At 30.6% G+C, this 121,896-nt stretch overlaps 15 protein-coding genes and 1 non-coding gene across 21 annotated transcripts; 7 read left to right on the top strand and 9 right to left on the bottom strand.

The window, feature by feature from the left end:
- Positions 1–219: 219 nt before the first annotated feature.
- Positions 220–1,244, top strand: LOC103486555 (dormancy-associated protein 1-like). Of its 2 annotated transcripts, none has more exons than XM_008444560.3 (3): positions 220–435; positions 563–761; positions 960–1,244. In XM_008444560.3, the coding sequence occupies exons 1-3, from the start codon at positions 345–347 to the stop codon at positions 994–996; spliced, it is 327 nt and encodes a 108-aa protein (XP_008442782.1). In that variant the 5' UTR covers positions 220–344; the 3' UTR covers positions 997–1,244. The 2 variants fall into 2 exon arrangements, with proteins under 2 accessions (XP_008442782.1, XP_050935832.1); XM_051079875.1 differs by having other exon boundaries at positions 285–482; positions 532–761.
- A 4,856-nt stretch (positions 1,245–6,100) lies between these two features.
- On the top strand, positions 6,101–8,896 carry LOC103486533 (mitochondrial arginine transporter BAC1). The gene is made up of 8 exons (XM_008444529.3): positions 6,101–6,464; positions 7,022–7,111; positions 7,420–7,521; positions 7,710–7,814; positions 7,902–8,000; positions 8,081–8,275; positions 8,394–8,492; positions 8,595–8,896. Exons 1-8 carry the CDS (start codon positions 6,372–6,374, stop codon positions 8,727–8,729), a joined length of 918 nt encoding a protein of 305 aa, XP_008442751.1. The 5' UTR covers positions 6,101–6,371; the 3' UTR covers positions 8,730–8,896.
- A 62-nt stretch (positions 8,897–8,958) lies between these two features.
- Positions 8,959–12,833, bottom strand: LOC103486540 (squamosa promoter-binding-like protein 3). The gene is made up of 2 exons (XM_008444542.3): positions 12,191–12,833; positions 8,959–9,390 (listed from the first exon to the last, which is right to left on the bottom strand). Exons 1-2 carry the CDS (start codon positions 12,574–12,576, stop codon positions 9,273–9,275), a joined length of 504 nt encoding a protein of 167 aa, XP_008442764.1. The 5' UTR covers positions 12,577–12,833; the 3' UTR covers positions 8,959–9,272.
- Positions 12,834–28,147: 15,314 nt separating this feature from the next.
- On the top strand, positions 28,148–30,545 carry LOC103486524 (dof zinc finger protein DOF1.4-like). The gene is made up of 2 exons (XM_008444517.2): positions 28,148–28,604; positions 28,747–30,545. The coding sequence occupies exons 1-2, from the start codon at positions 28,545–28,547 to the stop codon at positions 29,749–29,751; spliced, it is 1,065 nt and encodes a 354-aa protein (XP_008442739.1). The 5' UTR covers positions 28,148–28,544; the 3' UTR covers positions 29,752–30,545.
- Positions 30,546–36,431: 5,886 nt separating this feature from the next.
- On the bottom strand, positions 36,432–37,732 carry LOC103486513 (dof zinc finger protein DOF3.4-like). 2 transcript variants are annotated; one of them, XM_051079876.1, is made up of 2 exons: positions 37,219–37,732; positions 36,432–36,733 (listed from the first exon to the last, which is right to left on the bottom strand). In XM_051079876.1, the coding sequence occupies exons 1-2, from the start codon at positions 37,676–37,678 to the stop codon at positions 36,660–36,662; spliced, it is 534 nt and encodes a 177-aa protein (XP_050935833.1). In that variant the 5' UTR covers positions 37,679–37,732; the 3' UTR covers positions 36,432–36,659. The 2 variants fall into 2 exon arrangements, with proteins under 2 accessions (XP_050935833.1, XP_008442727.2); XM_008444505.3 differs by having other exon boundaries at positions 36,432–36,739.
- A 3,350-nt stretch (positions 37,733–41,082) lies between these two features.
- LOC103486504 (ABA-inducible protein PHV A1-like) lies at positions 41,083–42,108 on the bottom strand. Its single transcript, XM_008444493.3, has 2 exons — positions 41,864–42,108; positions 41,083–41,779 (listed from the first exon to the last, which is right to left on the bottom strand). The coding sequence occupies exons 1-2, from the start codon at positions 42,017–42,019 to the stop codon at positions 41,228–41,230; spliced, it is 708 nt and encodes a 235-aa protein (XP_008442715.1). The 5' UTR covers positions 42,020–42,108; the 3' UTR covers positions 41,083–41,227.
- Positions 42,109–43,944: 1,836 nt separating this feature from the next.
- Positions 43,945–47,731, bottom strand: LOC103486495 (uncharacterized). Its single transcript, XM_008444482.3, has 3 exons — positions 47,265–47,731; positions 47,004–47,161; positions 43,945–44,518 (listed from the first exon to the last, which is right to left on the bottom strand). The coding sequence occupies exons 1-3, from the start codon at positions 47,343–47,345 to the stop codon at positions 44,422–44,424; spliced, it is 336 nt and encodes a 111-aa protein (XP_008442704.1). The 5' UTR covers positions 47,346–47,731; the 3' UTR covers positions 43,945–44,421.
- Positions 47,732–48,494: 763 nt separating this feature from the next.
- On the bottom strand, positions 48,495–52,903 carry LOC103486485 (nonsense-mediated mRNA decay factor SMG7-like). The gene is made up of 5 exons (XM_051079877.1): positions 52,355–52,903; positions 51,656–52,261; positions 51,403–51,525; positions 51,116–51,291; positions 48,495–50,822 (listed from the first exon to the last, which is right to left on the bottom strand). Exons 1-5 carry the CDS (start codon positions 52,397–52,399, stop codon positions 48,797–48,799), a joined length of 2,976 nt encoding a protein of 991 aa, XP_050935834.1. The 5' UTR covers positions 52,400–52,903; the 3' UTR covers positions 48,495–48,796.
- Positions 52,904–57,453: 4,550 nt separating this feature from the next.
- On the bottom strand, positions 57,454–60,643 carry LOC103486469 (VQ motif-containing protein 4). Of its 4 annotated transcripts, none has more exons than XM_051079878.1 (2): positions 59,626–60,630; positions 57,454–57,942 (listed from the first exon to the last, which is right to left on the bottom strand). In XM_051079878.1, exons 1-2 carry the CDS (start codon positions 60,356–60,358, stop codon positions 57,848–57,850), a joined length of 828 nt encoding a protein of 275 aa, XP_050935835.1. In that variant the 5' UTR covers positions 60,359–60,630; the 3' UTR covers positions 57,454–57,847. The 4 variants fall into 4 exon arrangements, with proteins under 4 accessions (XP_050935835.1, XP_008442671.1, XP_008442679.1 ...); XM_008444449.3 differs by having other exon boundaries at positions 57,824–58,278; positions 59,626–60,629; XM_008444457.3 differs by lacking the exon at positions 57,454–57,942 and adding an exon at positions 58,840–59,264 and having other exon boundaries at positions 59,626–60,628.
- An 8,364-nt stretch (positions 60,644–69,007) lies between these two features.
- Positions 69,008–70,156, bottom strand: LOC103486459 (non-classical arabinogalactan protein 31). Its single transcript, XM_008444438.3, has 2 exons — positions 69,623–70,156; positions 69,008–69,470 (listed from the first exon to the last, which is right to left on the bottom strand). The coding sequence occupies exons 1-2, from the start codon at positions 70,053–70,055 to the stop codon at positions 69,166–69,168; spliced, it is 738 nt and encodes a 245-aa protein (XP_008442660.1). The 5' UTR covers positions 70,056–70,156; the 3' UTR covers positions 69,008–69,165.
- Positions 70,157–73,253: 3,097 nt separating this feature from the next.
- LOC103486451 (serine/threonine/tyrosine-protein kinase HT1-like) lies at positions 73,254–76,150 on the top strand. The gene is made up of 4 exons (XM_008444425.3): positions 73,254–73,504; positions 73,800–74,979; positions 75,198–75,653; positions 75,746–76,150. Exons 2-4 carry the CDS (start codon positions 74,293–74,295, stop codon positions 76,031–76,033), a joined length of 1,431 nt encoding a protein of 476 aa, XP_008442647.1. The 5' UTR covers positions 73,254–73,504; positions 73,800–74,292; the 3' UTR covers positions 76,034–76,150.
- A 5,478-nt stretch (positions 76,151–81,628) lies between these two features.
- Positions 81,629–85,184, top strand: LOC103486444 (transcription factor bHLH162-like). The gene is made up of 3 exons (XM_008444412.3): positions 81,629–82,275; positions 82,404–82,769; positions 84,897–85,184. The coding sequence occupies exons 1-3, from the start codon at positions 82,021–82,023 to the stop codon at positions 85,041–85,043; spliced, it is 768 nt and encodes a 255-aa protein (XP_008442634.3). The 5' UTR covers positions 81,629–82,020; the 3' UTR covers positions 85,044–85,184.
- Positions 85,185–94,350: 9,166 nt separating this feature from the next.
- On the top strand, positions 94,351–99,648 carry LOC127144223 (uncharacterized). Its single transcript, XM_051079881.1, has 6 exons — positions 94,351–94,534; positions 97,958–98,071; positions 98,162–98,418; positions 98,509–98,724; positions 98,800–98,991; positions 99,073–99,648. Exons 2-4 carry the CDS (start codon positions 97,963–97,965, stop codon positions 98,683–98,685), a joined length of 543 nt encoding a protein of 180 aa, XP_050935838.1. The 5' UTR covers positions 94,351–94,534; positions 97,958–97,962; the 3' UTR covers positions 98,686–98,724; positions 98,800–98,991; positions 99,073–99,648.
- Positions 99,649–103,160: 3,512 nt separating this feature from the next.
- Positions 103,161–104,396, bottom strand: LOC103486438 (uncharacterized). Its single transcript, XM_008444399.3, has 3 exons — positions 104,128–104,396; positions 103,807–104,038; positions 103,161–103,684 (listed from the first exon to the last, which is right to left on the bottom strand). Exons 1-3 carry the CDS (start codon positions 104,341–104,343, stop codon positions 103,278–103,280), a joined length of 855 nt encoding a protein of 284 aa, XP_008442621.1. The 5' UTR covers positions 104,344–104,396; the 3' UTR covers positions 103,161–103,277.
- Positions 104,397–111,434: 7,038 nt separating this feature from the next.
- TRNAL-CAA (transfer RNA leucine (anticodon CAA)) lies at positions 111,435–111,518 on the top strand. Its single transcript has one exon. It is a non-coding gene; the product is annotated as a tRNA-Leu (tRNA).
- Positions 111,519–113,313: 1,795 nt separating this feature from the next.
- On the bottom strand, positions 113,314–115,625 carry LOC103486429 (L-type lectin-domain containing receptor kinase VII.1). The gene has a single exon (XM_008444386.3). It carries the CDS (start codon positions 115,508–115,510, stop codon positions 113,453–113,455), a length of 2,058 nt encoding a protein of 685 aa, XP_008442608.2. The 5' UTR covers positions 115,511–115,625; the 3' UTR covers positions 113,314–113,452.
- Positions 115,626–121,896: the final 6,271 nt, after the last annotated feature.

A 121,896-nucleotide genomic window follows, 5' to 3' on the forward strand; every position in this document is an offset into this window, starting at 1 on the left:
ATTGGTATTATTGTATACAATTTATATGATGTTTGGCCTGTTAAATTAGGAACTAAATAAAGTAGTATTTGCAATGCAGGAGGGGTTGTATATTATCCCAAATAAAGTTTAGATTGCCACCGGTAGTTTTACCTGAGGAATAGGACAAACCCCATCTTTTCTCTGACTTTTGCATCTTTTCTCTCTTTGTGAGAGCCATGTTTTTACCAAGAACCTCCTTCATCCTCGCCAATTTTAATAAAAGTGGTACCAATTTTCATAGATATATATAGAGAGATGTAAGCAAGAACATATGTCAAGCTTCACAAACCAAATCTAGAAATAATAAAAGAAAGAGAAATAATATGCTCGAAAAGTTTTGGGATGATGTTGTGGCTGGACCTCATCCAGATCGTGGCCTTGGACGATTAAGGCGAATCGCCACTGGCATCACAGGTAACAATGTGCTCCAAAACATGCACGTGTACACACACATACAAAAGGTGAATAGTCATTGAAGTTTAAGAAAATGCATTGAAATGTTCTAAATAGTATCCATGCCATTTGATCATTTGGGGTCTAGATGCGGAAGGAGGAAGAAAGTATCAAAGATCGTTGTCGATGCCAACAAGCCCTGAAACGCCATCGTCTCCAGCATCACCCCGTGCAGCTGACAATGTGTGGAGGAGTGTGTTTAATCCTGGTAGCAATCTGGCTACCAAGACCATCGGCTCCAATGTCTTTGATAAACCTCAACCTAATTCCCCCAGCGTTTATGACTGGTAATTGTTATATATTATATTTGGGTCAATAAATGATTTAAGATGGTATCAAAGTAGATGTTCCAAGTAAGTCTTGTGTTCGAATGCTTGCAATGTTATATAACCAACAAATACTCAACCAACAAATACTCAGTGAGTGTTAGATATTATACTAAACTTGTTTTCACCCATCAACTCAAACTTTTATTTTTTTGACAGGCTTTATAGTGAAGGCACCAAGAGCGAACACCGTTGATGCTCCACCGACAGAGGGCAGGATGTAAATATGTGTCATGGCTTATGTGTTTTGCCATGTGTCAAGCCAAAATTTTGTATCTTTTTATAATAAATAATAATAATCTTAGTATTACACCCTTAAATAATAGCAACCTTTGCTAATGAGTTGCTCCTTCTTTTGTAAGTTTTTGACTTTGCCCTGTGTTAAACCATGCACGGTGTGGCATTCCTTAATAATAACAAAATTTAAGCATTTTAATTCATCAATGAAACATTTGAAATGGTCTTAATTTTGTCACATCCCCTACCAAATTACCTCTTTTTAGCTCAAGAGACGATGTGAAGCCAACAAAGATATCGTTCTTCTTCTGACAATACCTTCTACCTTACTAGAACTAAAACTAAAACTGAATTAACATGATATATGCAACACAACGAAAATATAAACAATCTCTATATAAACACGAAGTGTAGTCCAAAGCTATACAACAACCATAAACAAGTCTAATATAGACATATATATACACCAATTACAAACTTAAGGTTCATACAATTCATTGTCCTATACAATCCACATCGTGCACGGTTAACTCAAAGAAACATTCTCAGGAAACTTATCAGTTGAACTCATGCTTTTCAAACTTTTCTAAACTTGAAACTCATGCTTTGGAAATTAAATCAATTAAATAAATCAAATATAGTTCTCAAATACGTTAACTCAAAGCATGCTTTAAACATAAACTTAGTATAAATCATGTTTAGGAAATAATTTTAAATTCATTATAGTCACTCACAAATAGTAGCTATTTCTTCGGCCTATTAAATTTTCCAAATCTCCTCATACTCTGAAATTAGAGAATTTAAACTCATTTTAAACATCTCAAATCATAAAACATCAAAACTTATCCTAAAATCTCAAAAACACCAAAATTGCCAAAAGTAGTGTCATGACACGATTGGCCGTAGGAAAAGGGCGACAAATAACACTTGTGCTTGCACAAGCCCTAAGGGCATCTGGCTGTGTGCTTGCTTCTTGCTCAGCATATGTTGTGCGCCTTTGGTCACATGACACAACTCTGCGCTTCACTCCTCTTTTGCATACAAACACTCCTCACACACATGGCTTGCCACATGGCCTGGGTGTGTACCCCACGCCACCTGACTATGTGTTGGTCATATTGCGTGCATGCTTCTAAGCCAGATATTCTCTTACCTTCAACCTTGCCTAGAAAACTGCACATTTCTAGAAAATTTCTTTCAACTTCAAGCATTCATAACTTTTAATCTAGTTATCAAAATGAGAAAGTTCCTTCTTCAAACTTTCTTAGAATTGTCTTCTCTAAAATTTAGCTTCAAATTAGAAGTGATGTGTTATGTAGCCTTCAAAGAATGCACACTACTCAAAATCCTTCAAATACTAACCTTTCCTTCTTCCTTGGGTTTGATCAGCAACTTCCTTTCACGTTCCTTTTGTCTGGTAGCCTCATCTCACCTAATAGATTCCTTTAGTGAATTTTTGAAATCGGTTTGAGATAAAACACACAAGGAAATTGAGATGATTCTTCCTTTGAAACTAACCCAATTAATTATAGAGCTCTTTGCATATGGCTAGCTTTTCCATCTCCTGCATGCCGAAATCTTAGTCTTTACATGTTGTGGACACTTTGTTCTTCACTCAATCGTCTGCCTTGAATGCCTAAGGGTCTTCCAAATCGCCTAGCAACTTAACTCCTCTTCCAAAGCCTCCTCACAAAACCATGCCGCCTAACTAACTTTGCAAAGTCTTGGCCACATAGCTCACCTCGTATGCTTATGATTTGTCATAACGCCTAGCTTGGCACTTTGGAGGTTCTTCTTGCTTAGCATCCTTGACCCTTGACGCCTAGCCTTCTCGTCTAGGAGTGTCTTGGCCGCTAGGACATGCTTCGAGAGGTTCTTACATGCAACTTAATTAAGCAAAGCCTTGTCTTGACGCCTAGACATGCTCTTAGAAGTTTTCAATGCTTCTTGGCCACCTAGCAAAGTCCAAAATGCTTAGTCCTTCAACACTTTGGCAAAAATCCATTTAGAATTCCTTTCTTTCCTTCACTTAGCCAACCTCTCAAATCCTCAATGCTTAGGCAAATTTTAACTTCAACTCTTCCTTCAACAAGTCAACCTAAGCAACAAAACAATATAACTCAATACTAAACTTTGGCTTTCCTTTTAACTTAGAAATTTCTTAAAAAATGCTAGTTTTAGGGTTTATAGATTTCATACAAATGATATTAACTCTATTTAATGAAAAATTGGCTATCAGTTTGAGTTTCCATATATTACAATGAAAAATTAAGAGCAAAGCAATATATAGAATATGAATGAGATTTAATTGTAGTCACCTAAGAGTGAAGAAAACGTCCAATTTTAGTAGAATGGTGGGACATTTAGCATTATAATATAAGCAATTTACATGGTTTTTTGGTTTGATAGACCTATGGTTTGCTTCTTCTTTAAGTCGTCCTCAACGGTGATTGATACAACTTTTTTCTATAAGGCAAGAGTCGGTGAACTTGGGATCAAATGGTATTGAATCTATTGATGATCAATAGGGTTGGTATAGAAAACAAGAACACAACTTTGATTATTTGTGGACTATAATGTGAAAATCTTAGGAAATTTTACCATTTGGTCACGAGTGGAGCAATGGGATTTGAGCTCTGCTAAGGTTTGTTGAGTCTTTTCGTTCAAAATTTTGTCAAATTTTCAAATATATGCCTAATATTTTCTTTATATATGTAATATTATATGTTGTATAGACTCGAAACTTTTGATTTTGCTTATAATAAATCCACGTATATTAAAGATAAGATTGTACAAATATCCCAAGACTTCCGGATATAGATTTGAATAACGAATTCCTTTAACTGTTGTATTTTTCATTTTTACTAGTGAACTTAAAATTAATTTAAAAAGCCTCTTTCATCATATCAAATTCCATAAACATGCAAAGTTTAGAAATTTATTAGAAACTGTTTCGAAACTTATTAAACATGTGATTAAAAAATATTGAGAGTAAACTAAACTTATAAAAGATAGTTAAAGTTTTTACCCTCAATTTTCACTATGAAAGGAAAAAAAAACACAAATTAATTTATATTAAATTACTTAGTTTGATCTTCAAACTCACAGCATTGTGTCTATCTTATAATCAAACTTTAAAAAAGCTAAATAATAAGTATTAACTTTGTATCTAATAGGTCGTTTTTTAAATGCTAAAAAATGTCTAATAAAATTTTAAAATTTTGTATCGAATATAAGTTATTGATTTTTCAATTTTGTGTAGTGTAATGTTCAATATTTTTCCTTAAAAAAGTTATGAGATAGGACAATAATAGACCTAAAATAAAGTTTCGTTAGAATCTAAAAGTTAAATTAAACATAATTCAAAGGTGATTGACCATTTTTAAATGAGTTTCAAATTTCAAATCCCAAACAAAAAATAGTTAGAATGGAAAGTGAAAGTGCAATATAGATTAGATAAAATAACATTTTAGTTCATGTACTTTGAAACTTGTTTATTTTGGTATATAAATTTTAAAATATAGCAAAATAAACTAAAATATTTATAAAAAAAAGATAGAACTAAAACCAAACAACTAAAAGTACAAAAACTAAAAACGGAATGAATTTCAAAAGTATAGGAACTAAAATAATATTTTAATCTTATAATTATTTAACTAATTTCAATTAAAAAAAACCAATTCCAAGGATTGATAATAAGTATTGTTTGGTATGAACTAATTTAATTTTGAAATATAATAACTAAAATTTAAGCAAATTCCAGGGAATCAAAATTTAGTATTTTAATCAAGAAATTATTATTATTAACTATTTGGAAAAATAAAACAGAGAGCAATCTTCACTTGTAAAAAAATTTCAAAACTATTTGAAAAAATTGCAAAATAGATAAATAAATAAAACGCTAATAGACTTCTATAAATCTTTATCAATGATAAAATTATAAAATTGTATTAGTTTTTATTGATGATAAACTTCTATAAGTTTTTATCACTAATCGACACTAATAGACTTCTATCAACTTCTATAAAATGATAGACTCCTATCGACTTCTATTATCGGTACATAGTTATAGACTTCTATTCATGTTTATCAATGATAGATTTGTATAGGTTTCTATCACTGTTCTATCAACGTCTATGTGAACTCTAGAAAATGTAGAAATTTTTGCTATAATCGTAAGAAATAATTTGATCAATTTTCTACATTTTAAAAAGTCCGTAGAAATTAATGGAAAACAAAAATCATTTTGGTTCTTATGTTTTGGGTTTAGTTTCTATTTATTTTTTAGGTTTCAAAATGTTACACTTTTAATCTTTAAGTTTTGGTTTTTGTTTCAATTTAGTCTCTAAGTATCATACGATTACAATTTTATCATTAAGATTTGAGTTTTATTTCAATTTAGTCTCGAGATTTCAATATTTTACATTTTTAATCTAATTTTTTCATTAAATATTCACTTTCAAACATTAATGTTAATATTTATTAATTAATTTAAAGTAATCATTAAGTAAAATTTTAAGTTTTATTTTAAAAAATAATTCATATAATTATTTTAAATTTATTAACCTACCTTGTTAAGAAATACGAAAAATAAGTATTCAGTGAAAAAAATTAAAGTTAAAAATGTAAATATTGAAATCTAGAGACCAAATTAAAACAAAACTTAGATACCAATAATAGAATAAATTGAAATCAAACTAAAAAATTTAAAGACCAAATGTGCAACGTTATGAAGTCTTTATTTGAAGATGAGAAAGATATTAGATTTAAAATTTATGAACTAAAAGATAGTTTCCTCATTCATCAAATTGGTAACTTTATTTAGTGTGGTAGAAAGATAGAAAGAATTCAACCCGAGTTTTTTTTTCTTTTACCAAACAACACACATCGACATAGCCACATAGGTAAATTCGAGTGTTTGGTTGTAGTTATTTTTTGAAAGTTGAATCGACAGTGGTTGAAGAAAATAATTAGGAGAGTTATACAGAGATAATAAATATAAATGAACACAAATAATAATAAAATGATAAATATGAAATATCCACACATCTCAATTACATATTGGTTGCGAGAAGTCGAAAGCAATTTAACCCTTCATTTATAAAACGAAAAATAAAGAGGAAAGAGGGAAGAAGAAGGTAATGGATCCAGGCGAATACGCAGCGGCTGCGGCTGCGGCTATAAAATGATCCTCAATCACCATTCCCCAAATGACACACCATTCGATGCTCTCACAACTTGGAGCCACATATTATCGAGTTTCTCCTGTGGGTTCCAATGGAGACTCGATGATACTCCTTGTTTTCCATTGATACCCTTTACCCAGATACACCAATGGGGGACACTTCCAGTTACAAAGATTACGTCGCCGGTCTGATTGCCGGCGTTGCCACTGTCGTTACCGGCCACCCTTTTGACACCGTTAAGGTAAGCTGCATCCTCTGCTTGAACTGCAGTTCCTTCGATCTTCCTTCTGCTTAATCTTGTGGACTGAAATGAAAATTGTCTTTATTGATGTACTATTTGTATTTGGGGTGTTTTAAAGTTAGGTGAAAATGAAATAGATTGCAAAGGTAATAGAGTTTACATTTCGGGGTTTGACCTGGATGCTGTGTTATATTCACCTGTGGAGTTATGAGTGACGTGAGGTGGAGATTTATCTGATATGTAAAGTAGATGTAGATGAATGATTCTTCTTGTTTACTACTTAAATTAAGTTGTTGCAGGGTAATAATAAACAATTTGATTGTTTGTGTTTTAAGATGCCTTTTCCATTACTGTTTTCTTTTTTAAGGCAACTACTACCTTTTATCATGCTGCCTTGTCTGTACTAGCACATTCAGACTAGTTGATCATTTGTGCAAATAGGTTGCTATGCTATCCAAAGACTTCCATTTGAACTTAACTGCAGGTTAAGCTAGTTCTGCTTGTAAATAGTTAGTGGCTGGTGGAATGATTTCTCATATTGTCTGTTTACTTAACAGGTAAAGCTTCAAAAGCATAATACCGAGTCACGGGGGATTACATATCGTGGTGGTCTGCATTGCACTGCTAGGATACTGAAGACTGATGGGGTAAGGGATTTTAACTCTATAGATACAATTATAGGAAGTATTTCAATATGCTAAGATCAGATAGGTTAATTGGATGCTGATGTGAATTGACTGTCTATCATATTCATCATCCAACTACTTATACCTGCTTATCTTGGAAAAGTGGTTTTCTAATTCTCACTTATTGCAATGTTGTTGATTCCTCATTTGTTGCTAGCATTGCTTAAAGTGTGCAAGTTGCTCAATATTGCTCTTACCACCCTTTCTCTGCATAAATAGTTCGTTGAATTACCATATTTTGAAGAATTAAGAAATGATAATTTTGACAGGTGAGAGGACTTTACCGAGGGGCAACATCATCTTTCATTGGAGTGTCTTTTGAGAGTTCCCTTCTTTTCGGAATATATTCCCGGACTAAACATTCATTGCAGGTCTGTACTGATGAAATCGAAGCTTTCCTTTTGCTTAGGGGTTTATAGCCCATTTGCAGGCTTCCTCAATATTGCAAAAACCTCCTCACTTTACTTAATGCTCAATAGTCTTGGAAATTTTGGCCCACGGGCATTCTGTGCATAATCTTGATACGACTGTACTGGTCTCTCTTTCTCTAATTGTGAAGGGAAGCGACCAAAATGGTAGGCCAAGGCCACAAGTAGTAATTCCTTCGGCAGCTTATGGTGGAGCTATTATCAGCTTTATATTATGTCCTTCTGAGTTGGTGAAGGTAGATCAATCATTTATCATGTTGTGCTTGTTTCTTGTTTGCTTTCTTTTGTTCCCATGTTAGGCTCATGACTGTAAGATTTTCCAGTGTAGGATGCAAGTTCAAGGTACTGATTCTCTTGTTCCAGTTTCAAGTAGATACAGTGGTCCAGTCGATTGTGCCCTTAAAACTATAAAAACAGAAGGGGTAAGAAAATCCTCTCAACTTAGGTATCTGCCATTTGTGATCTTGTTTTCTAATGACCGGTATGACACTCTATTCTGCAGGCTACTGGTCTTTTCCGCGGAGGTTTTACAACATTTTTAAGGGAATCAATTGGAAATGCTGTATTCTTTAGCGTTTACGAGAATGTTCGCTATTACATGCATTCACACTTACATTCTACTTCAAATTCAAATGTCCATGGCAACTTAATGGACATGGGCATTGGGATTTTGACTGGTGGCCTTGGTGGTGTGGGTGTAAGTTTCTAAGTAAATTACTTATTTTCAAGTTGATTCTAATGTTTCTAGTTATTTATAGAAAAAACTTTATTAATCTTATTTTTGTAAAGCTGACTAATGTTAAAAATTTAACCAGTTCTGGTTAGCTGTTTTGCCCCTGGATGTTGCAAAAACTGTAATCCAGACGTCTGCAGACAAAAACGCCACCAGAAATCCGTTTCTAGTTTTGAGATCGGTAAGACGTTTGGCTTTCCATTTCATTCAAGTTCTCATTTCTAGCCATTTCCTCTACCATTAAAATTATACAACATGCTGACACGAAATTTCATTCTTCTAGATATATCGAAACGCTGGGATTAAAGGATGTTATACAGGATTAGGTCCAACAATACTTCGTGCATTTCCTGCCAATGCAGCAGCAATTGTCTGCTGGGAGCTAGCAATGAAAGTTCTCGGTATCCCCCGAGATTAGCAACACTTAATTTGGTTCATCCCTCGACTTTCAAATTTCACATCGTCTCTTAAGTTATATTCTGTGATCCTGCTATTGTTTCAAAAGAGGATTATTGATTGTAGACTCAATTCTTTTCATTTTGTTCAATTAGAGTGAAAGTAAATGGAAAGATTATATGTTCCAAATATTTGAGTTGCATCTATTTTATTCATTGATCTTATGAGCCATGAAGAATTAATAACCACAGTTTAAGTGCAACCCATAATCTTGTTTGACATTGCAAATGGATTAATCATCCATAATTTTCACAAATGGTTATGGATGGAAATGTTTGAGATACACGAGACCCTCCCTAACAACAGTGCAACTAATTGTCTCTAGTACAAACTACAAAGCAAAAGCAAAAGACGGGATTGACAGAAGAGAGAGAGCAAGCAAATCTGGTAATAATGGTCAATGGAAGAGCATTGGCCAACAATAGAAAAATATTATTGGGAAGGGCCTAAGTTACATGGAGAGAGCTAATGTAAAATTCCCCTTCTTTCATCATTTTGCTAATTGCTAGGTTGAGCTTTCGCCATGGAGATCCGACGAGCTCTTCCGCCGCCGCTGGTTGTGTCCGGCCAACCGCTTCCGACAACTCCTTTTTGTATCATCAAACTCTTGTAGCCCATGAAATCTGCATATTTCACGGAAAGAATACAAATAGTGAATATTTAGTTATATCAATTATATGATCATTACCATATATACATATTGATACATAATCTGCTTTGGCCAATACCAGTTAGAAGATGAAAAAAAAGATGAAGGCAATAAATCATTATGCTCATAAACTTAAGCAAAAGCTCCACCCTAGCAAATTAATCCCTTAATCGTCAAAGTGAGCATAACATTTACCTCGAATGGCTCATATAAAGATCCTAGTATTCCACTAGAGAAATTTTGTATCCACAATATTCTCAGGCATGGTTGCAAATATGGAAGATTTTTACTCAATTACATTATCTATACCCATTGATTTTTGTCGACTATGCAATAAAAGAATTCTACGAAAATAAAAATGCACCGGAACACAAAACTTTGTTATGTAAAATTATTTTTAATGTAGTTTTAGATTTGTGAGAGTGGTTTACCAAATAAATCTAATCAATAACAATCAAGAAAAAAGGAAATCAAACCGAGGCCGACATAGGATATAGATGGGCTAGGGGCTGAGGTCGACCCCGACCTCCTAGGCTAAAAAGCCTAAGTTGGCCAACAGTTGTGAGTTGTCTCACGCTTCCAAGTCTAAGAACCCGGTGTTAGATCCAATCAAGTTAGCATGGTAATCAGATTCTCGAAGGGAACAAGGGTAGAACTAGGTTAACTTAAATACTACTTTCAAATTTTCCAGCTTTCACACTTTATCATTTTCTAACTTACAAGTTTTCTAGTTGTTTTTTCCCTTTCCAACAAATAGATTATTGGTATTCCGTGAAGTTAACTGATGCATTTTCTCTATCTAGATTTAAGGAGATCACCACACTATCAACAATTCTCGATCTTCCCCTTCTTTAATTTTCTAAAAAACCTACGAGTTAGAATGGGTTTAAGACCCCGAAATTAAAAACTAATAAATTAAACAAATTTTCCATTATTTTTAATAGATGAGAACATGATTTAACCCTAAATTAATTATCTTAAGCTTAAGTATGAGTAATGGGGGTTTCAATATTTAGGTAAAGGACATCAATCAATATTGTATGGCTTCCTTGAATTCTTCACTAAATGCCATTGCTGATTTAGTGTATATGGGCAAATTGCCAACTTGTTGACCCCTCTGTCTTTTTAGATTTCCTCAATTACCTAAACAATGGACATAAAGTATAAAAACAAATTTAATGTAAATAGAGATAAATATTGACAAAGATTTGATCTTACATGAAACCAGGACAACAACTTTATTGTTTGAGACTAAGGTACCAACTAAATTTATTATAATATATAAAAGAGATCATTTATAGCTAATTCATAAATAACAAATTATTTTGTCCAACTCATCTTTTTTGTGTAATTTTAACCTAATTGCAACTTATCTTTTTCGGTTCTCAATAATATATACCTTTGATTTCGAGTTTTAGAATGGTACACCTTTAGAGCCGGAGTTTTTAAGAATATATAAACTTGATCCTCCGATTTTAAATTTTGAAAAACGTATTAAAAAGGTCGAACAACAATTTCCTTATTTTAAAAAAATTATCCTCTCTAAAATTATTTTTAAATTTTTTTTTTCTGAACCAAACGAACAAGTAATTATTCAAAATAAGAAAATAAAAATTTCAAAAAAGACCTTTTAAACCTATATGTAAATACTCAATGACCGAAAAGTTACGGTCGAAAACTTAACTCCAGATAAACATAAATATTATATAAAATTATTTGTAGGCTATGTATAAAAAATTCAGAAACCAAACACATATATTTATTCAAAATTTTTAGAAAAAAAAAATAATAATCAAATTGTTTTCTTCTAATTTGAATCAGGAGATTAAGATATTCATGATTTCATTCCAATATAAATCTTCAACTTAACCTTCATTATTGCCTTATTGGTTTTGAATTCATCATATCTTTTTAGGTTTCAGTGCAACCCAAACGACGATTTTCTTTCAATTTTTTTTACAAAATTAATATAGGTTAAATTATTTGTGTTGAATAGTTTACAACTCCAGTAATCAATATTGGTATTGTTCTATCCATTTATCTATTGTCCTTCTATTTTTAAAGGACAAATAAATCCCTTAAAAACCTCGTAAAATCTAGTACAAAAGTATATGGATAGATATTGCAAGGTTTAATTGAAATATAAACATAGTAATAAAATATTTTGAAAAGAAAAATATTTTCATTAGATATAATATAGACTCTTAAATACCTTCATTTTTTTAAAAAGTTTAAGAAAAAATATTGGATATAAATGGAACAAATTGAATAAATAGATTCATCTCCACATTATTATTAATTTTTTTGAAATATGATCTTTACCTTAAAGTTAAATAAGAATGTCAACATGTATTTGAAATCATATTCAGCAGTGAATGAATAATAAAAATGGATGATATTTTAGTAAAAATATTAACAAACCTTAAATTGGGAAAATCATGAGGAAAAAAAGTCAATTAAAACCATTTTTTACATTATTATAAACTCTAATTTATTTATTTCATAGTTGAAATATACTCTTTCTAAGCACCAATGAAAATCTTAGGATGAATAGACAGTAATTTATTTTTTAATGAACCAACCAAAAACTCCATTATCATCTATCCCATCAAAGACATGAAGAAAAATTTGCACTATTTAATTAAGACCATCTAAATTCCAGAGTTAATCTTAATTACAAAACCTATATGCTAAGATTAAACTAATCATTTTTACGTTAGCTTCGAAATTCAAAAAACGGATCTAAAATTAGGGTTTTTTTAGCCGAAGATTACCTGCTACATTGTTGACAGAACCGTTGGTCGATTCCGGCCACAGCAACCGCCGGAGCTTTAGCATGAAACTCACAGACCTTATGACGGCGATGGTACCGCTTAGAACCAGACAGATCGGCATTGCAATTATCGGCCTGACACGGCGGTGGGGCGGCCGCAGGAGGTCCAGTACCGAACCCAGATCCCGATTTTTTATTAGAAGAACCCCCAGAAGTCAAAACTTTCTTTTTCTTATTAAAATCCCCTGAAAACCCTAATCCTCCTCCATCGATTTCTTGTTCCTCATCTTCATCTTCTTCTTCTTCTTCTTCTTCATCTTCTTCATCTTCTTCCTCCATTTCGTAATAATTTAGCCTCCTTTTTCCATCAGCTTTTCCAGTCGCCATTACAAAAAAAGCTGAAGCAGAGATACAGAGGGATTATAGTGAGAGAGTAATTAAGAAGAAGAAAGAAGAAACAAGAAATTGGTTTCTTGCAGAGGACATTTGTAGTAGTAGTAGTAGTACTAAAGGTGAGGATTGAGGACCACAATTTCCAATTTCTTTTGGGTTTTCTTTTTCTATTTTTAAGTAGAAAAGGGTAAAAGAAAAGAAAAAGGGGGAAATGGGGTTGGGGAAAAATGGATTTTTTCTTTTGGTATAGGATTATAACAGTAAGGTTTTTGCTCCAATAATGTTGCTTCTATATAGAAAAAGCCAAGTTGGTGTAAATAATTACTTTAAATGTATGTGTTAGGAGACCCTACTTAGTCATCAATCTTCTCTCTTTGGAAAAATTGTCTCCTCCTATTTGGAGTTGTTTGATTTAAACATATATATACATATATATTTTATTTAGGGTTTAATTTTGTTCATCAAATTATTAGTGGAAAACTTTTACGTTTGTGTCTAATAAATACATAGGTAGTTAGGTAATAGGTAAGTTCACGAGCTTAATTAATCGATCTCTTCGAACTTTACAAGTATCAAATAGGAACTTTGAATGTATAGTTAAGGATTGATTAGATATAACAAATTAATGGTAACATCTCGTTGTAAGGATATTCTCAAACTTTTAATTATATGATCTCAAAAAATGTATCTTCTAATCTATATAATTAAATACAATTTCTAAAATTTCCTGAGATCTAAGAATTCGTAACTTTAACAATTTAATTTTTACTCTTAAATTTTACAAATATTTTTTTGGTTTGGTTTACTGTGTATAACAAAATTAGGTAATTAGTTTAGGTATTAATAATAATAATAATATAAAAGAGAGATACATGAATTAAACCCAATTTATAGAGTAAGTTTTAATTGAAGCTGCTGATGTATAGGGAATGGTTGTTTCTGTTCATTTTCTGCTGTGTGTAATATATATATATATGAAGTGTACCCCTAAGCTATATTATTAATTTTATCTTCTCCCTAATTCCCATCTTTTTCACTCTATTGCACAAAGGACCAAAAAAAAAAAAAAAAAAACCATATTATACTTTTTAGTTTCACTGTTTATAATCATCAATAATGCTTGTTGTTATTCAAAAAAAAACTCTTGGACTGAACTTTCTTCAAAGAAAACCCAAAATATTAATATAATATGGCTGAATTATTTTCATAAATTTTAATTTAACCATCTATAGTTTGGTCAAATTAATATTATAAGGTGTATTTGTTATCACATTGAGGTTGAGGCATTTGGAGTAGTTAAATGTATAGTCATATCATTTTAATTAACTTGGTAAAAAGAAAGGAGAGTATATGTTTAGAAAATAGTAAACAAAACATGGTTACATATCGAAAATAGTGTTACTATAGTTAACTCTAGGGTTACAATGGTTGGAAACAAATAAATTATAATTAGATTTCTTGTTACAAGAAGTGACATATGTTTGTACATACATGAACGAACTAGTTGGAATATGTGTCAAAATCGTCGACTTAGCTTGATATAATTGGTATGATCTTATTTCTTCCAGATTCAACGTTGAATATGTTAATGTTGGTATAATGTGTTATTAGTTATGAGGTTTAACCAGCACTTCACCATGGTTAGGAATGACACTAAAGTTGAGACTATATATATAATATCAATATGATGCAATTTGTCGTCGTCTTAGTCGTTGTTGTGTGTGTTTAAACAGGAAAAGAGAGGGAAAAAATGTCATTGAAACCCTAAAAACAACAATAATGAAGAAAAGATAGGTAAAGTTGGTCCCAATTGTACTAGCTAGCTAGGAGGAGTAGCTTACTGTGCATTATATTATTAGAGAGCCTTATGTTGAATGGGTCCAATTGATTTTAAGTTCATCTCAGAATGTACTCATTCACATTTTGGAAGCAACATTATTAATTCCACTCTAAAATCTTACAACAAGTACTGTACTACAAATGCCTTCCATCTCAATTATTTTCACACCATTTCTTATTTTGCCGACATGAGCATTGTTCAATTCATATAAAATATTTGACTGTTAATCGAGAGGTTATTGTTATTACTTGTGTTTATGAGTTGCATATAGTGGTGAGATATGCTCGATAAATATAAAATAATTAGGATGATATAATCATGAAAATTGCCTAAAAAGTTGATATGTATACGTTCTTAACTTGAATTTTTCCTTCTCTTTAATTCTAAATCTTCAGATGCTTCAAAATTTCAAATGCTCGATAAGTACAAGATAAATTAGTATACTATAATCTCAAACTATGTACAAGAATTTGAACTATTGACATTGTTGAATTAAAAAAATAAAATTTGTCAATTATATTTAAATATTTTAGCTAGGTTTAATTACGAGTTTAGTTTACAAACATTACGTGAACGTTCTTACAATATCTTAACTTCTTCTATATTTACTTATATATATCAAACCATTTGTCTTAAAGAAGAGTTTTTATCAAATCACAAGGACTATTTTTATTTGTAGACCATATGGTCTAAACTTTTGACTTTCTACAAACGAGAGTTTGTATTTAAACGAATAATCTATTATTGTTTTCCTTTAGAAAAAAAATCTAGAACCAAGTTTTGGTAGATGATAATATCTATACTTTTCGAGGCTATTTAAATTGGAGAAAAGATTGTTTCATTCTTTTTAAATGAAAATTTTATTGTAATAATGAAAATAAATCCAAATTAAGTTAAACACATGCAATTTGTATTTTGTAAACTTTTTATAAAAGTAGATGGACGAGAATCAAACTTCAAACCTCGAAATTGATAATAAATAACTGACTATGGATGCAGCTATACACACATTTTGTCTACATCTTTCTTTCTTTTGCATGACTATAGAATTAAATTCATAGCTTTTAGTTACCTAAAGCTATGATTCCCTAATTTTAATTCACATCGGGTCTAATCAGTCACTTTTTTTTTTTATTATTATTATTCTTTTAATTTTTTTTTCTTCTATTGTCGTCACTTTAAATCAGATGTTAAATCATGCAGATTTGAAGTATTCAAGAAAAGGAAAAAAAAAAACTATACCACTCAGCTAAATGCATTTATTTTTGTAGGAATTTGTCCTAATTAAAGCAGGAAATGATCACCAAATCATGTGGTTAATAAGATTTAAATATGGCTTTTGGTCTTTTAATCTTAACCTTTTCAATTTGCCTTTTAGATTTGTTGCTCCAAAAAAACCCAAAACTTTTAGGATAGATTCATTTATAAGTTTAGTCTTTTTGTTTTCTGAACTTTTAAAAAATATATATTTAATAATCTTTAAAATTTTTAATTTTGTATTTCATACGTTTTTAAAAAATTAGGAAAAAAAAAGAGGAAAAAATAGCTCCATTGTATGTAAATATTTTAGTTTTTCTATATCTATAGTCCTTGTTTTTTCTTTTCAAAAAATGAAAAATATAAAGTTAGACATGTAATTTTGAAAGTCTAAAAATTGGACTAAATTTGTTTGTTTGCTCTTTTTCTTTTGGAATACTCTTGGACTAAATTTGTAAGATATATATAAGGCCAAAATATGATATGGGGATATGTATGTACTATGTTTTGGTGTTTTGATCTTTTGTTATTATTACCACTACTTTTTCTTTTCAATAATATACACACATATAACATCATCAATAAATTATAATTAGTTTGTGTTATTCTTGTAAAAAAAAATTAAATGATATTTGTTGAATTTGCTTGACAAAAATAAGGTAATTAAGGTTTGTATGTTTCTAAGTATTGTAATTTGATCTAAATTTGTAAACTCTTATGTATCGTGTCATATTTGCTAATACATTTAAACTAGTGCTGTTATTATTATTTAACTAGAGTTGTTCGAACAAAAAAAATCAATAGTCTAAGACTCTAAATAATTGGATTAAGTTTAAAATGTGTTTCTCAATTCAACCTGATCCCACTCAATTCAATATATGCATGTCGTCCAATAATGATTTTATTCCTAATTGAATCGCATTCACTTACAAGTATAAACATGTGAACTGTCACACTAGGGTGGATATACTTATGTATCAGATAACGAGACATGCGACAACTTACTTGAAAGTATGGAAATTCATCGGCTTCGACCTCTCAACTCTTAGTTTAAACTTTATTTAAAAAAAAAAAAAACACCACCGAGTAGTTTAATTAGGAGAATATATTCTACTATCATGACATGCTTTCTAAACTTCTCTTGAATGCCTTAGATTAGAAACCCTATGCTTACCCATTGATAGGTTAAAAACATAAAGAGATATCGGACCAAAGGTCAAGAGTAATTAGAACGTTTCTCGCTTGGAGCATCAGGTTTAAATTTGTGAACCCCTGACTTGTTGTACTAAGGGCAAATCATATATTTTCACCTAAAGAAAAAGTTAAAAAAAATGGAAAAGACACCCAACAAGAATATGTTTTGTTGAACTATACTTTCACCTAAAATATGGAGGCATGTTTCCATTTATGCCTCGGAGAATGTCCATAACTTCCACAACACATTTTATCGTTTGAAATTTATAGTAGACGTGAGACACATTTTTATAATATTCAACAATTTATTTCTTTAAACGATAAACTTTTTTAATAATTACAAATGATGATGGTGGTGATGAAGATGAAGAAGAAACTGATAAATAAATATTTGATGTAGTATATATTGGTTTTAGCAATATGTAGCAAAGTCCCAATATGGGGTTTGGGTCAGCAATAGGAGCCCAGGTAGTGAGCCCAAGACCGACTGAGCTAAAACCAAAATGAAAAATGTCGCAATATAAACCAAAATTTGAGAATTTTGAAACGAATATTTTTTTTTGTTTATTTTGATATATTTGAAAATAATTCTACATAAATATTCCATTTTCTTTAATTTTGTAATTAATTTTCAATATTTGATATTTATTCGTAGTTATCTTTTAGTTTTGTTTTTAAATTTATGCTCGGTATTAATATTTACAATATACATCTAACGTGCAAAGACCACGTATTATTAATTATAGTCTAATTCAGCTACAACCAAAGTTTCATTAACTTAACTATAACAATTTCATCAATTTTCATAAAAAAATTTAAAATTTTCATCAAAGTTTCCGTAAAATCGAAACCTCGATATTTCTATCATCATTGATATTTCGAATTTGCGGTGTCTATGTCCCGAAAAGTATCCATGAATGGTATTAACAAAACTAGGCTTAATTTCATGAGTTTTTTCTTTGATTGTGAGGTTATTTAATTTACAAGGATATTTTTGACCTGGAATAAAAAAGATTGGGCAGTTTGCTTTCTGCTTAGATTTTTATTTGAATTAAAGTAATGTATTTGTTTTCTAGTTGCATATCTGTTGTTGTCTATTATCCATACAATCTCAACATTATTTGTTCTATTTTTATGGAACTTTTACCTGAAAAAAACATCTTTAGCATATCATCAATTTTGACATTTGGAGGTCACTTTGATTTTGTTATTTATTGATTTCGGTTGCTAAACGTTTAATTTCTTTCGTAATGTTTAGTTTCTTTCATTCTAAAAGATTTTCTTTGTTTTCTTTTCTATTCTTAGATCAAATCTCTACTGAGATCTCTAGTATACATCAAATATACTAAAAAAAATGTATAAAATCTACTTTGTATAAACCATGATTTACGTTTTTCATATTTTTTGTATAATCTTCCAAGACTATTTTGGAAAGTTGATGACCACAAGAAGAAATCTTTTCTTATATATGAACTTTTTGGTATTAACTTTATTATATATTTTTTTTTTCTAAAGGAGTTAAATGATAAGAAAGACTAAGAAAGTAAATTAAGTTATATAACAAAAAAATTATAGCCAATAGTTAAATGATATTAACTTTATCATGCACATAAAAGAAGGGTAAAATACACTTTTTGTTCGTCTATTTGGTTCTTGAAGTTCAAAAGGAAGACTTTAGTTTCTTAAGTTTGTAAAATACTTCTAAATGGTTCACCCATTCAAAAAATTGACATGACATTACGCAACATCCTTTTTTTTCTTTTCTATTCCCTCCATAGTCTTCCTTTCTCCTTCCTCGCAACTCGCTTTGAAATTAGAATTTATCAATCTAATTTCTAGATTTCAACACCTTTAAAGGCCGATCTATTATCCATGTCCTTCAGTTCTTAGTTTCTCCATTTTATTCATTCCACTTCAACTTCATTTCATCAGACTCTCTCCTCGTTAGTTATTATAACGATGGTTTTGCAAATGATGCTAGGCACTTCCAAACAAAGGTTAGGTTAACTTGGTTATTGCAATGATGGTCTGCAATTGTGATTATATAGTACAAGAATATGAGATGATTTCAAGTTCATATCATCTCATATTGTGTTTACACTTAAACTATGACATTCTTTTTTTTAAAAAAAAAAAACTCGTCTTTCTTTTTACGAAGATAAATTAATTAAAATTTATGGGCTAAGGGTTAAGGTTGTTGAAAGTGTCAAAAACAAAAAGAGAAAAAAAGACATTTGAGTTGGAGAAATAGTTGGAACTTGGAGGGTTATTCAAGAGTAAGATATAGCCTTTTATTAAGAAACAAAGGGAGGAGGAAATCGAAGAGAAGGGGTGAAGGAAGGGAGAAAAGAGAAAAAGAGAAAAGAGAAAAGGTGTTGCAGAGAAAAAGGGAGAGTGAAAGGAAACATAAAAAATAAATAAAAATAACAAATAAAATAAAATAAAAAATATATACCTAACAAAATTAATAATATACGATTGCAATTTGAATTAAAATTTATTTCACAACAACATGTATGTCAATCTCTCGTTAGTCAACTAGGAACCATTGAAGTGTTTCTTTTGAAAATTGCCTAAAAAAAAAAAAGTAAATAAGGAAGTTTAGACAAATTGCGTGTTTGGATCGGTGTTATTTAGATTTAGGCCTTGGTTCTTATTGTGGGCCTGGTTCGAATTCAATAGAAGCCCATGAAAAGGAATGGACAAGGCCCGTGGAAGCGGAATTAAGGATGGGCCGAAGAAAAGGCTGATAATGAGGCCCATAGGGTTCCGACAGAATAAAGTGATGGGAAAAGTGTCGGTGCAAATGAAAATGTACCAAAACGCAATTATGCAAAGGCAGAAATAATGATGGTAACATTGGCGGTGCGCGTCCGCCGTACACCAATCCCACCCGACCACATAATGGGCTAAATTTACAAAGCCACGGTCCCATAAAATTAGGCCCTTTTTTTTTTTATTTTTATTTATTTCTAAGTTCCATAAAATTAGGGTTAAAGTGGGCATGATTAGTGGCTTTTTGTGAGAGTAATTAAAGCTTACTTATAATAATTATTCGTAGTTGACCCCTACTATATTATTATTATTATTATTATTATTATTATTATTATTATTAATTTACATTCATAATTTAAACCCATAATCTCACTTCTTCACACTTATCCCTTCCCCCACAACAAATAATAATTCAATTTACTGTGATAACAATAATAACTGAATAACGCCAATTCAATTTAATTAAGTTAAATCTACCTATCTATATCTTAATTTCAATTTAAAATACTTCAACCCATTTGACAACATTCAATTTTTCTTTTCTTTTTTTTTTACCCACAATGGATTTTTATTTTTTCCAAATGGTATATTTGTCCTCATTCTTATTTTTGTGTTTCTTTCATTATTTCCCCAACTCTTTACTCTTTATGAGTCATTTATTTTAGAGAAATAATTTAGAATGATGTCGATGCATGGATGCCATTCTATTTATTTCAACACGTACACTTTTCAAAACAGATCTCAAGCCAACGTTAAAATCAACATTTTTTTTTTTTTAAATTTATCCATTAGATTCTTATACACTTCGATGGAGATTCAATTAACTTGTTTTATATAACAATAAATCTCTTTGTTTAATTTAATTTTAACTTTTTATTGTAATCAATTAGGTACTTATGGGGCGTAATTCTACTAACAAACAATATGTGCTAATTAATAACGATCAAGAGGTGTGTCATTCAAATTTTTCGATTTGCTTATAAGTTTACTCTCTATGTTATCAAGGCGGGACTGAAGGCAAAAAATGTTTTGATTATATCACCCATTATAGATAATTTCTCTTTTTACGTTATTAATCTAACCGTTCTTAGTTTGTTTGTTTTGTTATCGTTGTTTTCTTTAGAAAATAAAAAATTGAAAGCACGGATAGTATACAATATGCTAGCAAGATTTGATGAAATTAAATTGAAACTTTAGATATACTAATTAAACTAAGCTGATGTTAGCAATTTTTCTAAATTAAACGTCTCATTCTAGAAAAAATTAAGTTAAATTATTCTATCTTGGGAAAACTTCTTATAACCAAAGTTACACAGTGTTATAGCATATATAGTATTAAATGTGTCAATTAACTGGATGATTAAGATAAACTGAATAAAATCCAAACTTATAATGACAATTTAAAGATTAAATATAAATAACAAGATTCGATCAAGTAAATCCAAATTAATTTGACAAGTCTTACTCATGATTCATAAAAATTCAAAGTCCTATCATCCCCTCCTACGCTAAGTCATTAACAAAATGAAAATGATGGTTACCTTTCATTTTAATTTTTTTTTTCTTTTCTAAGTATTATTATTACTATTATTAATTATCTTTCCTTCAACAAATTATTATTCCAACTTTTTGCTTTACAAAATTTTAGATAGAAAGACCAAGATATATAAATATATACATATATATATATATATATATATATATATATATAAATAGTGAGAAGGGAATCCTTTGTTTTGGCCTTAGATGGATGGGTAGAGGATGACCTAAATTAGGTGGGAGAGATATTTAATAAATTGATTATATATATATATATAGATATAATAAAAAATAAAATAAAGGTAAAGGGAGAAATAAATAAATGAATTAGGAGAGATTGGATAATGGACGACAACAAGGTTACAAATACAAAGAATTTTTGTAATTTAACGTAAGCAGATCATTGTAAGATCAAAATAATGATGACATATTGATATTTTACCATTTTTTTAATTCTTCTCTTGTTTAATTATTATTATCTTTCTTTGCAACTTGGGAGGGAATAACACCTATCTTCCTCACACTTACACTTGTATATATAATAATTAATCCATACACACACACACACACACACACACACAAAATACTAATTAAACTTTTCCAATTTCATATTTTAATTTTTTTAATTAGGTACAATAATGGCAATTCATGTGTGTCCTTCTAAGATTTAGATCCACATATTTGTATAAATAATTTTTAATCTTCAACAACATGCATCAATTTAGCTTATTAAAGTTTATAGAGAAAATTTTAACTTTAAATCGTTACATAATTATGGTATAATTTAAGTTTTATGGAGACTAAATAGTTTTAAATTTGAAATTTAAAACCTAATTAAGTTATTGATACTAATTGTTTAAGATTAAAAGTGATGTTTAGCCTCTAATAATTTTATATTTATAAATCTAGGTGGTGATAACCTCGTGAATCAAATTAATATTATTTAATTTACAAATTGATTTAAAATTGTTATCCTAAAGAAAATTGACCAACAAAGATATGTTGGTTTCCCACTTTTAAGAATGATGTAAACAAATATTTATCCAATTTTCATCGTTGGATTATATATATAATTAAATTTGCATTCACTAATGAATTTTAGTTTTTGAAACATCAAAATGTGTTAGTTCATAAAGTTACACGTTTAATATTGTTTCCTACCCCAATTAATTCGCTTTCGTGAGTCTTTTACATAGTATTATTATTTCTTCCTTATATATAATTAAAGTTACAATCTTCACTAGTAAGTTTAAGATTTTGAATCAATCAATTGGTGATTTAAGGTTTGTTATTTCCACTGCAAATAATGTCAATCAAATTTCATCTTTTTAATAAGATTCAGAAAAGTTGGTATTATATGGACGGTTAATAATATATCGTTAAATATCTCTTTATCGATCATAAATTCAATCGTACAAACTTAAAGAAATTTAAAAAAAAAAAAACATGATAACATGACAACTATATTGAATAATTTTCCGTCGTCCATGTGTAACGAAATGAATGGAGAAATGGGTATGTTAGGACTAATTTGATGTCCCATATAGAAACTAAAGAAGGAATATATAGAGAAACTTCCATAAGGAAGAGTCCAAAGCATGTGTAAAGGTTTTAAAAGAGATATGTATGTGTGTTTGTTTAATTTAAATTAAAGAGCCATCTATGACCACTACACTTCGTTGGAAATTTTCCAATTTCCCAAGTTTGACCATCTCATGGGAACTCCCCTCCACAACTCACTTGGTACCAATCAACTTCTATTTAATTCTATACAAAACTATATACCTTTACTTTAATTTTTCGATCACAACCGAAATAATATACGTTAATATTTTCGAGTTTTTCGGTGCTTTTAAAAATAACAATATTGATTTTAACTATATTAGAATCGTTTTCAAATTTATGATAGTGTAAAAGACTTGAGTTCTTCCCGTAGCACTCACATTGTTTATGACTATGATTACCTCGTTTTAATTAATTATAAAAAATCTACCATTTCTATTTTGTCATTAATTATAAATTAAACCATTTTTGGCAAATTATGGGTGAAAATGAGAAAATATATTTTTTTCTTCTTGATCACTTTATTTCTAATCACTTTTATGGGAAATACATATTGAGTTCTTATATTATAGATTTAACCCGTTTTTCTTTCCATTTTCACCATTTAATCAAGATTATAATAGTAACTATCCAACATGAAACATTTAATTTCTTTATATATATAGCAAAATATAAAAACTTTTTTCACCTCAAAATAAAAGAAAACACATGACAATTATTATTCAATTAAGTTTACGTCGATGACATATGAAATATTATTTATGTGATAATGCATCAAAACCTAAATTCATGATATATGTTATTTGTGATTTTGTACCTAAAATTTTCATGGTGCATCATATATATATATATATATATATATATATAAACTCTCCAACTCTATCCCGAGTATATCTACAATATAATTTATATTAAATATACATTTTTGTTGTTAATAAAATTGTTACCTCTCCTATTTGTAAAAAGTAGTGCTAACATATTATTAGTGGATCAACTACTTAAATTTTTGTGATGATATTTTCTTGCTTTCTTTGCTTGTCACTGTTTCATAACAATTGATTGAAACAACACTCAATGAACAAACCCTACAAACTAGAAGATGCGATCTTTATCTCTACTCATAGCATATGATCATTATCAAAGATATAGAAGAGATGGACAGACAAAAAGATTGAATAAATAATAATAATAAGAAGAAAAACATTTTAATTTGGGTGTGTGTGTGTCATTGAGAAAATAAAAGAAAGTTGGGTGTGATGCATCATTGAATAGGGACTCAAGTTAGAGGGTTATGATTGACACACCCAAATACCAAAATATATAATTAATTAATCAAATTAAGAGAGAGAGAGAGAGAGAGAGAGAGAGAGAGAGAGAGAGAGAGAGAGAGAGAGAGAGAGAGAGAGAGAGAGAGAGAGAGAGAGAGAGAGATGTTTTCTTTTATTTTAGAATATTATCAAGATTTAAAGGGGTTATTATCATTATTATTTATTTGGCATTAATAATTAAATTGTATAATGTTAAAGGGAAATAATGTAATATGAAAGTGGATATCCAAATAAGCAAAGGGCAACCAAAATGTGAATGTGAGATCTTTGTCTGATGAACACAAATATGAAGGGATATATTTGAATGAATTTTTTCTTTCTTTCTTTGAGGTCCCCTCTTCACTTATTATTTCTTTTGGTCTTTGATTGAATTTTCAAAATTGTACAAATAACATATATATATATATACATATTATATGTGTGTGTGTGATGCTTTATAAAGCGTGCATGTTGGGTTTCTTTCATATTTGCCAGTTTGGATTCTCTTGTCTGCTGCCTGCTTCTTTCCTTCACTAACCCCATCTCATTGGGTCACCTTTAGTAGGACCCCATCAAACATAACTCTCTCTCCCTCTCTCTTCGAGATACAACAATCTTTACCTCGTAACTAGACTACTACGTACACATCCCGTTTTCCATCCCAAGGGTATTAAATTTTTGTTAACATGTCAATACTTTTATCTCCAGTTTTATAAATTTGATGTCCATTTGTAATCCTATATGTATAGGATGTCAGCTTGGAGCGTACCATCTTAATCTATAATTTTTGTGGCATCTTTTCTTATCTCAAAATGGTATTAACTCTAACGCGGTAAATAAATATGTATTTTTTTTTCTCAACTAATTTAGTTAAAATTCATTCAACATGTTTGGATATTTTTATTATGTCGTTAGAAAAGCTACGAAACCTAGCTGCAAAATATTATTAATATAAATATAATTTCGATAATTAACATGTTGATTTGTTTAAAAGTACACAATATTTGTCATTAATTTAAATCTATTTCTTTAAAAAAAATTATTCTTTAGAAATAACATCGATATCAAATAAATCATCATAAGATTGAGATTTCGACATTTTTCTTGACATTAAAATTTTAAACCATGGTTGAGACACCTATATTGTGTTACTGTAAATGGGTGCAACCTAACCTGCATGCAAGTATTTTTGTTCTATAATAGTTTTCATTTATTTTTCACATTATCACTTTAATTTTCTTAATTAATTTAAATATCTCTAAACTTTCAATAATGTGATATATGGTAGATAACTTTATATTTTAAATAGTTATATAGTAGACATTCTATCTTTTCAACGAGTCAAAGGTTTAAATTTTCACTTTGTCTTTGTTGAATTAACAAAAACATTACTGATTAAACATAAAATTAAGCATACATAGATTTAATTACAAGATATGAATTCATGAGTTCTCGTAGAGTACATGATATTACACCTAATTCTTTTCTAAATGTATTTAATGAGTGCAATATATACAATAGAGTAAATATTATTATCTTCAATGTACCTTGCATTTTGTTAGATATAATTTATATGCTTAAAAGAACCAAATGAATAAATGCACTCCAAGTTATTAGATGAAGACGAGCTATATAATCTTAAAACTAATCTGCTGCTAAATAGAACTTCAAAGTTTCTCTATAATATATAGTATCAAAATTTTCAAAAAGCCTAAACAAAAATCGATCCAGAAGAAGAAGAAGGATTGGATTTGGATTTGGATCAATTGATGAAAGCCTCCAAAGAGGCTTCATTTCAAGGAATGAGCATATAAGCTTCACAGATAATCCAAAAGAAGATGAAGAGATAACACAGTCATATAGATTTAAAAAAAATTGTCTAATACAAGTTTTGGTCTAAAGCTTGGACAATCTTCCCTCTCTTATCTGTAAAAAGCTGAATGATGAGAGGTTGGCCAGCGACGGAGTGTTATATTTTAATTCTTGAAATCCATAAAAACAAACTGATCTTTAACCCTTAATTCATGAATAATAATCAAACAAGAGTGTAGAAATGAAAGAGAAGAGAGAGAGAGAATATTAAAAGTGAAATATTATATATTCCCTAAAACCAAAGCAAATTTAATATATAAGAAAACAAGAGAAGTGGTGAGGGAATAATGATGGAATGTTAGGGGAAATGAGAAAATCCCTTGGTTTACTACAAAATCCATTTGTTCCTTACCCTAATACTAATACTTTCCCTTTAATTCTTCTCTCTTCCCCTTGTAACAGGCTGACCTGCCCACCACATGGTCTTCTCACAAACTCAAAATTAAAGAAAGAAAAAAAAGCTTCTCCTCTCTTAATCCTCTCCTTGAGAATAAAGTGATGTTTTTTTTTAAGACACCCCCACATGTTACTCTCTTTTGTCCCCTTGCTCTTGGAATTATCACCAATTCATGCCTTAAAGGAATACTTCCCATTTAGAAAGAAAGATATATTTTTTGTACCAAACCTTTCATTTCCCCTTCCCCTATTCAAAATAGGGTTTTTCTATTAAAATAAATAAATAAAAATAAATAAATAGATGTCCTCAAAAGTCATCTAAATAATAACCATCAATAATGCAATTACTATTTAATACTCACTAACCCTTTTCTTTGCATATTATGGCCCCATCTCCCATATCTCTCATTTTTTTTCCTTTACTTTTCTACCAAACCCACACCCCTTATTATTATCAAAACCTTTGGCCTTTGGGGCTTTATATTATTTTTCTACCTAAGTAATGCTTAATTACTTTCACAACCCCTAGCTAAACTCAAATCTAAACATTATAGCAATTTTTTTTCCAATTTAATTATTACCGACTCTATCTACCTTAGCTCGATTTTTATCGCTTTTACTTTAATGTATGTGTGTCTGGTCGTGTCAATACATTGATGAATATGATTTATTAAAAAAATAATAATAATAGTCTTGTAGTTTTCCTTAATTATTATTTTAGTTCTATCTTATCCAAATTAAAGCAAATTTACTCTAAATGTGAACCTGGTTTAGTGACTAAGATATATATTTACCCTTTGAAGTACTTTATGATGTGGTGATATATTAAAAAGAAAAGAAAAAGTAACAAGTTTGCTAATATTAAAAGAATTAAATGTAGTCCCCTAAGTTGTGAACTCAAGAGTGATTTAATATAAAAGATTTTTCTTAGTTCAACTAGATACTTTGATGAAAATATTCTAGATTTTGTGGAAAGCAAGCTTTTTCTGAAAACAACCAGACAGTGAAAGAAAAGTTTGAAGGGGTTTAAAGTGGAAGTGGTGGAAGTGGTGAAGTGGTGGGATTATGGTTTTTAATTAGATATGCTTTACATATTGGGCATAGAGCACTCTAGGGATTCCCTTCTTATATATTTTGTTTTACTTTTGCTTTCGACATTCATCATAATATTACTTCACTTAAAATTGTAAGACCCACACAATAAGAGCAGGATCACAAATTATAACTAAACGTTTTATTTTGTGTGTCATTTTTACCGGATACGTGAGGTTGATCAATGTAAACTTTTGTAGTAACCTCTAGATCTAATCTTGGGTTCGAACTCTATGTTGTGCAAAAGTCTTAAAAGATGCTACACTATTCTTACATAAACAGTGTTCCTACTATAGAGATGGTTTATAAGTTATCATATGGGTGTTATCAATTTTTTTTAAGGAAATCGACGGATTATTAGGCGTGCGTCCAAATATTTCAACTAAGTTGTCATATTCTTAACACTTTCATTTCGTCCTGATTCAAAAAGATATGATTAATAAAACATGATACACAAAGGATGTTAATCAAATTATAGAAACTAAATTCTAAGTTTATCTGGATAATCGAATATAGTAGATAAATTTTTATTGTGAAAAAAAGAAGTTAGAAAGAGTATCAAATATGTGCATGCCAATTCATTTTTTTAATCTATCTTACAAACATTCTCCTTTTTCTTTTCTTGAACCTCTCAAGATTCATCTGTAATATTCTTCAAACTTTATTTCCCCCTTTAATTTTTTTTTATTGGATTTCTAATGTTTCTCTACATTCTTTCACTGTTCTCATCAGACACAAAGAAAGAAAAAGAAAAAGAGAGAAGAGAGAGAGAATAGAGAGAGAAAGAGAGTATAGGTTTGGTTTCAAAAATTTAGATCCACACACCATGTGAAATTCTCATTAAATTATACACACATATATTATATATATAAATAATCAAATTAATCCCCTTGAATTCCTCTGCCCAATCTCACTCCTCCTTTAGTCATAATATTTTCAATTTCAACCCCACAAAGAGAGAGAGAGAGAGAGAGAGAGAGAGAGAGAGTACTCTCAAATATAATCTAGTTTCAGCACCTACTCTTTGTCTGTTTACACTTTGTTTTCCCCCTAACAAAATTCCACTTCTCTGAGCCAAAAAAAAAAAAAAAAAAAACAGAGAGAGAGAGAGATCCAAAAAGAAAATAATGCTGGGAAACTGTGAGAAAATGGTTCTCATTTCTTCATCTCCTAATCAATGGCCTCAAGTAAGTCAAAATAAATTGACCATACCCCTTTTCTTTTTTCTTTTTTTGTTGGTTTCCTTTTGGATTTGGAACAATATTTATGTTTATGTATTAATTCCTTATTGTTTCTTTTGTTCTTCTTTTTCTTTTCTTTTGATTTTAGATGATGAAGAATAATAATCATCCAACAAGTTTAGATCATGATCATCAAAAGGGTTTGAATCTTATAGGCTCATCTTCTGGAATAATAATGGACAACAACAACAAACAACAAGATCAAAAGACTCAACAAAAACAACAACAACAACATCAACAAGAACCACTTAGATGTCCTCGTTGTGATTCATCGAACACCAAATTTTGTTACTACAACAACTACAGCTTGTCTCAGCCTCGCCACTTTTGCAAGGCTTGTAAACGTTATTGGACTCGTGGTGGCACCTTAAGGAACGTCCCCGTTGGTGGCGGTTGCCGGAAAAACAAGCGTCTCAAAAGACCTACTATTGCCTCTACCACCACCACTGTTACTCATTCGTCATCCTCCCCGGCCCCGACTGCCCCGGATTCGACTTCCTCGTCTTCGACTTCTTGTAACACTAACCCACTTCATAATATCTTTTATGGCTCCACTTCTGATCTCAACCTTCCATTTTCCGGGTACGATCATCATCATCACAATCATCTTCAGACTCATTTAAATGCTCTTGGGTTAGGGTTTTCTTCTCCTAATATTGATCATAGGGACTTTAATCTTAATGGGTTCAATTCAAGTTCACTCCTTTCAGGTTATTCTAGTTTATTTGGTAGTAATAACAATAACCCATCTTCTAATTCAACCTCTATTTCTTCGTTACTTGCTTCTAAGTTTGATCCAAATCTTTTCGGAAATTTAGCTTCTTCTCAACCGTTTGATGATCATGTGATGGGATCCAACGGTGGAGATCAACTAGGGTTGAATGTCAAAGATGTGAAATTGGAAGATGGGATGAAGAGGTTAAATTGGGAGGATGATGATCATCAACAACAAAATCATCAGACAGATAATGAAATTGTTGCTCAATCTAATGATGATCATCACAATTCTCTTTTTGCTAATAATTGGACCTCTCAAAATTGGCATCATGATCCTCCAAATCTTGCTTCTTCTATCACTTCTTCCCTCATCTAGGGAAAAAGAAATCTAATTTAAAGAGAAAAAAAACCCCACTTTCATCTCTTCATTAGATTCTAGAATTTCTTCCTTTTTTCTCTCTACTTTGTTGTGAAGTTGAATGGGTCTCATTTGGTTTTTCAAAAAAAAAAAAAGAAAAAAGAAAAAAAGGAGCAAACTTTGGGGATCGGAGTGTTCATGTCAGCAGCAAGAAGAAGGAACTCAAATTGAAAAGTCTGTTAATTTTAAAATTTTCATTTCCATTTCCCATCTGGGTTTTGCGCTGAGAGGAACCTCGGATCCCTTTTAGCTCAACTGACATATACAATATGTACTACGAATCTACAGTGCGAAATCTTCTCATTCCAATCATCTTCCATGCAAGAGATTCAGTTGAAGCTTAGCTCTTTTCCAACTTTCAGATTTGGAGGGTAGAAGTTGTCATTTTCTTTTCCTTTAACTTCCTCTTTTATTTAATTTCAGTAAGTTGGGTTTTTTTAGTGGCATTGTAAATATATGGGGACAAAAAAAAAAAAAAAAGAAAAAAAAACCTACTTGATTTACACTATTTCAGCTAGGTTTGTGGGGGTTTTAGTGGGGGCTGGTATATGTTGCATTTCCTCAATGAAAGATTAGATGAGGAAAGAACTTGACTTTTAATTTTTTTTTTTTTTTTTGGGTAATTTTTCAACTTTGGTTTATTTGGTGGGGCTGGGTATAATGGTGTCATGGTATAGAGATTTGGGTATTTGGAAAAACCTTTGTATTATTAATCAGTTAAATTCAGCTCATCATATGCTTTTGATCTGAAATTCTTTTGTCCTTTATTATAATTTTCATGCTTTCCATTATTATTTTTGTTGAATGATTTAATTATTATGGTTCATGTTGTTATTGTATAGAAATAGAGACTTTAGTTTTGTATTTGTGTATCTTCATTTTAGGAAATATTTACAAAAAAAAAATGTACAGAATTTAAGTTAATTACAAAACCCCATATTGGTAATTATACTTAGTGATGTAATGTCAATTATTAAACCATAGTTGCGGCTAAAGTTAAACTACATCTATAAATAATTATTCTCAATAATTTTGTAGTTGTTAAAGTTTAAAACCTCTTCCGTACATAATCACATTAACATATTCTTCTTTTTTCTTTTTTCTTTTTAAGTCAAGAAATTAACACATTGTTTTTAAGTAGTAGAATAGATTATATTATTTAAAATGTTCTAATTAACTACTTAAAATTATGCTTAACCTAACACAAAATTATGGTTTAAAGAGAAAAAAAGGTTCTTTTTTTTATTATTGAATAATGTAAATAAAAATGTTTGAAGATTTTATGTTTGTTCTTTAAGTGTACTTCCAAAGATATATATATATTTTTGGATAACTTTTTGTTGTTTTCCCCCTCCCTTTTACCTTGTTTCTTTTAGGTATTTAGAAAGTATATACTTTATATATATATATATATATATATATTTATATAAAAGAAAGAAATTAATCAACAAACAAACAAGTTTTCTTTTTAAATAAACAAATAAATAATAATACTGCCACAATTTTAAGAAAAAAGTAATCAAAATGGTCATTGAATGAAGTTCATCTTTATTTAATTATCTCCCTTTTTCTTTCTCTGGAAAAAGAATCCCACATTATTCCTCTAGAGACTACCACAGCTGTTTAGGACAGCAAGTCCTGCCAAAGGGCTAAATTAATCTCATTTTCATCACTCTGGACTTAGCCCAAAAAGAGGCCTGCCAAATTATTCATCAATACACATATTATTTTCAACTTCCTTTTAGACTATATCTCACTTATCCATCTCATTCAGCTAACCAACTGAAGGATTATTGCCCTTAGTACTAAATTGATCATCCATATATAGTTTTTTTTTTCTTGTATGTATAAGGGTATATCGATCATCATCTCATTATTGTTAACATCAATGATTGTATATTTTAGAGCTCTTTCATTTTGGCCCTAATGGTTGCATATAAGTTCCCTTAAGTACCACTTTGATATACCTTTGTGATGACTGCATGCAAATCATTCTCACATATGTTAGCAATAATGAGACCTACATTTTGTTTGGTATATTGATTTTAAAACTCATCACTATTTACTGTTCCAACCACTATTTATCTAATGATAAACTCTTTTTTTAAGATATATTTTTTAGTTGATCGTACATTTACACTTCATAACAAAATCGTTCCTAGTTGATTTTTGTCCTTCAACGAACTTTTGTTACTAGGTGTAAATATTTCTAATAAATAAGTAATTTGTTGTAATAAAAGTCTTTGGAGATCCATTACAATGGGCCTTGATTGGTTCAATTCAAAAATCAAATGGAAGATAGACAATGGGGATCCAATTTCTTTCTGGAAAGCTTCTTGGAGTGTTGCTTTGGAACAATGAAATCATATACTGGACCTCTTTGTGATAGATAATTTGTATATAGTGGAGTAGGAGTGATGGAAAGCAGCCTCGTAAAGCCATAAAATGATGGTGGTTCGAACATAAACCAATCTGGAAGCTGACAACAGTGGTTCTTTTAAGACTTCAACGATCAAGACTCCGCTGCATAACAACTCAAGTAGAGAGCAAAACCCATTTTTTGATACCTGACTATGCGAAAACTTATGGAGATTTAAATTTTCTAAGAAATGCAAGTCCTTGCTGAACCCAAACACTAAAGCATTAATACGATGGACGTCCTTCAGAAGCTCTCAATTCATATGCTCAATCATAAGTGTTGTACTTTATACAGGAATCATGGAGAAAATATTGAGCTTCTTTTTATCCACTGCAGATTGGCTAAGGCTCTAAAACGATGACCAATCTTTTGAGTTGGAACAATAGAGGCAACTCTGTAGAATATTGTTTTATGAATCTAATCTGCCCGATTAATCCTCCAAATAAAATTATTATCTTCAACGCGAGGGTTGCGATTTCATAGACCATCTGGAATGAGAGAAACAACTGCACCTTCAAGGACATCAACAAAAGCTCCATTCATCTTTGAAGGAGACGTCTATTCTCACAGAAATGGACTCTTCAAAAGTTACGATCCTTCCACAATTGCTATCGATTTTAGTGTTTTTTGTAACAATAATTTTAGTGTTTCATCTGGGGGAAATGATTGAGCCAAATTGACCCTAATAACGATCTTAGTGTTTCACCCTGCAGCTTTGAGGATCACACTTCATCTCTTGGTACATCGCCAATATTGCACATATATATCCCAAGGAAATGTTAGAGCATGGAGCTTAAGAATAGCCCCAAACCACTAGCCTCCAATATGTGAGATTGCAAATTTATAAACATCAAAACACACACTCGACTCAACACTACATCAGTGCAAGTATTCTTGTAAATTTGCTCAAATTATGTGTCCAAAACAGAAGAGAGAACCAAAGGTGTATATAATAGGGAAACTTAGGATAAGAAACTTGCATCAACAACTTTAATTTGTTTTTTAAAATTCTCTCGAAATCACTTTTGGTCTTGGGATGTGTAATAGCATCGAAAATGTTGTTATCTAGCTTCGCTTAATTCAAGATTGTTCCTATAGTTTATGTGTTTGTTTGATTACTTTATAAATTTCGGACACCAAAGAGGTAGGATCAAAGATTATTAGTTATGTTTTGGTGTACTTTCTAATGATTTGACGTGATGAAATGTTTTCAAAAACATATATATATATATATTCGTCAAATAGATCATATAAATTCAAGAGTAGAAAAAGAGAGTTACTTAGTAATGAACTTTAACCCAAAATTAGTTATAATTATAATTAAAACTGGTGGAGTTAAGTAGGAAATGGACACGTGGAAATCCACTCTCTCTTTATATCTCTATCTTTAATGAACAAATTAAAAGAGGCCAACGAAGGCAGGCAGGCAGGCAAGCATGCATGAAGGGTCCTTGTCTTTTCAAACATTGATAATGCCATTTGACACAAATATTTCAAAATTGAACCTTCTTGTACAAGCGATCCCAAACTTTTACACGTTCCTCCCTTCACATCATCTCTCTTAATAGGAATTTTACATCTTAACCCTTATCAAAACAAACCCTCTCAAACACCAGCTTTATTTTTCGTACAAAGAAACTTACACACACTCTTTTTTATGTACGACTCATCATTATTATTATTAAATCCAAAAATGGATCAATTCCAATTCTCCAATCCCTTTCAAATTTATTGTTGCATACATGCACCACTTTAAAAAACAACATGTGTCATGTCACCACGAATAATTTGAACGGTGAAAAAGAGTTCTTTGTATATATATTTAACTCTTTTAATGTAGGTCGATAAAAGTATGATATTTATATACATCTTAGAAAAATCTTCATTCCATAGTTCTTCACTATATGATTAACGTGGAATAAAAAATTCATTGCATGAAAATTTATTATATAATCACACAAAGTTATTATTTCACCAATCAAACTAGAGAATACATGTGATAACAAGAATTAATTAACAACATCTAGCATACTCAAATTCAAATTTAAGATGTCTAGGACCCGTTATTTACTCGAATACACTTCTGATATAATGTTTTTTTTTTTAAGAAATGTAAATAACTGCATTCAAATATTCTAGAGCCGCCAGTTGGTTTATGGTGTATAAGAAAAGAAATGGAAAAGTGAGAAATAGATCAATCAAATCAAAGTAAAAATGAATGGGCCATAAACATAATGAATGTGTGTTGTTAAAGGTGGACAGTGGATTGTTCTCTCCATGCATCTGTCACTTACTATACATTATATTACAAGTGGGATATGTCTAACAATCCACAAAATCAAAGATTCCTCCCATTTTCTATCTCTTTTTCACTCCAAGATTCTCCTTTTTTGGGCCAAACCAACCTTTCTCCATTTTCTATCTCTTTGAGAATGTTTATATTGAAATTGAACGAGTCACCAAATAATTATTTTATCAAAAATGTTCGGACCAATTTACTTATACTTTGACTATCTGATCATGGAATAACCTATAACATTTTGGTGTCAAAAAAATTCATAAAACATCGGTTCTTAGGTAGCTCACCACTATGGATCGAACTCATAACTCATCGATTACTTATTTTGAGATTATGCCTTCTTGTTTTACCCTTAAAAAGTTTACTAACTTAGTTAATTAATAATTAAAAAATTTTACTACCAAATTAAAAACTTTATAGATCCCTTTTTTTTCTAAAAAAAATACGAGATGAGTCAACACATGTATCGAAACATTTCCACTAGATGGACACCTCTGCAACACTCTTATTAGTCCCGTTTCATTAATATAAATCAATAAACATAGAAACCAAAACCAAAATGAAATAGAAATCTTATTATTAGTAATCATATTTACTAATACAATATTTAGTGGGCATTTACTTGAGATATATTAAAGTTATACGTAGTTAAACTTTGATATCAGCAATGTTAAAAATTCTTCCACATGCAAATTTATTGTCAATAGATGGTTTAATCATGGAACCTATTTAGTTAGATTTTCGCTTAAATTATTTTCTATTCACTGTTTAGACAGGAACCAATATAATCATGGAAGGAGATACGTCAAACCCTAAATAAAGAAATTATAATCTATGCAAAACTTAAAGGATTAAAAATATTTGATATTTGCATGTTGATATAATTTGACAGTTTTTGCATGTTGATATAATTCGACAGTGATTTGATTTCTTGTGATTTATTGAATGGACAAAACTTGGAATTATTAAGGTATGAAGCACCGATACAAATGGGAATATATGTGAAACGGATACGATTAGATATGACGATTCACTAATTTTTGAAAATCTACGATACAAATACGTCTAAAGATGCGTCGTTATATATACATATATATATATATGATTTGGTGTATCTCCTTCACACATATCTAAAATTTAAGGAAAAAAAGTCGGATACTTTATTTTACATATCTGAACGTATTAGTATTAGATACGTATCTACATCAATTATTCCGAAGGCACTTTAAAGTTTCTATGCTTCATGGATTCATGGATTATATATGTTGAAAGGGATGTGAATGGAGGTGGCAGACCCGGATAGTGTTTTCATGGCTTACTCATACACCACAATACCCAACCTTTCACTTCATAATTTGAATTGAACTAGTTCCTTTTTTTTTTTTTTTTTTTATATGATAAGATTAGATTCCTTTCACTCAAAAAGTGGGAGTTGGTGATTAATTATTATATCTATACGAATTGATTCAAATTCAACCTTTCAAAACCATCAAAGGAGATTATTGAACATGATATATCAATTAAGATTCAATGCTGTAACCTACTTTTGTTAATTTGATTGGTAAAACTAAATGACATTTAATTTATTTAATCAAGTAGTTTGTTATATTAATGCTCAATTTCCTTGGTGGGTTTGGTTTGTTTTGGTTTGGTGCATTATCATTTCTACCACAATTCAATATCAATTTTTAAAAAAACATGATGTATTAATCAAACAAATAGGCATGCATGCATGTGATGTTTATTCCCCTATTATGAGATCTATGACCATTCATATTGGCTTAAAGAAATCAATGTACACACATGCATGCAACAAGTTGCTTTTCATCATGACCTAAAGAGACAAAATATTAATAACAATTACCAAATGAAGCCTTACGTTAGAAAATTTATCCGTTATTTTTATAAAAGCGTGAGGCCTTTTGGATGGTTCTAAAACTTAAGTTAGATAAAATTTATGTTTAAAGTAAACAATATCTTAGAAATTTACTATACAAGTCTTGTTGATAATAGACGAATCGGTAAATGATATATTTATTTATCTTTTGGATACCAAAATTATTTATTGAGTGCAACTTTTGTGGTACGAAAACAATAAATGAAAAAAATAGTATGTTAAATTGAAAAGTATTTTGGTTCTATGATTAATTAGGTTGCACCTCCTTGCAAGGTAACAAATAGTTCTTTCAAGGTACATGGAATATTGGTATTGCACTTGATCACTGCTACTACAAAAGCATAACATGACTTTAGATAAGCATTTTATTTAAACTGTCCTTAAATACAAATAAAGAGAAAATCGTATTAAACAAAAACACTTTCTAATGCAGTCCAAAGATAAATAGAAATTGGACTTTTAACTCATGTGATCATAATTTTCATCACCTAACTATTTGTATTGCATTTAATACATCACAAGAAAATCTTACAAACTTTTTTAAACTGATAAAAAGCCCAACTTACTTACGTAGTACTTAACTTCTAGCCGAGCTGCAACTGTCTTTTCTTGTGATTTGATACGACCAACCATTCTTTCTTTTTTTTTTTTCTTCTTCTTCTTTTTAATTTTTCTAAAAGTTTAAAGGAAAAAAATATGCAGTCGAACTAGGAGTTAAGTATTACTCGGGATGGTGAAAGGGAGAGAGATGATTTGGGAGCAAAGCAGAAGAATTATTATCAATTTGAAAGCTAGAATTTTGGTTATTACCTGAAGAGGAAGAATGATTATTAGTAATAATTGTGTTGTTGATGGGAGTAGTAGTCCAAGCCAATCCTCCAAATGAACTATAAGCAGCCCCCACATCCAAGGATGGCAAAAAGGCAGCACTAGAATTATAAGAAGAAGCTGTTGCAAGATCAAGAGGTCCTGATCCTACGGGCGGTGGCGGAGTTAGGGTCGTGGTTGTGTCGGAGGAAGAAGAAGAGGAAGGCAATAATGTGGACTTGGGGCGCTTGGATTTTCTGGAGCCACCACCGATGGGTACGTTACGGAGAGTGCCGCCATGAGTCCAGTAGCGTCGACAAGACTTGCAAAAGTAACGAGGCTGTGAAAGGCTGTAGTTATTGTAATAGCAAAATTTGGTGTTGGAAGAGTCGCAACGAGGGCACTTTTGTTTTTGGATTATTGTTGATGCTTTTGTTTGATCTTCATTTGGAGCCCCTTGCATTAGTGTGTCTTGTGTTTTTTCAGCCTAACAAGGTTGATCTCACTTTTCAGAGGTTTTCAGGGTGTTTTTATAAATATATATATATATATATATACACATATACATATATATAGAAAAATTGTAAAAAAAAATGACAAATCTAACAAAATATTTATAAAATATAGTAAATTTTCAGTTTCTATCGGTGATAAACATTGATATGTTTCTATCAATATCAATTTTCATCGGTGGGAATTCAAAATTTTACTATATTTTGTAGATATCTTAATTTATTTTATTATATTTGAAAATGTCCTATATATGCATATGACTTTTTTTAAAATGAATATTTGAGTTTATCGCGTGGGTTATTTATAATTGATTACAAAAAAAAAGTATCATCTTGATTTCTAGATTTGATGTTTAATTTCTATTTCGTGCTTAAGTTTAAAAACGATACACATTTAATTTTTAAGTTTTGAATTTGTTTTCAATTTAGTTCTTAAATTTAAAAATGATCAAATTTTATCTTTAACATTTGAGTTTTATTAAAATTTGATCACTAGATTTTAAGTTTTTATATTTTCAAATCAACTTTTTATTAAATATTCACCTTAAAAATTGGCATCAATGTAAAATTTTTTAATTATAAAAAATTAGTCTAAAATAATTATAAAGTAAAATTTTAAATTTAATTTTGAAAGAGATGAAAAAAAGGAATACACACTTAAGTATAGCCTAGCCTACACCTTAAGTTCCATATTCCCCTTTTTTTACATATAGAAGGGTGCATAATCACCCAAACTTTATTTTGGATGAAAATTTATGAAACTCAATTAATTATAATTTATTTAATTATTTTAAATTTAAAGTCTAAAAAATAATTAAAACCAAACTCAAATTTGAAAGGTAAGGTTAAATGATGACATTTTGAAACTATATACTAAAATTGAAAACTCAAGGATTACATTAAAGGTAGATGTGTAGGATTGTAGAATGCAAGGGACAAATAAAGATTAGGGACAAAAAAGTAATTCAAAGTTAATGATAATAATATATAGAAAGGTATATATGGGATATGGTTGTTGCGTAGATGTGTGAAGGGGAAGGTATTGACTTTGGGGCGCATGCAAAGGGGGAAGAAGCGTTTTTTTGGTGGACAAGGGGGCCTGTATTTTTTCACTCCACCCACACTACTAAACTCTAACTCACACCATTTTTGCAACTCTTTTCTTCCATCTCATTCTGGTCCAACATATTAGATTAATATATATATATATATATATATATATATATTGTTAAAAGGAGGGATGGATTATTATATTGATGAAACTCAACTAAACAAAAAAAGAATACAATTTATAGCATACACATGCCCTGTTCCATGGAAGAGAGATCGTAATTTAGATCTTCATGAGAGAAGCCCCATATCGCTTAAAATAACAAATTATAGGGATGATTGTTTGATGTAGCACAACAAGGGATTTGAAAATATATGTACATGTTGTATTACACTCGTATCAAACATGATAAATAACAACAAAATCAAGAAGCAAAAGTTTCAAATCAAACTACCTTCCTCAGTACAAATGCATGTTCCAAATAAGTTTACTAAAAGGACATTTAAAAACTAAATGATCTATATATGAACTTAAACTCCATTTGTATTACAAACTTCGGTATATCATAGCAACATATTTGAATAAGATCTTGCCTCTATAATCAATTTCAAACAAGTCAAAAAGAATGAGTGTCGAGAGAATGTTACGGCCTCCAAACCAAAGGACACTTTCACAAGGCATCACATAATGCTTAGGGCACGAGGACTTTCAAACATTAGTGATCGAAAAGCACACCTTAACGACAAAGAATTTTTATTATATTATTTTCCCAAGTAACACTATCAAATGTATCTAAAAAGAAAGATCAACACTACGTCTTTAAAATAATCTAACCCAAGAACACAAACTGTTTAACCCCACAAAAATATAATCTATATATCCATACAAATTATAACAATTACGAACTATGAACTATTATAACTATTTTGTACCCCAAAACAACCCCTTAATATTAAAAAGATGGAATCTCTTTTATCGATCTACTTTTTGTTTTTATCTTTCGTATACTTGGTCAAGAGCTTATCTTTCGTATACTTGGTCAAGAGCTTAATGACACAAGACGAGAAAAATTACGATCTACTTGTGTCCTGCAAGTTAGGAGAAGTAAATGATGGGATTAAATTTTGAGAAATTCTTTTTAGTAACACAGTTACAGGCAACGTTCTTGTATTGGATCATGACCCATTGACCTCTTAAGACTAATTGAATTGAATTGAAGTCAAATTATGAATTTTTTTTATGAACTTGAAGGGTTACAAAATTCACAACTGGGTTAACTTTTAGAAAGAAAAAAAGAAAAGTTAGTTTTCGTCAACAGCTTTTTCAGCTTTTACATTGATTTATAAATGGTTTGTTAATACCCAGTGGATTCCACACTTTTTCTAAAATGATAAAGCAGCTTAAATAGAAGAAGAGTGTCCATACTCATTGTACATGAGTTATGGAAAAAATATTTTTATTATCAGTGTTAAAAAATTCGAATACTGTTTGAAAAAGGAAACCATAACAGGAAAATTTAATTGGTATGATTCTAGCTATGATCTTGTGCGTGGTCAAAACGCGGATGTAAGGAGCTAGGAACTATATCTTATATTGTTTTTCTTTTCATTTCTGATTCTTCTGGTCTATCATTATATTATTGTTTACGGTGTAAAGGATTCCAACTTGGCAGGGTTCTGTTTGCGAACATCTATATGAGAATATGTTCTTAATCACCAATTCGATATAATATATAGCTATTAACTAAAGGTGAAGTTGCGTCGTGCCATGTACTTTCTTACTTCAGGACTCCAAGTTGTAAACACATGTATGCATGCATATATATATATATGTGTGTGTGTGCGCGCGCGCGCATAACTTAAATCTACCTATAAATATAAAGGATTTACCCATTAAAAATGTCCCCAAATAATATCCATGGAAAACACAAAAGATGATTGATTATTAGAAAATCCCAGAAAGCACTACTCACCAGACGCAACGGTTAAGCACTTGCATACGTTCTTTTCCCTAAATTTGACTTCAATTGTTGATGGAAAATTTTCTTGGCCATGCCCCATCCACATTATTGAAAATTTAAACACCACATGACTCCTGATCTTTATTCAAAAAACAAAGCTGTATTACAAATTTCTCACCAAATATTGAGAACTAATATATCAACATTCTAAACTTAAATAACAAACTCTAATACAATTTAGTGGTGAGATCAAATAGTATAGTATAAACATATCTCTAGTTGAAAATATATTTACAAAATATAGCAAAAAGAAAAAAATCCATTAAAGAAAAAAAAACAATAAATTTTTGTTTCAAAATCTACTTTATTTATATTCCTTAAAAGAAAAGAACATTCATTCCAACTGATGTTAGCAGAAATTAAAGAACCAAAATAGGGAAACAGAACTGATCAAACCACATTATTTGAAATTTGAAAATATATTTCCATTCATTCATCATACTTGTTCCCAGCCTTTCTCCTAAGCTCCACAACATCTTCATCCATCACCTTCCCCCTCCTTCCTTCTTCAACCTCTTCTTCATTATTTGTCCCCATTACCTTCTCCTTCATCTTATTCGTCGTATCCTTTGCAGCTTCCCACGCTCCTTGCACCGTCTGCTTCGCTTTCTCCCCAATATTCTGCACCGTCTCCGTCGCCTTATTTGTCCCTTCCTTCGCCATCTCCTCCGTCTTCTCCTTCATCCCCTTTGCACCCTCCTTCGCTCTCTCCGTCGCCTCCTCCACTGTCTCCGTCGCCCGGTACGTTCCTTCCTTTGCCTTCTCCTTGGCATCACGTGCGTAGTCTTTTACCTTCTCCTTCGCTGCCGAGGCCGTCTCTGAGGCTCTTTTTGCTTTCTCCGCCGCCTTCTCTTTGGCCTCCTGCGTGTTTTCCTTCGCCTTCTCCTTCATTTCTTTGGCCCCTTCCTTCGCTCGTTCCTTCGCATCTTCATACGCATAGTCCGCCCTCGAGTCTCTGTTTGGATCCACGCCATTTCCATCCTACACAACGTTTGAAAAACCTTTGTTAACACAAAAGAAAAATTAAGTTTATATACTCTGTTACCATATTAAAATAAATTATACCCAAGATGGATGTTTAGAAGCAGAAGTAGAGAAAGAGAGGGATGAAATTTTGGTGGATTTATTGAGAAACAACGAAGGAGAAGAGTTGGCGAAGGCCGCCTTGGGCTTGCAGAGGTTGAAGATGACATTCTTGGCTAAGGAAATGCTCACTGCCATTTTCGTTTTGATCCCAAATTCTTCTTCCCAACATGCACCGATCTTTTCTTACTTCAATCTTGCGAACTTTACAAAAACAGAGAATGTACGTGTTGATTTTCATGGTGCAGTTATAGGAAGAAAGTGGCTGAGTTTAGAATGCGACACGTGAGTTTTCTTATGCCACGCGGATCATCTCTTGCTTGCCTCGTTCTTCAACTGCCTCCCCTACTCTCCACGTTCTAAACTAAAAAGATATAATAACATTAAAAATAAATAAAGGAGAATTTTAAGTTTTGAATTCAATTTTCCTAAAATTTGCTTCTCTAACTAAATTTAAAAGTTTTCAAAAATATTTTATTTTCTTCTTTTCCACAAATACTCTTTAATATCAACAAAATTTGTGTTAATCCACTATGATCAACTATTTTATATTAAACCAATTTGTTTTCAATTTAAAGCATGTACATTTATAAAATATTTATTCTATAATAAGGCCGATAATAAATATTCATTTAAAAAGTAAAACATTAATATAAAAGTTATTCAAATAAAATGTCTACTTTAGCCATTGTAGTTAAATAGCAAGAATTTAGTATTAATTTATTAAATAACATAATATAATTTTTAAAGTTTAGAATTGAAATTTAAGACTATGTTTCTAAGCCCTAAAAGTAGATAATCTACGTCAGAAGGGAGCCTACCTCAAATGTGTGTGTGGAAATATATAGAAACCAAAGGATTTTGGATCTCTCTCAAATATCATCGTTCAACCCTTCGTCCCAAAAAATGTCCATTGTAGCCCCAAATTAAATTACACAATGTTTTATGGTTTTGAAATTTAAAACTACCACCTTAAAGTTTCTCTACGTTCTAACATAAAAAATTAGGTGTGAAGTACCCATATGTGGCTACGGTCCACATTCCAAGCACCATGCCCCTATATCGGTAGGGAAAGAGAGCGAAATGTGTAGTCGAGATGGAAGGAGGAGCTTCTTTTTATAATGATTGCACCTTGTTGCATGCGTGTTCCTGACTTGCCTCTGTCGAGATGGGACGTATTATGATTGATCCCCATTTGATGAAAGGGTTCGACCCAAAACAACGAAGATCTTTTGGTTGCTATGTTCACATGGGCTACATGATGCTCAAATCAAGCGTGCACCACATTTTGGCAGATACACTATTTCACATGTTAAAGGATTTTGGATCTCTCAAATTTCACCATGTAGGTAAGTCGGATCCCTCACCTTTTAAAACATACTTCCTTTATTATACAAAACATTAGTTTTCAAATTTAAGGATTTTTTCTAACCAGAAAAAAATAAATTGGACTATTAATAAAGTATATAGTAACATTTCAAAAGAACGGTAATATAGCAAAATATATATATAATAGACTTTATTGCTAATAGACTCTTAACAATATAGTCTATCGTTGATGGCTTTCAAAAAATGAATCTAAATCTTGTTATGTCTAAATTATTTGAGTTTTTGCTATGTTTCCTAATATCATATATAATTTTGATATTTACAACCACCTTTATTCTTAAAAGAATTCATGAAGAAATATGATTGATAAAATTTCGTTAAATTTAAATCACCCAAGTACAAACCACCAAAATGTTAATACATTATACATTGATATTTGAAACCATAAAAGACAAAAATCACTATGCTATTTTGAAAAAAGCAACTCTTTTCAGCAAACTCGCAAGGATTTGAAATGAAATTCATAAAAATCAAAACATTGAACAAATTATAAGCAGAGGCATTATGTTCCCATTATTAGTTTACACTGTAATCTAATGACACCCCCTTTATGCCTTTCCATGGTTCTTAAACAAACAAACTCTTCACAAAGGCAAGATGAGAAAGTAGAAGGAAAAGAAAGATAAATCAAAAAGAAGGCTTTTAAACAAAAAAAAAAATCTGCAAACGACCCATCAACAAAATAATCTCAGATTCCTCATGTTTCAGGAAGTGGCAAAGCAAGGCTAAGCATCTTCTTGTCTGTAAGAAACAAGAATAGCATCCCAAGAGAAATAAGGAATAAAGACAACAAAAGAATAAGGCTCCATCATCCGCATATATAACTCTTTGCTCTTCTAACTCTCGCATCAAACAAAGAAGACATGAAGTTCTTTTTACAGTTACCATGCTGTTCCTGCTTCTGTTACATTAAGCAGAAAAAGGGAAAGCACAAGGAGGAGCAATCAAAGAATGAATGAAGTTACCATTCCAAGTGTTCTTCTGAAATTAAGTTTCTTTTTCTCCCCTCTTCGAATAAGGGAAGATGCTGTTGTACCTGATTGATTTATAAAGCTTATCACCTCGTGTTTCTACTCGAGGATGTAATGTAGTTTCTGTTACTATCATCCAATTTTACGTCTTGGTTTATAATGCTATAGCAGTAGTAACCATTATTCGTTCTTTTCGCTTTTATCTCGACTCTTTGGCGCCAACTGCAGTTCTTCCATTTGATTCTTCACTGAAACCAGGCCAGTCTGAGAAAGAAACCTGTAAAGAACTCAAAACAATTTATTTATATGCACAAACATGGGATGGTTCACATTGGATCCAGCACATGTAAATTAGTAAATTGCAAATGCATATGATCAAACTATCAATGTCATACCCAAAACTTATGTAAGCCAAGAAGGACCAGTACCAGGAGGTAAAGAAGACTCAAACGCAATGCAACATAAACATGCTTGCATTGTTCAAGAAAACAGGACAATAACACATACAAAAGAAACATGATAAAAAAATTGTAATTTCTTTGAGAATTGCAACAAAAAGAGATTAATTATAAACGAATATCAACAATTTGTTGTTAAATAATACAATGCCTTGAAGCAGAGATTATTTGGTTGATCTTTGGCTTCTCTAGACTCTCCCTATGATTTTTTTTATTACATCTTTGATGGTCATCCCTCTGATGGTGAAAAGAAGACTCTGCGGCTTGCTTTTAATCAGAGCATTTTTTTGGTTTTCTGGCAAGAGAGGAATGGTTGATACTTCCAGGATTTTTTTTCCTCCTTCAATAGTTTCCTGAATTTGATTTGTCTCATGAGTTGTATCGATGTCAACGTTATCAGCCTTTTTTTTTCTTCTGATTATGGCCTTCCTTATTTAGTTTCTCACTGAAAAATCTTATCTAATCTCACCTTTAGGTGGAGATTTTATTCCTTTATTTCATTCAACAATGAAAATTTTTTCCCTTCTAAAGAAATCAGAATCAAACACATGGAGGCAATTATATGCCTCAAAACAAACTCAATGATGTAAAAATTGTTTACTGAGAGTATATTGTCATGTTTTAATATAGATAATGAGTGTGAAAGCCCCATCCAAATGATTTGTGATCTAGTTTACTTAAATATCACGAATGAAATTGGCCAATTTTACTTAATTTAACAATCAATTATTATGGGATAAAAGGATAAAACCATGCAACTGAACAGTAAATGCTAATTAGACAAACAAGGAAATGAATCAAAACAATTTCGACGCATGCAATTATTCCACAAGTCGAAAAGACAAATAATTACAGTCTCTCCAATAACATAAACTTGATGAGTCAATCCAGTCATGCTCAATGGACAAAGAGACATCGATTACCCTCCAATAACATAAACTTGATAAGTCAATCCAAACATGCTCAATGGACAAAGAGACATCGATTACCATTTCAAAAGTCAATGGTTCAATCACTCACCCAAAATTAAAAAACTAAAAATATATGCATATAAACTTGATGAACACTTTCCAACAGCCTAAGACTGCAAATTTGATACACCCTACCATGTAGAAAACAAATTTCAACAAGTTCTCCCAGTCTTTGGCTTCTTTCAAATTTTCTCAGGCATCACCATCATAATCTTAAATAATTTGGTTGCTCGCTGAATGTTATTTAATATGCTATGAGGTATGATACTTCCTAGTGGGTGTGACCTCGAAGGCCTTTTGTAATTATCAGTTAAGTATTATTCTTTTGGACTGGAAGTCCTTTTTGCAGGTCGGGGCTCCTCTTACCCTTGTATGACACTACCATTTCATGTTTCTTAATGAAAGTTCAGTTTCTTATTAAAAAAAAAAGTGGAGAATAATGTTATTTAGTCTTAAAACTCTTTTTTGGAACTACAGTGAATTATTTTCAAGACTTCCCTAGCTACTTTTAGTCCTTAGACCCTATACAATTAACATAAACATAACCTTTTTTTCTGTTGACAGATGCCACTGAAACCTAGATTCTCAGCCTCTCATCGTGGAGGTATTCTATATAATTGATAGTATTCCACACAATACACAATGCATCATGATAGAACGCAATGAATAAGTTAATCATGTTACCTAGTTAGTCAGCCCGCATTTAAATTGAACGGCAGACACTTATTGACTAGTATTTGATATTCGGTTAGTATTGGTTAGGTGATTCATGAAAGAACAAAAGGCTCACAGTCTGTGTTCCATTTCAGATCAGTAAGCAATTGAGAGCTAGCTAAAGCTATGTTTTAACTCAGCTAGTCGGTAGTTTCACACCACTTTAGATCAAATACTTCTAGGTACTCAATCATCCTATATTTTCATTGCATTTTAGGTCCAGTATATGCAATTTCAAACCTAGACAAGCAGAGGAATCCAAAATAAGGTCAATTCACTATAGCGTATGGTTATCTATATCCTTCTGTGAGAATCGAAAACAGCACATTGATTGACATCTAGTTCAATTTAAGCCATTGAAGATCATAGAAGTAACTTCAATAAATTTCATAAAATCTTAAAACTGTCTTTCTCATTGGGATAAATTCGGACTAAGTTGTTATCTACTCAAGTTTAAGGACAAAATTGTTACAACCTAAAGTTCAAACCACATAATTACTTCCACAAAATTGACCAAACGTGTTAAATTAACCTTTAAAAGAAACCCCACCTACAGATTTATAAAACACAGAAGAGACACAAATGAAGACAAAATTCAATAACGAAAATTTCAACTTACCAGTTAAGTAGCAAGAAAAGGGTAGAAGTAATAACCACAAGAAAGGTAACGTGAAGAATCAACCAAGAATCACTGGAAGAGAATGCAAGGGCAAGCATCAGGACAAGACACAGTCCCAGCATCAAAAACGCCGACTTGAGTGTAGTCCATGTAGGACCCTGATTTTAGAAGATTAAAGAAAGGGGAATTCAATTGAAAGAATTGATTAGCAGGGGAAAAAGGGGAGACGGAAAATGAAAAGGGAAACTGATTTGAACTAACGTTGACCCCAGGAGCTAAAGCTCCGAGAAGAACTGCTTGGGCTGAAGATACTTCACCGTCACCTGAATCGTTGTCTGCCATTGCTAAATTACGGAGGAGCCAGAAGGAGATCAAATTGCGTGCAGTTGATGGCTTGGAACATTCATCAGAAGCCGTGTGTTTGATCTTCTTTTTGGGTTGAAATTCGAAATCGAACCCTCTCCTTCTGTATTAATGGGCTCTGCCGTGAATGAACTCCTCCTACTTTCCCTCCTAACAATGGCCCATCATATGAACAAGTAAACAACCATTAGTAATTCTCAATTTCACGACACTAGAAATTCAAAAGGGGTTTGTATCAATTTAAAATGTGCATAATTTACACTATCTGAAATTTTGTTCGAAAAATATCTTATGAAACTTATAATTATTTCATAAGTGGATCAAAATCACATTTTGTCAATGCAACAATTGTACATAGCTGTGTTGATCTCTTTAATTATTGAATAATGAGATAAAATATTAAAATTGATACATAGTTCATTCTAACTTTTAAGTCCCAATAACAAAATTATGAGTTTAAGTGTAAGTTTAGAGTTTTGACTCGTTATTAGTTAAAATGTCTTTTCTTTTTCTTTTGCTATATATGATTAGAAAATTGTATTAATATATGATTTACCGTGGCTCTTCAGAATCATTTTCTCCAAACTATTTTGTTAACTTCAACAATCCTTTTCTTTTTTTCCTTCATATTTTGTATTCTCACTACGAGACATGGTTGGAAATCGTTGATGAAAAGGAGTGGGAGGGAAAAGTGAAAGCAACAATATGTATGTCAAATTTCATCTGGGACCGTCACCATATTAGAATACTCTTGTTTCTGAGTTACTAATTACAACATTGTTAGTAAAATGAACATGTCAACAAATCTGTGCAGTAATTGGTCTCATATCACTTGCTTCAATGTTGGGGATAGTTTCTAGATAAAAGTTTGTTTAGAGTGAAAATTCCAAATCCATAATAAAAGTATACAGATGGGAGAGGAAAAGTTTATCAGAATAAACTTCAAAACAAAATCACTTTAGTCCATCTTTTAATGAATGAGCTGTGGGATTGCGAGACTGAGATAGAGATCTCTCAATATTTTTGTGCTTTCTTAATAAATGCTTTTTTGGCATGCTTGTCTTTTTGCTTCTGATATTTCTTCATCTGTATATTCTACGAAATGCAAAAGAACAAGGACAGAATATCTCATCAGACAAAGGATAGCCTTTCACATAAGAGAACAATCTTCTACAATAATGTTGAAGTGAGATAATTATATAATACACATTTACTTGAAACTGTGGCAGACCAGAACCTACCTCTCTATAAATTGCGAATTTTTTTTCTGACTTTCTATACGCGTATATACAAATGCAAACTCTTTCATTTGACAGCTTTTGGTTTTTGGAACCAGGAAATGTAGAATGTTGATCAAGGTTCAATGTGATGTATTGAACAAAGGTGGTAGCTTTCTCTTTTGCCTCAGTTAACGAAATCTAACAAAATCCTCAATTTCCCATATAGGCAGCACTTCTGTTAGCAGCATCTTTCTGGAGTCGCCATTCCTTATCTTTTAGGTACAGCAGAAGCGGTGGCTGCTCACTTCTCAAATCAGTAGCACCACAGCCATAGAGGTTCGGTCTTTCGTAACCATGGAAGAACGTATCTTTTTGGTTCTCGTTAGCACCGCAAGGGAAACCTAGATGGCGCAATGGACTCTCAATATTCATTGTTGGATTGGAAATCACCTGACTTCTTGTTTGATACGAATGGTCATACCTTGAAGTATCATTTCTCTGGAAGTTCGCAAGGTTTCCAGAAGCATTGTAGGGAGTTGGCAATAATTGATTACTGTTCCCATCCAGGTTTTGATTCTCCCTATATTGACGAAGCCATTCCGAAGAAGTCATTCGATGTGCGGATGGATACATGTTCGTAAAACCAGAAATCAAGGGACTATATTCATGTGTAGCATGAGGGGGAGTCCAATTTGAATATGTACTTCCTAGAAACACATTGGAGAGAGTATCATTTTGGTCCCTTTCCTTATAGATTTTTCCATCAGAGATGATAGCATTTGTACTATTAAACCAAACAGCATCATCAGGTAAATAAGGAGCCGAGGGTGCTGGGGCAGAATAGGGAGGAGGAGGAAAATGGTATGATTTTCTAGATTCGCAGCTCGGACTCGAAACAGAATTCTCGGTATCACCAAGTCTAAGACCATTTATAAACGTTGGAGTTAACTCGTCAATGGGCTGCAAACCAGGTTTAACAAAACCATTGGTCCCTTTCTCTCTATCAGGGTCAAAAGTAAAACCTTTATTGAGCACCCAGGCACTAAGTGAAGGGGGGCCAGTAGATATGGAGGCTTCTGGAATTTGATGGCCTGTTGCATCTTTTCCAAAAATATCATGCTGCTCAAATGGTTTGTTTCTGCTGAAATTTGTAGCATTTGAATGAAAAGAGAATGGATCGCTCTGGCCTTGAGTCTGTTCTATAAGTAGCGATGTAGCACGCCTCAAGCATTCGTCGGAAGATATGGCACGAGCCTCTACACTTTTCGGTGAAACATTGTCGCTCTCTGCAATAGAGATTGGAGCAGAGTTATACCTCATAAGGGGATTGAAAAGAATGACCTCTTCATCTTCAACAGGAACAGATTTCTTATTCAAATCACTCTGGTGCCAAGCTTCATCTGGTGTATCTTCCTCGCAACCCTCTTCATCTATAAAAACATCTTGAGTTGGCTTTTCCAAATCTGGACTAACAATGTAGCACTTTGCACTTTCCAATTCTTTCTTGTCTGGAAGTTCATTTTGTTCTAATGTGTAGACGACCTCGCATGTCTTATCATGAATAATCCACTTTGGAGAATCATTAGCTATATTGGAAATTTTGGTAGCGGCAACAATTATGCGGTAAGCACGGTGTTTAGCTCCAAGTTCGAAGGCATCCATGTGTTCCCAGTGAGATGAGAAATCCAATTGTTTGTGTGCAAAAGCTAAAGGTGTGAAACCTCTTAATTCATAATCTTCCCATAGAGGGATAGCAAGAGAACACTGTGCCTCAACTTTATCAACATTCAATCTCTCTAGAAGGCCAACATAAACACCAAAAAAGTAAGTCATGGAATTTCTACTTTTTTCATCATCGCCATATCTTACCACTTCATTAAGAACGTTTGGCAACCATTCCATGAAGATGAGCACAGCTGGTACAAGAGGAAAAGAATCTAATTTGCTCGCCTCCAGACATCTCTCGACCAGGCGTCCCATGACAATAAATGTAGCAACCAATGCCAACTGGGTCAGCTCAAGTTGCTGCTTATCATTGAGATCAACTTTACTAAAACGATTCTGTACCATGAAGATGAATACCGATGCAATTTGGATGGCTCGGAAAGGCCCTTTTCTCACTGAATCCAAAAGCTTATAGGACTCTAATGAAGCATTTAACTCAGAATCATCCAGAGACAAGAGCTCATCCAGCCATCTCATCATAGATGAAAATGTACTTGTGAATTCCTCCAAACTGCATTGAAATCCAGCAAGAAATGTTAAAACTCAAGCAAAAAAATTGAATTTAGTTCAATGGACACGGACTTTCCAAAACAAAGAAAACATAGGTGACAATGATCTCACAAGCTATCAGATATGAAAAGTTGAAATGCATCTGTATAAGTCACATTCAAAAGCACGTCTTGGGAAGCAAACCGTTACCAGATGATGAACAAAGTTATGCATGCACAAAATAAGAGTTTATAAGACAAATCCCCTGCAAATGTAACAACGAAATCTGTACCGAAAGTTGAGGGGCTAAAATACCTGGAATTTATAAAAAAGAAACCCAACGTTCTGATGAGCAGAGAAAACAAGTCTGCCTCTAGAGACTTGTTATCATCTTTGGTTTGTGATTTGATTTCGAAACAACACTTCTCCGAAGGTCTTAAGAAATTGAACTGACCCTCCCTAGAGAGGGAAGGCAGAAGAGATGACCTATTCTGTAATTTCACATAGTTAACATATGTTGATGCCAGAATAAGATAACAACAACAGGAAAATGTCTAAAGGATAAGATACAAAAGTGAAATGGAATATGAAATGAGTCTTACTCTTTCAAATAGTAATATAAGGTTATCCCAAGCATCAGGAAAAGGTTCTTTGACTGCAGAACTTCTCACACAGTGGTACATAGCAAGAAACTGATCATCAACATATGTTGCCAATACAGCCAACTGGAAAGAAACATAAGCAATTGAGTAAATGCAAAACAAATAATACTATCTCATATAATGGTTGGAAAAATCAAGAGATTATAAGATTACCATACTTAATTTACTTTTCTACAGTATAAAAAAAGATTACCTGATTATGGGGGTTTCCACTATCAGGCCAAACCATTGTAGCTTCAAAGTAGTGAGTAGCCGCAGCTGCCCACTTATGGGAATAAACATCTAGTTTTTCATGTTGTTCCATGTATCTAGCAAGATCTCCAAGGCAAATTAAAAGACGGTGACACAAGAATTGGCATTTCTTTGTTTTCTTTGGATCAATACCTTTAGATACACCAAATGCCTTATATAGTAAGCCTTCATTAGGAACCCCATAATATTCTCTAACTTTCGATATCAATTTTTGGTAAAATTTTGTTGCTTCCAATAGAAACAACCTAAACTCTGCAATGTGATTGCTACTACTTCTCTGCACATTGTTAGGACTTTGTGTCGTCCCCAACTTTGGGCTGCCCCCATTTGCAGAGGTTCTCTTTATCCTCTTCCGAAACTCGTCAATAAGCTTGTAATGAAGCTTCCACAGAGAATATTCAACATCTTGAAGCTCTACTTGTTCATGCTCACTCATGAAAATTTTCTCATAAATTGAACAAACTTTGTAGTATAGATCTTTGACATCTGAATGCAATATCCCTTTGGAAAGGATTGATGTTGTCAACTGTTTTTCTAAGCTTACAACCTGAAATGCAGAGTCGCATTCCTAAAAGAGTAATGACTTTGCAAAAGAAATGTAAGGAGCATTTGAAACCATAACAAGTTAGAAGATAATTACCTCATGAAGTAAGTTCTCCTTTGTGTTCTGACTTGTAGCAGTCATGGTTAAGATTAAGCAGCTTATTTCAAGGTATACTACCTTTGAAAATTCAAGTGCATGATACTCACTAGTAAGTTAACCTGTGAGAAGGGAAACAATGAGAAGAAAGAAAGAAAGAAAGGAAGCAAACCTAGTAAATCTCATGTGTTATAGACATCATTTCAACAAGAATGGAGCCAAAACACAGAAGGAAGATCAATGGTGCCCCATCGCTTAAACTTTAAAATTTAAAGCCTATTTTAAATAGACCAAGAAGTTCTCTGAAGTGCAGCAACTTCCAAACTATCGTCTCGTTCTGGTATTCTTTTGAGTAACTTAGGATATCAAAGAGAGATTGGAGAACATATAATGAAGAAACATCCCAAAATTAGCACAAGAAAATAAATTGAGAGGAGTTGAGGAGTTCCATCACAAGAAAACCATGAAACTCAACTTCAACTACAGAACCCTCAACTCAGAAAATTCATTCTCAAAAGCCAAAATTGAAACCCAGATGAAAATCACCATTGTTAATTCAAAGTATAAGATAAGGAAGAGAAAGAATTCAGCTGATTCCAGAGAAAAATTAGTAAACAATTGATTGATATTCTTCAATCTTCCATCTATTTCACCGCCTAGCTATGTTTTGAGGATGATTCTGTCAAAAGAATGCGAGTAACCATCATAATCTCGTAAAGATTTTGTGATATTTCAATCAATCACACTGATATTTGGTGGAAGAAAGAAGCAGAAGAAGATATTTCCAATTGATTACGGCTGATACCATGCTCAACGAAGAATTTTATATAGCAAGTGGGATTATTTATTTAATTGTTGATTGAAAAGTTCCAAAAGAAAACTAAAAAAATGAAGAATGAGTAGCAGCGGCTAAACATCCCCCGTGTTTATTGACTAATCAGAGAAGAAGATCCCTTGTAATCCAAGCCAAATGCTTCAATTTGTTTGCCATTATACAACTTGGATTTCTTTTTTGGATTAATTGGCTGCTTTGCAAGGACCATAGTAAAAGAATCGCCCTGGATTATGATCAAACTGGCGATCTTTCACTTCAACAGATAATTTAGAACTAACAAGCATTCAAAGTTTTCCTTTTAACTATGGTGGACTAGGAAGATCTAAACTAATAAGTTGATATTTATTTGGAAAATGAACTATTCCTTACTTTTATTCGTACCCTCGTAAAATTATCAAAATTTATAGTTTTGTATAACTTATAACTTTGTAAATTGTCATGATTGTAAGCAAGAGGTCAAAATTCTTAAAGAGAGGAGCAAAGAGCATTTTAAACCTTTTTTTACTTAAGAATATGTAGAAAAGCTTTTCGTTTTGGCGAGTGTTATATAAAAATTGTTTTTTTTTTTTAATCTAAAATAGTCATGTCCTTGAAAATACAAATAGAGTTTGTAATCTATATGAATAGGACTTCATACTCATCGGCTAATTTGTCATACTCATCTATTAAATCGTCAAGGCATAATGTCAAACTTTGAATAATGACTAGAATTCTTTTTCTGTTTGGATGAAGAGTATTGGGAATTGGGAAACAACCTAACATGGAGGTATGTGGTGGGTGGAGTCTGAAGGTATGCTTAATCCCTAACTTCTTTAATGCAGTAAAACCTACATACATATTAATAATATAAGCGTCGGATAAAATCATAAGAATATGTCTATTAATATATATTATTGATAGAATCTAAAGTTTTGTTATATTTTATAAATATTTTATCAAATTTGTCATTTCTTTATAATTCTCCTTTATTCAAAAGTTTTTCTCGGATTTTTAACTTAGTGAATCTCTTAATTTTTAATATTATATGTGTTCAATAAGTTTACCAAAGAAAAATAATAATAAATTATTAAATATAATACTTAAGACTTGTTTATACCTTTTTTTTTTTCGAAATCATGCTTATAGATACTACGAGTCTTTTTATCTATTTTTTAGAAAGTACTTTCCAAAACTTATTTTAGAAAAAAAATGTTAAAAAATTTACATGTTTATTTAATATTATGCATATTGGAAGTAAAAACTACAAAAGTTTTCAAAATCAGATAAAAATCAAATAGTTATTAGTTATCAATAGGCTTTGCATAAATTTTAGAATACAAAAATCTAGACATAAGCACATAAACTATACATGAAAAGAAGAATAGAGAATCGAAGACAAGCAAGAATTTAAAGCAACAACCCTTCGATCCTTCTTCTTTGTAGTGAAGAAGAAGACTTCAAAAGTCAATAGCACCATGAGCACACCTCAATTGGTCTACAAAAGCTCCCACACTCTAATCAACCTAAATTGAATTTCGGATTCGAAACAACATTTGTGTTCAACTTCCCGAAAAGAAGCTGAAAGGGGTTCCCATCGTTCCAACACAGCAGGGAAATATGTTAGGACAAATCACTGATTTGTATCTAGCACCATCATGATGTGCCTCGAAAATGTGTTTGGATACGAAATAGCAAATTGATTGCACTCAATTTTAGTATGTTGTCTACGAAACACCATCTAATTCCTAACTCTCCAAATTATCAGTCGCCTAATAATCACAACATCACTTAAATCCACAGCAGACACATGTTCAAGAAACCAATGCTAATAGTCCTGATAGCTCCCATCGAGCCTGCTACTATCCAAAGTACAACAACATTATTGCTATCAATATTGTTATTGTATGAAGACTAAGTCGTTTTTAATAAATGGTGGAATAGTAATTAGCAGAGCTAGCAATCACAGTGATAAGACGTCAATAAAGCTTTCAGCTCTAAACTATTAGTGAAATAATATAATATTACGTTATTTGTTTATTTATTCCCAAGTCTTTTTCACTTCTACTTCAAAGTTCAAACATGTGGGAGAGACGTAGATAAGAATTCAAGTTTTTTGACCTATATAATTTATGTCAATCAAATTACTCATTTTCATATTGTTATAATTTCTTAGACATATTAGTATATTCTATTTGATTGTTGATTATTTGATTCATATTTGTCTGCTCCCCATATTATGAATTTGGGTTAAATTACAAATTTGTTTTTTATAATTCAGACTTTTATAAATTATAATCGTAATTTAGTTGATATGATTTGATGAGACCTATAAATAATTTCAATAAAACAAAATTGAAAGATCATTTATAAGGTTTTTTAGAAACTAACTTTTAGAATTACTAAGTTTCATCCTAACTTTTATACCCTAAAAACTGGTTTTTTTTATTTTAGTTTATATACACTTTTAATAAACTTTAATTTAGTTTGAATTAATTTTAGTCAAAATGGGTTAAATATTTAGAATTTTAATACGATAAATCCTCGAGTTTTGAGTCTATCAATTAAGTTCGTGGAGTCAGAACGAATGACTTTAAAATTCAAATCATTCGAAACTCTATAGAGAAAAAAGGAAAAAGAAAGAAAGAAAGAAACGAAGGGTGTGGTGCATGGGCCTACCAATGTATAGGCTAGAATAGAATAAAAACGTCAAATTGATAATTGATGGCAAGCTGGTCTACGTAGTGGTTATTAGGTACAATGATATCATTGGGGGGCATGGATTGTCTATACTGTGGTGCAAATTATTTATTTATGGTCAACTCCACATCTACACCCAAAGGCAGAACGGAGATGGAAGGTTCAAGAATCTTAACCCTAACAAAAGGATAATGATATTGAACCATAATTTGTAGTCTAAATCGGATTAGAGTCGGAAGGGTCCACATTATCATCAGAATAACCCACCTCAATGGTTCATTCTAGCATTCTCTCAACGGTTGTGTTTGTTTGTTTTATGTGTTTTGGGGCCTCAAACAGGCCCAATTTTCTTGTCATCAGGCCCCAGCTCCCCCACCCACCCACTAATCCTTCCTCCCAACTTAGACTGGTCTTGGATCAATTTTTGAGATTTGGACTCGATGATGACACTGAATTGTTCTTATCATGTCCATGAATACATTGATGAGGATAGTGAAGTCAAGTCTAAAAAGTACATAAACACAGTGGTTTCTCCTAAATCCTTTTAAAATTTTAACTTAATCATAAAATTTAAACGATCTGCGACCTCCATTTGTACAGTTCGGCCTCTATTAATGTTATTTTCAACATTAACTTGGGAATCGTGAACCTTGCAATATTACATGCTTAACGTTACTCTCAAAGTATATTCAAAGTTGATGAAGGGAGAGTGATTTTTGTACAAGAATTGGGTTCAAGTGTACACATCATTTTCAACTTTTTTTCTCCAGTTTTTTCAACATGTCAGCCTTTAATTTCAATACATATCAATTCTCAAAAGAAAAAGAAAAAGAGAGAGAAAATATCAAGAAGTTGAGAATTAAAGAATTTCAATCTGGATATAATTTATCTATTTTCTTAAATTCGACAATGACGTAAAAAGTAAACCAACAATATTCTTACTATAATAAGTAAAATGAGTAGCTCAACGATAATGACATGATATTTCATTTTAAAAGTGGAAGGTTTCCTTCTTCGTCCAAATTGTTGTACTTAAAAACACTAAAACAGAAAGGGAATTAAAAAACCTGCTCATTTACATTATTAAAATTGGTTTATTTTTTCTATACATTAGAACTTTTTATGGTTGTTGTAATAGAAGTACCCTATCTATCTCATGTTAAATTAGTAATAAATATTAGGTTTAAATACTGCATTGGTCGTCTTTGTATTTTGACTTTGTTTCATTTTGGTTTATGTACTTTCGAAATGTTCATTTCGGTATAACATGAGTTAAGAAAAAAAACATATGGGTATATAACTGAAACAATATGTATGAAGACCCAACAAGTGATCGATATTGATTAGAAAAAAATAACATTGTAGAGATTTAGACCCTATTAGACCACCTACTTATCACCAATTGACCTAAAAACTTAACCCTCAAGCTAAAACAATAGGAAAATACAATTAAGTTGACCTTTAAAACATACACCCAAGAAGAAATAACCAGCCATTTTTCACTAAATAATTCCCTAAAAATGGGGAATAAATATTTAAAAAAAAAAAAAAGAAAGAAAGAAAGAAAAAGAGAAAGAGAGAGGGAACGGTGTAAGCAGATATTTAGGCATAAATTCGTAAGAGGAAAGGATTATGATGTCGGTGACAGTAAATAAAAGAGTAGAAGTTGAAAAAGAAGTGGGCAACATTGTTAGTGGGAATCTATGCGAAGGCCAAACCCTTTGAAAGCAAGAATGCCTTTATATCATCAATTCCCCATACATTCCCTATTGGCCCTATTCCATTCTTTACAAAAACACATCAAATCCAACCCACTTCCTGCAGGTTTCATCAGACTGAAACGTACATCTCTGTTGATATAAGACCTTTTTTCTAGAATCTAAAAGCAAAACGTCATTTGGTAGATATTCAAGTAGACAACTTTATCCTTCTCTTCAATATCCACTTGAACTTTGAAATTGTAAATGATTGAAGATTAGAGATTAAGAGAAATGGGAATGATGAAAGTTTGAAAAAATAAAGAGTTTCAAGCTTGTAGTTAATGACACCCACCAACCACATAGGAGTGTTGAAAAGTCTACAAAAAGCAAACCCACATAAAACCAAACCAACAAGAATCACCACTATACATATAAAAACAAACAGTCAAACAAACAAACAAACATCACTGAAAAAGACCACCATGTTTTCAGGCTTTCCCTTCCCCCCACCATTCTCTCTTTCTTCATCACAACTCACACTTTCCCGTGTCCCCATTTACTTCGAGGTTGTTTCGGCGGATTGTTCAGAGTCAAGCAAGTAGGCCAGCTTAAGTGTTAAGACTCCAGAGAGAAAGATTAAAAGCACCAATACCTTTTTCCATGATCAATTTCACTTTAACACAGCCTCAAGGCTTCACCTTCAAGGGCCCCAACTAAGAGGAAAAGAGAAAAACTTAGCCTACCCAACAAAACACTCTCCATTTAATGAAAAATGGTCCCAAATTCATATTCAAAATTAAAAGAAAATTTCTCCTATCGCTGGAAAATTGTATTCAGATGACCACTAAAACAAACTCTATTTATTGTTCCATCTTCTATGTCCCCATTTGACTACCTTCTCTGACAGGGAAACTCTTTGTTTATAATAGTTGTAATGACCTGTTCTAGAGAGCAACTTATCAAAGTTGGCTTGACCCCATGGGGATGGTTCCTTCCTACTTTGTCAGTTGCCTCAAACAAAGATGATAAGATTGGTATCGTTCAACTAAAGATGTTGACCAGATTCACTTCCATCTAACCTAAGTTTGTTGACTGGAACAAATCTGTTTCCAGAATCAATTTCAGATGGGGTCACATCTCGTCTCACATGTCCAATGGTGAATTTTTCTAATCCTATCATGCTAAATGATCATTCACAAGTTACTTCAGAGACCTGAAAGGTGGAATATTGTACATAAAATATCTGCTAAAACAAGTAAGAGGGCAAAGGAAAAGAGAGAAGAAAAAGAAAGTTACAATTGACAAAAGCTTACAAGATACAACGCAAAAGGTAACAAAAGGTCAAGATTCCACACCCATTTTTCTCCTATCTTTGAAAGTTAGGCCAGGGTTGAGGGCACTTTTCATAACCATCCCTCACAACATAAGGCCGCTTTTCCTTTTTCCTCATTATCTTGCACCACACTAATTGAGTAATTGCCTTGCCAATGCTAAAACGGACCCTTAATTCAATTAGTCTTCGCATTTATTACATTTATTGAGTGGTGAGTGTTGACTGCACAACGAGCAGTAATAATGACCAAAAAGGAAAAGAAAAGCAATCGGTTATACAAAATTTATCAGATATGAAAGAAGTTTCCTTGTGTTTGAATTGGCTTGGGATTTGCACTGAATCATTATCCCTATTGTTGTTTGCAAGCTGTAATGAATTTGAAGGGAAAAGAACATCGACAGAACAAAGATTAATCTTCAGGAAGGGGAAAACAGAATTGAATTTGAAGTTTATCACTTCTAAGAACAAACAAGGGAGAAAAATGAGGGCTAATTTTTATTCCTTCTTCATAAGAAAGGATAAGAACATCAGATTTTACAATTGAAGCAACAATCTATCATTCTCAGGAAATATATCATTACAAGCCTTATCACTCTCGCCTCCTTTTTCATTATCGTCAAATGCCATCAACCAGCAGCAACATATAAAATCGAAAAAAGAAAAAAGAAAAGAGAAAACCCACAAAATTCATATAAGAAAAGAGAAATTCATGAAGTGGAAGATGAACCTGGTACTCTAGGAGATGTCAATGGGAACAGAGGCAACAACCGAGGCTCAGAGTCCCGAGGAGTGGTGGTCGGCGATGGATGCAAGTAAAACCCTTTTTCTTTAATCGCTTTCTCTTCCGCCTCGGCATCTAACTTACCATTCCCATTCTTCAAATAGCTACAGTTCGCCAACCCAGATCGATCGAACGGGTCAGGAATCAACGGCGTGACGGGACTGAGAGCAAGCGCCGGAAAATCCAAAATACTAGGAGAAAGAATTTCATGTTTCCTCGGAGAAAACCCAGAATGAGCACCAGAACCAAAAACAGGAAACACGGGGTTAATTTTAAGTTTATTCAAAGAGTTCCTACGCTCATAGAGCTTGAATCCAGATTGCTGCCTTCTGGGCAAAGATTTAATGGGAGGAATATGCGTCTTGGAGTGAGAATCAGAGTTAGGAACACCGGGAGCAGACTTGACAGAGGCTTGCTTAGCAGTTTCGGGGGATCCAGTGAGCATTTGAACAACTTGTTTAAAAGAAGAAGTATCAGCTTGAACGAAGGTAGTGGGGTAAGGATTGACAGATTCGGATCGTGTGATGGGTTTGGGAGAATGTAAATGGTTGAATTGTGGGTGAAGACCATTGCTGGTGCTGGTACTGGTGGTAGTGCTGTTGGAGACACGAGTGGTTGGAGAAGGAAGAAGAGAAGAAGGAGGAGATGGGTTATCTTGGTGAATTGAAGAGGTTTCCATAGATGGAGGTTGTGATCAGTGAAGAGTTTTTTTTTTTTTTTTCCTCTTTTTTCTTTTGAGAGAGAGAGAGAGAGAGAGAGAGAGAGAAGAAAAGGGAAGGGAAAGTGTTGAGAAACAGAGGCGTGAGAGTGGGGTAGATGAGATTAAGAAGAAATGGATTCAGATTTGATATTTGTTTACTGTCTCCTTCTTCTTCTTCCTCTGCCTCTCCTCTGTTTCTTTTTTGGTTTGGTAAGAAATGTTTTGTTGGGAGCTTTTTCCCTTTCTTTTTTACTCTCTCTTCCTTTCAAATTTTCAATCATAATATTCATTCATTCATCGACAACACCGCGTCTAGCTACCACGCTCTCTCTTTTTCTTTTTTGTTTTATTCATAGGTTTTAATAAAATATTTTCATACACAATTCACAAATTATGGGGTATTATTATTAAAAATCCTTACAATTTTTTCAACTACATTAATTTTAACATTTTTGCATTTACACCAACAAAAAAAAAATGTTTGTGTTAATAAAAATTAATTATTGACTAATCTCCCATCTTTCTAATAATAACATGTTTTATTTTATGGGATGAATTACATAAGTGATTATCTTTTATGAATCATTTGACATAATTAGCTTTTTGTTTAATATTAAAAAACGCCTACTTAGATATGATTTGATGCAAAATTTAATACTCAACAAAGTTTTGTGCATGGTAAATTCTTAAACTTTACTATGAGTTTGGTCTCCATTTTTTTCTCGCTTTTTTGTCTTATATGTTTTACAATTTTGTATTTTCTTTATATTCTATAGTTCTTTGAATATTTTAAAAACATTATATAGATTCGTCAACTTTTTTATTTTTTCTTTAATACATCTTTTAAAATTAATAAATCTACTTGATATAATCATATATTTCTAATAGTATCACTAGATCAAAATTAGTTTCTTATATATTGGTATAAAAACGCCTAGATACCATTTTATAATTAACTAGTGGTTTTCAGTATTTTCTTGTGACATTCAACACACGAATATCACACATACTTCAATGCTTAAATTAGATGGTAAAAGAGTATTTGAAGCTAAGAATTTGAGAATATGATTCAAGTTATCTCATACAAAATTATAACGATATATTTATGAAGAAGACAGACCTACGTTTTCTCTTGTTCTTTCTCATAATTTAGTTATTTGATTATCTTATAACATAATCACATCCTACGTAGGATTCTTGAGCTCGTATAGAGTATTGAAAAATTAGGTGCCCTAATCTTGGTCTTTGTGCTTTACCAATGAAAAGGTCGGGCAAGATTTGCACTTAAAGGTCACACTCCCATTAATTAAGTTTGTTTTTATTTAAGAGTTCGATCTAAAACTATTCATAACAATAAGAATTGTAATAGAGTGGGAAAAAAGAAGAGAGAGAGAGAGGGAAATTTACTATTTTGAAATTTGATTTTTACATTGTGGAAGAATCAATACAGGGAAGTAGTAAAAGTTGAAGATAGAGAATGAGATGGTTTGTTTTTTTGTTTTGCAACTAGTAATTAAATTAAACATGGGTGGAGGAACATTAATTTGTTTTAATTAGTTTTTATTGTGAGAGTTACTCAATTATAAATATTATAATAATGATTAATTAATAGGGATTTATAATTATAATTACTTGAAATGACTTTTTTTTTTTTAGTACACAATTATTTGGTACCTGAAAGACAAAGACCCACTATTTTGTTAAATTCGTGAAAGTGAAAAATTACTAATTTAGAAATCAAGTGTCAATCTTCCTCCTAATTAATCTTTAATTTTTCATGAAATTATGTTTCATTTTCTTTTTCTCTCTTTTTTTTTAAATTGATTAATTAATTCTCATTGTGGATCTCACCTTTCCTTTATGTCATTTGTTTAAAGCTTTTTTTTTTTTTTTATATATATAGAAATGGACAAATTTCAAATTATCTTTTAGAATAAATAAAGAATAATGATAATAAATCATTTTGTACTTTCTACCCTGGTAAGATCAAAGCATTTGGGTCCCAATTCGTAACACAACTTTATGTTTTTTCTTTTTCTTTGGAATTATTATTTTTAAAAAATCACTTTTATTGGGAACTTTTGTAAAACAAATTCCATTGTTCACTTGTATACTTTGGAAAATTGTATGAAACACGACATTTTAGGTTTTACGTTTTAAACTCTTTTGAAAAGTTTTTAGAGTGTTTCTTTTCGATGAGCATTCTCGAGATTATAGATTGACCTCGAGATTTTATTATAAATGTTTAGAAGTACAAAATAATATTGTTTTAAAGAACTATTCATCTTCACATGTATGAATCTAAATCATCATTTGAAGTTCACTCATATTTGCATGCATAAACTTGTTTAGTGAAATTCTCAAGCTTCAATTTGTAAGGGTATTTTATTTTTAACGAAGTTTATCCTTTGGTTTGCATTTTCAATCTTGTTTAGTTAGGATTTGTTGTGAGATCTAATAAACCTAGCTAGACAATTGTAGTTTAGATTTAAAAACACTCTAATAATATTCTCGAAATTGAGGGCATTTTCATCAAATTGTATTTCTCATACATACCTTACACATGCACAAATTGTGTGCTATTTGAATTATAGACAATTTTGGAGATTATTTCAACCAAGACGCCCGAGAATAAGCACTCTGACAACTTTAAAAAGCAATGTACTATTTTCACATCCTTAAACCTAAGGTGTGCTATTTTGGAACGACAATTTCCCTATATACTTTTAATTTTACAAAAAATTTAAATCTTTTTCTTACTTAAAAGTTTTGATTTCAAAATTTTTTTACAAGAATGTCTATGAGATAATTAAAATCATTTTAAATTTTCTTTCGAAATTTGTTTTTCTTAAAAGAATTATTATTTATAACAAAAATCAAAGAAGAAACCCCAAATAAAAGTTGAAAAAGGTAAGTAGTAAAGATGACTCGAAGGACTAATTTCTATAGCAGAAGTAAAATATACTTTATAGTTTCAAAAGTTTAAAAACATGTGTATTTGATTCTTAAAGTTTTAAAATAAGCATTTTGTAGAAAGAAAATCCAAGATTAAACCGAAAGAAGTAATATGGAAAGTTGCACGAATTGGAACCGCGATGGAGTGTGAAGAGTGGGCGCTTACGATGAGAGTGGGGTTACCAAAACATTGAATGGTGGGCGCTATTTAATTGGTTCAAAACTTGATAAAGTTTTTAAATAAATAAATAAAAAAGAAAAAGAAAAAGAAAAAGAGAGTGAGATTGGGAATACGTCAAAAGAAAAATAAAATAAAATAAAAAAAAAAAGATTCAAAATTTTCCCAACATTGACTTGCCTCCATTCTCGTGGCAGATTCCGTAATATCTCCCAATCACAACCTCATTCATATTCATACCCTTAATTTTACCAAACTCTAACCCCCCCCCCCCCCCCCCACCCATGGTAACTCATTTCAAAATTTATGAAATTTAAACATTTTCAAACTTAAAAGATGGACCTTCATCTTATTTGAAGATATTATTGATATGTAAGTGTTTTAAGATATGTTTGTATAGTTTAATGGAAAAAGAAAAAAGAAGGTTATAATGTAGGTGGGCATGAGTGTTGTGATAATTTAGTTTACCAAATTCAATTAAAAATAGAATAAGCTTAGTCACATTTATTGGATGGAAATATGGGGAATAAAGCTTCTTCTTTCTCATATTTTTAAATTCAGTGGACAATAAGTGACCAAAAACAGTACATTTATGGCCCTTCTCTCTCTCTCTTTAATTAAATAAAATAAAAAAATAGGAAAAAAAAAATACTCACTTTAGTTTGCTTATTTTCTAAGAACTTTTTTTTTTTTTTTTTTTTTTTTTTATCTCATCGTGGTTTTTAGGTATACCGGAATAATTATTTTGTTAATATATATTAAAATAACCAACGAAAGTTATTCGTTTACCAAATATTTGAGATTCTTTTAAACCATCCATAATATCTACCTCTTAATATATATTTTTTATCTTCAATTAACTACTTTTAATATTATTTCAAAACATTTATTTATTATTTTATTTATAAACTAAAATATGTTTAGACGTAGGAAGGAATTAGACGTATGTATGAAGTTAGAATCATGAAATTATGATGGAAGGTTATAGAGAAGGGGAAGTAATTGAAATGGGAATATGAAAAGTATATATTTTGAATTAAGTTTAAGTTAGGGAATGGGATGGGACATGGGAAAATGGAATTTGTTTGTTTAGTATAATTTGTTGAAGTGAATGAACAAAAAGTGAGAGTGAGAGGTAGAGGGCTTTGTAATTGCCTCATTGAAGTTGACATATGGGATGTGCCGTCCCACGAATCTTATTATCTTACATCACCCTTCTTCTTCTTCTTCTTCTTCTTCTTCTTATTCTTATTATTATTATTATTACCATCCACTTTTTCTTTGAATCAAATTTAAACAATGATAATCGGAAGAGGTGAATCCAATTCTCTTCCAATTTGAAAAGAGAGAGAATTTTGAAGTTGGAAGTAAATATTAGAAAAGAGGAAAAAGGAGAGGGACCAGGTTTGTAAATTAATGGTGTCGACACGTGTAGAGGATTATTATTGGGAGTGCCAACATACGTCCGCTCCTCTCCTCTCCTCTCGCCACCATCCGACATTAAATATTTTGAATTTTAAAAGCGTTATTATTATTATTATTATTATTATTATTATTGTAATTATAGTATCTATTTTTTGCAAATATTTTGTATATTAAACACAAGATTAGTGTCCTTAGTCAATTAAAAAAAAAACAAACAAACTATTTGTAAGTTTTTATATTTTGATTTCATTTGACATTTGTGCTATGCATGTTTTTTTTTTATTTTGAAAATTGGGTAAAAAACAAAAATAAAAATTTAAAATTTAAAATCCAATTTATAAAAATAAAATATACCAATTTTTAGTTTAAAGTCGGTAAAAATGAATAATAAAAAACACAGTGGGAAGTAATTAGAATAAAAATTTGGAAGAATAAAAAAAATTGTAAAAAATCAAGAATCAAACCAACAATAAACTTATCTAAATACAATGAATCCATTCGGTTTGTTATTTTATAGGACATTGGTTTGGATCACTCGTGTGTAAAATCAATTGGTCTGATTTGGTTTTTAGACGGCTCCAAAATCGATAAAACCGAACTGACTATCATCTCTAACTATAGTCAGAAAAAACTTTACGAAATTGTCTGAAATAACATGTTTGAGCTTTCATCATAAAAGATTATCTAGCTTACTTAAGAGCTATTCGAATTTTTTTTTCCAGTAAAACTTGGATGAAACGCTAATTTTTTATGTAATATTTTTTAATCTTATGCTAGATCTTTCCTCTTCAAAATTTCATTATCTTTACTAAAAATTATAACAAGGTTGATATAATTAAGATTTGATAGATATAGTCAAACTTTGAAGAAAATATGGATTATTAGTTAAGATTTGGTATATGATATAAAATGATTATATAACTTTTTTAACAGCGAAAAGAAATTACTGTAATAAATTTTTGAAAAAAAGGTGACAGTTTTATAAGATAAAACTCAATTGTGTTATTTTTTTTTATTATTAAAAAAACATTTTATATTATCTAGGAATTAGGTACGACCTATCCAATAAGTAAGTATATGATTTGATCATATGTGTGAAATTTGAAATGAAGATATACTCTTACATTACTATAAACTGTCTTTTTAAATTCAAGGGTTTTTTTTTTTTTTTTTTTATATCTTTTTAATTTAATAACAATTACAATTTGTTTAAGAAATAGCTCAAGTTTTTTGGTTTATAGACTCCTAAAGAAATGGGGGCCTCTCTCTCATTTCTTTTTAATTTGGAGATAGGACCAAAGTTAAATTCAAGTCCCAACCCAATTTCAGTTTCAGTCCATAGCCCATTCCAATTTCTTCTTTATTTCCTTTATTTGTTGATGTGTGATTCGTGGTTACATGTTTAGGACGTCTTTCCTTCGACACACTTGTAAAAGAAAGCTTCACACCGATGCAATACTTTATCATAATAGGCTTTGACGTTTAAGTTAATATATAACTAACCTTCAAACATGGGAAGACATATCACAAAATGTGTCATATCACAAATTTGGAACTATTCATTTAAAATATCGTAAAATTTACAACTATAAACTTGATTGTGTGTGTATGTATGTATATATAGTACTAATGATTTCCATAAATTCTTGTCAAATTCACCACAATAATCATTATATAGTGTGTTATCTAATCCACTCCAAGTGTGATTGTTGCATACGTATGTTTAATATAGTTTTTATGCCTCAACTGTGAGTAACTTTGCTTTATTGGCTTCTCTTTGAACATTACAATAGCATAAATTTTCAATATTAGAACCAAATAATAACATTTCTTATGGCCATCAATTGCAATTATTGACATAAAATTTCTCATATAAACTTCCATGATTTCCATCAATAATACGTGGTAAATCAATTTTAAATTGTTGATAACATTTATGTGAAATTAATTACCGAACATTTGTGAAACAAAGTAAATAACTTTACCAAACAGGTTCTCACAAACCAAAATGAATAAAGCACAAGAAATAAAACTGAAGACATTATTCCATTAGGCTTGAAATGTAAAATGTCATGAGAACATTAGGCTTAACACCCAATATGCATACACAATATACAAAAATAAGCCAAAAATAATACAATACTTATGACTTATTATCAAATACACACATGTATTAATACAAAACTAGTGCAAAACATAAAAAATAATCCACTGCACATATACCAAATGACCAACTCATGCCAAAATTATATAAGTGGCAAAAGGAAATTATTAAAATCTTGTCAAAGGGAAAATCTCAAAAGTCATTTGCACGAGAGTAAAGTACATAACAATCCTCTAAAATTTAGAATCATTTGAAACTCTTCGTGAAAATATCAATTGAATGAAAACTAACAATAATTTTCATGTTCTGTATAGAGAACACCGTTGTGGAATAATATACAATGTATGGAATTCTAATAATAATTTTCATGATTTGCACACATAACATCTTTGTGGAATAATATACATATATATGGAATTCTAAAACAAAATCTCAACATGATCCAACAACAAATCGATATATGAATATTTCCACAGTTTCTCAATTTCAGTAATTCGAAGTCTCGTAAAAAAAATTGGATTTTCAATATCATCATAAAAGATAAATTTGGCTTAAGATTGTTACAAAAATTAACACAGCAAAACATGAAAACATATATGTATATAAATCTGAGCCTAACAAATTCACGTTGTCTTAGACAAATTTACTCATCTTAGTGCTTGAGTTTTGAGAGTAATTGTCTCCCAAAATAGAACAGATCACTTTTCTACTAAAAGTAGCACCCCGTCTAGAAAATCAGTAAACAAAACTTTGTGAATATATCGAACGTAAAGATGGTAGATGATGAAGTGAAAATCTTTATGGAAGAAGACAAATGATTATTAAACTAAATAGAAAAAGACCGCATTTATAAACTTATTTGCGACCATTCGTAAAGTCGTGTCCTTTTTCTATAATGCTTTTCATGAAGTGATGTATCAACTCATGATGTATCCATTCATGAAAAAATACAAATAGTTATTAGTTTTCATAAAATAATGCATTTATTCACGAAGAAACACGAAAAATAACCCTTTATTCCAACACTTTGATGAAATTATGTTTTCTTTATTAGATAGATGATATGGTTGGTGACGTTAACATTTGTTTATGACATAAAATTATCGGACTTCTACATACGCTTTATAAATCATAATGAACAAAACTCAACGACCTTCCATATAGACCATAAAGGTTAAAATGATCGAACTCTATAAAATTTGAAATTAAAATTGCACCGATTGGTTTTAAAATTTGAAAAGAATGTATAAAATAAAAGAATTTGAGAAAGAAAGGAAAAAAAAAAAAAAAAGGAGAGTAAAGAGTATATTAATTATTATTATAGGTTGAGACGACAGGGGAGAAAAAGAAGGCGATTTCCGAGGCAGAGGGTGTAGTCGTAGGATTAGGAATCACGTCGACCAACGCCACTACAAACACGCCTCCTCCGCCATATTTTCTGCCTTTCTCACCCCGCCCTTAATTCAATTTCTGACCCTTACTAACATTAAACAAATTACAAACTATAAACATCAAAAGATTATTAAAGATTCGTTAGGAATGTTTACATTTGGTCCAAAAACTTTACTGTATTCATGCTAGTGACAGACTTTGTTGTTGAAAGATTATATTATCAATCATCACAATTTAGTTTACGTCCTTGATTGAGTTGTTATTGTTTCTTGCATTATATCAACAAATACATTTAGCTTCATTGGTAACTATCACTACAATTTAATGCATGAAATTTAGTTATTGAAATTTCTTGTGTACTTTAAACTAGCCAAGAGTTGGTCTATCTTTAGATACTGTTGCTGATGTTAATTACAAATCAACTTGGTTATATAAACCATTTTTCCTATAAAAAAATACCTAACAAATTCTAAATAGTTTTTGTAATAAAAGTTGAGATTATTATTATTATTATTATTATTTTTTTTTTTGTTAAAGATTTATTTTTTCTTTTAGAAAGAAGGGGTACGAAATAGAATAAAAACTCGACTCCATATAAAGGATTTCACAAAAACAACAATGTCACAATACCCTAGAAAAAGTGCAGGAATCCAAAGGCATATATCATAAGTCATTACCAATACAAAACCCCCACATATTACTAAACTACCCCTCTCTCCTTCCCCCCTACTTTCAACCACTACAGGTTGGTTCAAATGCCAATGGACCAACGTTGTAAAGCACAACCGGCTTCTTCTCCTCGTCCGTGAATGCTCTCGCCGGCTTTAACTCCGCTCCATCCTCTCCCCCGTTCAGTTTCGACGCTTTCTTGCAATTGCTATCCGGCGACTCCACTAAATACACCTTGCATCGGTGGAATGCGTAGCTCGTCACATTCTTCGGCGCCGCTAACCGGAAGTACCCATTCTTGTCGCTGGTGGCGGTTTCCACCGTCGGAGCGTACTTGGTGTTCTTGCATGACAACTTCACTGTAGCGCCTGAAAGAAAAAAGAAAAACAGAGCAACTAAGGCCATTTCGCAATACCCATTTCAAATATTTTTGAAAAATTAGTAAAAGTACCGCTAAATCTTATGTGGGTTTACTGTAAATATAATGGTTTTTGAGTAAAAAAGCGATCTTGGAACTTACCGGAAAGTGGTTTAGCTCCGAGAAGAGTATCAACGCCGGGGTACTTGCAAGACTTGCAATAAACAACGCCTTGGACTTCAACGAAGCTTCTTGGGACGTAGGTGGACGGTTTAGGTGAATGAACTGGTGAGGGAACCGGAGAGGGAACCGGGGCGTAGTGAGCCGTAGGGGGAAATGGGTAAACAGGGGAAGGAGCAGGGGAAGGGGAATGAGGATGGTGATGGGAAGTCGGAGACTGGCTCGGGGAGTGGTGGTGGTGGTGGTGGCCGTGGTGGTGGAAGCTTGGAGCTGGGGCAGCTACAGGGTGGTGGGCGTTGTGGTGAGTGGGTGCCGGAGCTGGGGTGGAGGAATATGCGGCGGCTTGGAAAGCATTGAGGCTGCAGCAGAGGAGGAGGAGGACAAGGAAAGAAGCATTGGCAGTAAGAGAGGCCATTTGGTAGTGATACGAAAGAATATTGAAGCATTGGACGCAAGGGGTTTATTATATATACTATGGGTGATGGTTAATTGTATGATATGATTTTAAAAATAATAAATAATAAGTGTATATATATATATACATTCAAAATGAAGTTTATATGACATAAATCAGTAAAAATTGAATAGTCAGTGTTTTTCTAGATGACTGTGCCACTCCTTTTAACTTTTGTTTTGAACATTTTTATTACCATAATATACCACTCATGTTATGTTAACATTTTTCTAACAAAAAGAATTTGAATCCACCGGGATTATGTATACATATACGTTGGTGACGAAAAGGTTCGTGTTCAACTCTCTATCTTGAGATGATATGGACTTTATCAATTTCTACTTACTTGAAAATTTAAAAATAGAATTTTTTTTTTTTATCAATTATATACAAACTTAAATTTGGTACAAAATGAAGAAATTGAATGTTGCAACTTTAGAATTTGTTTTAAAGAAATAAAAAAGCAAAAAAGATAGAAATTGACAAGTGGAAAGAGAAGGTAACATGCAGATGCAGTGGATACAGAGTGAGTAATTTCATGCAAACATAGAAGACAACAACGTTATATTGCCTTCTATGTTCCCCAAACCCTTATTGTAGGGTGGCTCAATATTATTATACACACATTTCTCACCTTTATGTTCTGTAAAGCCATACTTTTTTTTTTTTTTTTCCATTTTGAACAAATTAAACCTTACGAAGGATTTTAGAAGTCTTTTTTTTTTTTTTTTTGTAATATATAACTGATTACTATATATATATTTGTATTCATTGAAAAAAACACGGCGAACATAAAAACAACACTACACCAAGAAAAAAGGTTGGACGTACTCAAAGAGAAGGGCTAACTTTGTTTTAGTCCAAATTAATCCGGTTGGCCTCGCTTCGAGCAAGAATGAGACTAAGACAACCCTCTATGTTTCTTGAATAAAGCCTGCTATGATCTATTTAGGCTTGGAGAAGAAGATGCTTTGGGTCAAAAACCCAAACCCAAACTCACTTCATCAACGTCCGCCTTCACCAAGGTTGAGCAAGGTAGAGACCAACCTCAAAATTTGACGAGAATGGGACATGCCAAGACCCATATGGTTTAAGAGATAACCTAACATGAGTCGGAAACGTAAATTAGGATGTCTCGAGTCAAAATTTCACTATAAGTACATCATCATGACCATAGAGAGAAAGTTCATCCATTACAATACTCAAATTGAAAGTTCATCCATTACAATACTCAAACTTTCTACTTACTACACATATACGCCATCTTACTTAAGCAAGAATTGACGCTTGTATGACAAGCGTCCCCACATCGTTGTGCAAATCTTTTCATCTTGTGGGTTACATTTTTCTTTAAAATATAACTTTATCATTGTTGTCATCTGAAAGTCAAATGTGTTTTTTTTACAAATTTTGATACTAACAATATATAACTTTCTCGTCTATTTTTCTCTCTTCGTAATTACTCTTTTCCCACGCTCACGCCTTTTACGTTTAATTATATTGAGCTATGCTATGCCACCATTGAAAGTTTCAAGTTTTAATTATATTGATCAGAAATTTTGAACAAAAACACATATTATCAATTCATTTCTTAAATGAATGATAAAATTACAAATAATTGTATTCAAAACTAACTAAAAATGCATATTTGCTCCAAATTGAAATGAGATAGAAGTTGACAAATTCTAATAATGTTATATGTTCGTAACCACTAATAGATTGAATACAATATTTAAGCTTTCAATTTGATATTTGTATTTGAACTCATCTAAAAATAGGTTTAATTTATTTTAAATGTCAATAGAACCAAAATTCAATTAGGTTCAAAGAATCAAGCGTACAAATCAATCAAATTAAAGTCTACAAAGCTCTCGACCGAGAACTCTATATATACATATACATAGAAGAAAAGAGTTTTAAAAAATGTTATATTACATATACCTCTTTAAGTGAATTCTCTCGATAATCAAAATATTTCCTCTAATTTAGTTGGACCCAATTCCTAAAGTTTGTAAGCACATTTGTTATTCTATTTTATTTCTTTTACAATTCTTGGGAGAAGAAAAAGAAAATTGACATTTTAACTTAATAGTTAAATCACTACTAAATATTTATGTCATTTCTCATATTAAACTTTGTTTTCTTCTCTCTCTTTTTTTTTCCAATCAAATCCATTCTATTGGTTTATAGATCCGAAAAAGTAAACAGAATGAGTCTGTGTCTTCAATCCTACGAAAGTAAATAAATGTGAATGCATTCCCAAATGCGTTCTCGAGATCAATGATTTCAGTAACCACATTCATATTTTGAAAATTCAATTCAACATTATTGCCTTTTAAAGCCACGTAACGATGTGACATTTAATGCTTCACTTTAAACACACATACACACACACACACACAAAAAAAAGGTCATTTAATGCATATAATGTCAATTGTTATTTTTCTATTTGGATCCAATTCCGTACATTCCAAGCCCATTTGCCACCCCCAAACCCAACACTCAAGCCCAAACCCTCAGATCCATTTCTTAAAACAATCTTTTTTCTTTCCATTATCTCAATCACTATAAAAATATCACAACACTAATATTTGGTCATACAATTCTACTTGACATTTGCAATTTATATTCTAATTTGTTGGTACCCATAGAAATTTATACAAAAATATAAAAACAAAACATTAATTGAAAAACTAATACTTGGTTGTGTACCTTATCTTTAAAGAAGTTGATTTTTTTTTTTAAAAAAAAAAATTGTCATGTGACCACCCAAATATTTTTCTATATAAAATATCAATTTACATATGAATGTCTAAAAAATCTATAAAAAAAATCACATGTCGATGTAATGAGAAGGAAAAGTGTTGATAGATTTCCACTTTTGTGACACCGTTAACCAAGGAAGACCGTACCAATCCTTGGTGCCACGCTGGAATTTGAAAAAAGGTCAAGGTTTGACCTTTTGATTTTTGTAATTGCATGGGATTTTGACACGTGGACTTTCCCTTCACTTTTTGTGGCTATTTTGGGCCCCGTACCTTCATGCCGCCACGCCGCAGTTGAACTTGAACGCTCCCCCTTCCAAATACAACCTTTTCTTTTTTTAAAAAGGTCGTAGGCTCCACGAGATGCTCGTAGAACCAACACCGGTTTCTTCTGCGTGCGTACCACATTTGATATTTTCTCTCTTTTTCTTTTTCTTTTTCTTTTCTTGTTCCTTTGTTTGTCTGTTTGTTTTCTTCTCCATCTCAATTAACATCTGTCATTCCCAATCCCACAACCATAAGATTCTATATTCATCCGTTCCTTTTCCAAATTATAAAGTATATACCCCTTTTCCCCCTATTTCATAATTTCATGGCTTGGCTTCCATTGCTGCTGGGTGGATCCACCCTTTTGTTGATCTCCTGGTGAGTTTTTGTTTTGTGGGTCTTGTGTTTATTGCATTTTCTCTTGTTTTCTTGCTTACCCTTTAGTTTTCTCTTGTGGGGAACTTCGAATATGACTTTTATTTTGTGTTTGAACAAGGGGATTGTGGTTGTTGTTAGTATGAATGCGATTGAGGATAGACTTTTTCTTTTGTTTTTTGCTTTCTTGGTGAGGTTGGAAAATGGGGTATTGTTTTTAATCGGTTTCTCTGTTTATTTTTTCTTCTTTTTTTTTTTTTCTATTTGTTTATTGGATTTCTGTTGTGGAATTTTTCAGAGACGTAGGAACGCGAAGTGGTTTGACTTTTCTTTCTGAAGCTAGAAGTTTAGGTTTGAAAACAGGGGGAGGAATAATTTGTTGAATGTTCAGACAATGTGGTGGAAGGTTCGGGGAGAGATTACTGTGATTTGGATGCTCAGAGATTGAGGCTTTTTTTTCTTCTTTTTTCTCTTGGTGTTTCATGGGATATATTGGGTTTCAAGGGATTTTGGTTTTGATGGAGATGAGATTATTGGTTGAAACGATCTTGTTCTTGATCGATCTTCACAGCTTTGATTAGCTCTTGCTGAAGAAGAAGAGTTTCTGTTGATTCCTGTTTTCCTAATTGTGATTTGGGATTCTGGAGCTGTATGATTCAGAATAATTTGTCTCACAATTACACTTTTGAGTTCAAGCCTTCTTCTCATCTGGTGAAGCAGAAGAAGAAAACCAATAAGGTTTTTGAGTACGAGATCGGTTAGTTTCTTTGTTTTCAACCTTTAGAAAAACTATGGAGGAAGATCCTAATTCTTGGTTAAGAAGAACTAATTTTTCTCACACAATATGCTATCGATTAGAGTCCTTAAGTTTGGCTTCCTTTCCTGTCACCACTCAGTCACCTCCCAAACCAGCTGTGCAATCAAAACCGAACCCTTGTTATAATCTAACGAAGCAGAGGTCTTTATCTCCTTCTCCACAAACGAAACTCTCCAGTGCATTTAAGGATGCACGTATCGATCAGAAGCGATTTTCGACTCCACAGCCTCAGAGAAAAGAACCTCTAAAAGAGAAGAGCAAAAGGCTGTTTAGTAAAAGAGCCAAGGTGCAGAATTCCCTCAAGGAAGAGAAGTTAAAACGACCTTTGAGGCATCTTGTCTCTTTTAAAGGCAACGAGAAGTTAAAATTCAAGGACTCTTCTTGGAGTAAGCTTTTTGAGCACGGTGGAGGGAAGGTCACGGCTGTTGAAGCTGTAGACGAATTGTCGATCGACCTGTCTAAGTTGATGTTTGGACATAGATTTGCTTTTGGAGCTCACAGTCGACTTTACCACGGAATTTATGAAGATAAAGTTGTTGCTGCTAAGATGATCAATCTACCAGCCAATGATGAAAATGGCGATCTCGCAGGTCGCTTAGTAAAGCAATTTGGTAGAGAAGTAACCCTTTTATCTCGTCTTCACCATCCCAATGTTATAAAGGTAAACACCTTGCACCTTGGTTGATGACAACTTCATCTGAATTGCACTTTCTTGGGTCATTTAACTATAGTTTTCAGGCATATCTTTCTGCTGAACTTTTATGGTTATAAATTTCTATATCATTTGATATGAGTTCCCTGTTGTTAATTGAAAAGAAAAAGTATCTATCTATTAAATTGTGTATGTATTAAGAATATTGTATTCACATTGCTTTACAGTTAGTAGCAGCTGTGAAAAAGCCACCTGTTTATTGCATCATCACTGAGTATCTACCTCAGGGTTCCTTGAGGGCATATCTTCACAAACTAGAGAAAAAATCTCTCCCATTGCAAAAACAAATTGCCATTGCCTTAGACATTGCTCGTGGGATGGAATACATTCACTCGCAAGGTGTCATTCATCGGGATCTCAAACCTGAAAACATTCTTATTGATGAAAACTTCTGTCTAAAGATTGCCGATTTCGGCATTGCTTGTGAGGAGGCACATTGTGATACACTGGCCGAGGACCCTGGAACTTTCCGTTGGATGGCCCCGGAAATGATCAAACGCAAACCCTATGGAAGAAAGGTTGATATCTACAGCTTTGGACTAATCTTATGGGAATTGGTAGCTGGAAAAATCCCTTATGAGGATATGACTCCAATCCAAGCAGCTTTTGCAGTTGTAGATAAGGTAGTTTATTTGTTTTTGTTGTTTGGTAACATCTTTGTTGACTAACTTTATCTCTTCTCATCTGAAACACTGTTGATGTTGTATTTTTTCAGAATATTAGACCGGTCATACCGAGCGAGTGTCCTTCAGTGATACGGGCGTTAATCGAGCAATGCTGGTGTGAGAAACCAGAAAAGAGGTTGGAGTTTTGGCAGGTGGTGAAAGTGTTGGAGCAAATTGAGAGTTGTATTGGGGGAGATGGTACATTGATGATGAGTGTAGAGTTACAGGGGAAGGCAAGTTGGGAAGATCACAAGAAAGGTTTAAAGCATTGGATACAGAAGCTTGGTCCTCTTAATTCTCATAATTCTCTCAACTCCTCTAGAGCTAAATTCATATGATTCTTTCTTTGCCCTTTTTCCCTCTTTTCTTGTTGAAAATATCACATTCACTTCCCAGGTTCAATGTAGATAAAAAGAAAGAAAAAGGAAAATAAAAAAGAAACACTTTTTGCAGTTTTTCTTTTGGTTAATTTGTTCTTGTTTCTAACATTCACGTGACTGCAATGAATATGGTGCGTTTCTGAAAGGAAAAGAACAAGATTAAAGGCTTCAAAATGGATTGTAATTCTCTTCCAATCTGTAAATTAAGATGAAATTTTGTTGTGCTTTTTTGTTGGTTTCTTTGTAGTCATGATTCATCTGCTTCATCCATTTCACAAAAGCTTGAATATGGGTTTGTAGAATGGGAAACTCTATATCCAATCCACCAATAGGAAATTAAAATCTTGATTTTGAAAAGTAAGATTGAATGAAGATGAAGCCGCCCCACCCCCTCCCCCTATAATCAGTTTCATCTAACACTAAACTAAACTTTGTCTCAATCCAAAATTAGAACTTCAAATTGTTGCCAATCTCAATCTTTCTTCTACATATAATGGTATAGTGGTGAGGATATAATGCACTCATCGTAAGGTTGTGCTAAACTCTCAACTCCAATTTCTTTCTTTCTTTTTGTTCTATCTAAAGCTTTATCAACTACCATATATCTTAACTGTTCGGACACTTTGTGTTTTGAATATGTATAACAAAATTGTTATTGATTATTAATAGCCTAATCATTATTTTATTTTATGTATTAAATTTTGCATAACCTGCTTCGATAAACCAAAAAAATAGAAGTTATTTACTTGAGACGAAAGTATGTTGTTGATCACATACTTGGATTCCATCCAATTAATTGATCTAAAGGGTTTGTAGCATACTTGGATTCCATCCAATTAATTGATCTAAAGGGTTTGTAGTAAATAGATAAAGTTGAATGTCTTGTCTCGACAGTATAATAAATATAACTAATTTTGTAAATTTTACAAAAGATGTAAACATATCTTTCATATGAGATAAGTGAGTGCAGTATCCTATACAATGAGTTTGTGTAAGACTGGATTTGGAAATGACCGATATAACACAAACTATTATAACTCAACTATAATTAGTAGATATATATTATTTGACAATTTTGGTCCTCGATGTTTGATATTTGTGTCTATTTGATTTTTGAAGTTTAAAAATAGACATTTTAACCACAATGTTTAAAAAATGATTCTAAATAGTCTTTTAAGTTAATTTTACGGTTAGTTGAGTAAATGGAGAAGTAAAGTCGGCATGTTGAGTTGGCAAATTGTTATTGAGGTGTAATTTTTACTTGGGTGAATTTTTTTCTCTCCAACTGTTTATTTCTTTCTTTCCCTTTCTTTCACGTTTCCGAACCCATTCTCCTGTTGTTCCTTATGTTTTTTTGGCTTCTATGTTGGACATTTTGATCTTCGAACTTCAAACCCTCCACAAATTGTATCCAAGATTCGAAACCTGTTTCAGGCAAAGAAAACTGAGAGAAAAATGGAAGTGCGTCTTAAGACATTGACTAAATTTTAAGTTGAATCATAGTTAGTATCTCAATTTCAAATTTCGATTGGGCTTGGTTGTGCGATATGGATTTTGTTTTGGGGTTTTAAATTAAAGTTACAATTTTTTTGCAGGGACGAAATCTTGAAAGATAAAGAATAAGAGAGGAGGAATGTGTTATAACACAAATTTCATGTCTTTTAATTAGTCCTTCTCTTAATGATGGGTGTAGTGTGTACGTAAAGAAGTGTCTTTTGTGGCATATATATATATACACACACATCAGTGATAGCTTCTTCTCCAAGTTCCACCTCATTAAACTTTGCAAACTCGATATACCACGTCACTTTTCGTTAATCAACTAACCTTCAGGAACTAAAATGTCTCTTTTAAAGTTACAAAATCAAATAGACACGAACATCAAACATTGGAACCAAGAATACATTTTACCCATTATTTAGATTGAGGTTAGAGACATTACACTGCATGCTTTACTTACTATGCATATCGATAAAAAGAAGTAGATCAAGAAAATAAAGGAAAGTTATAGTAGTTTGGTTTAGATTTTTATTTCTAATAAATTAAGTGATTTACTTTTATTGTATTGTATTGTTTTTTTTTATTATTATTATAAAATAAAAGTATTGTTAGTTTCTAGTTTTCTTACCATAAAAAATTCCATTCGATTTTTTTTAAAAGATACATTAGTTCAAATTTATGAAAAGTATAAAAAATAAAATTGATTATCAAGCATAAAGTTTTTAATTGAACTAATATGTAATATTCCATTTTCAACCTTATAATTATAAAATACATGCAAACAATTTATTTAAATACTTACATATGTTTTAAATTGAAAACAACACTTGTATGATTTTCCATTACAAAAACAAAGAAAAAAAAACATAATTTTGAGTGGGACGAAAGGTAGAGGTGTATGAAAGACAATTATGAAATGACCCATCTCTTGGATATGAATATAGTCAAACAAATTCTTAAAATTTTAATTTTGTGTCTAATGAATAAAAACATCTAACAATATAAGATATGAAAAGTTATATTAAAATTTAGTCACTAAAAAGTGTTCTTAAATTATAAGAAGTAACTTTAAGTATAACATGAATTAGATTAGTATAAAAAGAAATTAACAATAAAAGTCTATCAAAATTTTAATACACAAAGAAAAGTAATTAGAAAAATTAATGATTCGAAATTAGAAAGGAACTTTAATAATCATTGAAAGTAAATACTTTTTTCTCAAAAAGATTGGAGAACTATATGTGTGTGTGTGTGTCAATTTACACTAAAAATGTAACATAAATTTATTAAGAAAGGAATGTGAAAAGTTAAGGTAAGTTAATAACTGATTAATTTTTTTAATTAGAATATATATGAAAATTTCTTGGCATGTCAAAAGTTTTTATAATTTTACTTTTAATTTCTTATTATATTCATTTTTAGAAAATTTTAAAAGCTTTATTTTAAGAAAATTGTAAGAACTAAAGCCTATGAGAAAGATAATTAGTAAATCAACCAAAACTTTGATGATAAGGAGAATTATATAAAACAAAACGTTAGATTAATGAAAAGTACATAACAAAATTATGTTTCCATTATTATAAAACAATCATATAATTATTTATACATAAATCAAAACTAACCCAATATCAATGATTTTTAATATCATATACTTATATTTACACTAATATTGACAATACAAATGAAAATATAGTTTCTCATTATAATAAAAAATAAAGTAAAAAATATTTCACATGTAATAGAGTCCTCAAACAAAAATCTTACAAAATATTAAAAATTATTATTTTCATATTTTTACGACTAAAACATATTCTTATTTCTTTTTTTTTAAAAAAAAAAAGATAAACCAAGAAACAAGAAACATGAAATGAAAAATAGAAAAATAGAAAACAAAAACATCGATCATTAAACCGGATCTTAACGACCATTAGTTCACTTAAAAGATACAAGTAAATTTGTATTATAATAATTCATGTGTTTTTTTTTTATGAAAATGAATAATATACTATTTTATGTTTAATAAAAGACAAGTGTATACATTTATGTATGTGAAATGACACTGTCTAAGGACGCACGTGGCCCTAACTCTTTCATAGATATAAACCCATGTTTGCATCAACATCCTTTATATGCATGAGCTTTAAACATTTTGCTATAACATGCATGTATATATATATGTATACACATCCATGCATATATATACTAACTTGTGGTTCAAGTACAACTTTGGTGGTTCCCCAAGCTAAGGATTGATGCTTAGTGGACACAATTGAAATTTCAAAGTGAATACCCTTTGAATGTGGAGATATTTTGAAACATAGTCACTCATGGTTTAGAATTATTCTAAGATTTGTCGTCAGAAGAAGAAAAATATAAAAAATTGGGGAAAGAAAGAAAGAAGATGAAAAAGAAGAGAGAAATTGTTTCATCAGACAAACAAAATATGATTTGATATATTTTTGTGAAGATACATGTGTGGCAAACCTTTATTTTTGTAAATTTTGAAATTTGAATTGATTAAATCACTACCAAATATTAGCATGTGTATAATGTTGTTACTGTGTATTTTTGTTTGTTTCATTCATGGATAGAACATTCAAAAAAAAAAAAAAGGAAAAAAAAAAAAAAGAGGCTCAAAATGAATAAAGTTTTTCTACCAAAAAAAAAAATGCAACAAAAACAAAAATCACTAAAGGATCGCTGCTGTGATAAAACAACAAAAATGTCACGAAGTTATTTATGGTGTATAATTATCTCAAAGTATGCGACTATTATGACGAAGTGGAAGCATTAATGACATTTTTTCTTCGTCTCTAAACACCATTTTTTAGTGACTATTTTGTACTTCTCAATTAGTTACCCAATCAACGAAATTTCAAAACTTTCCAATTGCAAACTATTTATTTTTACTATTTTACGTTAATCAATTTTATCGTTTACCATTAAAAATTATAGTACTAATTTAAATTTACATTTTAAAAAAAGGAGAGAGAATATTTTGTAATACGAAAAGTTGTGGTTAGAGTGGCACCAACAAAGTCTCCTTTATTAAAGGACGATGTTGATTGTATTGTCCTTTTACTTTCCTTTGTATTTTATCAAATATGTCAGGTCTTCGTTTTTTTGTATTCTTTTACTTATTATTAGAAAACCTATCATAAACAACAAAATCGACATACCCATAATTATTGATATCTATCGTTAATAAAATATAAAATTTTACTATATATCGTAAATAGTTCGAAAATATTTAAAAATGTTCATACATATTCTTCTAATTATTGTTATCGTTTTTTATTTATTTAATAGATATTAATAGGATATGTATGAACCACAAATTTTCTGTCATGTGCTCGACCTGTGGAGCCTCCATTTATTGTATTTTACTTATTGTATTCTTCTTCCCAGAAGAAAAGCCAATTAGAAATTGTGAAACCATATATCATTTTCCACACATTTCATTGGTAAAATATTATAAAATTTTCTTCTACACTATTGTCCGTCATTTTCATCCACAATAATATCACTTTCTTTTGAATAAAATAAAGATGAAATTAAATTAATAATATTTTATATGTTACAAAAATCCTCAAAATTATATATAAAATTAATTAGTTGTACAAAATAACAACACATCAAATTGATATGCACTACGTGATAGAAATTTAAATTAACAAAAACCAAAATGCCATGTGATAGAAATTTAAATTTGACTAGACTAATAAACAATATATTCATTATATTAGATCAAATTAGTAGGGGCATCAATATTATTGGTATACACACATAGTTTTAAGATAAAGAAAAACATAAACATAATATTTTTAAACATTTTCATACATTTCATAGAAATTATTACTTCAAACCAAGTACAATAATCTGAAATGAAATGACTGAGGTATTTATGATTTAAACAAACAAACACAATAATTAAAAAAAAAAAAAAAACAAGTAATATTGTCTAGAAATATAATGAAAAATAATAAAGAAAATTCAACAACTACCCCTACTATATGAACAATTAACGCCCTGAAAATGGACTAAGGTTTGAATGAAGAATCTGGTCTCTTGTTCATTAGTTACTTTAAACGACTAGTTACTAGACACTAATGTAAGAATTTCCAAGATTTTAAGTGAGAACTATCTGATTTTATTAGAAAATTTGAGAATGAAGATAATAGAGAGAGATGGGAGTGACAAGTTGTCAAAAGGTTTGTGATGGAGGAGGGGTGACTGTCACATCAAATCAACTTGGCTAAAAAATTCTTATTTGTTTAGTTATTATTTTTGTGACTTGCATTATATTTCCAATTAACCTCTTATATGGCTGACTACTCAAAATTTATCCATGGTTCAATTTTAAAATTAAACGTAACGTGTTATTAGAGTCAGATAAATTTCAAATCGAAAATCAATCCATAATAAAATTGAAATTCATCCCGAAAATGATAATAATAAATTGGCATATGACATCATCACCGGCGGCTCTAATTTTAACTTTACCCTTAATAATAAATATAAAAGAAGAAGAAGCAAATCTTTGTGAAGGGTTTTGTGAAAAGCTCTCAATAATGTCGAACCCTATCCGTTGTCAGCCAACTCCACAAAGCGATCGAAAATTCGTAGAAAGGAATCGAAGGAAAGAAATGAAATCCCTTTTCTCGACACTAAATTCTCTTCTTCCAAATCATACCTCAAGGGTTTAATTTCTTTCTGATCTATGTGTTTTTCTTTTTCTTTCTTTTTTTTTTTTCACTTCCATTTGTTTTTTTGTTTAAAATAACCCCATGAGAAAAAAAAAAGATGATTGAAAAATGTTTGTGTTCAGGAAGCTCCAAGAACAGTGCCGGATCAACTTGAAGATGCCACGAATTACATAAAAGAATTACAAAAGAACATACAGAAATTGAAAGAGAAGAAAGAGGAGCTAATGGGAAAAAATAAAATGGAAGAAGATGAAGAAGCAGAAGGAAGAAGAAGAAGAAGATTTGAACATGAAACAAAACCTAAATTATTGCTACAAGTTAAAGCTCATCAAATTGGTTCTTCAGTGGAAGTGTTTTTGACCACTGGATCAGACTATCACTTTATTCTTCAACAAGTCCTTCGACTTCTTCAAGATAATGGAGCCGAGATCCTCAATGTCAACCAGTCCATGTTCACAGATCGGGTTTTCCATAAGATAACGGCTCAGGTACTCTATTATTATCTCATTATGTCTCATGATGATTTAGGTCTCCTTTGATAAATCGTCCGTCTGATTTTTTGATTTGGTTTTTTAAATTTTGGGTTTCATTATTGTTGGCATTTTGTTTGGATATTTTCAAATTTCAAAAGAATTGAATTAGGTATGAAATTTTTTGGTTTTTTGGAAAGTTTCCAAAAAAAGAAAAAAAGAAAAGAAAAAAAGCATTTTTAGTAGTCAAAGCTTGGGTTGGTTTTTGAAAACTATAGTTTTTTTAAGCTAATGGTGAAAATGAAAGGAACAAATTGATGATGGTGTTTAATATATGAACTAAAATGGATAAGCTTTATCATGGATGTATTTAGGAGTGATTTTGAGTTGATCATATTCAGTTTTTTTTATTAAATTATTTTTCTTTTAAAAAAAATGGTAACTTGAACTAAAATTGATTTTAGATAACTAAAAAAATCATTTCAAATTGATTTTGAAAAAAATTAGGTGATAAATGATTTTGTGTTAATATCATTTCCAAAATGGTCGTCATATTGAGTTGATGTGTAAAATATTGATAGCTAGCTATTTGTAATTTTTTTAAAAAAATTTTAAATATTAATACAAAAAAGTGTCTCACTTTAAATTGTTAATAAAACAAACAATATATGTTTTGAATTTTCCTTCGAACATCTTATACGTTTACAAAAATAACACAAACAATATGTTTTGACAATTCAACGGCAATAACAATATATGTTTTATTTTTGACAAATTTCTTAAAAAAAATAAAACAAATAATATGTTTTGATTTTTTTTTTCAATATCTATATATAAACATATATCTACTACGAATTCTTTCCAATAAAATAAATATAAATGAATTTTATTACAATTATTTAAGTCTTGTTCGGTAAGTATTTCAACTTTTCATTTTTGCTTTTTCTATTTTTAGATTCTATTTTTAAATTTGTGTTTTTTAAAAACAAAAATCTTATATGTTTTTATTTTTGTTTTTGTTTTTCTCTATCTTTTAGATTTTATTTTTAATTTTTTGTTTATTAAAATAAAAAATCTTATATTTTGGTAATCGATTTTGTTTTATGTTTTTTTTAAAACAAAATGCAAATTTTTTAAAGTTTTTTTTCTTCATTATTTAAAACAAATTTCTTGTTTAAAAAACAAAAAGTGAGTTTATTATCAAACACATACTATTTTAAAAAAATTAATTTTCAAAAACAAAAAATAGAAGACAAATAGGTTAAATAACTATTTCTCAAATAAAAAATATAATTATTTATTGAGTAACCACTTTTTGGAACCAAACATAAGAATGAAAAATCAACCGGCTCTAAACAATTGAAAATCAATTTTTTAAGAGTTTAATACCAATTCATATAAATGGAAAAAGAACTTCACCACTTTAGAGGAAAAACTTGTACGAAGACACTTATAAAAGTTAAGAGTTTAAATTGATAGATTTACGAAAGTCAAGAGTTTAAAATTGATAGATTTATAAAAATTCAAAGTTTAAATTGATGAATCGGCGAGAAATTTAAGTTTCAAATTAATACAATTATTAAATTAAGATTCAAAATAATACAATTATTAATTTAGAGTTCAAATTAATGAACAATCATGGTTAGAAAGAAGAGAAAAAAAAAAAAAAAACCTTAAAGGTGAGAGAGGTGTTCAAAGGCCCTAGTTTTTTTTTTTAAATAAAGTAAAAAAGTCAAATAGACCTTTAACTTTCAAATTTTGAATTTAAAATCATTGCTATGAATTAGTAGAATTTATAAGTTAGAATTAAGAAAAAATTGTAGTTCTAATTTATAATTTAAAAAACCAACAACAATAATAACAACAACAACAACAACAAAAACAACAACCACCAACAACCACAACAACAACAACAACAACAACAACAACAACAACAACAACAACAACAACAACAACAACATAAGAATTACATTAACCCATTACTTTCTCATGTATTATTTGTCATATATAATAGCAATAAATTAGGTAATTTAGTATATAGTAGATGATATATAATTAAGATGCAAATTACAATGTGGAAGAAGAAGAAGAAGATGATGATGATGATGATGCTGATGCTGATGATAATGATATTGAAAAATTTAGGTGGATGGAGAAGGAATAGGGCCAGGAGATGGTGAAAGGATTTGTAAGACAGTGAAGAAATTTGTTTCACAGTACAAAGATGAGCAATGCAGTGTTGATTACAATGGCAATGGCAATGGCAATGGCAATGGTGGGGAAGATTTATGAAGCCATTTATTATTGTACTGTCTTTTATGGATAATTAATGCTTGAAATCAAACCATCCCATTATTATTATATCATAATGTTCCTTTGCATTATTATTGGTGAATTATATCCATATAATCCCAAATTGTTTGTTTTTCTTTATTTTTGTCAATTTCCCTTATTTTAATTTCATTTACTCAAGGCTTTGCATTTTTCTAATTAATTAAGTCATACCTTCAGAAAAAATTTGACATTTTCACTTTCTTTGTTTTTTTTTCCAAGTAATTCAATGTATATTTGTGGTCGTAAACGAGTTCAAATTTAAAACGTTTTGATGGAGAATATATATTTTAATAAGTCGACATGTTAAAAGAGCATTGTCTCCGGCAAGAATTTTAACTTTTTTCATTTTTAAGAAATGTTACAGAAAACGAAAAAGTAATGATGTGATTTTTTTTGTTGAGAAATATTGTTGACAGCTAATACGTCGCCATGACTAATTTGATTGCATTTTCAATAATTAATTCAAGAAACTCTCTTTCAATTGAGGCCCAAAATATCTCTTTAATTATTGTAATATATTAGCATCGATTAATGTGTGTTCATTTTGCCGACACTGTACATACAATTAGCATTGGCCAAAATTAGATAAGAGAAGAATATATCATGATAAATAAGGGAACACACCTACTTCTAATAGTACGGGACATTTTTGGCAAAACCAAAAGTAAGATTATGAAAATCATTTATATTAAAGGTGGACAATACCATATCATTTGTCGAGAGATATTTGAGGTCCATTATGATCATATAGCTTAACTCTCTATCTATTTATAATGTTTCTAATGACTCCACTCATTCATTGACGACTAACTTCAACTACTATCTTTGTTATGCAATATCTGTTAGGACTAGATTTGGTGACAAGCTCTAGCAAAAACCACATTCGATCCCAATTTCAGTAACCACCATCTCAAGCAACTCTTAGGCCAATTTCATCAATCATCTACGACAATCCATTCATAATGTTTTAATATTCTTATTTTACAGTAATTTGATGCTAATAGAAATATTTTGAATATAATAAAACAAACGAATTTGTATATTAAAATGCTTTTAGGAAAAATACAACAAATATTAGAAGCACTACTAAAAAAAACACCCCTCGTCAACCATTCTTCTTGAATTACTATTAAATCGTATAAGTTCATAACCTACCATTCATTCCTTTTAAAAATTGTTTATCTAATTAAGTCATTTCTTGTGGTTGCTTTTGTATTATTATGCCTATAAAACTTTTCTTTACCAAATCTTATAATCGATGGGGTTTTATAGACTAATAAAAATAATTACAAAAAATATAAGGAATAGGGTTTGAATCTAAGTCCAAAATAGACTCAGAGACAATTAGCTAAATTTTAAAACTAATATTATACATATAAAGTTGAGGGAGCTCAAGCCTTTTATAAACCTATGATAAATTCTATACATACAAATGTTAATATTACGTCTCGACTAATCTCTTTTTACGGAATATATGGTAACTTGGGTAATTTGAGAGAGTTGGTTTAGATGAATAAAAGAAACCAACTTTGCTAACTGGTAATTAAAGTTATTCGCGTCAATTCACATTTCTCATCAAAATACTCACGTTTTTTATATTGTTATTCGTGTTAATTCTATTAACTATTATATAATTATTAAAGTTTAACTCAACTCAATTTTTTGTTTTTATCACTAACAAATGTCCATCAATTGATATTACTATTTCGATTTTTTTTTATTATTTTTGTTTTAGAAATATTGTAGGTTATGAAAAAAAATAATTAATATATTTCTTGACCATAGGTGTGTACGAAAATCAATATCTAACATCAATATTATTAATATACAAATGTTATATCAGTTACTATTACTCATTTTAACAATCCTAAAAATAAATACTAAATGAGTATAGTTCGATGTTTTAAATATAGTAAAACGAATTAAATTGTTTATAAATATAGTAAAATTATTATTTTTTATCTAGATAGACTACTATAAATCCAAATAGACGTCTATTGCTTTGGAAAACGTTATAAAACAAAGGAATGGAAAGGGCCAAAAAGAAAATACATATTTACGTTTGATGTCCTCTTCACAACCTGACCTGTAGCCACTGGAATTTCGATATTTTATTTAATAATTTTGATGTCATTTTATTGCTTCTCAGTTTTATCCTTTTTACAATTAATTTTGTTATTTTATTTGTTACATTATGGATTTTTTTTAATTGGAATGTTATTTAAGTTTGACTATTAGATTATTGTAACAAAAAAGCTTTTAGAACATTAAATTTGGATTGAGATTTTTCCTCGATGTTTGTAACAGAGACTCATCACCGATCTTTGCGGTTCTAATTGATCTAAGATTGCTTGTTTAAGCACGTGGGAGGATCGTACGAATTTCGTAGGCTATTAGTGTAGTAGGGATCCTTTCTTTAAAAACTATTCGGCCGCTACCATAACTTTTAATTTAAAGGTCATTTGTAATTGATCTCTTGGACTTCTCTCTAGCCCTTGCTCCTTTATCAATAAATTTGTAGCGATTTGTTTAGTCTTTGGCTTCCTTGGGAAGCCCTAGGTTTCCGGCTATCGCTGTTTCTTTTTTTTTTTTTAAAAAAAAAAAGGAATGCTTGTTTAAGCATTCAAGTTAAGTATGATCATATTGCTAATTGTGGAGTATTCAAATCTTGAGTCTTATCTCTTAGTCTCCGATCAAAACGTAATCTAATTCTATTTTTTTCCTTTATATTGTTGTCAAATTGATTGGGTTTTAGAATTTTAGATTAGTGGTTCACCAACTGAGATCCTAATTTTCAAATCTTAGAGTTTTCATATCATTGCTCCGACCATCCGAAACAATTTATTCCTTTAGGGGTTTGTTTACTACATACACATATACTTCATTAGTGATAACTCTATTGATGATACTAGCAATAGTCTTCTAATAACATACTGCAATAATTTCATCTAAATTTTATTATGTTTGTAAAATTCTTTTGTATTATGGACGTGCTAACATATTTAGTTGCTTGAATTATTATATTTACTATTATCCCTTACACTACATAAGTAAATTCAGTAAATTTGTTTAAAAAATGTGATTACATTTTTTTCTATTTTGAGAATTCTTAGGGAGTAATAAATTTAATTACTTAGTTACTTTTGAGCTAAATTTATATAGAATCCAAAGAAAATGGTTGTAAATTATACTAATACAGTAATTTTCAGTTTGAAGTTATTCTAATTTTCCATCCTATTAGAATAGACTTCCTTATTCACATATAAATATTATTAAACTGGGCGTTTACAAAAATAGCAAAAAAAAAAAAAAATTATGGTAATAGAATCTATGTGATTGTATTTTCTAAATTGCAAAAAGTAACAAATATAAAAACGGATAACTCTTTGATAACTCTTTGATAGTCATATGATATGTCTAATTATTTGTCATATTTACAATATGAAAAAAAAGATGTGTTATGAACTGTTTTTTTCTTAAACAAAGTTTTGCAATTTCCACTTTGAAAAATTACTAATAATTTATTAAGAGTTACTAAAGGTGTCCGACAGATAGTTGGAGATTACACTAAGTACAATTATTGGAGTAAAATGAAGGCTTATATTTTACCCCATTTCAAGTGGAGTAGGATTCAAAGTAATAATAAAGCTATGCATGTCGTCCAAGACATAACCCCACCATATACTCATCTTTTTCAATATGCCACTGTCTAATCTAATCCTATGACATATAATGTGGCGTACAGCCTTTCACGTGTTTATATTAACATCATTCGATCTTTCTTTTTCTTTCTTTTCCAGGAAAATCATACAATCAAGTTACACTAAGATTGAGATACTTTGTCCCTTTAGATAACATTTAATGGTTGCGTTGTATTTTATCAATTTAGGGTTTTTTTGGTCCACCAACTTTCTAAAAGTTCAACTTCAATACTAATTAAAGTCTATTATGAAGGGGAACTCAATCTTTCAATCTATTTCGACCTTTTATATTTACCAAGTAACTTCGAGGACGTTTGGATTATCTATTTAAAAATATATTTCTCAAGAATATGTTTTCTTTTTACCGCTTTCTTTGAAATGAATTTAAAATTTAGACACTTACATATTTGGTTATATCTTTTTATAAGTGTTTATATATATACATAATTTTATTTAAGAACATGTTTTCTCAAAATTTGGTTATGAATGTTTTCTTTAAAATGAATTATTTTTCAAACTCATTTTTAAAAAATGTATTATGAAAAGTTACCAAACACCTCAAAAAAGTTTTAAATAATCTTTTTTCCAAAGGTATACATTTTAAAAGGTAATACAAACACACACTTTATCTTATTTCCATAATTTATTATCGAGGAACCTAATCTGTAACTTTATACCTCAAATACAATGTATAATTGAGCTAACACCCAAAGTTTTACTATTTTAGATTTAAGTTTATATTACAATGGATTTATAAGAATAAGAAGTTTGTTGGGATACAAGGGTCTAGATTTTAGAATATTTAGTGAATTATAATAATTTGCATATAAGATGAAAAATATTTTATTTTTTACAAATGAGAGGAGTCGATGTTTATAAAATAGTAAACATTATTATATAGATAGTTATTCAAATAGTTGTACCATATCTAAGTATAAGTTATAATAATTGGAAACATTTAATTATTACGATGATGGATCAAACACGAAAGTGAGTTATAAATTCACAGTCAAGATAAGTTGTGGCCATTCTTTTTAAATCCTCTTTAGATCATCCAATACAATTCCCCCAACCCAAACATCATAAAAAAAAACAAAACAATTAAAAAAGATCACAACAAATAAGAATTTTGTGTTGTTGTCATCTTAAAAAGTGATGTCCGCTAGAACCTAAAAAAGTAAACTCAATCTTAGCTTAACAAAGATTTTAGCGATGAGAGTTCGATTATCTATAATGGAATTATTGTATTAAAAAAGTATTTAAAACTAACTTGAACATTGATGTGGACAGCTAGATTATCACAATGACGATTAATCAATCTTCTTTTTATCTTGCAGTTAATTCGATAAATAAACTTTATTGAATTGTTAATGTTGCTATACTTAAAAACGATTTTTTTCCGAGTTTTTTTTTTAAAAAAAGGTTTTTCTTTTCTTTTCTTTTACACGTTTTTCTGTTTGAGAAATATTTTAACAATTTACTACTCGATTTCAAACATATTTTAGGCCGTGTGATTGGGTTATTAATAATAAAATCTACAAATATTTTATGGGTTTTTCTATTTTTCACAGATTTTCAATATAATTATGCATAAAAAAATAAAAAATAGGAGCTAAACATTAAAACAAAAGTGAACTTTTACTCTCAACTAGACAATTTCTTTTTCTTTTTTAGGTAAATGAAAGCAACAATTAAAATGAATGCCAACTTGTATTATCAATTTGATTTCTTAAAAAGAATATAAAATAAAATAAAAGTGCATGCATTTTTTTCTTTTTCAAGTTTGGACTTATACAAAAACAATCACCTTTTTCTTCTTGAATGATGAGTCATTGTTTATGAAATGGGGGGGGCCATTTGGGACTCGAAAACACAAGAAAATAAGTGAAACAAATTACGTTAAAGGTTTTCAAATTATGAGATCAATTATAAACAATAATTATCAAGTGTTATATGAGTTAAATAACAAGCTGTAGATTTCATTAATACATTATAAATTATTGAATTTGAAGCGAATTACAAAACGGGTTTTAACTACTATGGCCTAAATAGAGATGTCTCGTTATAAGTTGAACATAATGTTGTCAAAACATTATTAATAATATATTAAAAAACAGAAAAATAAAATAAAGAAAGTGTACCACAGCACGTGATTAAGATTTGTATTTATTAAATATCCTATGTAAATATGGTATGTGATTAATTTTATTCTAATAATATTATAATAAAAATTAACTCTTAATTATTTTTTAGTGATTTTTTCAAAAATTCTTCCCTATGTGATCTCTCACTTCTCGATCTCTCTCTTCGTCCATTCTTTCTTATTCTATTCATCTTCTTAAAGATTTGTGATTATATACAAAATTTATTAGAGTATATGAAAAATATACAGTATATTACATAGTCAATGTTTTAGGGTATATAGAAAATATATAGTATATTATGTAGTTTTCAGTCAACAAATCAAGATATATGAAAAAATATATACTATATTATAAAAAATATATAATATATTATGTAGGTATATGAAACATGAGAACAAAAATGTAAAAAGATTAGTTGAAAAAGATTTCTCTAATTGTGTCACGGATGAAATTGAACAAACGACAAAACTAATCGGTGAAAAAGTAGATGACAAAGGATGAAATTGAATAAAGTCACTTCGTAGAAATTCTTTAATATGAATATTTTTATATTAGATTCAACTTTATACCATATTAAAATTTCTTCTCCAATAAATAATATCTTAATATTAAATACAAATATAAATCTGATTTATTTATTATATTAATTATAAAATTTATAAAATATATAATAAATATGGTATATATATACAATTTTTTAAAATCGATTTTATTTATAATTGAAATGAATGTCACAAAATTTTAGTTAAGAAAATAAATAAAATACGTACCAGAGCCCACAAAAGAAAGCTCGTTTAATCACAATATTGTCCCAAAGCCCAAACTCTCAAAGGATGAAGCCCAATAACAATAAAACTCAACTTCAATTTGCCAGGCCCAAAACCAACTATACTTAAAGTCCACGATTTCAATGAGTCTTAAGCTTAATTTTGAGGGTTAGAAAGTTAGAAACTCAATAATAGTTTACAGGATCTGTGTTAAGGGTCTAAAGTTGAGTTCGTATAAGATCATGCTATCTAATACAATTTTATGGTATCCAAACTTTTTTATCCAATAATTATACCCATCTTCGTTTGAATAAAATATGGATCGTAATTCTTTATTTTCTAAAGTTTTTCTTTCTTTCTTTCTAACTATTGAACAACAATTGACCTATAATATTTCTGGTAAATTGTGGTTAAATAAAATGAGAAACCGAAGAAAAATAAAAACTTTTGATTCCTAATTTTCTTCAAAATTTCATCATTTTCATCCTCTTTCTCTTATTGTTGCTCTAAGTTTTTCTTCTACATTGTTGCACGTGTTTCATGATGTAGATGCACAAATCGAAAAAGGAGCCATATAAATATAAATCGTAATGAAGTAAACTTGAGTACTCAGTGAGTGAACATTTGAAAAAAAAACTCTACTTTCTAAAATATGATTTTCTTTTAATGAGTTTAAAACTTTGCACTTGTAATCAGATAATTTTAAAATAAAAACACATGCAAAACATAGGAGGTTTTATTTAAATTTTGTAAATGAATGAAACATTTAGAGATTTATTGTAGTTTTAAAAATATTTATTATAATAACGTAGTTCTTAATAGTTTTAAAATTATTTTGTCTTCTCTCTTCAATGTCTTGTGTTTAAAACAAGACATCGAACTCAACAAATAATAATAACTTCATATCCTTTTTCTTCGATCTCTCTGCTTTCTGAATAATAAAATAATAAAATTTTCTTTTACCTGAAAATAAATTAAATCGATTCTTATTTTTTTAAGAATGAAATAATATATATATTTAAAAAAATTTCAAAATAAGTTTGAAGACTTTCCCTTCCGTTAAAGATTAAAATAATAAATTTATTTGAATACTTTAATTTTTCTTCGAGTAAAATTTAAAAAGAGGAAGTCAAGAATGAATAATAATATAATAAATATGTTTAAGAAAAATAATTCTAAATAATAAATATTTTCTCTTCTTTTACTAAAAGAAAAAAAGAATTGTTATATTAAAATAATACTTTCTCATCTTCAAATACAACCGATCACCACTATATATCTCAATTTAATTATTGTTTTTTTTTTTTAATAACCTCTCGCCCTCAGCCTTTCTCTTCCCTAATATTTAGACTCTCCTCACTCCAATTCCACCCATAAACACAAAAACTTTAGATTTGATATACAAATATTTTTATTAGTTTTATCCTCGTTAATTACCATTCTTTTTCTCAATCATTTATTTCATCAATTTTTTATAGAAAGCGAAAAGAAAAATATTTACAAATGGGTCATTCCAAATTTTTTTAGTTAAGTCTATTTTTAATCCAAGATTTTCTATTGAAAAATTAAATTTGTTTAGTGGTTAGTATTTATTTTATTGAATTTATATTTTGTTTTAATTATAGATTTTATTTATCTTATGATACTACTACTCCTATGTTTTGATTTTTGTAGATCGAGACATAAAGAATGAAACAAACCGTCGCATAGATAAATTGTACTTAATGTTTTTTTTATGTTTTTAATAATTTATACTAAATTTCTCATTATTTATTTATTTATTTTTTTTAGTTCTGTTGGGTTTGATTAATATCAAAAAAGGAATAATCATCATCAATTTGAGAAAAAAGTACAATTGTTATTTAATTTGTAAGTTTTTTTCATTTAATATTGATCTATAATGTTATTATTAGGTTTTATGTTCTAAAACTCGTAGAAAGTAAATATAATTCATTGACCGATAATAATAATAAGTGTTATTGATTATATTATTAATTTTTTCTTAATAACCTAAGTCCAATAAACTAACATCCTAAGCTGTTTGATGAGTTTTGAACAGTATGTAGAGACATACAGGGATCAATGTTTGAAATACAACTTAAAGGGTTTAATAATATAGGGATAAGGCTGAGTACATTATTTTGGTAACACTATAGATACGTCTCACTTTGTATTTGATACAAACGCAATGATCCAACACATTTGTGTAGGTGACATAAGAGTGAGTGTATCCTATGCAATAAGTTTGCATAAGTTTGAACCACGAAATAGTAACCACTAGATGTAATTTCGTTAATCTAGTTAGGTTTCTATTTCATTAGGATGACCTAGGTAATTTAGTCTTAATCTTGAGTATTCCTACTGTTCACACTACAAGAAAATGGAGCATTCCCGACGCCGAAAATCACGTCGGCATAAAGAACGTCGGGAATAAGGGCTTTCCCGACGCCCTCAACAACGCGTCGGGAGATGCGTCGGGAAAACAATCTTTTCTGACGCACCACGAAGGCATCGGCAAGAATACGTCGGGAGCGGCGTCGGGAATAGGGGTTTTTCCCGACGCCGCGTGAAACGTCGGGAAAAGGGGTTTAATGAGCGTCGGGAATTCCCCTTTTCCCGACGCATTTTGAGGGATTTCCCGACGCCGCGTGACTGCGTCGGGAAATCCCCTTTAAATTCGTTTCAGTTCTGTATTCACAGAACCGAAGCCGAGAGGAGAGGAGAAAAAGAAAGGAGAAGAAGAAGAAGTCGCCGCCGGCCGTGCTTTCCTTTTGTTCCGCCGCCGTCCGTCGCCGACCGCCCTCGCCGTTGTTCCTCGTCGCCGTCTGCCACTTTAGGTAAGTGAAATATGTAAATTTATTTAGTTTAAGTTTATGTTTTAGGGTTTTTTTTTGATAAAAATTAGTTTAGGGTTATTTTTTATGAAAATTAGTTTAGGATTTTCTTTTGGAATAGATTTTTGTTTGTTAAATGTATTTTTGTATTGAGTGTGTGTAATTTGTAGTTGAATTGAAATTTGAAATTTGAATGGTTTAGGATTTTTGTTTTAGAAAATTGAATAAAATTGAATGGGGGTTGAATTGGGGGAGGGGTTTATTGTTAAATTGAAAATTGAATTGGGAGGGGGGTTTATATTTGAATTGAAAATTGAAAATTGAAAATTGAAATTGGTGGGGGGGGGGGGGGGGGGAGTGGAGTTAATAGTTGAATTTAAAATTGAATTGGAGGGAGGGGGTTTAAGTTAAATTGAAAATTGAAATTGGGGGGAGGGGGGAGTTAATAGTTAAATTGAATTGGGAATGTAATATGTGTGTTAAGATTTGTTTTTGCAGTTATGGTAGCTTTTTTGTTCTGAATTTGTTTATGTTTGGGATGGCTATCCTGCAGTTATGGTAGCCTTTTTTGTTTTGAATTTGTTTATGTTTGGGATGGCTATCCTGCAGTTATGGTAGCCTTTTTTGTTTTGAATTTGTTTATGTTTGGAATGACTATCCTGCAGTTATGGTAGCCTTTTTTGTTTTGAATTTGTTTATGTTTGGGATGGCTATCCTGCAGTTATGGTAGCCTTTTTTGTTTTGAATTTGTTTATGTTTGGGATGACTATCCTGCAGTTATGGTAGCCTTTTTTGTTTTGAATTTGCTGGTATCAAGGTGTGATAGTTAGGATAGCTTGAAGTATTTTGTTGTTAATAATTAGGTTGTGTTGGCTATCCTGCAGTTATGGTAGCCTTTGTAGTTTGGAGGGGTTTGTAGGATGCGAAGATATTTTGAAGTATTTTGTTGTTAATAATTAGGTTGTGTTGGCTATCCTGCAATTATGGATAAGGGTTGGATGAAACTTAGAAATAAGTTATCCCTTGAGTATAGACATGGAGTGACCCAATTTTTAGAATTTGCCAAATTTCACGTTGATGCTTACGGACGATTGAGGTGTCCATGCAAGAGATGTTTGAATTTAAATTGGAGCTCATTAGAGGGTGTGGAAAGACATCTGCTGACTATAGGAATATCCCCCTACTACACAGAATGGGTGTATCATGGAGAGTCATTAAGCTATAGAGGTACAGAAAACTTTGAGGAAGGAACTAGTAGTAATCCTTTTAATGAAGGAACTAGTAGTACACAATTTAATGAAGAAGGTGATATCTTTGGTATGCTAAATGATTTACAAGCCCCTATTGAACATGAAGAGGAAATAGAGGAATTTCGTTTGGAAGATGAAATGGCGATGAATGTTGGGGTAAATATAGATGAAGATACAACAAATAATATATTTCAGGACTTATTGAATCAAGCACGTAATGAGTTGTACCCCGGTTGTTCTGAATTTTCGTCGTTGAATTTTTTGGTTAAGTTGATGCATGTGAAAGTTATAAATGGTTGGAGTAACAAGTCGTTCGACATGTTGTTAGAACTTTTAAGAGCAGCGTTTCCAATGTGTAATAGTACTATTCCTAGTTCATTTTATGAAGCAAAATGAAAACTTCGTGACTTGGGCTTGGGATACGAGATTATTCACGCGTGCAAGTATGATTGTGTATTGTATTGGAAAGAGTTTGCTGATTTGCAACATTGTCCTACATGTGGCGAGGCTAGGTACAAGGTTAATCATAATAGAGGGAAAAAAATTCCGCATAAGGTATTGCGCCACTTTCCTTTAGTACCTAGATTACAGCGCTTGTTTGTATCGCAGGAAGGGTCTGCTGACATGAGATGGCATAGGGACAAACGTGTTGAAACAGATGATGTCTTGAGACATCCAGCTGATGCAGAGGGGTGGAAGCACTTTGATTCTGAATTTCCTGATTTTGCTTCTGATCCACGAAACGTGCGTTTGGGCTTGGCTTCAGATGGGTTTAACCCATTTGGTCAAATGAGTACCTCGTACAGTATGTGGCCTGTTGTGTTACTTCCTTACAATTTGCCACCATGGAAATGCATGAAAGAGACAAATTTCTTTATGTCATTGCTCATACCCGGTCCTAAATCTCCTGGTAGGAAAATTGATGTGTATCTCCAACCATTGATTGAGGAATTGAAAGACTTATGGACTTTTGGGGTGCGTACGTATGACTCTCTTACAGGTCAGTTCTTTCAGCTATACGCAGCCTTGTTGTGGACGATTAATGACTTCCCGGCGTATGGTGACCTATCAGGGTGGAGTACGAAGGGGTATCAGGCATGTCCTATATGCATGAGTGATAGATCGTCCTTCGGGATACGAGGTAGAATATCTTTCATGGGACATAGACGCTATCTTCCACAGAATCACGTGTGGCGTAGAAGTAGGCTACACGATGGAAAGATAGAGCGTAAGGCTCCTCCTGTGGTGATGAATGGGCATGAAATATTAGAACAACTAGATCAGTTGGAATTTCCAGTTATGAGTAAACATCCTTCAATACAGGATAAGAAAAGAAAGAGAGCTCTTAATTGGACGAAGAAAAGTATTTTTTTCAATCTTCCTTATTGGTCGAGACTTTTGTTACGTCACAAACTTGATGTAATGCACATTGAGAAGAATGTTTGTGACAATTTGATTGGTACGTTATTGAACATCGAAGGGAAAACGAAGGATACCACGAATGCTAGGTTGGACTTACAAGATCTGAAGATAAGAAAGGATTTACATCTTGTAGAAGTGGGTAACCGATTGGTGAAGCCACATGCGAGCTACACGTTGACTACCAGTGAACGAGTAGAGTTTTGTAAGTTTCTGAAATCAGTTAAGTTTCCCGATGGATTTGTTTCCAATATATCGAGATGTGTGCATGAAAGAGAGGGGAAAATATCAGGACTAAAAACGCATGATTGTCATGTTTTATTACATCGACTGCTACCAATTGGTATTCGAGCATTCTTACCGAAGAACGTATACACTGCTATACACTGCTACCAATTAAGTTGTGCAAGTCATCCAAAATAAGCGTATTTGGGACGTGCCAGAAGTGGAGGATGTTCAGAATGACCATATTAATATAGTAGAAGTTGTTGTAAGCCACCAAGTGGATGACCACATCGAGGATGACACTCTATGCAGAAATGACGTTGATCCCACAATCGTTGAAAGACCGGTTGTGCGTCATGTCACTGACGACTTCATCGACGATGTGGATGAACATATGTCACATGCAAGCGATGATGAATTATAGTGACAAATTAAACCACGTATGCACATATTTATATCTAGTTTATATATTTTGATTCTAGCTATGTGTTTGTATTTGGTTATTGAATGTTTGTTTTTTATATGTCCATAGTCATTATGTCATATCGACGATCAAATTTTATGGAGACGGACGATATGTTCCTCCAGTTTGAGGAGGATTTAGATAACATTGCGGGAGGGTCGTCATCTGTGGGCGACAATACGGGTGAGTCTAAGAATTTTATTCATTTTTAACTTACAAATATTTCATGTAGGGGTTCCTAACTTTATATCTTATTGTCTATTTATTGAGCAGGGTCTTCTTCTCAACAAACGACTCCGACTCCTAGGAGACGTGCGCAGTCTCGACTCTTGGAGTTAGAGCGCCACGTTGCAATAAATGGGCGCATTCCGATGACGATCGCCCCTGGAGCGGAGAAGCCTATTTTTCCACACGCCGTTCGCTTCAGCCAAGCGATAGGCGTGTGCGTGCGAAAGACATTTCCCGTCCGCTGTCTTAAGTGGACGGACGTTGGGAGAGAATACATTGAGGTCGTCAAGGGCGACCTCCAGGTAATTAAATGCACTACACATTTATATATGATTTCATTTGAAACATATCTAACTTTAACCAATCTAATGTGTTATGTTTGTAATGTGCAGCGATTCTTTGTGCTTGATTTCAATGATCAAGCAATGAACAGGTTTGTTGAGCATCACATGCTCACGACCTTTAAAGAGTTCCGGGCCGACTGTCATAAACATTTCAAAAAGTACAGCGACCCGGAGGAGGCTCGTGCCAACCCACCAAACGCATTGGTTGGACGTGATGAGGATTGACACTTCCTCTGCGACCATTATATCAGCCGTGCATTCCAGGTATTTGTCATGATTAATTATGATAATAAGTTTTTATATGTATAAGAAATAAACAATATAATTGTTTTAATGCAGGAGCAATCACGGACAAACAAGGCTGCTAGACAGAAGCAGCCTTACAATCATAGTAGCGGGTCCAAGTCGTTTCTACAACGACAGTATGAGCTCGCTGAAAGAAGAGGGCAGCCGGTCGATCGTGTGGAATTGTTCCGGGAAACACACGTTCGAGCTGGAACATTCGTGTCGCAGGCCGCCGAGGATGCGCATGTAAGTTATACCCTTATTAATTATCCACTTTTATTATATATTTTTGCGCGTTACCTAACATAATTTTTAAATTTGTTGCAGAATCAAATGCTGGAACTCCAATCCCAGCCTACCCCAGAGGGTAGTCAGCCACTCTCTGAGGATGAGATATGCGATCAGGTGTTGGGTAGACGACCAGGCTACTCAAAAGGCCTTGGTTGGGGACCCAAGCCGAAGGCCCGCAGAACGGCAAGTGCAAGCAGTTCGTCGACATCTTGTTCGCAGTCCACACAAAAAGAGATTGAATTACAAGCTAAACTTCATGAAGCTTTGGAACGGATTGAAGTACAAGATAGAAATCACCAAGCATTAGCTTCACAAGTGGAAGCTATGAAAAAGATGATTGAAGACCTAACTCATGCACAACAGGGACCACCACATGATCCCTAGCCCTGCGGTACGTCGTATATGTCTCTATTATTCTTAAGTTTTTGCAATATATGATTATGTATTAAACTTAGTTATTTTTATACCATTTTTAGGACCGAAGGTGTAGAATGACGCGCATACGCACCTCGTTGGGAGATTGGGTCTTATGTTTATGTTTTTTGTATATTGAGAACTATATTTTCTTGTAGTCAACTTATTCGTATTATTAATTTTAATTCTATTTTTTAATTTGTGTTTGTATATTTATTAATTTAATCCAAAACGTCGCCAAATTTTTTTGAGCAATCCGAACATCATTGTGAATGTTTGAGCAAAATATTATAAGAAAAAAAGTAAAAATAAAATATTTAAAAAAATATATAAAAAATATTTCCCGACGTTCATTACGTCGGGAAAAAAACGTCGGAAAATAGGCTTTCCCGACGCCGTGAGATGCGTCGGCATAGACGGCGTCGGGAATAAGGTTTTCCTGACGGGAGATGCCGACGCATCTCCCGGCGTCGGGAAAGCCTTTCCCGACGCCGTACCAAATCGGCGTCGGGAAAGTCTCTCCCGACGCATTTCCCCCGACGTTCTTCCCGACGTCGTTTTGTACGTCGGGATATCCTTTCCCGACGTGCTTTGCATTTTCGCCGACGTATTTGTGCGTCGGGAGTACCCACGTCTCTTGTAGTGTCACGAGGGATTATCCTTTAATTTTTATAGGTGGGAGTGGCCAAATTGCCGACTCAATATGGTTATTATTTTGGGAGTGGGGAGTTGGAAACATAATCACACAAGATTAGATTTACTTATTCCCGACTTTAGAGTAAGTAGATAAGTGTTCCATTAAATGGTGTCTCTAGGACTTGAACAAAGGGTATCACCCTCTTTATGGCACGAGAGGGGTTTCTGTTTAATGGTTGGACTATAAACATGTTGTTCATTATTGGTATACCCAAAGGTAAAATAGTAATTTGACTCAACTAGTGTTACGAACACTTGTGAAAGACTAACTTACTAGTATTAGTCTATATTTGTACTATGAAGCATCTGTAGATGTATCAGATCGATAAGAGTACCAATAGGAACCAGAAAATCAAGAGGAGTCACAACACAGAATAACACAGAGTTCAAAGTCAACCAACTCAAAACCGACAATGTCCAGGTTGTGGAACATGTTTATTTTATTTTATCTTTTAAATGAATGTAATTTAGTTATTAAAAAAATATTTTAATTTACATTTAAAATTTTCAATTACGGATCATTATTAAAAAATATAATTATAAATTTTCATAAAATTCGTGACAAATAAATGAATGTAACTTATAAAGAATTGAAATTTCAATATCGTTTGATTTTAAAAACAAAAATCTCTTATTATCTAATTATATAAATTTACATATTTTAAAAACATGAAGAAGGCAAGGTCCTTGGGTTAGAAATCAAACCTTAAGAGAAAATAAGAAGGAAAGAATAATAAGGATTCGTGTGAAGAGGTCTTGGCTCAAGCCAAAACATTGGAGAAAGAATAAGAATGTCTTGAATTGAACTCAAGACATTGAAGAGAGAATACAAATCTACCCTATTTCTATAAATATTTTTGAAACTTCAATAATTTGTTAAATATTTTATAAACTAAACATATTTATTCAAAGTTCTCTTCAAACATATACCATAATTATAGGAAAAAAAATTAGAGAAAATGGCTAATGAGTTAACAAAATATAAAAGAAAAAAAATGGAGAAACCTACGCAATTTAAGAGATACAAGAAATTAGATAAACAAATAACACTAAGATAAAAAGATCAAATAAACAATGAAAACTTATCTTTTCAAGAAACTAAAAAAGAAAAAAAAAAGAGATGAAAATATAAAACTAAGAAAGAAGAAAGGATAGAAAGATACCAAATACCCATTCATTGAATTAACTCATTAAATATTAATTATTTAAACTCATATTATATTTATATTTTGAAGACAAAAGTAAAAAAACCATTCATTTTTATGTCTAAAATTATTAACATTTTAAAATTGTGTTTATTTTGCACGACAAAAGAAACATCTCTAAAATCGATATTAAAAAAATTACTTTAATTGGGCTACATGCTATTTTAAGATTATTATTAAAAAAAATTAATTGGATTGCATGTTACTTTAGCCCAAGTTGATATTAAGAATATTACTCTTTCTTTTATATTTATATATATAGATTGATCATTTCTATCGTATTGGATTGAATCGACATATGTATTTTAGATTTGTTTAATTTTAGTTGATGTAATTTTAAATATTCTGTTTTGATTTATTATTTTTTAAAATAAATCTTAAATTTAGTCTTTATTAGGGATTTTCATTACTTTTTATATTTTATTAATATTTTAATTTTCCTATAAACTTTAAAAATATATTCAGATATTATGTTTCTTTGAAAAAAATATGTTTATTTATCAACTTCATTAAAAATTAAATTTGAAGGATTAAATTTAAGATTTATTAAAAATACAATGGCTAAAATTAAACACATTTCAAAATATAGATACTGAAATGATATTTTCACTTTTAATTTATTATTGTTGTGATTTTTAATTTAGAGTTATATTAATAAATAAATCTTACCGTTACTTTTAGCATTACTACAATACCTACTTATTTTATTCATAATTTTTATTATTCAATAAATCTATATTAAGATTTTTCTAAAACAATATTATTTTAATAAATAATGACAAAAGTAGTAATAAAGAAAAATATTTAATAGACGTCAAAAAATGTGGATCTGGTCTACGATTTCCACCCATGTGGTGCCACGGCCAAGGAACTTGTAGACCAAGTCCACAACTTCCATATAGGATTTATAAATTTAGTTTCGAAGGTGTCGTTGGCTTAGTGTTTTTTTTTTCCATCAACATAGAATAGTGAGTGTCACATCTTACATCTTAGATTTCATGTCAGTTTTTTTTTCAACTTACGAAGTTTTCCCTTGATTTATTTTTTTAAAACATAATTTGATTAATAATTTTTCTTATTATATGTTTTACTACCTGTTTTTAATGTATTTTATAAACATAAAAAAATTAAATCACTTCCTAAGCAATATTTAATATTTTAAATTATTAAAAAAGTTATTAATAAACATTTAAAAAGTAGAGTTTAAACATAAAAATTATATAAGTTATATATTTTAAGAAAAACACAATTTAGTTAGAAAATTGAAAATTAAACAAAAAATTAGTTGCAAAAAAAAAAAAACTTTAAGCTTAAAAAAAAAAAAGAAATGAAAACTAACTCCTACAAAATACAACTAAAAAAGAAAGATAGATTTCCACTTTTAAGATTTAAAAAGAAAAAAGATGGAGACTAAACCCAAGATGTAAGATGGAATATTCATCAATAAAAAATCACTAAGTCAACGAAACTTATTAGATAACAAAATTTATAAATTGTGGATTACATCCATAATTTCTACGCCTATTTTTGTTAATATTTTTCGTGTCTTATTTTTGTCATATACATTAAATTTGACAATAACCTTATTTTTATCATTTATATTATTTTTAGAATAAACTCTATATTATTCTTAAATAGGAATTATATCAAAGGACATTTGAACCTCAACTTCACTTCAACAAAACCCTCCTTGATTAAATAATACAACATATTCCTAAAACATTAGTCTCCAAATTTACTTAAATTTAACAATATTTTCTCACTGAAATTTTCTAGAATATCAAATTAAATTTTTTTTAAAAAAATAAATAATAAAGAATTGACCTTCGTTCTAATAATCATGAATTGTAAATTTTATTTACAACAGCAACTACCGAAATTTACAACTCTACAATTAGTTTATATTGAATAATAATAACAAGAAATTCAGACAACTTCAAGAGCCGTCCGATTAGGCAATTTGTCGAGGAAATCAACAGTAAGCATGGAGGCTTTGGGCTTAGGAAGGCGAGAAGACGGAACAAGAGGCATTGACATTGTCCTCTCACATGGACTTAGCCATTTGGCTTGCATGTATCTCTGTTTTCTCCATGGCCCCAAATGCATTTTCTTTTCTTTCATACACTTTTTTGCTGCTCCACATATTACCTTTATTACCCCTTGCAGTTTCTCCACTTTTCCGACGAATATCTCCGGCAGCCGCCGTACTAGTCGGTTGTACTCCTCGCTTCCTCTTGCCATTTCAAACTCTGCTCTCAAGTTTAGCTCTATTATTAACCTTACTTCCCCTTTCTTTGTGTTCCTCTGTACTACGTCCAAAAATGTGTGTTCCCCTGTTTAATTTCAATTTTGTAAAAAAGTACTTTAGCTAAATGCTTTCACGAATTTTTGCTTTTTTAAATAATTTCCCTAAGAAAAAAAAAACATCTAATTTGAATTTTGTTTGTTTGTTTACCTGAGGGTATATGCTGAGAACTTTTCCATTTTGTCTTGCAGACGGCACTATCGTAGCCGGCGTTTCGAAGACGACCGGAAACTTCCCTCATCATACAACTCCGGCAGCCCGTCATTGCCAGAACGGATCTTCCACATGCACAGCCTCCACCGGATCTCTCTATTTCTTTAACTGCCTCCTTTGTCGCATTTCTTATCTTCGATTCCGCAGAATTACTCCGACATATCATCCCCTATACATTACCATAATTAAAATTAACCTCAATTTATCTTTTAATAAATTAAAGGAAAACAAAAAAACCAAATTTGAAAAGATACTCACTTGTAAGATCTGAATTTGGGTTTCCCAAAAGCTCTTACTTTCTTCCAAACTTTCACCGTTTTCTTTTTCTTCATCATTTTCATCAAACCCCGTCGTGTCACTCTCCAAACTGCTCCCAAATCCCTCCGCCGGCCACCCCTCTCCGTCGTCCAAAAACCCAAATACCATATCGGAAAAACTCGAAACCTCAATACCCGGGAAATTCCGTCCGGCCATTTTTAATGTTATCTAGTTTTAATTCACTTTCACTTCGTGGGTTGTGGAAAATATATTGGGACTCTTTATATATACCAAATGTTGGGAGGAAAGCGGGCCTACCAATAAAACCGAATCGATAAACAAGACGCCGCGCACACCTGGGCTCCACGTTGATGATATGGCGTTCCCTTATTGGATTTGATAGATCAAACTGGTTTACTGATCCTCGTGGACTTTAAAAGACCGGACAGCGAGGATCCACGTCAGTTTTGACAGATGCAATAATTCCGATCCAATTTATTCAAACCTAATCTGGATATGCTCGAATATCCACCATACCACTTTTTCTTTTCTTTTTTTCCTAAATTATATAAATAACGAAATTAATTCCCAAAACTTTATTAATTTATTAACGTATAATAAAAATTTAATTTATCAAAACTTAGAATCAATTTCAGGATCTTTATTAAGATTGTGTTATTAATTCAATTCACATATATAAAAACAATATATTAGCTAGGGAGTACTTGTTTTAGTTTATTTCAATAATTATCTAACAAAACTTATCTAATCAGATATGTTCAAATCAAAACGTAGAATGTTTGTTTTGCAGGATTGGAATAAGCTGTTGTTGAGTTCAATTACAAACAAATTCTAGAAATGGGGCCATGTGAACAACTCCATGGCCTTTTGGTTTTGGTGGTTAGTTTTGAGAGGTTTTTTTTTTCTTTCTTTTTTTAATTTATCTATATTCATTATCTTGAAGATGAAAATTAGACTCTTGCAATGAATAATAGCACATTTTTCTCGTTCTTGTTCTTGTAAAAATTAAATTAAATAATGTGGGTTATAACTCTTTAATTAAGACAATTTAAGAAATAAAATATTCTTTACATTTTTTAAAATGAAATAACGTTTTTCTTCACTATTACATTTGTCGGAAAAGTTATCATGAATATTCTCTCAATTATTATTATTATTATTATTATTATTTAATTATGACAATAATTTTAAGTTATAAGATAGTTTTTATTAAGTAGAAATATGAAACTAATTAATGTTTTTCGGTTATTTCTTCTTGCAAGCATTTACAAAAGCTGTGAAGTATACTACAAGCTTTTAAATTAGTTTAAATTAAATGTAATACCGTGTGATCTATATCACATCTAATCCTATATATATGATTGAATTATAAATTTCCAAAATCTCAAAATATTTTTGGAACAAACAAATTCGACAGAAAAGAAAACAAGTCTAAATAAAATAATAATGAAAAAAAAGTTGAGAAAGGATTGGAGTTGTTATTCTTAATTTCAAAATGTGTCCATCTTTTTAATCTATGTCCAATTATATCCAAAACTTTTTCTTAAAATCAATGATTAACTCAATTTTTTAATGGTTTTAATTAAACTAGAGTTACTTTAGGGCTTTATTTAACAATTAAATTATTGTGAATTTAAAAATGAAAGCAGAATATTCTAGCTCATCCAAGCACTCAAAATATTTGTCGTTTTCCTCCTTTGTTGTTAGGTGTGACATTCATCTATATGTGTTCCAACCGTGCTTATTAAAATAAAATATTTTTTTTAATGAGTAACATAAAATATTATTAAAACAAAACTTTATGGAACAAACACAAATAATAATTGAGTAAAATTATCGTTGTCAAACAAAAATTATTATTTAAATATTAGACTATTTTTCAATATTACAAAATATTCTCATCTATTATCTATAAATATAATTTTACTTTCAAATTTTTTGTTGTAAAAAATGAACCCTCAAATTTTATACGAATGTTAAAATTGGTCCCTCTAAGTTATATAATCGTAGAAGTTAAAACAATAATTATTATAAAAACTTAGTTTTTAATAATTGAAATATCGTAATTGCAACAACCATTTTAAAAGCTTTGTTCAAATAAAAAGAGTTATTTCGAATAGAAGTGAAGATAGTTGAATATAAGATGAAACAAAAAGGTTGGATAAGAAAGAGGTGATGATTGTATATAATATATGGTGGGGGGTGGGGGTGTAGTGTGAAAAAGAACAAATAAAGGAAGATGAGAAAATAAATAAAAGGGGGGAGGGGGAGGGGGAGAAGAAGGGGGAGATGCATTTTATCCTAAAATCATAATCCGGAGGGAGTGGGTGAGGGGGCCACCAACAACATTATTGATCATTTATTTTTTATTGATGTACACGTGGGCAAATCGTCGACGTTGATCATCTGATGGTGGGACCCACCATGTTCCCTACCTGATTTTAATCATTGTACCCCCCCTTTATTATTTTTATGTGTTATGTTATGTGGCGATAATTGGAGTTTTCTTTTCTTTTATTTTCTGTCGTTGAGATCTTTGTAAATTTCTCCTAGCCGACGTGGCACTTACGCGGCTCCTCGCCACCGTCGTTGACGCTGTTTTTGGCTGTTTCGGTGCGTCTGATTCCCTTTCCCTACGGACGCACCCGACTCCACGGCTTTCTTTCGCAATTCTAACGCCTAACAATTATTGTATTTCATATACCAATTACCATAATAATAATAATAATAAGTGCATGTAAAAGTTTTACAGTAAAACAACACCAGAGATTGGTAATTAGTAATTACTTCCATGCCATCCATGTATTTAGAAAATAGTGTGTCCCAAAAAGATAACTTCGTTAAGATCAATAATAACTTATTACAATCGTGATTTGTAAACTTACTCAATTATATTCAATTGTTCACTTAAGCTATCTTAAATTTGAAACTCCATTCAGCTAAGGAATGATTTATTAAGGGGTCAGTAAAAGCACGTACTTCCCTCACATTATTGATTCTTGTATTTTAATATTAATTTTGTAGTGTAAGAGTACGATATATATACTAAATAATGTTTTATTTTAAATAAAACATGGTGTAGTGTAGTGGTTGTGCTCTCGCTTTGTAAATTTTGACACTAAAATTTTTAGATCCGTTAGTGTTTTCATCATAACTCACTCTTCTCTTAAATTGCGATATATTAATGGAGAATATTTTAGACTCCCCTAGGATCGAGACTTCCTTTTCACAAGATTCAAATTGTGACGTTCTCATTGGAATTATTTTATCTTTCCTTTTTAGAACTAAAAGTATCATTTTCTCAACTAGTTTATGTGCTTCCCCTAAGTTGAGAACTACATTAACAACTCAATATATTCATAAATAATAACTAACAAAAATTAGAAACTAATTCAAAATAATAAATAAAAATTAACACATAAAATATGGAACTCTAGAACCATAGATCATTCCAATTATACCGAAATAGAACTAAATTGAAAATTCAAATACCAAAAATTGAGAACAAAGGTGAAATCAAATTAAACAACATAAACATATTTGTCAATTAAATTTAGCCTTCGTTTCTTTTCTTTTAATGTTGTTTTTTCTGGGGACCTCAAACCTTCTCCACATATCCCACGAAGCTTATAGAAGTTTGTGGAAGTTTGATGTCCATTTTACATTTCACTTTATTAGTAAAATAAACGAAGAAAAAGACATTACGTCAAAATGTTGTTGGACCAAATAATGATAATTGACAAATAATAATTACAACTTCAATAAAAGATTTTAAATTTAAATTCTACTTTCGTCTTTAAATTGAGTTTTAAATTTAAATCTTTTCATTCTTTTTATATTTTTCTACCATCCTCTATCTCTTCAAATTGTTTTTCGTTATACTAAAAATCACATCTTTCTCAAATTTCAAATTTGATTCTAGAGCACAAGAAATTGAAGTAAGCTTTTTTTGTAGTTAGATTTTGAAATTAACAATACCTATTATCATATTAATAGTATAAAGTTTGATCCAGATAAATTGATTTTGCCCAAACGTGAAAATAAACGTAAAAGACAAATTAGAGAACTAAGGTACAAGGAAGAAGCATAATTATTAATAAAGAAATTTAAATTATGAAAATGATTAAAAATATAGATACTAATTATGAAATTAAAATGTGTGGAGTTCATTTTAGAATTCCAATAGGCTTCAATAATAATAATAATGATGAAAACAATGTGTACCTACTAATTAGTTCTCCAAATCGTGGCTTACATTGGTCCAACCCACCCACATATTTCATGAAGTTTCTATATTTAGATGGTGGTTAAATTCAAATTTTTTTTATATTTAAAAACAATTCAAAATTTAATTTTGATTATTTATAATTACATAACATGTAGTTAATTTTTTTTCGTTCAAAATTACTTGTTGATTCATAAACTTTATTTTGTAAATATTTTCTTTATATATCTTTTTGAATTGACGCCTTTTAAAAAAATATAATAAAACAACAAAATATTTATTTATACCGCATAAAAAAATTTCGAGAATGAAAAAAAACTCACCAACTTACAATGAAAAATACCAAAAATACTCCGTCAACGATGTTTTAGATTTGGCTAATGTCTGGTACATCATTGTTTAGAGTTGATTTGACTATTTTTTTTCAATATTTTTGGTACATGATCGTAATTTATATTTGTCTACGATTATTTAGATTTGGTTACACGATCGTTATTTGCCAAAACTATTTTTTTTCAAGATTCTTTGTACATGATCGTTTAGATTTGACTATTTTTTGTATATGATCGTTTGATTTAGGTAAACTACATTTTTTCAACATTATTTATATTTGAACACCATCTTAAACAAACAGATAACAGTTTGAAAAAAATAAAAGAAAAATTACAAAAAATAAAAGAAAAACGATGGAAAGAAAAAAAATCGCAGAAGAAAAAGAGAAGAAAGAACTTAAAAAAGAAAAGGCAAACTTGAAATATTTAAAATATGAGCAGATTCATGGATTTTCCATTTTGCTACGTAGGTTCTAAACATTTGATTGATTTATTATATTTATAAAAATTAACCTCTTAAATTTATAACAATTTAGTTCCCTAACTTTAAGAAATATCAATTTAGTCCTTATATTTTATCATCGCTAACAATTTAGCTTTTATCGTACAAAATACTATTAAGTTTGGGTAAAAAAATTTACACTGTATATTGTTAACTATTTGAAGGTCAATGTTATAAATTATAGAATTTCAATATTTAAATAATCTAAATTGATAATTAAGTTTAGTGAGATTTTCTATGTTAAGGCCTAAATTGTTGCAAAAATATATATAGTTATTACAAATTTGAAATTACAACAAAATTGTTTCATGCTAAAAGTTCAAAAGATTAAATTATTAAAAATTTAAAAATGTATTAAATCAAAATTTAAGGACGAAATCATTACTCTTATAACCAAAAATGATTTTTAACCCAACGTTTAATAAAGTAAACCACTATCTTAAATAATAATAATTCATATAAGTTTGTTTTATTAGATAGTAATATTTTGATAATAAATAATAAGATATTGATTCATTCTTTTTAATTACAACAAATTTGGAGATGAGGGTTACAACCTAATTTTACCTAGAAATAATAATTTCTATCCTATCAATTACTATTTCGATCAATTCAATTGATTTGGTATTATGATTAATATTATTATTTTTTAAAATATTGTTTTTAAAACATGTGATCTAAATAAAATTAAAATTGGAGGCAAACTCATAGCCTAATTTCAATAAAAATAATTTGTGATGTACCAACCAAATTATTAGTATAAGGTTTGGCCCCCAAACCATAATAAAATTTGAAATCCTAAGAAAGTGTTCCTCAATAGGACCAAAAATTGTGATTTTTGCAAGCTTTAATGTTACAATCTTTTCACGGGATTTATACACATTTCTTTTCTAATCTTGACATAAATAAATCAAACTTGTCTTATTATTGTTTTTGTGATTATTTATTCCTTTTAAAAAAATCAATTAATTCCTATTATTTATTGAGGTTTTGTAATCTATAACAATAATATGTTTATAATGGTATATACTTCCAAATGAGAAAATATGACAAAATATGTTAATTTTGTACTTTATTTACAAATGAAATGCATGTTAGATAGATACAAACAGATAAATAGATGAATGGATGTACTTGATATATTATACTCAAATTTGTGTTAAAGATATCTAAATTTATACTTACAATGCATGTTAAAGGAGTTTTGCATACACTTTATTTAGTATAGATTAGCGATATATATATATATATGATTAATTACTAGAATTCAAATTAAAAAAATCGATTATAAGTACGATCTTATTTGTTATAATTACCAAATTATTTTGAAAAGTATTTTTAAAAGTGTTAAAATCACTTTTTTTTTTTTTTTATGTTTAAAATCAATTTGAGATACGATGTTTAATCATTCAAAGTTGTTTTAATATTTAAGTTTACACGTTCAAATCTCATTTTGTAAAATTGGTTGTAAATAGATAAAAGCATATTCTAAAACGAAAAAGACTCGAATCATTCTAAAATCATCATATCTTCAAAACATGACATGTGATATTGAAAGCAAAAGAGAAAAGAAAAAGAAAAAAAAATCTCACCTAGCTCATTTTTCAACTTTTGGGCATCATTTACTAACTAGGAATTGGAATTAGAATTGGAATTAATGGGAATAAAAATGTTGTATGTGGAAGACACTCTGAACTAATTTTATGAAATTAACTATCTTCAAACATTAGTTTACAGCTCAAAATTTGTTGACAATTTGGTTTTCTGATCTTAATTAGTATGTACTTTACTGTTTATAATAATTTAATCTGAAACTTTTTATTAAAATTTATTGAAATGTTTTACGATTGTAGATTGGTTACTGATTAAGGGTCAAGTTTGTTTATAAATTTATATATATTAAGTTTCGTTATATAATAATAAAATTTATGATGAAGTCTGATGAGGTTTTTCTTAATATAGACTTAAACTACTCATTACAAATTTTAAGAATATACCCTAATCTCATTAGTATATATTATCTGATACATACTTTTTTTTTAAAAAAATAATTTATAATTAAATATTCCAAAACTTAAAAGGAAAAAAATTTAACCTTAATATTGGGTGTAAATTTTTAACCATAAGATCGGATGTAAAAGAAAATAGATATGTATGTTGAATTGTTAATTTGTTTTTTAAAATAATTTTGTACAAATAAATAAATTAATGAGTTTGGAAACATGAAGTCAGGATGGCCGAGTGGTCTAAGGCGCCAGACTCAAGTTCTGGTCCTCGTGAGAGGGCGTGGGTTCAAATCCCACTTCTGACAATTATTTTCTCCTCTTTGTTTTTTTCATGTTCACAAACATATTCTTTTGTAATTAGAAACACTTAAAAAGTTAATGTAAAATCAGTTCATTTTTTCCTTTAATTAACATACTTTTTACAATTATTGATGACGTCATCTTACTAACTCTATACTACAAACACAAATTTACTTACTCCAACCTATTAACTTCACTTAGTAGGGCTTAGGAGCTAAAGGAGGATACATTAAATTGATGTTTCAACCACCAACTTGAATGACTTTATGTTGGGTTTTGAACATCTAGCCAACACATTGAGACAAATCACTCTACGATGAAAAACATGTGATTAAAAAGAATTGGAAAAGGTTAAATTATAATGATTGCCTCCAAACTTTCTAGCATACGTATAAAAAAACACTTTGAAATTATCTTTGGTTTTGAATGGAAACAATAGTTATCTAAAAAATATTTCTAAATCTTTTTTTTTTTTTTTTTTGTTAGCAAGAAGCATGTTTATTTATCCAAATTCTATACTAATTTTCTCGTCAAGTAAAATAACAAATAAAATTTTAAGTTAAAACATAAAATTTCACAAAGTCTCTATTATGCGTTGAAATATGTTTCGTCGTTCTTTTATACACATGATAGGTTTGTGGCTGCCTTGTTCACATTTGATGTTCAACTAAAATCCTATTTTAAGGAAAGGGGTTAATTGCAACAATCAGAAAAAGTAGAGAGGAATAATTGATGAAATTGGAAGTTCATGGGTGTGAATGCATGTAACCAACCCAATAGTTTAATGATGGTTTCCACAATTTTTTCCAAAATTAAATTATAACAAACTCCATTTCTGAGTCTACTTATAGTCTTTTAAAAAGTGTTGGTATGCCCCTATACTTCCAAAATATCTTAAATCTAAAAACGTGGAGTAAGTCCAATCATTTATGACCTTCAAAGTTGAAACCTTACAACCCAGCAATTGCTATGAACGAAAGCCAATAGAAAAAAATATCTTTTGTGACACTGAAATCAGCCCTTCCTCGCCAATAATTTGGGCCTCTCAAGGCCCATTTCCATGACTATGGACCTCTGTGGGCCATTCTTGGGCCATTTGGAATGGACTTGAACATCTTTTGATTGCATCAATGTACACTTTTATAACCTCAATTACATAAACTAAAAGTATAAACAAGAAGATGTAGTTTTCAATATAACAATTAGATTTAAAATAATTAAGTATATAGCAACATTTTTAAAAAATTACAAATATAATAAAATATGTCCAAATCGATCAATGATAGAAGTATAGAAGCGCTAATCTATGTTACAAATATTGGTCTATCAATGATAGAAGTCTATCACGTATAGATTTTGCTATATTTGTAATTTTTTTTAAAGGGGTGCTTTATACTTAATTATTATTACTAAAATTGCTAATTGTATAATTAGCTTATAAAAAATTTCGTAAATTTTATAAAATCAACGACAATAATACGGCCACCTATTTCTAAACAATGTTAACTCAAATTTATTATTATGTAAATGTCGTAGTTGTGAAATATTAGAGTGAAACTACGTAAATGTAATGTAAAAACTTGAAATTATTTAGAACTTTAGGGATATTTTATTTATGAGTAAACTTGAAACTAATTAGAGCTTGAGAGTGTATAAATATATAAATATGCATATTTCTAAAAAAACATTTGAATATACATATCAAATTTTTGAAAATTAAAATAATAACCTCAAAATCTTGAAGGCATTAAATTGCATTGATGCTTTGTGAACAAACTTTTTCTCCAACAAACAGCCATATAAACTCAAATTCACAACAATTCTCAATGTTATTTCTTTTTATATACAATATATTATAAATCACAATTCACAACAATTGTCAAGAATCTATAACTTTGTATTTGTTAAAAAGAATTCAAAGTTGAATCTTTTCAATATGTCACCTGCCGGTGATAGAAGAATTGGACCAAGAGAGTGAAGTTGAATAAGATTGAAGAAAATCCTCAAATGTTGGATGCAATTTTTTGCCAAAACCAACACCTGAATCACACATCATTCCTTCTGACTTCAATCTTTGAAGCAAATAAGCATTCATACTCTCACTCTCACTCTCATCCATCTCGATCTTCCCTTCAAAAACCTTCACAATTTGCCTCATCGTCGGCCGAGTGGTCGGGTCAACATGTGCACAAACCAATCCCAAATGCAATACTCTCTCCACTTCCTCCTCGTTCCACCCACCCTTCTTCCTTAGCCTGTCGTCAAGCGCTGCCGTAATCTCCCCTTCAACGGCCAACCGCCGAACCCAATCCACCAATGGCGGCTTCCCTTCCTCTATTGGCCTCCTCCCACACATCACTTCTAAAATCAAAACACCAAAACCAAAGATGTCTGATTGAGTCGAGGCTCGTCCCGTTCGAATCAACTCAGGTGCTATGTAACCCATTGTGCCTACGACTCTAGTTGTGCTTGCAACTTGACCGTGACCGTGGACTCGAGCTAACCCGAAATCTCCTAGCCTTCCATTCATGTCCTTGTCTAACAACACATTGCTGGCTTTTATGTCTCTATGAAGAACCTTTGATTCCCATCCTTCGTGTAAATACAAAACCCCTGTGGCTACGTTCTTCAATACTCTGATTCGATCCTCGCAACTCAACATGTTTCTCTCATCACAATCAAAAACCCATTTGTCTAAGCTTCCATTTTCCATGAAATCGTAAACCAGTAAGAAATTTCCCTTCTCTTTTTTACACCAACCCTTCAAACTTACAAGATTTCTGTGTTTTAATCTTCCGATGCTTGAGATTTCAGCTAAGAATTCACGCATCCCGTCGTTGTCGTGAGAGATTCGTTTCACGGCAACTTCTGAACTTCCTCCAGCCAAAATCCCTTTATATACTTTCCCATTCCCTCCGATTCCTATCACGTTTTCTTCTGCAAATCCTTTCGTTGCCGATTCGATTTCTTGATATGTCAGTCGGTGTGGCCAATACTCTAATTCCCAATCTTCCATTTCGGCTCTTAACCTCGCTTTTCTCCGGTGGTCGGCGATCAAAATCCCTAAAATCGTGGCGAAGAAACAAACGACGAGGAATCCGCCGGCTGTCACTCCGGCGATGAACCACTTCGATTTGGTAATTGGGTCTTTTGGGAGGACGAAGGAGGGTAATCCAGTGGTGATCAAACTCTCACTCAATGAAAAATTAGTGTTACTGAAACTCCAAGCTAAAATGTTATGACCTTGAACCAACTGCCCTGTTGAACTCGTGAATCCCATATACATTTCATCCATGAAAATTCCAGAGAGATTCAGAGACGTATTAATCAACGGCCTTCGCGGCTTCTTCATCCCCGCCGGAGCCATCGTAACATTCATCACGAAATCGGAATAGTCAATCCAAACCTGATAATTTTCGCCGCTATTAAGCCTAACTCTGTTGAGCGAATCTGCCGCACTCGAACCACCGTCAGACCAAAACCCAGCTTCTTCGGTGACAAAAGACGTCAAGGAATTCAAGTTGATTCCAACATGATTATCATCGGGATCGTTGAATTCCTCATTCTCAAAAACATCGAACTCAACTCCAAAGACATGGTTATTAGGGTTTCCATTAAGGGTGAAGTTAAGAAACCCCAAATTCTGAGCAGCAGCAGTTCCGTCGATTCCGGTAGTCGGAACGCATATGAAAACTAAGCCATGCCCAGGAAGGACGTCCCTGTAAGGAGCCATAGCGAAGATGAAGGAAGTGGAGAAAGGGAGAAGGGAAGGGGAATTGGGGGATTTAGTGGGAATTTTGGAAGGGAAGAGAGCACGGCCGATGGAGAAACCGGTTTGGTTGGTGAGAGCGATGAATGAGGAATCGATGGTAGCGTTGCCGTAGAGGGAGATGTTGGTTGAATTGAATCCATTGAAGAGGAAATCGAGGGAGGAAATGGAAGAGAAGAGAAGAAGGGGGAAAGAGAGAAGGAGAATTTGGAGTTTGATTGCGCCCATTGGAGCAGAGGAAAACAGAGTAAAATGAAGAAGGAAGAGGAAGAAAGAGTAATAAAAGAGGGAGACGGAATCGGGTACGCTTAGTGGGTGGCAAGAAGGTACGCGCGACACGAAGTTTCTCTGGTCAACTTACACCCTCTCTTTCTTCCTCTCTTTTCCCTCTTATCCAATCCATTTCCCTAAAGTTTAAACACTCCTTTCCATCAAATTCAAATTTCATTACCTTGAGACATCTTCATCAAAATGCTCAATTTATTTTTACTTTTCACTCCTTTTTAACTCATCAAAACCGTCAGTTTTTTACGGTTGTTGGATATTCAGACATTCATCAACCACAATTTAGATTTACTTGAATACTATATTTCTTTCAATTAAAATAGGTAGAGGTTCATAGTTGATAAGTCATCTCAAAATCTCCAACAAATCAACAAAGTGTAAGAGATAAATTAAATAATAATAGAAATTGTAACAATTGCTTAAGCTTAAGATATCAATTTTTATTATTTTGAAGTTCAATTAACACTACTATGGTAAATTCAAGCATCCAACTTTTAATCCAGTTATAACTTTGATCAAATAAACGGTTAATCTTTTTTAACTGAAATATCGTTATAATTATCGGTGGTCTTTACAATTGACTCTTAATATTTATTTTGTAATTTAACGTGGAGAAAGATTAAATGGTATTTAATTATTGCGAAATATGTGCATTTCTTATATTTGAAAATTAATTTGTTTGTTTTCTTTGTAGGAAATACTTTGCAATTGAAAACTTAAATTTGGAAAATGAACAAATAGAAAAGACAAATAAGAGATCAGATTAATTATATAATTATAATAATGAAAAGAGAAGAAATCAATGAATGTTTTCAAACTTAATTACATTGTCCAATTTTGTTTCAACAACTCGATTTCTTTTCTCTCTCTCTCTCTCTCTCTCTCTCTCTCTCTCTCTCTCTCTTTTAATAAACAAAGGAGGATTAAAAACTATAAATTAGGGATGATGAGTTGAATTAAAATTTTTGTTAGTGAAGGATTAATATTTTATGTTCCTACAACCAATATCTTACTCAACGCACTGAAAGGTGATGATAGAGACCCTTGCAATTTCTTTTTTAAATGTAGAAAAAGGCTTTGAATTCCCACATTTTTTAAAATTCAAACCCAAAATTTTATATTTACATATTTATATACAATATTGGAAAACCCATATTTTATTTATTATTTCTTTTTTTTTTTTGAAGAAAGACATGGCATCACAATGATGCCAGAGGACTCATAAATTTAGACCCCTATTTTAGTTTTTGAACTTTGTATTTTGTTTTATTTTTTGTCCGTGGACTTTTAAAAAAGTACGTTCTTATTCATGATTTTTTTTTTTAAAAAAAACTTAGTTTGATTAATGCAATTTCATTAATTTTGTCGTGATTTTTTTTGTATTTTGATGATTAGACGGTAAGTTATATTAATCCTATTAATTAAATTGATAGATAATTGAGAAATCTTGCTAATTTATTTTATGCTAGAGAATGTAATTAAGAGACTTTGAATTAAATAAATTTAAATTATAAACTAATTTTGTTCCTTTTCTCTGAAACTTGAACCTCTCACATAAGACTACACCCCTTTATTTGTTTATTTTTTAAATTAAAATAATCTTAAAGCAAATTCATGAGAGATATTGGTGTTTAAAACAAAATTGACATATTGATATTTAAGTGTTTAAAATAAAAATAGGATGAAAACTAGTTTAAAATAAACTCTATGAAATTGTTAGCAAATATTCCCGCAATGAATAATAAAATCCAAAAAAGAAAGAAAGAAAAATAATTGGGACAAAGAAAAAAAAAAGAACTCAATGAACTCCAAACTTAAGGCAATACAAAATTTATATGGGGATAAATTGCATCAATCATATGAGTTCTCCAATAAAGCATCAATTTACCATCTAGTCTTTAACTAAAAATTAAAATCTTATATTATTAGGAGTGATTATCTTATTTGGCATCTTAGTCATCCATATATTTTTTAATGCGAGAGTTAACAAAATCTTAATGGCAATGACCAAAATGTGTTTTTTAAGTTCAAGGATCAAAAGATAATAGCATATAAAGTTTAAAGATCAATATAGGATTTAAATATTCATTTTAAAAAAAATATTCATATTGGTAACACTCAGCCATGATAAAAATAAACGAAACTAATAGATTAATACAAGGAATGTGCAATTTAAAAAATTAGGATATATCAAATGTACTTTTAGGAATAATAATTGGAAAAAAAATTAAGTGTATAACAAAGCTCGTGATGAATTGCAAGTTAGGTAAAAAATTTTTGTAAATGATACACTGTCGCTACTAATAACATAGTTTGTTATTGATAGACTTGAAGATTTTGATCAAAATTTTGTTACATTTACAATTCTTTTGTTTTGTGTTTTAACTACTAATATTTTGGACAAACTTAATTATATTTGCGGCTGCCTCTAGCTACAACTAACATTTGGAGTGATTAGAAAATCCAGCTAAATCATGGAATAAAATATAAAAAATCTCACTTGCAAGTACTACGAGAATATAGTATTTTAATTTCTAGAAGAATTTAGCTTAAAATACAATCTCCCAATGAAGATCAACTTATTGGAAGATTGGTTAGGAAATAGATGTCAGGTGCCACTCTTGACGCACAATACCTATTCGTTGAGAATTTGTATAAACTCTCGAAGAGGTGTATATATATGTCATTGATAGTTAATTAGTATCTCCCAACGGGATCAACAATACATAATCTATTCTTAGTCTCTCTTCCACAATGTCAATGTTGTAGTGAGTTTGTTACACCAACTAAAGTCCTTCTTTATCTCTCAAACAACAGTTTATCTCATCAAGGGATACAACCACTCGTGACGCCGTCATTTAGAGATTGAGTCTTTTTTTATATTCCACTAATTGTTTTTACTCTTTTGTTTTTAATATTGCATGCTAAACTCAAATTAAACCCCAAATCAACAATAATTAAGGAAATTTAGAGCATTCTCATGCATTGGAACAAAACAAAGTCATCTTCCATAGTATTAACATGCTACACATAATAATGTTTACATATACATGTAGTGAGTTTGTGACTCCAAAAAATGCTCTTAATTCCAACGTCCAAAGCATCCAATTTACCTACCCGCCAAAATCCAAACTTAATTCAACGTAACCCTAATTAATTTAATTAACTATTCAATTAAATTGAATATTAATTTACATGTACACCTAATTATCTTACGAATTCTATTAATTGTAATTTATTCATGATTAATTCTACATTAAAAAAAGATACCCAAATTATCTCTCAATAATAAAATAGAATTTTATGTTTGTTGAATTAGCTTTTGGTTAAAAATAAAATAAATTAGTAGATTTTATAAAACAAATTACGCTGAGTTTGAACCTAACCTCAATTTCACTATCCAAGACAACTTTTATATTCACATTTTGCTAAACTAAAAGTTAAATAATACATACAATATTTAAGTATCGTGAAGAAAGAAAAATATGACCATAGATTGATTCTATGATAATATAAATTTTAATGATAGAAAGAAAATGTCAACTTCCCAGCTAGATATTGAGAGTGACTTGTTCATATTGGTCTACAAATTAACTTTTCTTAGGAAGATATATATATATATATATATATATATATATATATATATATTTAAAGTCAAAAGCAACTATGCATAAAATTACGACCATATGATTTTGACCCTTTTTTTCTCCCTAAAAAAAATATTATTAATTAAGTCTCAAAAATAATATTATTTAATTTTAGTTTAGTTTTCATTATTTTTCTCTTTATTTTTGCCTTGAAACCTCTTTAACCCAAATACAGAGAATAGAAATAGACACAGAGATATATGACTATGTGTCATCATCAATCAATTGATTAACTAAAAGAAAAAGAAAAAAAAAATAGTACGAAAATTCTAAGAGTTAACAAAAAAAAAAAAAAAAAAAAAGAAAGAAAGAAAGAATTGGTCATACTCATATCATCTTTAATTAAAATTTAAAATGAAGCAAGAAAAAGTGTCACAAATATCACCAAACACCATATGCTTAGTTTAAATATGATTTAAGTGATTAAACACAGTATGAAAGTAATCTTAAAACTTATTATTTGGCAAATTTTCTTCTTACTATTTCATTACTGATGTTAATTCTACTTCTTTAAGTAGGATAAAATTTTATGATTTGAATTTTAATAGATTGTGTTAATATTTTTCAAGAAAGTAGGATGGTTAATATTCTTTTAATTAATGTGCATGTAAAAATAATTCTCTGTTTATATATTATTACCTAAACACATACGTAGTAGATGTTTGATTGGGTTTAGGGAATAATAAAATTTTATGATTAATTAATAGTTAACCAATTCCAAATAGATATGTTGAAATATGAAAATGTCTAATTTTAAAAAGTCAAAGATAATGTTTAGAAATTGAGAATTGAAAAAGTGGATGAAATGTACAATTAATTGTGTTTGAACATCAAAAGCCCTAAACCTCAAATAATTTGTCTAAAAATACGTCTCATTTAAAGCTTTTGTAGATATATTAATGCCAAAATAGGATGAAATTGTTTGACCCATGAAAATTCAGACATTGAAGCCGCCAAATATCTCCTTAAAAGTCAATACTCAACATTAAAATTTCTCCACCTTCTCTGTATCATTAATTCATGTTGTCACACTACTTTTCTTTGTATCAACTAAAGTTAGGTATTTTTATTATATGAATTTCATACTTCCTTCCGTTAAAACGTTAAAAGTTCGAATTTTCACTTCTACGTAATGTATTTCTCTCTATTTTTCGAGGGCGTACTTGTTATTATTTATTTATTATTAATGTATATTAAAATTGTCGGTATTATTTTAATTTATTTTAAAATTCAAGTTATTTGCATAATTATTTTTTTCATTTCATATGTTATGTCCAACACATGAGTAGTTTTAGGAATAATGTTATATATTCCTTTCGATTCTTTTGCATTGGACTATCCCATCAATTTCACCTCATTTTAAGAAAAAAGAAAAAGAAATTCGAATAAAAATTTGAAAGTTTGAAGGAATAAAACATACTTTGATTAGAAATGTGTCGATATTATAAAATCTCGTTTAGTAATTATCATTTTGTCTTTTGTTTTTTAAAATTAAGTTTATCTTTTTTTTATTGAAATTTTTATATATTTTAAGTAAACGGATCTCTAATTTTTTAGAAGAAAAATAATTTTCTTTCCGTTTTAAAATTTGCTTTCATATTTGAAAATATTGACCTAAAAAAGAGGCAACAAATAAAGTAGTTATCATTTTAACTTTTAAAATATGTATATTTTGTTTTAGTGAGATGGTATTTCTATTTGGTGCACACGTGGCAAAAGAGATGAAAAAGGATGGATCACTTGGTGAGATCCACTGGGCCAAATAAATGTGTTTTCACGGGCCTATAACTTACCCATCACCATCAGGCAATACCCGGTCCATAAACGGCCCACAACAGTATGAGATTAGTATATTTTATGTCTTCATTATTTTCTTTGCTAAATTGCAAAAATTAACATTGCCATTTGTCTTTTTAAATACTTTTAAAACTTTTAATAATATATTTAAACTCAAAAGAAAGTAATCATTTTTTTACCATTAGTTTTCTTCTTTTAAGAAATCATTCCAAAATTATATGTACGTCATTGTTGAAAGGGTTCGAGAAAACAATAAACTCAAAACACTTTTAAATAGTTTGGTTGTTGTTTCACATTGTCTTAGTCGGAAACACTTACAGCTTGAGCATGATGAACCTAGTTAAATTACAAAGTCGTTTTTTAGAAAGGTTAAATTACTTAGTTAGAGAGTGGAATTAATGTATGAGTAGTATAAAAACTTCGAGAGAGAGAGAGAGCACTCTAGTAATTGAGATTGATGAGATAATGTTCGTAAGTAATCATAACAAATTTTCACGTTATGGATTTTTTTTATCGATCGTGATTTTTCTTCAAATTTAGAGTTTTCCATGTGAAATCTTTTGTTTGTTAGTTTTGTTGTTTTCTTTTAACTTGTAGTAGAAGATTTTTCTCAAAAATTGTTAACATACATATAAAAATCGCTAATAACTCATTTAAAAGATATCTCTAATTTTCAAAAGTTATATTACTACCCTTAACAGTCGAAAAAAAATTTAAAAAATATCCTCATTGTGAGTATATGGGCCAAAATCGTACACCATTTCACCTTTCTCTTCCAACTTTTTTTCGTTCAACTTAAATATATTGTCTTATCCTTGGGTTATCTCTCTACTTTTTACTCTCTTAATTCTCTTATATTCCTCAATCTCTAAAACTATCTCCTTC

Source organism: Cucumis melo, chromosome 12 (genome assembly GCF_025177605.1).
Source record: "Cucumis melo cultivar AY chromosome 12, USDA_Cmelo_AY_1.0, whole genome shotgun sequence".
NCBI lineage: Eukaryota > Viridiplantae > Streptophyta > Magnoliopsida > Cucurbitales > Cucurbitaceae > Cucumis > Cucumis melo.

Bases quoted from the DNA above. Each gene is read 5' to 3' on its own strand.
- LOC103486555 (XM_051079875.1), top strand. From the start codon at position 345: ATGCTCGAAAAGTTTTGGGATGATGTTGTGGCTGGACCTCATCCAGAT. The intron at 483-531 runs GTGAATAGTCAT...TGTTCTAAATAG, and splicing joins TGTACACACACATACAAAAG to TATCCATGCCATTTGATCAT. The intron at 762-959 runs GTAATTGTTATA...TTTTTTTGACAG, and splicing joins TCCCCCAGCGTTTATGACTG to GCTTTATAGTGAAGGCACCA.
- LOC103486533 (XM_008444529.3), top strand. From the start codon at position 6,372: ATGGGGGACACTTCCAGTTACAAAGATTACGTCGCCGGTCTGATTGCC. The intron at 7,112-7,419 runs GTAAGGGATTTT...TAATTTTGACAG, and splicing joins GGATACTGAAGACTGATGGG to GTGAGAGGACTTTACCGAGG. The intron at 8,001-8,080 runs GTAAGAAAATCC...TCTATTCTGCAG, and splicing joins AAACTATAAAAACAGAAGGG to GCTACTGGTCTTTTCCGCGG.
- LOC103486540 (XM_008444542.3), bottom strand. From the start codon at position 12,576: ATGGCGACTGGAAAAGCTGATGGAAAAAGGAGGCTAAATTATTACGAA. The intron at 9,391-12,190 runs GTAATCTTCGGC...TGAAATATGCAG, and splicing joins TTCTGTCAACAATGTAGCAG to ATTTCATGGGCTACAAGAGT.
- LOC103486524 (XM_008444517.2), top strand. From the start codon at position 28,545: ATGCTGGGAAACTGTGAGAAAATGGTTCTCATTTCTTCATCTCCTAAT. The intron at 28,605-28,746 runs GTAAGTCAAAAT...TTTTGATTTTAG, and splicing joins CTCCTAATCAATGGCCTCAA to ATGATGAAGAATAATAATCA.
- LOC103486513 (XM_008444505.3), bottom strand. From the start codon at position 37,678: ATGCAAGGGGCTCCAAATGAAGATCAAACAAAAGCATCAACAATAATC. The intron at 36,740-37,218 runs GTAATAACCAAA...ATGCTTTTGTAG, and splicing joins TAATCATTCTTCCTCTTCAG to TAGCAGTGATCAAGTGCAAT.
- LOC103486504 (XM_008444493.3), bottom strand. From the start codon at position 42,019: ATGGCAGTGAGCATTTCCTTAGCCAAGAATGTCATCTTCAACCTCTGC. The intron at 41,780-41,863 runs GTATAATTTATT...AACGTTGTGTAG, and splicing joins CTTCTAAACATCCATCTTGG to GATGGAAATGGCGTGGATCC.
- LOC103486495 (XM_008444482.3), bottom strand. From the start codon at position 47,345: ATGGCAGACAACGATTCAGGTGACGGTGAAGTATCTTCAGCCCAAGCA. The intron at 47,162-47,264 runs GTTAGTTCAAAT...TTCTAAAATCAG, and splicing joins CTTTAGCTCCTGGGGTCAAC to GGTCCTACATGGACTACACT. The intron at 44,519-47,003 runs GTAAGTTGAAAT...AGTTCTTTACAG, and splicing joins CTTTTCTTGCTACTTAACTG to GTTTCTTTCTCAGACTGGCC.
- LOC103486485 (XM_051079877.1), bottom strand. From the start codon at position 52,399: ATGACTGCTACAAGTCAGAACACAAAGGAGAACTTACTTCATGAG. The intron at 52,262-52,354 runs GTAATTATCTTC...TCTGCATTTCAG, and splicing joins AGGAGAACTTACTTCATGAG to GTTGTAAGCTTAGAAAAACA. The intron at 50,823-51,115 runs GTATTTTAGCCC...ATTTCAATGCAG, and splicing joins TTCTTTTTTATAAATTCCAG to TTTGGAGGAATTCACAAGTA.
- LOC103486469 (XM_051079878.1), bottom strand. From the start codon at position 60,358: ATGGAAACCTCTTCAATTCACCAAGATAACCCATCTCCTCCTTCTTCT. The intron at 57,943-59,625 runs GTTCATCTTCCA...TGCTTTTTGTAG, and splicing joins GACATCTCCTAGAGTACCAG to ACTTTTCAACACTCCTATGT.
- LOC103486459 (XM_008444438.3), bottom strand. From the start codon at position 70,055: ATGGCCTCTCTTACTGCCAATGCTTCTTTCCTTGTCCTCCTCCTCCTC. The intron at 69,471-69,622 runs GTAAGTTCCAAG...TTTTTCTTTCAG, and splicing joins CGGAGCTAAACCACTTTCCG to GCGCTACAGTGAAGTTGTCA.
- LOC103486451 (XM_008444425.3), top strand. From the start codon at position 74,293: ATGGAGGAAGATCCTAATTCTTGGTTAAGAAGAACTAATTTTTCTCAC. The intron at 74,980-75,197 runs GTAAACACCTTG...ATTGCTTTACAG, and splicing joins ACCATCCCAATGTTATAAAG to TTAGTAGCAGCTGTGAAAAA. The intron at 75,654-75,745 runs GTAGTTTATTTG...GTATTTTTTCAG, and splicing joins CTTTTGCAGTTGTAGATAAG to AATATTAGACCGGTCATACC.
- LOC103486444 (XM_008444412.3), top strand. From the start codon at position 82,021: ATGATAATAATAAATTGGCATATGACATCATCACCGGCGGCTCTAATT. The intron at 82,276-82,403 runs GTTTAATTTCTT...GTTTGTGTTCAG, and splicing joins TTCCAAATCATACCTCAAGG to GAAGCTCCAAGAACAGTGCC. The intron at 82,770-84,896 runs GTACTCTATTAT...TGAAAAATTTAG, and splicing joins TCCATAAGATAACGGCTCAG to GTGGATGGAGAAGGAATAGG.
- LOC127144223 (XM_051079881.1), top strand. From the start codon at position 97,963: ATGTCATATCGACGATCAAATTTTATGGAGACGGACGATATGTTCCTC. The intron at 98,072-98,161 runs GTGAGTCTAAGA...TTTATTGAGCAG, and splicing joins ATCTGTGGGCGACAATACGG to GGTCTTCTTCTCAACAAACG. The intron at 98,419-98,508 runs GTAATTAAATGC...TGTAATGTGCAG, and splicing joins TCGTCAAGGGCGACCTCCAG to CGATTCTTTGTGCTTGATTT.
- LOC103486438 (XM_008444399.3), bottom strand. From the start codon at position 104,343: ATGGCCGGACGGAATTTCCCGGGTATTGAGGTTTCGAGTTTTTCCGAT. The intron at 104,039-104,127 runs GTGAGTATCTTT...GGTAATGTATAG, and splicing joins CCCAAATTCAGATCTTACAA to GGGATGATATGTCGGAGTAA. The intron at 103,685-103,806 runs GTAAACAAACAA...GAAATTAAACAG, and splicing joins TTCTCAGCATATACCCTCAG to GGGAACACACATTTTTGGAC.
- LOC103486429 (XM_008444386.3), bottom strand. From the start codon at position 115,510: ATGGGCGCAATCAAACTCCAAATTCTCCTTCTCTCTTTCCCCCTTCTT.